The 144,179-nt window shown below is 41.0% G+C and overlaps 1 protein-coding gene across 6 annotated transcripts; it reads right to left on the reverse strand.

Moving 5' to 3' along the window:
- Nucleotides 1-9,627: 9,627 nt before the first annotated feature.
- LOC126203424 (apoptosis-inducing factor 3) lies at nucleotides 9,628-100,850 on the reverse strand. 6 transcript variants are annotated; one of them, XM_049937736.1, is made up of 12 exons: nucleotides 100,751-100,850; nucleotides 100,135-100,257; nucleotides 99,748-99,808; nucleotides 92,120-92,292; nucleotides 74,917-75,093; nucleotides 67,669-67,835; nucleotides 56,313-56,434; nucleotides 41,964-42,097; nucleotides 39,195-39,529; nucleotides 11,868-12,078; nucleotides 10,339-10,532; nucleotides 9,628-10,237 (listed from the first exon to the last, which is right to left on the reverse strand). In XM_049937736.1, the coding sequence occupies exons 2-12, from the start codon at nucleotides 100,205-100,207 to the stop codon at nucleotides 10,223-10,225; spliced, it is 1,662 nt and encodes a 553-aa protein (XP_049793693.1). In that variant the 5' UTR covers nucleotides 100,208-100,257; nucleotides 100,751-100,850; the 3' UTR covers nucleotides 9,628-10,222. The 6 variants fall into 6 exon arrangements, with proteins under 6 accessions (XP_049793693.1, XP_049793694.1, XP_049793695.1 ...); XM_049937737.1 differs by having other exon boundaries at nucleotides 100,714-100,796; XM_049937738.1 differs by having other exon boundaries at nucleotides 100,723-100,785.
- Between the last annotated feature and the right edge of the window lie 43,329 nt (nucleotides 100,851-144,179).

Raw genomic sequence — 144,179 nt, forward strand, 5'->3', positions numbered from 1 at the left:
AATATAATAATCCCAATCCCAAAGAAAGCAGGTGTTGACAGATGTGAAAATTACCGAACTATCAGTTTAATAAGTCACAGCTTAAAAATACTAACGCGAATTCTTTACAGACGAATGGAAAAACTGATAGAAGCCGACCTCGGGGAAGATCAGTTTGGATTCCGTAGAAATGTTGGAACACGTGAGGCAATACTGACCCTACGACTTATCTTAGAAGCCGGCCGTTGTGGCCGAGCGGTTCTAGGCGCTTCAGTCTGGAACCGCGCGACCGCTACAGTCGCAGGTTCGAATCCTGCCTCGGGCGTGGATGTGTGTGATGTCCTTAGGTTAGTTAGGTTTAAATAGTTCTAAGTTCTAGGGGACTGATGACCTCAGATGTTAAGTCCCATAGTGCTCAGAGCCAATTATCTTAGAAGAAAGATTAAGGAAAGGCAAACCTACGTTTCTAGCATTTGTAGACTTAGAGAAAGCTTTTGACAATGTTGATTGGAATACTCTCTTTCAAATTCTGAAGGTGGCAGGGGTAGAATACAGAGAGCAAAAGGCTATTTACAATTTGTGCAGAAACCAGATGGCAGTTATAAAGAGTCGAGGAACATGAAAGGGAAGCAGTGGTTGGGAAGGGAGTGAGACAGGGTTGTAGCTTATCCCCGATGTTATCCAATCTGTATATTGAGCAAGCAATAAAGGAAACAAAAGAAAAGTTTGGAGTAGGTATTAAAATCCATGGAGGAGAAATAAAAACTTTGAGGTTCGCCGATGACATTGTAATTCTGTCAGAGACAGCAAAGGACTTGGAAGAGCAGTTGAATGGAATGGACAGTGTCTTGAAAGGAGGGTATAAGATGAACATCAACAAAAGCAAAACGAGGATAATGGAATGTAGTCAAATTAAATCGGGTGATGCTGAGGGGATTAGATTGAAGTAGTAAAGGAGTTTTGCTATTTGGGGAGCAAAATAACTGATGATGGTCAAAGTAGAGAGGATATAAAATGTAGACTGGCAATGGCAAGGAAAGCGTTTCTTAAGAAGAGAAATTTGTTAACATCGAGTATTGATTTAAGTGTGAGGAAGTCGTTTCTGAAAGTATTTGTATGGAGTGTAGCTATGTATGGAAGTGAAACGTGGACGATAAATAGCTTAGACAAGAATAGAATAGAAGCTTTCGAAATGTGGTGCTACAGAAGAATGCTGAAGATAGATGGGTAGATCACATAACTAACAAGGAGGTATTGAATAGAATTGGGGAGAAGAGGAGCTTGTGGCACAACTTGAGTAGAAGAAGGGATCGGTTGGTAGGACATGTTCTGAGACATTGAGGGATCACCAATTTAGTATTGGAGGGCAGCGTTGAGGGTAAAAATCGTAGAGGGAGACCAAGAGATGAATACACTAAACAGATTCAGAAGGATGTAGGTTGCAGTAGGTACTGGGAGATGAAGCTTGCACAGTATAGAGTAGCATGGAGAGCTGCATCAAACCAGTCTCAGGACTGAAGATCACAACAACAACAACAACAACAACAACAACAACCAACTTCTTCCAGTTCCCTGTATAATCCTTGCTGATTTATGCTGTCAAAGGCTTGTTTGAAGTCAATGAATACAAAATGTAGAACTTCTTCATCATTTGTCTTATCACAAATATTTGATCAGGTGCTCCTCTGCCTGGTCAAAAGCCTCACTGATATTCCCCTAGTAAGTCTTCTGCACACTTCTGTGTCCTTTTGTTTAATATACTTGTGAAGATCTTATACATTGTACTTTGGAGTGTTATTCCCCTATAGTTTTCACATGTTGTGCTGTCGCCTTTCTTATAAATGGGGATTATTATTCCAGTTTTCCAATTATCTGGCATAGTTTCTAATTCCCATATATCTGATATTAATGTGTGCACTTCCTTTATTAAATCCTCACGACCAGTTTTAATTAATTCAAGGATTTTGCTGTCTTCCCCAGGGGCTTAATTGTTTTTTGGCTGGGAGCCGGCCGCGGTGGCCGTGCAGTTCTGGCGCTGCAGTCCGGAACCGCGGGACTGCTACGGTCGCAGGTTCGAATCCTGCCTCGGGCATGGGTGTGTGTGATGTCCTTAGGTTAGTTAGGTTTAAGTAGTTCTAAGTTCTAGGGGAATTATGACCTAAGATGTTGAGTCCCATAGTGCTCAGAGCCATTTGAACAGCCTGGGAGACCTCTTCTAGTGTTGGCTTTCTTGCCTCATTATTGTCTACTTCCAACTTCACTCTTTCCATCTTATGGGCTGGTGCTTAGTGTATATTTGAAATACTTTGCCCATCTTCCCACTATCTGTTCTCCCACCCTTATCATTTTCCCATCTTTACTGGAACAGGCCATTATTTTTGGCTGGTGTCTATTCTTCATTTTGCCTACAGCATGATATAACTTTCTTATTTTACTCTGTTCCTTTAACTCTTCCAGTTCTTGAAATTTCTTCTTAGTCCACTCTCTTTTCTTTCTCTTGCACAGTTTGTTAGCTCTTCTCCGTAATTCTTTATATTGTTCTGCATTATTTCTGGTTTCTCTCTGTAGCACTTTTGTTTTTGCGCTGTTCTTTCCCTCTATTGCTGACCTGCAATCTTCGTCAAACCATTCCTGGGTTCTTCTGTTCCTTCTTATGCCTATTATTTCTTCTGCAGCATCTTTAATGGCTTTTCCAAACCTGCTCCACCTTTCGTCTACTCCTTCTACGGTCTCTCCATTGTTCAACTTTCTGTTTAGCGTTACTTGGTATCATCAGGGATTTTCACTTGTCAGTACTCCATTTCATCATCTTTCCTATTCTGTTGCCATTTGTTAGTGCCAGTTTTTCTCTCAAGACTGATTTTATCACAAAGTGGCCTGATTTACAATTTGGTCCTCTGCAGCTCTGTACATCCATGACTGATGTGGACTGGCATGCAATCATTAAAATATGGTCAGTCTGATTGACTGCAGACTTTCAAATACCCAGATGGGTCCTTTTATGTGGGAAGCAGGTACTTTTAATAATTATATTGTTCCTTATTGTCAATTGGCGTAGTAAGTCTCCATTCTCGTTGTTTTCTTCATGTAGTGAATATGTTCCAGAAACTTCATACAGAGGTTCATTTCTCCTTATTTTTGCATTAAAACCTCCTATTACTAGCATTAGGTTATATTTAGGTACTGCGCAGCACACTTTTTCCAAGTCTTCGTAGAACTATTCTTTAATTATATCCTCTTTTTCCTCTGTTGGAGCATGTGCATTCATTATTGATGTATTCATATTCACTAGTATTAGTTTCTCAGTGCTGTCTGTTGTCCATCATCTTTGTATGTGTCACTAACACTGGTGGATGCAGAAAAACCTCAAGGAGGGGACACTGAAAATATCTTGAGCTACATTTACTTTTACTGTAAATAATCAAGTCACGTGCAAAGTTTAAGATTGTTTTATTTAAACTGATTGTACACATAAATGATATAAAAACATATGATATAAAAAAGTTACAATTGTGGTTCTCTTCCTTAAATGATGAATTCTATGCACATATTCTTCCTGGCAAATTGGTTAATTACATCGTCAATAGGACAATCACAGGCTGCCAGAATGTTCGCTTTCAGACTTTTATGGAGTGTGAACAAATATATACTGTGAAAGCGACAAGCCAATATGTACCTTACGACGTATAATGTAAGGGCGAATGATGACGTTATCTGGCAATTTATGTATGTGGAACTTTTATTGTTGATTCCATTCGTTTCTAGTGCATTCGACAGAGGACTATTTAGTAACTATGCATTTTCAGGAATTTACTCGAAAGTCACTATTGCCACAGATATATGCATCAGTTGTATTACGAGTTAGGTATGGGAAGCTATTGTTGTGTTATTAGTAAAAATATTGTTACGAGTCTGTTAACAATACTTTTACTGAGAAATTACTATTATTAATACTTCACAATCAGCCGATCATTCTCATTCTTGACTAATCATCACACTTGCACTTGCTACAACTAGGACTTCTTACTTATTCATTCGTCAATCTTAATATTTATGCTTCTCAATGTAAACTAGTTATCTATTCAGTAAATACTATGTATTTATAGCGCTACATATCAAAGGTTCTCTGTGCAAGAAAACAGTAGAATATTCGTGAGTTTTCTCGAACAAATGCCAGACAGAATAACGTATTGAGATCAATAGAATGGCCACGACTTTTCTCGTAGGTATGCATTAGTTACCTATCTGCCAGACAGAAATGTATAAAATACAATGACGCAGACGTGCTTGCTACATAGGAAAGTACAACTACTCGATAACTCGATGCAGTCAAGTTGACTGTAAAAAAGAAAAGAACGAATAGTGTGCGGGCTGATTGACAGGCGTGGCAATGCTGGCGACCCCACACCCCTCATATGTATCCACCACTGGCCACCAATCACGTTAATGATGTTAAGAGAACACATTTCCTTTTCTGTAAGATTCATGAACACAGCTCAGCATCAATCAACATTTTCCAAATGCATCGCAAACCTACTCAGTCCATATCAGCATTGTCTTATTATGTCACATTACACATTTGTAGGAGAGTTATTCAGTTGCCTAGAATTGGTAGGAGATGAATTTGCTTAAGTGGCTGAATGATGGCAGGCCCAGGGCACAGCGTGGCTGGAGAAAATCTATAATAAATCACAATTAAAAAGCAATCTATATACACTGGCAACTCCAAAAAGTGAGACCCTTCCAGTGAGAAAACAATATCTTCAAAAACTACAATAATATTAGGAAAAGAATAGACTGCTACTCACCGTAAAGGTGAGCCAAATCCTTCATTAAAAAAATAAATAAATAAATAAATAATAAAAAAACAACACACACACACACACACACACACCAAAGGATACCCACAATCTCCGGCAGCTTGGACAGGAAAATGACAAATTAATATTTTACAGTGACTAAATATTTTCCCAATTCTAGAATTGAAAACTTTTAAATGCTTCACGCAATTTCAACAAAAGATGTCTCAGAGGATAGCATTGCACTATAGTTATTCCTGAAACCTACATATTTGTATCTATTAATTTATTGACTTATTACATTTCTAATACCGTTTTCATTATGCCAATGTCTGTCAGATCATCATATCCTCCACAATAACACAACATATGAATCCAACGTGAACACCTCATGTCACGAATATTCTAGGCCTACTATTTTTGTCAGACATTTATTTATCTGTTGATTATAGTGGACAAAAAAAAAATAATTTAATTTAAAAGTGGTTAATCGCATGGGTTAGCCAACACCAACAAAGAAAAGAAGGCCAAAACATGTTTCTGTCAAGCAGGCCTCAATAATTGTTTAAACAATGTTAACCACATTTTTACTGTCAATTAACATGAGTGCACATGCGCAACTACATTAAATTTAACTGTTGACAAATTTTTATTTATTGTGAATGGTTTGAGTGTGACTGAATATTTGTTTCTTTATTGAAATATTGTTTTAATATATTAATTTAGTGCAGTAAGTAATCAAGCTGGGTCAAATGATGTCAAACTAAAGAACAATGTAAATTTTGGTGGTGGATGGCCTTCAGCCAATGAGTGTTGGACAGTGGTGGAACCTTGCTGCAGTCAAGTGGAGATGGACTTTGAGTGAAGAGCTCAAGGGAGTGATTCTGGACACTTAAGGCAGACCTGCCTGTGGTAACGTGTGTTGTGGGTGGTGAACGGCCACTAAAACACCTTAACTTTCGATGGGACTTTAAATATTGTGAGGTCTGAATGTGCTCCAGTGCAGAACTTTTAACTTTGTATTTCATAACCACGACGAGACAGTTAGTTCTTACTCATCATCTTATGTGTGTTAATTTGTAAATCATTGTGTTCAACTCTGAACTGTTTTGAGTTGGCGAATATTTTGTGTATTGTGATCATGAAATGGACTTACGTTTTCATGAGTCTTGGATTCTACTACCATTCTCTCAACACAACTTTCCTGCATTTTATAAGAATATCTTACTGTGTGTCATAACTGGTTATCATAGGATCACTTTCCATTTATTTTAAATTTGCTTTCTTGAGCAAATATTTTTCAACAGAATTATCTGTCGTTTACATCAGTTACTGACATTAGCATAAAACACCTTTTTTGTTAATTATTCTTATGGCTTATATTAAACATTTTTCTAATTTGCAATTCTAGCCAATGCACAGTCTGTTCAACTGCAGGATCAGTGGAACAGATTATTACTTGCAATGAGCTGGTTGCAGGGCATAAAAGCAGATGTTTGGCAGATGAACCTGTAAACATTGCACTATGTATTCTTCCACATTTGCTGGAACCTAATTGGATTTCTGTTTTACGTGGGACTGCAGCCAGGCTGTCTTGAGTACTGTTGAGTATGATAGTAAGGGTACATTTTGTGGTGTACATTATGTGCGCATTGACTTAGAACTAATACATGACAACAGCTTTACCAGCACATTTAACTTGACCAGCACTGGCCGGTCAGCTCTTACAATTATCCTGCAGTGACATGGCCAGCTCCAGTTAAAAAAAGGACTAGCAGAGGAGCAATACAGCTTTGAATGTCATTTAATTTTTAAGCAGAAGGAAATTATACACCGCAAATCTCTCACCGCAACACGTTATTGTTTTAGCTAACGTACTATTGTAATTAAAAACAAGAATGAGCAAAATTCCTGATTTAATCACAGGGTAATTTTTGTGCATAAGCTGTGTGTAATGTAAGAGAGTATTGGAGGATTTCACTGTATAGTTAAATATTGAAGCCACTGAAGGCATTACTTAGTCAGTCATCTGGTAATCTCTTAGCTTCTTCCTTATCCAAATCTGAGAAATACATTTCAGTTCTGTAAATGTCAGTTGCTATGTTGATAACGAGCCTATCAGCAACAGAATCCACAAAGCCAACCAGGTGCAGCATTTTCTATTCTTTTATGACTAGCCATTCTATATCACACCAGCGTTTGAGAGTGACATCTGAAGAAGCTGTGTGCCTTAATTCCAGTACATGTGGCAGCTTAACAGTCTTGTTACTTCTCGTGCCAAATCCTGCAGCTAAACTCCAAATCAGTTCTGTTGGGTTCATATTGTAATGGTACAGTAGCAAATGTAAAAATGCAGCATTTGTACGATGTGCTCGATGGTGTGAAAATGATTGTTTTTTATGTTTCTACGATACTTATCTACCTCTGTGGTATAAAATGATGGACATAGTCCAAAGAAACAGGATTTGGTTTTTTATTTTTGCCTTAAATAATTAAATTATGTTTTCTTAATTTAAACAAGTTTTATGAACAGTCTTTCACAAAACATTGATAATTAAGAATTTGTATTAGGAATGGAAACAGGAATTTCACGTCCAGTATGTAATTAGAAACAAGAAGTGCATTATTCATAAAACATGATTATGAGTTTTGTAATTATGAGATGTAGGTATTTCAAATTGAACGTGGGGGGGGGGGGGGGGGGGGGGAGATCCAACGCACGAATAACTGCATTTGGTTCATGTTCCGGTATCTCTACTGACCGCGCTACACATTCAATGTGTTTGTTTACATCACGTTTACTCTTCTGATAAACAGACTATAAATACAAGGCTGTGGCTCCTGTACAATACCTCAAAACAACTAACACACCTCCTCAGAGCCCAGACGTTGACCCTATTGAACACTTTTGGAAAGTACTGGAAGATAGCATCAGGAGAAGAGAAATTTCTAACAAGAGAGACCTAAAAGAAGCATTTAAAGACAGATGGGACAAAATTTCAGCCTCTCTGATGGCAAACTTGGTCCAGTTGTTGCCCAGATGACTAGAAGCAGTAATAGCTGCAAAGGGAAACCCCACTAAATATCAATTTTTATAACAAATCAATTTTCATATTGTCAATTTTAAAAAAATTGTGTGGACAAATACTTTCTGAAGTAGCCCTTGAATAAATTCTCCATTTTGCCAAATTTTTTATTGCTAATGGGTGTATATATTTCCATGTCCATCAATAAAAATGACTTACCAAGGTTCATTGCATAGGACTGGATGTTCACATTTTATGTTCCCTTCCTTTCATGTGACATGTACTTAGTTTTTTAAAAAATTACAAAAAGATAAGTGGCTTTGCAGGTAGCTCTGCCTATGATGGGATAGGTGATGCTTGTGACCGGACTGGATTAAGTGGTGGTGCGAGGATGTATGGGACAGGTCTTGCATCTAGGTCTATTCTATTACAGGGACCTCAGAGCCAAGTAACCACAAAGCATAATTTGACAGGTTCAAAAATTTAAATGCTTTCTACATTCTATACATGACAGAGTTAATTAAGAAATTACTAATACTAACCAGATAACATTTGTACCTTTATACATCAGGAGAAAAAAATGTTTGTGTAATCTTTTAAACACAAGGTCTTAAACATTGACTTTATTTCAAAAAATATATTTAGCTTACAAAATAAGGGTTTATCAGTTTAATCATACCAAGGAAAAATGGTCATACATTTGTCACAAGTGATAATACTGAGCTACAAAAATGTAATAAAATGCATTTCAAAATATTTCAATGTTGAGAAAAGATATCACATTATGTAAAAACATTAAAATATTGCACAAACTCTAATAACTCATTTTATGGGAATTAAAATACAAAATCCTGCATTTCCAGAAATTCAGTCTCTTTCTTTGTAGCAAAGTTGTGTGTCCAGCATACATTGCAGCTTTGGTTTTTTTTTTTTTTTTTTTTTTTTTTGTGGAAACAAATCAACAGAGACCATATTCAATGGTGCAGTCTCTTTTATGGAGCATGTGAAACATTTTAAAAATGTAGCAGTTGTAAAGAATGTTTACTTTCTTCATTATATAAGGCCTTTCATTTGAAAGCTTACAGCTTCACTGCACAGTGCAACACCCAGTCACATGGGAAAGGGTAAAATCTTTGTCACTGAGTGTGCCCCGCATTGCACTTCTAAGAATTCAGAATTAGCACAGACTGGTTTGTAATTGGATGTAAGTACATAATATGAGCTAACCACAGTACATATCTCCATGCCAACAGAAAAACAAAGTTTTGGAGGATTCGATTCTTCAGCTTTCAGATTTTCTTCCACAGATTTTTTTTCCTATTTTTTTTCCTTTTTCTTTTCATCGGATAATAAGGCATTTAGTCATCAACAAACACAAACAAGATTGTAATCATCACTATACTTTTCCCAGCACTAGCTCCAGGCCAACGAAGTCATCTAAGAGTGTGTATTACTACACTTCAAGATGGCTATCAGCAAAATAGTTGACAAGAGTAGCTTTAAAAAAAGGAAAATATGTTGACTGGTACAGATTGCTTCTTGGTCTCCAACTTCAGCTAGCATACCACACTATTTAAGATGCCAAACACTTCAATAAATAATACACATTCTAAATTCTTTCAGCAAATGTTAACTTCTGCTCTTTTAGATGTAGATGCACTACATAGTGTTATCTGCTAGCTAAAGTTGATTTACACCTTTCACTATTTGTATTCATACCGAGAGTTTCTACAGTTCTCTCTCTCTCTCTCTCTCTCTCTCCCTCCCTCCCCCCCCCTCTCTCTCTCTCTCTCTCTCTCTCCCCCTCCCCCCCCCCCCTCTCTCTCTCTCTCTCTCTCTCTCTCACACACAAGCATTCTAAATCCTTTAATTTCAAAATTTCCCCCTGTTTGTTCAGCTTAAGTTCCTGAAGCTTGAGATTCAATATGTTATTCTATGATGTTGAAACAAGATATGTTAACTAACTAAAAGCATGCCTTTAATTTTATATATTACCAAAGCTTCCCACTTAAAATATCTGTTTCAGATTTTCCACAGTATCACATAGTACAGATGAAATGTGGTGCTGTTTTAATACTTCATTAAATATATCATAGCAGAATAATTAACTGTAGTCTTACAAGTTGTTGCCATATAAACTTGTTGGTGTTTGTGGAATGCTTGACACACGGGGAAAATACTGCATTAAGAAGCTTCAGAGCTGCAGTGACATGAACAAAGAAATCTTACAAGGCACAAAATGTGAGGTACTTTTTTTTTCATCAGTGCCTCTGAAAAATGCTAAATTAACTGAAGGAACACAAAAGATTGCACATGCTAGCACCAGCTCTAAGTATATTATATTTTTTTGTGAACTATGTCAGCACCAAGTATAAATGCATCAGTTTGGCATCATTCATGTTCAGTTTAATCCATTAATCATGCCTCATTAACCTGTAACAAATAAACATTAGCTAAAAATATTGTTCTTCAGTAAGAGCATAACACAAAGATATGTTTTTATAACAGACAACCACAAAGCATGAAGATCTTACCCATGCATCACCCTCAGCTTCTGATCTAGTTAGGCTTCGCCCAGAATTTAACCGCTCAGCAAACTTTGCTGCCAAAGGATCACGGCCCATTGTGGCAATGGCTAGTACATTATCACCTTTCAGATAATACACCACAAATGCTAAGTCTTGCAGGCTGCCTGTTATAATAACGTCTTCATATGAAGGAGCGTAGCCTAGCAGAATGAAAAAAAAAATTAGCATTAGCAGTGTCTGAAAAATTTTATGCAATCTATGAAGAGCAAATACACTTACAAATAATGAGTAAGCAAGAAGGAAAGCTACATTTAGATTACATAGATGAAAGACAAAATGTGCCACCTCTCATATTACAAAAACAGTATTTTTCATCTGAAAGACAACCTCTTTTTCCCATATATGACAATGAATCCTTGAAGATACATGTACACCTTCAACACTTAATAAGTAAGACTGTTTGCACTACTTAAGAACTATTTGCTATGGCACATCAGGCTGCAGCTGTTTTACAACCTAGACCAGTGCCCTTATGCTGTTACAAGTTAAATCAAAATTTATCAACTCCACTGCAGTGGAAGTGTAATACTTCAAATACGTTCTTGCACTGTAGAGGAAGCCCAGAAATGTTGTACGCCCTCTAAGTCTTTCACAGTGGCATGCCCAAATAAAATAATCTTATTTTTCGAACACACATCATTTCAAATGAAATACAAGCTTCTGACAGCTGTCCGCACCACCACCACCAGGATTACAACTACTGACGACGGCAGTTGACACTATGTTTTACTTTTGTAGCAAATGAAAGGCCAAAGGGATGAATACAGAGGATTAAATGTCAGGTGGTCTGACAGAATGATGTCACACATTAAATTGCACCTGCCACTTTTCTATACGCATATGACATCTGTCTGTTTTCACCCTGTGTCCAAAACTCACTACCTCTGTAAAGTGAGTTGTCATTTTTCCTCATAGCATTTTTTCATATCTTTATCCATGGTTTTTAATTCATGAATTATACTCACAGTTTTACGTAGCCATCAGCGTGAGAACCCTACAATGAAACAAATTGAGTGCATGATTGATTGATTGATTGATTGATTAACTGAGAGGGTTTATAGGAACAAATGATGAGGTCACCAGTCCCATGATTCCTAAGTTACAGAAGAAAGTGTGTTTGCTAAAAGCAGATGGATCCAATCAGGGGAGTCAAATTACAAAATAACAATGCTAAAACAAACACAATAAAAGGTGAGGCCAAATCTAAAAACTGGAAATAAGGGCAGTCTTTCCATGGGGCCAGTGGTCACAGGGTCCCAGACCGAGAAGACATGATGAGAGGTCCCAACCGCAACCACCCTGCTCCTGCTCCCGGAGTAAAGCGAAACCTTATATCTAGAAATAAAAACCACTTTCACAGAGGAAACTGAGGACCAGTTCAACTATCCATGAATCGTCACTAATATTAAATTTAAGGAATCTGGAAGACGATACTTAGCATCACAATGGAAGAAGGCCAGTTACAAACTACTTACCAGCATAGCGCACTCCTTTGTTGTACAACATTGTCCAGAAGAATGGCACCGTCTTCAGATGCTTGGCAGCACCAAGCATGTTGCGGGCAGCATGAGCACCATGGTGTTGTGCAAGCTGCCAGTGGCCTATAGCAGCTTGTTCACCACCCAAGACTGGAGCCATTGCAATATCCCCACCGGCATACACACCGTCAACATTTGTCCGCAGGTACTGAAGCCAAACATAAAAGATTGATAACTATCCTTGGTATATGTGGCACTTTGATTGCTGGCAGTAGCTAGCATCAGTGCCAATAACTAGTTGCAGCAGAAAAGTGATTGTTGAAGGTTACCCACATTTTTAGTGTCATGTTGCACTGAGTGCTGAGGCATGCAAGCCAGACTTAGTTATATACTTAATTTGTGACATCTCTACAGCAGACTCTTGGAATTTCGGGTACTACTTTTTTCTTTTTGAAAGATGTCTTTTATTAATAAATATTAATAAGCAGTTTCATTTGTTACAAAAATACAGGTGTTTTCATTCTGAGGCCACTGGAATGTGACGAACTTAATACAATAAATCTAGATGCAGATATTTTTTCTTTAACTGTCAGTATGGAAAACAAATTGCTGCCAAAAGGAAACCAATTGACAGAAAAAGCAAAAAGTGGTGGCACTGAATTTTCTGGCACATTCATGATGTCACTGTTGAAACTGCCTTCACTGTGCTTTGTAGCAATTGACCTCTCTGTGACTGATGGTTTATGATGTCTGTTCAAAAAGTTCCTGAACATTCGTAATTACACTACAATGGTGTGCTGGAGCGAAATGCGGTTGGCATCCCTGCACAGGCCTGTGTTCAATGTGTAACTGCCAGAAGTTTCATTGATGTACGTTTGTCAGTTATAGTTCAATTCTGTATTGATGATGATGATGATGATGATGATGATAACGATGTCAGTTTATGGGGCGCTCAACGTCGTGGTCATCAGGACCCGTACAAGTTCCAAGTCTTTCCATTTCCAGTCTCAGCACTTCCTGAATGATGATGATGATGAAGATGATGATGATGATGATGATATGACAACACAAACATCCAGTCCCCAGGCAGAGAATGTATTGAATAGAACATTGTGTTGCACAGTTTGCAAATTTTGAGATGGCAGAGTTAAAGATCTTCACCTCGTAATCTGTGAAGAGCTTTCGGATTGCACAAATGAGAATGAAAACATTCCTTAAGAGACTCATAATAGGTAATAAGACGAGAGTCTATGTTGAGACCAATGTTCAATCTTAACAATGGGTCAAGAAGGGTTCTCCAAGACCAAAACAAGCTTGACACAAATGACAGAGGTATGCTGACAGTTTTCTTTGACTTTCAAAGATTATTTCATCATCAATTCGTGCCACAGGGACAAACTGTTGTTGTGACCTGCGAGAAAATATGAGAAGGAAACTGTGTGAAATGTGGGAAGACAATTCATGGCTCTTGCATCATGATAATGCACCCACACATTCATACCTGTTGGTACATGACTACTGCACAAAAAATGGAATCATTATGCTGCCTCATCCTCTGTACTCTCCAGACCAGGCCCCAGTGCACTTTGGAAATAAAAAAAAGTTGAAAACCCTGTTGAAAGAACAAAGATTTGCAACGATAGAAGAGAGAGAAGAAAATTCGCAGATGCCGCTTCAGGCTATCTAGCAAGAGGCGTAACAAGACTGTTTCTGTTTTTGTTTTGTTTTAGGACACAAAAACAACTAGGGTCATACACATCCATGTCAGAACTGTAGAACAAAAGACAAAGAGAGAATTTAAAAAAAAATACATGTTAGTCCCAACCCGATGGATGATAAGACAGCTAAAAAAAGGGATGTGTAGAAACGTCTATAAATACACCATAAAGAAATGGAGGTCCTGAACTAAAAATGGTCCTTCACCATATTGCTACCATGGATAAAAAGTAAAATGCAGTTGACAGCCCGCACATTGTTTGCTAAAATGGCCAATAAGTCACACGGCAACCACAAACAAGAATGTACGTAGTTAAAATAGGGCACTCTGTCAGGAAATGGTCTTGGTTGAAAGCAATGGGCACAAAGTGGTGGGGAGCACCATTTAACAAATGGCAATAGCTAAAAAGAAAGTGTTCGATAAGCAACCCGGCTAAAATGATTTACTCATAGTGAGAGGGCCAAAGGTAGGGTGGCCAAGCTGCTGGGAGAGGCTTAATAACCCAGAGCCTGTTCCCATGAGTGGTGGACCAGTGGTGATGCCAAAGTGACACCATCTGCTGACAGATGGCAACACACACAGATCATTTGAGAGAATGTAAAAACTAGCCGGCCGAGATATGAGTACTGCAGCCTTGGCAGCAGCATTAGCGGCCTCATTTCCTGTCAGACCGATATGACACGGAACCCACATAATCATCATGTAGCTCCAGCAAGAGAGAGCCTTCCTGGACCTGTTGCACTAAGGGATGGATGGTGTCCAGCACATGGAGACTTTGAAGGATGAGTCTGAGCAGATGACAATTGAAAAGCCTGCATTGCTGGACGTACTGCGTGGCCTCACACAGGGTGAAGAGCTCTGCCGTACATACTGAGCAGTGTTCCGGAAGCCGAGGTTGGTACCAATGACGAAGGCACTCCTGATACCATGGTCAGTCCAAGAACCATCAGTGAACACAAAGAAAGGTACTATCACCAAGTTCTATGTTAAGGTTGTGAAACTGAAGGCGATAGAGCGAGGCTGAAGTAGTGTCCTAAGGAATGAAGGCCAAGGTGAACACTACCCCCCATACGAAGCCAGGATGGTGAAGGGTTCACACCCATCGGAAAAGTGGCACGTAGCGTGAAGTTAAGCTGCCAGAGCAAGAGCTGAAAGCGAACTCCAGGAGGTAGCAGAGAAAACGGACGTGCCTCATAGTGGCGATCAAAGGAGTCATTGAAGGAGGCGTCTCATAGGATGGGTGGCCACGCGTGGCAGACAAACATCATGCTTATCTCTTGAGGAGAAGGCCATGGTATTAGGACAATGGTAGTTTGGCAGCTTCTGCACGCAGATTCTCAACTGGGCTAGTGTAAAAGGCACCAGTAGCCAAAAGGATGCCACAATCGTGGATAGTATTGAGACGGCATAAGAGGGATGGACGTGCAGATGCGAAAACAAAACACCCATAGTCTAGTTTCGAATGGACAAGGGTCTTGTACAAATGGAGGATGGTAGTGGTATCTGATTCCCAGAAACTACCAGTGAGGACACATAGGACATTGAGGGACTGCACACAGTGGGCTGCCAGGTAAGATGTGGGAGGACCAAGAAAGTTTCCTATCAAGCGTGAACCCCAGGAATGTCGTAGCTGCAACAAATGGAAGAGCAATGGGCCCAAGATGTAAAAAAGGTGAGAGAAACCAATTACGCCAGCAGAAATTCATACAAACGGTTTTGTCAGTGGAAAAGCAGAAGCCACTGTCGACACGCCATAAGTAAAGACGATCAAGACATCACTGAAGATGCCACTCAATGAGAGTAAAGTCCTTGGAGAACTGCAATAGATGGCGAAATTGTCAATGCAATGGGAGACGGAGATGACCAGCAGGAGATAGGCCATTATAGTGTTAATGGCGACAGCAAAGATGACGACGCTCGGGACAGACCCCTGAGGCACACCGTTTACCGGGATAAAAGTGCCCGACAAGGCAGGACCAAAACGTACCTTGGAAACTAGGTCTAAAAATTTGTGAAGGAAATGAGGCATGCAGCTACAGAAGCTCCATGTGTAGAGAGTATGGAGGATACCAGTCCTCCAGCAGCCATCATAGGCTTTTTCCAAATCGAAAAACGTGGCACAGTCTGTGATTTCCCCAGGAAACCCTTCATGATATGGGTAGACAAAGTGATGAGATGGTCAACTGCAGAATGGTGCGTTCGAAATCCACACTGTGCAATGGATAGTAAATTGCGAGACTCTAGCCACAATACCAGCCAGGCATGAATCATACGTTCCATCATCTTGCAAACACAGCGGGTGAGGGAAATAGGGCAGTAGCTGGAGGGAAGGTGTTTGTCCTTACCGGGCTTAGGTATGGGTATGACAATGGCTTTATGCCAGCATCTAGCAAACGTGCCCTCTGCCCAGATACGGTTGTATGTATGAAGGAGAAAGTACCTGCCTGCAACAGAAAGGAGCTGCAACATCTGAATGTGAACATCGTCTGGCCCTGGGGCGCAGGATCGGGATGAATGTGAGAGCATAATATAGCTCCCTCATAGTAAAGGCGGCATTGTAACACTCACTTTTCTGAAAAGTGACGGGTATCGCCCAAGCCTCCTCGACTTGTTTCCGATGGAGGAAGGCAGACTGATAGTAGCTTGAAATTTCCACAAAATAGTGGCCCAAGGTGTTGGAGATAGCAACAGTGTCCACTATGACATCGTCTGCTACTGTCAGGCTGGAGCCTTCTGCCGCCGAGCATTGTGTCAGCAGTGCGCAAGTAGCAGCAAGTGGCTTATTTAGTGTTCATATAAGTGTGGTAGTCAAGTTGAAAATTTGTTTGAGTGTTCGTAGTGCACTTGTTTAGTTAAATCCGTCAAATCATTGTATAGTTTCGTAATTAGCAGGGGCAGATTTGCATTTTAATATCTGTGACGTGTAAAGTCATGTAGTCGTCTGCCATTTGTTTATTTCTTTCAAATAGTCTTTGTATGTTACTGAGAGTACAGTTAGCCTTCTGCCGCCGAGCAGTGTGTCAGCAGTATGCAAGTAGCAGCATTACTGCATTTACTAGGCAGTCTTGTATTTGAATAACTATTTGAACTTTGTGTTGAATTGTTTGTGCTCTCTGTAGATTAGTTCAGACGTTCTTTGCACAACAGTATTTAGCATGGACAGGGACTGCGACTGCTGTGTTCGGATGCGGGCTGAGTTGGCATCCCTTCGCTCCCAGCTTCAGGCAGTGTTGGCTTCGGTCACACAGCTTGAGGCAGTTGCCAATGGGCATCACTGTGGGGGTCCGGACAGGGGTTTGTCGTGGATGGCCAACTCATCCCACGATCGTACTACAGTTGTGGCTGCCTGGGATACTGCCCACATTGAGGCTGAGCCATCACCTGTGGTAGAGTGGGAGGTCGTCTCCAGGTGTGGCAGGGGGCGAAAGACATTCTGGAGGACTGATCGGAAAACCTCTCCAGTTTGTCTGACGAACCGGTTTCAGGCTGTCTCCGGCTGATACTGATCTTCGGCTGGACATGGCTGCTTGTCCTGTTCCAGAGGTTGCCCCCTCAAACTGCAAGATCCGGGCAGTCGCAGAGGGTGGGCTTACTGGTAGTTGGGAGCTCCAACGTCAGGTGCGTAATGAGGCCCCTTAGGGATATGGCTGCAAGGGAGGGGAAGAAAACCAATGTGCACACCATATGCATACCGGGGGGGAGTCATTCCAGATGTGGAAAAGGTCCTTCCAGATGCCATGAAGGATACAGGGTGCACCCATCTGCGGATGGTCGCTCGTGTCGGCACCAATGATGTGTGTCGCTATGGATCGGAGGAAATCCTCTCTGGCTTCTAGCGGCTATCTGATTTGATGAAGACAGTCTCACTAGCGGGATAAAAGCAGAGCTCACCACCTGCAGCATCGTCGACAGGACTGACTGCGGACCTTTGGTACAGAGCCGAGTGGAGGGTCTGAATCAGAGGCTGAGACAATTCTACGACCGTGTGGGCTGCAGATTCCTCGACTTGTGCCATAGGGTAATGGGGTTTCGGGTTCCGCTGGATAGGTCAGGAGTCCACTATACACAGCAGGCGGCTACATGGGTAGCAGGTGTTGTGTGGTGTGGGCTGGACGGTTTTTTAGGTTAGATGGCCTCGGGCAAGTACAGAAAGGGCAACAGCCTCAAACGGAGCGGGGGGAAAGTCAGGACCAAGCAGCAATCAGTATTGTAATTGTAAACTGTCGAACCTGCGTTGGTAAAGTACCGGAACTTCAAGCACTGATAGAAAGAATTATAGGTACAGAAAGCTGGCTGAAGCCAGAGAGAAATTCTGCTGAAATTTTTACAAAGGCACAGACGGTGTTTAGAAAGGATATATTGCATGCAACCGGTGATGGCGTGTTTGTCGCTGTTAGTAGTAGTTTATCCTGTAGTGAAATAGAAGTGGAAAGTTCCTGTGAATTATTGTGGGTGGAGGTTATACTCAACAACCGAGCTAGGTTAATAATTGGCTCCTTTTACCGACCTCCCTACTCAGCAGCATTAGTGGCAGAACAACTGAGAGAAAATCTGGAATACATCTCACATAAATTTCCTCAGCATGTTAATAGTATTAGGTGGAGATTTCAATTTACCAGATATAGACTGGGACACTCAGATGTTTAGGACGGGTGGTAGGGACAGAGCATTGAGTGACACTACACTGAGTGCACTATCCGAAAATTACCTCGAGCAATTAAACAGAGAACCGACTCGTGGAGGTAACATCTTGGACCTACTGATAACAAACAGACCCGAACTTTTCGACTCTGTAAGCGCAGAACAGGGAATCAGTGATCATAAGGCCGTTGCAGCATACCTGAATATGGAAGTAAATAGGAATATAAAAAGAGGGAGGAAGGTTTATCAGTTTAGCAAGAGTAATAGAAGGCAGATTTCAGACTACCTAACAGATCAAAACATAATTTTCTTTTCTGACACTGACAATGTTGAGTGTTTATGGAAAAAGTTCAAGGCAATCATAAAATGCATTTTAGACAGGTACGTGACGAGTAAAACTGTGAGGGATGGGAAAAACCCACCGTGGTTCAACAACAAAGTTAGGAAACTACTGCGAAAGCAAAGAGAGCTTCACTGCAAATTTAAACGCAGCCAAAACCTCTCAGACAAACAGAAGCTAAACGATGTCAAAGTTAGCGTAAAGAGGGCTATGCATGAAGCGTTCAGTGAATTTGAAAGTAAAATTCTATGTACCGACTTGACAGAAAATCCTAGGAAGTCTGGTCTTACGTTAAATCAGTAAGTGGATTGAAACCGCATATCCAGACACTCTGGGATGATAATGGCATTGAAACAGAGGATGACACGCATAAAGCTGAAATACTAAACACCTTTTTCCAAAGCTGTTTCAAAGAGGAAGACCGCACTGCAGTTCCTTCTCTAAATCCTCACATGAACGAAAAAACGGCTGACATCAAAATAAGTGACCAAGGAATAGAAAAGCAACTGAAATCACTCAACAAAGGAAAGTCCACTGGACCTGAGGGGATACCAATTCGATTCTACACAGAGTACGCAAAAGGACTTGCCCCCCCTTCTAACAGCCATGTACCGCAAGGCTCTAGAGGAATGGAAGGTTCCAAATGATTGGTAAAGAGCACAGGTAGTCCCAGTTTTCAAGAAGGGTTGTCGAGCAGATGCGAAAAACTATAGACCTATATCTCTGACATGGATCTGTTGTAGAATTTTAGAACATGTTTTCTGCTCGCATATCATGTCATTTCTGGAAACCCAGAATCTACTCTGCAGGAATCAACATGGATTCTGGAAACAGCGATCGTGTGAGACCCAACTCGCTTTATTTGTTCATGAGACCCAGAAAATATTAGATACAGGCTCCCAGTTAGACGCCATTTTCCGGAAGGCGTTCGATACAGTTCCGCACTGTCTCCTGATAAACAAAGTAAGAGCCTACGGAATATCAGACCAGCTGTGTTGTTGGATTAAAGAGTTTTTAGTAAACAGAACACAGCATGTTGTTCTCAATGGAGAGAGATCTACAGACGTTAAAGTAACCTCTGGCGTGCCACAGGGGAGTGTTATGGGACCATTGCTTTTCACAATATATATAAATGACCAAGAAGATAGTGTCAGAAGTTCCATGCGGCTTTTCGCGGATGATGTTTTAGTGTACAGAGAAGTTGCAGATCATCAAAACGGACCAGGGAGAAATGCAAGAACTCAAAGTGGTCATGAAGACACAATTTTGTTTCCTCGAGACAGAGAACAAGCTGATGCTGTGATTCTAAGTGCAGCCTTAAGTCCTTTTTGGTTGATCGAAGGCAACGAATGTTCCATTGAAGGAGAGCCATAACAAGGAAAGGGGAGGAGGAAAAAAAAAATGACTTCTTGTCACCTATGTGGCTGCCGAGTGCCAGCCTTCAAAGACTATGCTACAGGGCAGAGGTTGGAGGACACTAATCCGTGAGATCTACAGAGGGATCGGCAGGCTCTGTCTTTCGATCTGTGTAGTCCAGGGCAGAAAAACAGTTGGCGGTGCATACCGGCGACACGGACAGGCGAGGGTGCCACATGGTGACACTGCCGTAGAGTATCTCCGAGTCAGCGAAAGAGTACAAATTTTGCCTTTGCTCAACTTCTTGGAGTCTTTCCAGTTGGCAGAGGAAGACTCAGATGGTTATTGGCTTGACAGACATAGAAAGTCTTCACAAGAGTATTCCTTCCGTTCTTTCCGGCCTGCCGGTTGTGTAGTAGCAGGTGACTTCGTTCGATGAGGCGAAAGTTTGGTGGCATGTTGCACAGCTGGACAAGGAAATCGCAATGCTATCATGACACTGGGTGATTTTATAACCACAAAACTGAATTTGAGGTCACATGTCTGTGTGGCCATGTCCGCCATGGAGCGAGATGTAGCAAGAACAGTACTGAAAGTGCCAGATGGTAGAATGCACGGTTTGCGACAAGCAAATCACTTGCAAGCAACGGGGTAAGGCACTTTTTCCTTTACCCAGATCTCCTGGACAGCCTGCTCATTGAGATACATGAGACAATCTAGAGAGGAGGCAGCACGGCCGCCACTGTGTTTGATACAGCGGGGATGAGGAAGCAGACAACTGCCCTCATGGGCATCCTTACCACAGGTTACACATTTGGCCGGGTGCTGACAGGACATTCGAGTGTGGTTGAAACAGTGACACTGTGTACAAATACATGACGAAAGAGCCCCAGGAAGCCGTTAACTTAATATTTATTTAAGAACAAAGCAAAAATGAAACAGAGATCGAACAGATGCATTAGCAAGACATTAATTATAAATGCGTGGTAAGGTGCAGACAAAAGAAAACATTTTATCATTCAGTTTTTTTTACAGTTGTTTCTGTTTTAAGAGTGACAGTGATGTATTCTATTGTATGAGTGAATAATACAAGGTTAAAGAACGTATCAAGCATTTTTATTTATTGAGGGAAGAGGAAAACAAAGAAAGTGGATTATTTCAGTCACAAGCACCGGTATCCCGGAAGTCCACTGCTGCCAGCATCTTCAACTAGGTCAGCAAAGTCCAATCGTTCAACAAAATTAAGATAAGCACAAATAAGAATTGGAAACAATTCATGTAAAATTTTCCATAGTAGGCCGTTTTATTCGGTGCAGCAAAGGTAGGACGGCTACGCAAGTTTCTAGCATGGTTACGCTTGGTAGCGCCTCTTTTGGTGGAGATAGAAACCTTTTCCTCATTATTTCCTTCCTTGAATTTTATTGGCGAAAAATTTACAAAAATTTTTCAATGTGATACGAATTGTCAGCAAAACAAAGAACTGTGACAATAGTTTTGAGCATCATAATAGACAAAAAAACAGGCTCTGACATCACATGATTTGCATTTATCAAGTGTAATAATTAATGTATGAAATTTTTAACATTTTTGTGAAATTTCTATTTTTTAATAATTCATATAACATGGCCAAGAAATTTATGCCCATTGTTGATAGCAATAGCGAAAATGCAATCAGCCAAGATGGTGTAGAATTGCGGGATCCAGCAACTGAAGTTCAGGCGCCATGCCTGCCTACTGCAGAAAGTTTTAAGTAGATCAGAGATACGTGTTGCAGGAGTGATAAATGATAGCGATGCTCTACAGCAGAACGACCTTTACGACATAATGTTTACAATTGACAAGACAACGTCGCGCATCTCCCAGAGCGACACACTGCTCATGAATGAATCATTAGAGGGCAATTCCAATATGAATTTTAACAACACATTACAAACACCATTTGGTCACAACACAAAAAATTAACTTGGGAAGCACAGTAGACAGCAACCACAGTAGTACAACTAACACACTGCTATGGCAGTTACTATCCAACATGAACACAAAATTGGATAGTATCAACACCAATTTCAGTCATTTCACTCAAGATATGACCATAATAAAACAGCAGCAAACATTATTACACAAGAGCTAAATACAATGAAGCAAGAACAAAAACAAGTATTCCAGGATCTGCAAGAAACGGTCGCTCAGAAATTCGATGACTTAGCCAAAAAATTTCACAATGAAATAGATAAAAAATTGAATGACATGAAAATACATGTAAAGCATGAAGTACTTTCTGTAGTTAACAATAACATTACGGAGTTAAAACAGAAGGTAGATTCTTTTAATGACCATCACACTCTAGTGGAACAAGACATAAAGAAAATCACAGACGCGAACAGAAACATTGAAGACACACAATGCAGTTGGTTTCGACAGTAAAAAAGAAAACCACTATTGTTAACAAATTAAATGAAGACTATGAAGGTGTACTTCTAGCTGTAGAAGAGCTTACTTTTAAGGGTAGCAACATTAGAAGTTGACTCATCATGTGCTAAGAAGTAGAGAGAGAAGATCAATGAAAATCTGAGTGATATCTTTAGTCAAGCTGAAGCAGGTATGCTAGATAAGGGTAATACCATTGCAGAGAAGTCAGTAACCGTTTTTAAGTTATTCACAGATTTAGTAGAAAAGGCTATTCAGGAGAAGGAAAATGAAATCGTGAACAAGGTAAACATTAACCCAGAGACGAGGAAAATAGGATCTGCAATCTTTTAGAAGAAAGTATTACTGGAGCTCGAAATATGCATGTAAATAATACACAGGCTACAGTGAACAAACTACAACCTGTTGGTATCTATTCACAAATTTTCATGAATCCCACAGCAGGTACCAGTGACAGCTGTAGGTTACAAAATGTAAACATATCCACAACTCCAATATCTGAACAATTACCAGCCAGAATTACAGGCAACAACAATAATAACATAAATACAACCGAAAATGCCATGTGTTTATCAACTATTTCTGTAGACAAAGGTTTGCTGAGATATCAACAGTTTCCTACATTCACTACCGAAGGTAAAAGAATGAATCCCCTAGTATTTATCAGTGTTTTTCATCATGTATTTCCACGCAACTGGACGAAAGCACAGAAAATCAGATTTGTTGTGGGATAAACACAAGGTGATGTGGTCTTAAGGGCAACCGAAGTGGTCGAACGTTGCAGCACTTACATCCAATTTGAACGAGCTTTCCTCGACAAATATTGGTCTGAGGCAGTGCAAGAAAGACTCCGACACGTGGTTTTCAACTCCGCACCATTCAATGGCAAATAAGATAGTATACGCGGATACTTTGAAAAATACCTGAACAAGACATGCAACTGGAAGAACAAAATATCACAAGTAGAGATGATAAAATTTTTGGGAAGTTATTTACCATCGCACATTACAGAAAAATTAGTCACAACACCCGAGCACGACACTGAATATTTTCTGTCATTGCTAGATTCGATTGACTTAATCTATGAGGAAAGACCTGTACCCCATAAAGCAACAGAAAATCAGGCACAACAACAACATAATTATGTAAATCAGTCAGTAAAATATGATTTAAACACACAGCAAGGTTGGTACACACAACAGCAAAGTTACATACCCAGAGGTAATGAGTACCATAACAGGAATGGAAAAAACAAACAATTTAAAAGAAATTTTCAAAACAACAGGCGTAATTTCAACACACGAGTGAATTACAATTTACCATCACAAGGCCCTATGCTGAATATGAATAGGAACATTCAGCTGCAGCCGTGGCCGACGTGTGGCAACAATGCCATGCCTTACGCTGTACCACAGCCAACTTTTGGGCAGCAAAATAACTGCACAGCGGCTAACGACACAAATTTGCGAAGTACACACACAGTGCAACTCACTGAAATTTCTCCAGGTAATGAAGTAAATCACACTACGCCGGTTGTAGTAAAGCCCCAGGCTACTGATCTCTCAGGGAGTGGGGGCAAGGTAGAGTTGCAAACATGTTTCATAAGATTTGACAAACAAGGTGATCAAGGATGATTTGTATCAGCATGAGTTAGATATAGTAGATAAAGTGAAGGAAGAACAAGTACAAGCAATCATTAAGGTGAAAAGATTTAACATTGACAGACAGTTAATTTTAGATGCAAGTTCAGCTACCAACCTAATGTCAAATGCATTTTTTGTGAATTGAAGAAGAGAGGCAAGTTCCCAACATTTCCTGTACAAAATTGCAAGGTGCAGACTGCTACAGACAGTAAGACTAAATTGGTTAAGCATCAAGCACTTATTCCAGTACAAATTGAACATTTTACAGTGAAATGCAATTTTCTTATAATTGACAAATTTATTGTTAATTGTCCTATTGGCACGGACACATTAGAACGTACAAAAGTCAGATTGACATAGGTAATGGTAAATACCACTTTTATGTAAAGGGTCAGACCTTTTCTACTGATTTAGTCGAAACACCTGATGAAAGTAAGATAAAAAAACCAGAGTCAAATGTCGTAGTACAATATTCCCTTCCAGCTGTGTATTTCACAAACAAATTTGATGCTGAACAAGAAGCAAACACTGAGGTTAGTTACGAAATGGTAGAGCAGAAACTAAGTGAATGACAGGTACTAAATGATATGCCATGACAAGAACTTTTAACTTCTTGTTTAAGTATGCCAATGTTTTCAGAAAGGAGCTAGGAGTAGTCAAAGACTATGAATATAAATTTGAAGCCTATCCACATGAAACATTTTGTGTAATGTAATATCCAACTCCATGGGAAAAACCAGAGGCAGTAAGGGGAGATCAACTGTATGATTAAATGGGAAATTATAAAAAAACTTCATTTTCACCCTATTGTAGTCCAATATTACCAGTAAGCAAACCAGACGGTTCTGTAAGATTAGTTCTCGATGCCAGAGGTATTAATAAAGATTATAGTACCAGTACGCATAAGACCAGACAACTTGGATGAACAGCTTCTAAGGTTTTACAATACAAAATATTTCAGTATACTCTATCACAAAATGTCCTACTGGCAAATAAAGCTCCACGAAGAAAGTGGGGGCAGAGGTTACCAATTCTGTGTTCTACCTTTTGGACTGAACATTAGTGCAGGAGTGTTTATATATGTATTGGACAAGGTTTTAGGACCAGAATTGCTTAGCAAAGTCACTGTCTATGTAGATGACCTGCTAATAGCCACACCTACTTGGTTAGAACGTATCAGGCTCATTGAACAGGTGCTTCAACAATTTGCAGATTACGGAGTAACAGCTAACTTAAAAAAGTCTAATTTTGGTAAGGAGCAAGTCAAATTTTTAGGACATGTTGAGTCAGAACAAGGTATGTTACCTGGTTGCGCAACACTGCGCCGACGCGGACTCTTCCGAGTATTTGCTGCACTAAATAATTATAAAAAGCGTTGTTATTAAGCTATTTTTAAACGTGTACAGGTGTTATAAATATAAGTGCTGTTGAATTAGTGGAAGTGTTAGTGAAGTATAAAATAAGATTAAACGGGGTAAGAAGCGTATTTTTCTTCTCGCGCCTGTAGCGCGAATCCTAGGCCTAATTTCACGCGCGCGAATCGTAAGTAAGCAGTGAATTAAACTTTTAGATAAACGTTTCCAGTTGGTATAAATATAATATAAGTGTTGTTACATTAGTGGAAGTGTTAGTGAAGTGTTAAAGAAGATTAAACGGGATAAGAAGTTTATCCTTCTCGCACCTATAGCACGGATTTTAGGCTTAATTTCACGCGCGCGTATCTTAAGTAAACAGTGAGTTATATGTAATCATCAGTATTTTTATTCAGTACTCTTTCAATTTATTTATATCTGCCTGAATAGTTTCTAGGGTCCTTTGTTTACGTTTTAGTCACTACTTAAATCAGCTTATACGATTTCTGTTTTTACCATGAGTGAGAAGTGTGTGACATGCTGTAGGATCGTTAGTTCCGGGGTATGGTGTGATGGGTGCTGTAGTTTCTTTCATTGGGGCGAATGTAGTGGCGTGGGAAATGGGGACATAAATGAGGCTCACCAGTGGTATTGTAGGATCTGCAGTAGAGATAGGAAAATACTGGAACAGGAAGGGAAAATTGCAGCTCTTCAAGCTGACCTAGACAAGGCAAGGGAGGATCTGGACAGGTTAAAGAGGGACAAGGGTGAACAGAAGTGGGAAGTGGCAACAGGTAATAGGGGGAACAGGCAAAGGAGAGCATCAGGCAGCTTTGTCATAAATCTTGAAAATAAATTTGACCTGTTGCCTCAGTCAGAATCAGATGAGCCTCATGTAGCTGAAGCTGTAGAAAGGGCACAACAAGCTTTCAAGGACTTGAAAAAGGTAGGGAAATTTGTAAAGAGAAAGAAAGTTCTGTTGTTAGGTAGTTCCCATGGTAGAGGTGTTGGCCAACTACTGCAGGAAAATCTAGGTCCAGGGTACCAGGTCACAAACTTTTTCAAGCCTAGTGCAGATCTGGGTCAGGTAACAGAGGATGTAGGTGCTTTATGCAAGGATTTCACAAAGGAGGATGCCGTGGTTATAGTGGGTGGTCCGGGAAATAGCATTGGCAGAGACTCTGAATATTCCATAGAGAGTGACCTGGTGAAGATAGCATCAGCAACGAAGCATACGAGTGTGGGATTTGTGTCTGTGTTGAGACGCCATGATCGGCCTCATTTGAACTCTTCCGTAGGGAGGGTGAACTTGGAGTTGGAGTGGCTGCTTAGGACGGATATAGGGTCCCATATTGGTTTGATTTCTGTAGATGCTATCGATAGGTGGGACTACACTAGGCATGGCCTTCACCTCAATAGGAAAGGGAAGGGAAAACTGTCTGGGTTGATTGCAGAAAACGTAAGGTGGGACACTGGCACAAGGGGTAAAATACCAGTGGTCACAGGTGTCAGAGGGATGCCTTTTTTAGGATAGAGAAGGGGGAAAGAAAACGAGTTTTAAGAGAGACTGGCAGACACACTCAGTTTGAGAAAACAGATGAACAGGAGTCAGATTTTATCCTACAGCCTCCATTTAAACAGTGTTTAACAGAAAGTAATCAGAAACTGCCAGTTCATCTTCGTCAAAGCAGTTACAATCCCATTAGTATGCAGTATCAGTTATCTTTATTACACCAGAACATTCCGGGACTTAGAAATAAAGTTGATGAACTACTCATTTGTATCGATGAAATGAATTCATCTAACCAAATTGACATAATCTGCCTCTCTGAACATCAAGTGACCACTGATATAGGATTTAAGCTAGCTTCCTACTTCTGCAGAGTAGATATGGATGGAGGAGGAGTTGCCACATTTATCAAAAACTGCCATAAATTCAAGAACATTGACATTAATAAATTCTGTTTAGAGCAGCATCTAGAAGCATGTGCAACAGAAGTAGAGTTCCATAACAGATCCTATATAATAATAACTATTTACCGAGCACCTGCAGGAAATTATAATCTATTCTTAGATCATCTAGAAGCTCTTTTGGGTTATTTAACAGGAAGAAACAAATTTTGATTGCTGGTGACTTTAATACAGATTTTCTAATGCAATCTTCCAATAAACACTCACTGCAGTTAGTAATGTTGTCTTTCAATCTAACTCAAACTGTAAACTTTCCAACTAGGATCACTAAATCCTCAAGGACAGCCATTGATAACATTTTTATAGACAAATCAAAGGAACAAAATCATATCATAAAACCTGTTATAAATGGACTATCAGATCATGACATGCAGCTCCTTGTTTTAGATGTAAATTCTAAGCAGATTACCAAGACTGCTAAATCTGAGTACAGGAGAGTAGTCAATCAACCGAAAATGGAGTGTTTTAGAAAACTGCTCAAAGATATGAACTGGAAAGATGTTTATAGTGCTCATGACATGAATGAAAAATATAACACATTCATGAACATTGTCAGTACCATGTTTGAAAACTGTTTTCCTCCAAAAGTTACTCTAATTAAACAGAAGTCTATAATAAAACCATGGATTACACAAGGAATAAAGATTTTCTGTAAGACAAAAAGGAAAATGTATCTGTCGACCAAGAATAGCTCCAATGCTGATGATTTAGCTAAATACAAGGAATACTGTAAAACATTTAAAAAAGTAATTCAGATGTCTAAACAAATGCACTACGAGAAGAAGATAGCAATGTCAGGGAACAAAATAAAAACAATATGGGATATAGTGAAAGAGCAGACTGGCAGAACCAGAAAGGAACAGGAGCAAATAGCACTAAGGGTAGATGACACATTAGTAACTGATGGGCATAGTGTGGCAAATCTATTTAACAAGTACTTTATATCTGTTATTGATAGAATGGGACTTTCAGGATCAGTAAATAATGCCTAAAATCTTTAAAAACAAAGCATTCTAGTGGGTACGATGAAATATCAACAAAGTTAATTAAGGCATGTTCTTGTGAGTTTAGTACAATTCTAAGTTACTTGTGTAACCAGTCAATTATAACTGGGACATTTCCTGACTGGCTAAAATATGCAGATGTTAAGCCTCTATTCAAGAAAGGGGATAAAGAGATACCATCAAACTACAGACCGATTTTACTTTTGCCAGCATTCTCAAAAATTTTAGAAAAAGTAATGTACAGGCAGCTGCTCAACCATCTGACCACAAATAACATATTATCAAGAACACAGTTTGGATTTCTGAAGGGTTCTGATATCGAGAAGGCTATTTACACCTACAGTGAAAATGTACTTAATTCATTAAATAACAAATTACAAGCAGCAGGTATTTTCTGTGATTTGTCAAAGGCATTTGATTGTGTGAACCACAACATCCTTTTAAGTAAATTAGAATTCTATGGTGTCACGGGCAGTGTTGCAAAATGGTTCAAGTCATACCTCACTAACAGGAAACAAAGGGTGTCAGTGCAAAGGACTAGTGAATTAAGTCATCAGTCATCATCAGAATGGGATGAAATTACATGTGGTGTCCCACAAGGATCCATCTTAGGGCCATTGCTTTTTCTTGTGTACATTAATGATCTCTCATCAGTTACACCGCCAGAAGCAGAGTTCGTTTTGTTTGCAGATGACACAAGTATTGCAATAAATAGTATGTCAAGTGTAGTTCTAGAAAGATCTGCTAATGATATTTTCATGGATATTAATAAATGGTTTAAAGCCAACTCACTGACATTAAACTTCGAAAAGACTCACTATATGCAATTCAGAACCTGTAAGAGGTTTCCACCCAGCATATGCATAAAATACGAAGAAGAGCAGATAGAAGAGGTTGACAGTCTTAAATTCTTGGGGTTACAACTTGATAATAAATTCAGTTGGGAAGAGCACACCACAGAACTGCAGAAACGCCTTAACAAATCTGTATTTGCAATTCGAGTGTTAGCAGACATAGGTGACATAAAAATGAAAAAGCTTGCATACTTTGCCTACTTCCATTCCATAATGTCATATGGTATAATATTTTGGGGTAACTCTTCAAGTCAAACAAAAGTTTTCAGAGTCCAAAAGCGTGTAATACGTATTATTTGTGGAGTAAATTCACGGACGTCCTGTAGAAACCTCTTCAAAGAACTTACTTTAGTTCAAAAAGGGGTCCACTACTCAGGAACACTCATCTTCAATAATTTGCCAGTAAACATAAAAAATTTAGTTACAAATAAAGATCAGTTTAAAAGGAGCCTGAAAGACTTACTAGTGGCCAACTCCTTCTACTCCATTGACGAATTTTTTAATAGAAACAAATGATATATTGTATATATTCATACTATTAGTATTGTTATTTCAACTTTAAAAATTAAAAAAAAAAAAAGAAAATCACATGTTCCACATCCACGAGGATCTCCTCAGCACAGATCTATGGAACGAAAACTAATCTAATCTAATCTAATCTAATCTAATCTTCTGAAAAAACTTGATGCCATACGCAGTTGTCCAGCCCCAAGGTACAAAAAACAACTAAAAGCTTTTTTAGGACTAGCTTCGTTTTTCCGTAAATTCGTACCACAAGAACTGATGAATAGTGATGCATTGCTCAACTTGTTAAAAAAAAAAAAAAAAAAAAAAAAAAAAAAAAGGCTTTGGTTATGGGATGATTAGTGTCAAGAGGACTTGAATAACATTAAGCAGGTATTGGTAAATGCAAACATTCTTAGCCACCCGGACATGTCCAAGGATTTTTGTCTATGCACAGATGCCTCATCTCAAGTTTTGCTTTTTTTATTAATTATATTACAACTGGTAGCAGCGCATTGGGTTTGGAATGTATGGTCGGGCTGTGATAACTTCATAGCCTGCTTTGATCTTTGATGGAAGCACTACTCTATGAAAAGTGAGAAAAAGAGTGCATGTAGGCACTAAAGATGCATCTACTTTCTTCATCACCCGATGGACTGCAATGACACCCTGATCAGAGAGGTATATCTGGATTTCTGCCTCAGTCAGATCAGTGAGCAGCCTAGTATAAAAAACACCACGGGAAAAATTCAGAGTTCTATAAGCCTCGACACGAACAGGACAGCCGTGGAAAAGCGACACGGCAAGCAGATGTTGTGTTTGAGAATCAGAAGCAGTCTCCAAAAGCAAATTGCGTGAATGAGACCAAGATTTTACAGAGCCGGCAATTGCATCAGCACCTTTCTGAATAAGAAACTGATTTAGCATTGCAAATGACTGTCTTCAGCACATGAAACCACAAGAAACCGTGATGCACCTGGGAGGGCCTTCGAATCGGGAGCTTCATTCCAGTTATGTTTGGTAGTCGTTGACTGCAAAGATGATGACTGGCTCACAGCGAGAAAATCCCCCATGTCTGCCAGCATCTCCAATGGCACGCTCCTTCCAACAGTCCCCCCCCCCCTCCTCCTCCTCCTCCTCCTCCTCCTCCTCATAGAAGGGGGGCTCACCCACCTTAGATGACTGTTCACACCTCACGTCATGCTTCCTGAACACCTGACACAGGGACCAACTGGCAGTTTGGGAAGGTAGCAGCTCAGGCAGTCACCCCCCCCCCCCTCCCCCCCATCCCCACGGGCCTGGCCTGTACCAGGGGGTACACGTGAACCGCACCTGTTGATCCAGGGCTGGGAATTCCTGACAACCCAGTCACCTGTTGTGCGTCAGGTGGTGGGCCTTCAGGAGCGCACAGGGAGGAAGACGTAACAGAGGCACGTCAAACATCAAAGCAGAGGAAGGATAGGAAAAGGTGAACGAGGAACGAGGAACGAAAAACGGTGGAGAGTATTCTGATACCGACTACCAAAAATGCAGAATATATTTCCAAAAACAGCCCAGGCATGTTCCCCTAAGGGAGGAGAAAAACAGCAGCAAGAAGGCCCTGTGGTAGCCAAGCACGAACCCACCAAAGAGTGACTAGCCCCCTGGGTGGGCGGAGAGGGGGGGGGGGGGGGGAGACTGCTTCTGGAAGTGGAAACAGCACTGGGAGTGGTGTATCAATTGTGGAGGTCGAAGAAGACCGTGTACAATAAATAATAGGTGAGCGAAGGAAGGTTTTGTGGATAAAGTTCAAGAATTTTTTGAACAGACCTCATATTTGGAGCATCTCCCTCATCTCCTAATCACAAGAGGTCTCAGATCCAGCAGAACAGAATCAAGCCATTTGTTGCATTAGAAATACACTTTGACAATGCATCCTATATGCCATGTAGAGGACCATCTCTCTCCACACTAGTACTGCGTCAGACAAGATCAGTGTGTAAAACATGCAATGTAGGTTTGTGTATAATGAAGGCAAAGAACTGTTTCACTGAATTTCACAAAAAATAGTTGTGAAAAATAATCATAGCGGTGCAGAGGTTTCACTTTGAAGAGGCTTTGCCATACGTGGTATTCATACTGTTGTGGTTAGATGTCCCGTTTATAAAGACAGAGCTCAAGCTAGGATGGGGAAGAAAACTGTCCATCTCTTTTGCAAAGTAACAATCCTGGCATTCACCTTAATTGACGAGAAATAATGACATAATATGGAGAAACCTGGCGGCAATTTGAAACCCATTCCTCCTAAATGCAATTCAGTGCTATGACTACTGCATCAGTTTGCACTCAGTCTCATGTGAGAGGAAAAGAACTAGTTACTGTAGATATTTCATCCCTCTGTTTGACTGTGTTTGGAGTCTCTTCACTTTTAATTCACATTAGCAATTTCTTTTTCTTTTTCTTTTTTTTTTCCTGATTGTGCAGTAAACTAGATGTACATTTCTAATACCGATGGAATAGTTGAACAGCAAAAATTTCTTTAATTTTATTCTTGCTCTCACCTTTCTTCTGTTTATATCCATCCTCTCTCCTTTTGTGGTTTCTTCTGGAAATCCTTTACTTTTTTATACATTTTATTTTAATTAATGTCTGTCATTCTCAACTCCTGTAGATCTCTCTTACCTCTTTCAAGATAGAGCCAGGTCTGTCTGTCTCCAAAGCATTAACTTACACAAGCCATGAAACTTGGTTTTTCGGATTTTTGTCGAAGAACTAATATTTTTTGTCAGCTCTTTTTATCCATTCTTTTTAAGTGGTCATAAAATGTAATCCTCCACTTTCTCAATGTATCTATTTTATTCTCAGTTTTTCCATACAGTTGCTTACTGCTTCTCAATTTCCAATAATCTGCTTCTCAATTTCCAATAATCTTTCTTGGCTGAGTTTATGATGAGGCAACCTTGGTCATAGAAACACCTGGTTACAATGACAACTCTAATGTCTCAATTTTGTATTAATAGTTAAGGTTTTTGTACTGTATGTGTTCTTTGGTAAGTTGAATGCCATTACCTGGGTAAGTGTAAGTGCCTGATGGAGGATCTAGCAACCTCACTTTTTTGCTATTCACAAAATAATTCTGTTAAGAACCATATCCATATGGTCTTTTGCAACATAGCCTCCTTTAGGGCAGTACTTACATTTCCCAGTACGTCTGTCAATTGTGGAAGACGTGAGAGGACCTGAATCACTTCCCCGATCATCTTCAGCATGGTTTCCTATAATTTAGACTATTTGCTCACTCAGATTAAATGCCAGATGCCCTTTATATATTCCTACAGGAAGAGTTTAATTTCCACAGCAGACTGGCTGCTAATCTTTTTAATCAGATGAAAATACAGTTAACAGAGAAAGTTTTTAAAAGCAATACTTATAAAGACATGAAATCGATCTTCTTTAGTATTTGTAAGTTAATTATAAACAGTCTGCAAACCTAAATTTTAATTTTACGATATTCTTCTAGATCAGGCTGGTCCATTGGGCACCTCGCAGGTAGGTGCAGGTGGTGTAGGCAACCCACTAGATGGCCTGTTTGCATGTGCTTTGTGCATGCACAACCTGCTTGACCACTCCTGACCATATGAGCTTGGCTACAGTTCATCTGCAGGACTACCCACGTGCCAGCTGTTTGCCCGCCGCATGTCCATGCCAGTCTGGCTGCTCTTGGGTGAGCTGGGACATTCTCCTGGGTGAGCTGGAACAGCATCTTCTGGACTGTGCAGTGTAGTGTAGTAAGTACAATTGAGGAACAGAAAAGTGGACTGAAATAAATCTCGTGGCATAAGGCCTGCACTACTTTGAGAATGTAGCATACATTCTCCAATATTTTTGTCCAAATACGATGCAACATTTTTGCTGCACAATATCATGCTGCATGCAGTTCATGGCAGGTCTTACAAAGAAACTTCAAAACTAATACAGACATACAAATAAATCATGGGTACAGGTGTGGGAATCAGGAAGGCTCCTTCCTATGCCAACCTTTTCATGGGTAGCTTGGACGGAGCTCTCCTGGGTTCCATAAGCCTTCAGACTTGGTTTGGTTTAGAGCCATTGATGACATCTTTGCTGTATGGACTCATGGTGAGACTGTTTTTAAAATTCCTGGGATCTCTAAATACATTCTCCCTATTAAATGGCAAGGAAAGTGTTTCTGAAGAAGAGAAATTTGTTAACATCGAGTATAGATTTAAATGTCAGGAAGTCGTTCCTGAAAGTATTTGTATGGGGTGTAGCCATGTATGGAAGTGAAACACGGAATTGGGGAGAAGAGGAGCTTGTGGCACAACTTGAGTAGAAGAAGGGATCGGTTGGTAGGACATGTTCCGAGACATCGAGGGGATCACAAATTTAGTATTGGAGGGCAGCATGGAGGGTAAAAATCGAAGAGGGAGACCAAGAGATGAAGACACTAAGCAGATTCAGAAGGATGTAGGCTGCAGTAGGTACTGGGAGATGAAGAAGCTTGCACAGGATAGAGTAGCATGGAGAGCTGCATCAAACCAGTCTCAAGACTGAAGACCACAACAACAACAACAACAACAACAACAACAACATTAAATGTCACACAGTGCTATAACATGTTCTTGGTTCTTGTTACCCACCTAGGGTTGATTTCATCAGTCTCGGCATTCTAAACATTAATTATTCCTTGCTTCACTCCCTTTTAATTTTCTAAGTCTTTCATTTTCTGACCTGTCTTATTTTTTGCCAACCCCCTTCCACTACTATCACATACATACTTCGCTATTTGTGCTTATTAACTCGTGCACGATTAAGCAGTAAACTCTATCTTGTGTATTACACTCTCTTCCACCTTAGGCATTAAGTTCCCATGTTTTTACATCTTGACTGGCGCAGTCCGCAACAATCAGTCTTTCTTTCTCATCCCGTCCGGTAAATTTCCCCCGACTCAGGATTCTGGGCAACTTTTCCTAACTGCCCCTTTTCCTAAACCTCACATACTTTTCCTTCAACATGTTCCTTTACCTTTAACCCTTCTCCCAGAAGGAGAAGCCACTGGCTCCAAAAGCTTGCAAACTGTAATACCTTTTATGTGTGTGTTCTCCTGCCACCACTTGGTGAGTAGATTTTTATCTATCCAATTACATTATATTTTCAAAAACTAACTTAATATGCTGTAGCATGCAGGTCAATTTGATGTAATTATACCTTCCACAGTAGTCAAGAAAACCACCGTATGACCTTGGTCTCGTCTAATGCTGGCATTCAACAACCCATACACCCAGAAGAAAGTTTCATTCAAACCTCTCAATTCTGTAATTAACCATCCTGGTATCTTATCACACACCAATGTATCTTATGTCTAAGCAATCAAACAATATGATAAATGCACTACAGTGAGAATAATTAACACTTGTGACAGTGTATCCAGCTGTAATCTCATTTTCTATGAGTGCACATAAACCACATAGTGTATTTTAATTTGTGCTTAATGATATCTCCCAAGGCACTATTTTTCCACCTTTTTATCTTATATTATATAAAAGTACAATTATCTTTATCAAGTAGATATGAATAAATATTATCCATCATTTGCAACTCCATGTTTGTAATTGTTTTTAACCAAACATGTTTCACTTATTTGTGTGAGTTGCAGATAGGTACAACAAAAAGACAGAATTATAGCTTTCGGTCATTAATGCCTTTTTCAACAATAGACGCATGCGTGCACGCACACAGATGTACGTGTGTGTGTGTGTGTGTGTGTGTGTGTGTTTCGTTGAAGAAGGCCTTAATGACAAAGCTATAATTGTGAGTGTCATTTTGTTGTGCCTATCTGCAACTTAACATCTCCGCTATTTGGTTAGTAGCAACTCTCCTTCTCGGAATATTGTTACATTCCATCCTGGATTTTTCATTATTTGTGTGAAGCATTATCAATTGTTTTTACGTTTCTTATTATTTGTGTGTGCATGCTAGATGAATACAATAAAAATAGGACACTCAAAAATCACTGGTGATGCCTAATATGGATAGGTGAAACATGTATGGTTAAAAACAATAACAAGTACTCATTTGCAATAGACGGATAATACAGTCTCACAAAAGGATCTCCGTATTTGGAGAGGCCACTGTGCAAGCTGTAGTGGGACGACCGGTGTGGAAGTGGGGTGGGGGGTGTATTGATTGATAGCACTATACCTGCCATTTTCAGTAGGTGCAGTGGCTTGGGTAGATGAGCACTGTGAATTTTTGTGGAGGAGTATATTTGTAATGGTGGATCTGTGATTACTACTCAATGAGCATTTTGCATACAGTTCACACGTGCCGGACATGATTCTGGTCTCGATAGAAAAACTATTCAAGCCTGGGTAGAAAACGTTAGAACAGCAGGTTCTGCACTGAAATAAGAATCTGCTGGCTGACAATGGACTGTAAAAATGCTGGAAAATGTTGCTTACATGAGAACATCCTTCTAGCAGTCTCTGAAGTGTACAGCAGTTAAACATGCTGTTGTGGCGTAACAAGACAGCCACGCCACTCGGAAGTAGCCGAAAGGCACGCGTTAACTCACGCAGGCTAGAGATAGGTCTGAAACAGGATACGTAATGAATGCTATAAAGAAAAGTACGTAGCTGCTGGAATACTTAACTTTAATCCATCCTTGTGATACATCGCTCTTGACGATACAAGTGAGACTCTTTAGATACAAGCTATGTAAGGCTAATGGCGCCTTGCTAGGTCGTAGCCATTGACTTAGCTGAAGGCTATTCTATCGGCTCTGCCAATGAGCGAGGCTTCGTCAGTGTGCATCACTAGCTACGTCATCCGTACAACTGGGGCGAGTGCTAGTAAGTCTCTCGAGACCTGCCGTGTGGTGGCGCTCGGTCCGCGATCACTGTCAGTGGCGACACGCGGGTCCGACATGTACTAATGGACCGCGGCCAATTTAAAGCTACCACCTAGCAAGTGTGGTGTCTGGCGGTGACACCACACATGCAGTTGCCCTGGGGTCATCTAATAAGAATGTAAGAAGAACCCTACAAAAGATCATCAACCAATAATTAAATTAGAGAGATTTTGAAACCCACAGAGTTGAGAGGTGTTGACAGATGTGTAAATTTTCGAACTATCAGTTTAATAAGACACAGCTGCAAAATATGAACACGAATTCTTTACAGACGAATGGAAAAACTGGTAGAAGCCGACCTCGGGGAAGATCAGTTTGGATTCCGTAGAAATGTTGGAACACATGACAATACTGGCCTTACGACTTATCTTAGAAGAAAGATTAAGGAAAGGCAAACCTACGTTTCTAGCATTTGTAGACTTAGAGAAAGCTTTTGACAATGTTGACTGGAATACTCTCTTTCAAATTCTAAAGGTGGCAGGGTAAAATATAGGGAGTGACAGGCTATTTACAATTTGTACAGAAACCAGATGGCAGTTATAAGAGTCGAGGGACATGAAAGGGAAGCAGTGGTGGGGAAGGGAGTGAGACAGGGTTGTAGCCTCTCCCCGATGTCATTCAATCTGTATATTGAGCAAGCAGTAAAGGAAACAAAAGAAATGTTCGGGGTAGGTATTAAAATCCATGGGGATGAAATAAAAATTTGAGTTTTACTGATGACATTGTAATTCTGTCAGTGACAGCAAAGGACTTGGAAGAGCAGTTGAACGGGGTGGACAGTGTCTTGAAAGGAGGGTATAAGGTGAACATCAACAAAAGCAAAACGAGGATAATGGAATGTAGTCGAATTAAGTCGGGTGATGCTGAGGGAATTAGATTAAGAAATAAGACACTTAAAGTAGTAAAGGAGTTTTGCTATTTGGGGAGCAAAATAACTGACGATGGTCGAAGTAGAGAGGATATAAAATGTAGACTGGAAATGGCAAGGAAAGCGTTTCTGAAGAAGAGAAATTTGTTAACATTGAGTATAGATTTAAGTGTCAGGAAATCATTTCTGAAAGTATTTGTATGGAGTGTAGCCATGTATGGAAGTGAAACATGGACGATAAATAGTTTGGACAAGAGAATAGAAGCTTTCGAAATGTGGTGCTACAGAAGAATCCTGAAGATTAGATGGGTAGATCACATAACTAATGAGGAGGTATTGAATAGAATTGGGGAGAAGAGGAGTTTGTGGCACAACTTGACAAGAAGAAGGGATCGGTTGGTAGGACATGTTATGAGGCATCAGGGGATCACAAATTTAGCATTGGAGGGCAGGGTGGAGGGTAAAAATCGTAGAGGGAGACCAAGAGATGAATACACTAAGCAGATTCAGAAGGATGTAGGTGGCAATAAGTGCTGGGAGATGAAGAAGCTTGCACAGGATAGAGTAGCATGGACAGCTGCATCAAACCAGTCTCAGGACTGAAGACAACAGCAACAACAACAACAACAACAACCAACAACAACAACAACAACAGAGTTGTGTGTAAGAAAATTCTTCAGAACACTCCACTTGGCGCCATTTTGATTTCTTCTGACAAGGTCCACTTCCACTTGTCCGGTACTTCACCAACGACCACTTCAAAGCCATCATGCGACAGCTTGGTGTATCACTGAATTTGATGTTGGGGTCTGCATTTTTTCAAAGATGATAGTGCGACGGTAATGGTTAATTCAAATGGTTACTGTCACATAGTAGAGACCTTAGTTAAACAAGTTTGTTGGGAACAGAGAGAAGTCTGGTTCCAACAAGACCGAGCCACAGCTCACACTTCTCAGTGTTCTCTAGAAATGTTGTGAGAGTTGTTTCCAAGATGGCTTTTCTCTTCACAAGGAGACATCGCCTGGCTCCCTAAGCAACCTGATTTATCACCTTGCCTTTTTTTTTTGGGGGGGGGGGGCACTTAAAGGTTCAAGTGTACAAACATAACCCCACAACCCTGCACACAGGTAAGGAAGCAATCACCCAGGAAGAGGCTGCCATTCCTCCAGAGATTGCATGAAGAAGTATGGACAACTTCTGAGAAATTCTTTGTACATGTGTCAACAATGAAGGAAGCCATTTACCGGACATAATTTTTAAAACCAGCTAATGTAAAATGGCATAGTCTTTGTTACTCACAGATACAAGTATTTTCTCTTTATCTTAATTTGTTTGTTTGTAAATGCTTTTTAAAACACAGGAGGTCTTTTGTTGGACCCTGTATTTACTATTATCTACATGATAATAATTGAAGTCACAACTGTGGAAGAATGGCTGCAGATATTAACAGTATGTGTTATAACATTCCAAATTATTGGTTTCAAACCTGGCACTCTGAAAATGAATAAATTAGACACATTTCTGCAAAATTTGTAAAAATATAGAATTCTTTAGTCTCTGAATTATGAATTTAAGATTTCACAGTACACCAGAAACTAGATGTGCAACTATCTGCTATCAGACAGATCTATACCTCAATACACATGTATTGAAACAGGCTGAATCGGCAAAGATAGTGGCACAGAAAAACGAGTAAAAACACTGTTCAAGAGTCATAATTAGAAGACAGATACCAACCTCATCCACTGGAATAACTCCAGATGGAGCAACATTCACATCAGAGCCTTTAAGGAAGTTAGTACTAGGTGTAGCACCAACACCAAAGATAACAACATCAGCAGGAAGCTCTCTTCCATCTTTTGTTATGGCAGCTGCTACTTTTTTGCCACTTTCATCAGGGCGGAGTTCTGTTAGACCACTCCCAGTGATAAACTGGACACCATTCTCCTGAGCAAGAGCCATCAATCTGCCACCGACTGCCTCACCAAGTGATGCTTTGAATGGGACACTGTCACGAATCACCACAGTAACTGAGTGAACTTTCTTCACACAGTAAGCTGCTGCTTCCATTCCTGGAATCAAAGAATTATCCAAATTAAGAAATTAGAGGGTAACAACTGCATAATACAAAACATTGGAGAGCATTTATTGATTTTAATTTGTTGCACATTTTGAAGGCCTTTACATAAATGATGATTTCAATATAACATGATTTTAAATGATTAAAAGGCTAGTTTGTGTACACATCACCACCTCTCCTGCCTTCTTACTCTAGCAGTATCTCTAATATTTCATCAGTATTTTTTACTCATTTTGGCTTCACACTTTCTTTTAATGTCCTTATCAATATCTTTAAAAAAATCAAGTATTACAGTGTTCGTAAACCGCTTGTCCCTTTCCTGGTACAGTACTGATGACAACTTCTTTTACTGTATTTTCAATTTATATTTACCCTTTTCTTCCAATGACAAATTTTTACCTTTGAAAACTTGGCAGAATCTCAAATTGTTCAAATTGTATACACAACTATTGCTTACCTGTAATGGAAACTCCAGGTAGGAATATTATCAACAATATAAGAAAAGACAGACACCTCAAGTTGCAGACAGGCACGATTAAAAGACATGTAGCTTTCAAGTTTTTGTATGTCCATCCTTTTGGCAGGAGATCTTTGGGATGACTGCCATGTACTATTATGAGAAAACAGAATGCCTGCAGCTGTCCTTATGATTTTATTTATTTTGTTGCAACCAGTTTCAGCACTTCAGTGCCCCTTCTTCAGGCTGTAGTTGATGGGGAAAGGTTTGATACAATCCCTATGTATATCGCATTAGTGGCCATCATAACTGGATACACAGATAATCTCAAAACTTAGGTGTCACCACTCTAACCATCAACTGCCAATTCAGTTGTGGTTAGAGTGCTGACACCTCAGTTTACAGATTATCTGCATATCCAATTATGATGGCCACTGATGCGATATATATAGGGATCGTAACAACCCGTTTCATATCAACTACAGCCCAAAGATGGCTCATTGAAGCACTGAACCGGTTGCAACAAAATAAGTAAGTCATAAGGACATTTGTAGGCATTTTATTTTTCTTACATATAGCTTACGGTCACAGCCTTTTGTCAGTAGAGAGAGAGAGAGAGAGAGAGAGAGAGAGAGAGAGACACACACACACACACACACACACACACACACACACACACACACACACACACACACAAACGACCGCAAACTCTAGCATCTCGGGCCGGAGATGCTGGAGTTGACAGTTGTGTGTGCATGAGGTGTGCTTGCTTGCTTGCGTGTACCTGTCTGTAACTTTTTGTGTCTTTTCCTACATTGTTGATATTCTTACCTGTAATGGAATTTTAATACTGACTAAGCTATGTAACCACCATATCTGTTCATATTGATTACATTTCTTTGTTTCACTGTAACAGTAGTTCCATCTATATATGCATAAATCATATTTTGTAACCTATGTAATCTACATCTACATCTACATGATTACTCTGCAATTCACATTTAAGTGCTTGGCAGAGGGTTCATCGAACCACAATCATACTATCTCTCTACCATTCCACTCCCGAACAGCGCGCGGAAAAAATGAACACCTAAACCTTTCTGTTATAGTTCTGATTTCTCTTAATCCAGAAACATACTTCAAGCAAAGTGTTTTGAATTCAAAATGTAAACCAAAACCTGTCAAATTAACTGTTTTAGTTTCAAATGCATCTCGAAATACATTTTTAGGATTTAAGACCCCACCAAGAATTGTTAATTTTTTTTAAAAAAATAAAGGTTCAGTTGTGACAAGAATAATGGAGAAAGACTGGTTGCAACCTTTCTGATGACACTTTTCTGCCAGACTATAATTGTTTAAGGAAGCTGTGAGAGAAACCAAAAGTAAGCTGCCTACAACAAAAACCAAGCTCCACATGAATAAGAGTGCAGAATTTAGCACTCTTGATATAACAAAACATTATTTATCAATTTCCATGCTAACCTTATGGAAGGATTTTCTCTGCTTAACAACCACACCAAGAAAATTTTTATTAAATGTGTTTAATAATTATTCTGTTGTCAAATTATTATTCTTTTGGCAAATACGCCTATAGTCTATGTGTCACATCAGCAACTAAAGTATAGTATATCTTATTATAAGTATGTATGTGTTAACAGCAGGGTAAGTATTAAAAAGGCGATCACAACTTAACAAAGGTAAAAAAAGCCTGCCTTATACGTTACACCTTTCATCTTTCAATTTATTTTTATTTATTTTATTTTATTTTTTAATTTCACAAATGATGCTGTATGAGGTACATCTACCCTCTGTACATTTTCGCAAAACAATCATTTAATCACAAAAATTAATCACTTATCACACAACTGGAACTGCCTTTACAATATTTTTTTCTTTGCAAGAAACATGAAATCACAAAAAAAGAAAAAGAATATCATTGCAGCCTCTTGGCAGTACAACAGTTACCTACCTATAAAGGAACCTCCTAGGATGACTACGTTTTTGTCTTTACCAAGTGCCTGATTGATGGAATTAGCATTATCAATTGACCGTAAAACAAATACATTCTCCAATGTACTTCCTGGAATTGAAGGTACACGTGGGCTGAAATAGAGAGAGATCTTCTTAGTACAAATTAATTTTGGAGAAATTAAAAAAGTTCAGGAAAGGAATGGAGGTTGCAGTCACCCACAAATCTTATCAAATAAGATCATGAACACCAGTCTCTGTATATCGGACAACATCTGTGTATTCTACAAAATTTCAAATACATTCATCTGTTGTGACTTGAAGATAAACAACTATACTTTGAAAACAAGAAGAAGATCATATTACTGTAGTCTCTTTAAGCAACTTTACCTTCACTAAAGATCTGATCAAACCAGACAATGTATGTGAATGAGATAGAAAAAAAAAACTAAATAACAAATTTTTGGCAGTGTCTCTCTCTTGCAGGTACTGAATACATATGCAGTGGAAATTTTCAAGGTCACAGCTCACAATCCAAAATATGATAATGGCTCAATGTTTTTGAATGCCATCAGTTACTTTTAGCAAAAGCTATAGAATCTCTCATTGCTGAAGTTCTCTACATGTTATATCATTTCCCTTTCTTACTCTTCTGTGTATTCTTTTGCTGCCCATCAAGTTGTCATCTTCAACAACCCTAATACCAAAACTATAACAACTGGTTGTACAACTGCACTATTTTCTTTCCCATCATTAAATAGGCATTATTATGGTTGATATTCAGGATTATTATATTCTATTTTCAGACCCACTTTCTTCCAGATGATGTTTTAAGTTTATCTATACTAGAGGCAAGTCTTTCACAGAGGCAATTCACACATTTCTTTAAAACACATCACTTCTTAATTTTACAAGTTTCAAGATGTGAGAACTTTTCCTACAACTGCTGATAACTGGCACTGTTTATCTGCAACTAATAGCAGCAAAACAGCCCTCACAAGCTTGTTGCCAAATTATAGTGAACTAAAATTACCAGTAATCCATATAACCCATGAATGGTCTGCCAGATATCCCCAGCCTACAACGAGTGGTATTTTAGGGTCACTAAGACAGATGGTGTCAGTGGCCTTATTACACCTTTAGAGATACAATATACTGAAGCACCCACTCCCCAGTGAACTAGTGTATGCCCTGAGGAAGGTTGCTACAACATGCACAGAATGTTGGTTATCTTAAAATTTTTTTAAGATGACATGGCACTACACCTGGAAGGATTTTAATGAGCTCTTAACTGTTGTGTATGCAGGGACAAGTCCAAATGCAAAATAAATCAGAATGCCTCACTCACAGGGTGGAAGCAGAACTAAGCATTTTACAGTATCATTCCCAGAACCGAAAGTGGCCCTCTGGTTTGGAGCCAAGTGGAAGACTTACATAAGAGATTCAGACGATGCTGTGACTATCTTGGATGTGGATTACTGGACTTATATCAGAGGAAGAATTATAGCTGGGGGTCAGCACATCAAATGGAACTCACCATGATGTTCGTCGAACCACTCTATCACATTCCTGGTATTGTGACATGGTGCATTATCTTCTTGAAAAATGCCACTGCTGTCGTGAGACATGATCGTCATGAAGGGTGTACATTGCCTGCAACCAGTGCACGATACCACTTGGTTATCATGGTGCCTTGCATGAGCTCCACTCTCAACCCACAGATACCCACGTCTATGTTCCCCAGAGCACAATGGAGCCACAGCCAGCTTGTCTCCAACTCTTAGCACAGGTGCCAACGAGCTGCTCCCCTGGAGGAAGATGGATTTGCGCCCTTCCATGAGCATGATGATGAAGGTATTGGGATTCATCAGACCATGCAATGCTCTGCCATTAGGCCAATGTTCAGCGCCAACGTTCGCATGCCCATTTCAGTCATAGTTGCCGATGTCGTGGTGTTAACATTGGCACTTGCATAGATCGTCATCCGCTGAGGCCCATCATTAGGAGCGTTCGATGCACTGTGTGTTCACATACACTTGTACTCTGCCCAACATTATAAGTTTGAGATTTGATCCACCACAGCTTGCCACCTGTCCTGTTTTACCAGTCTACCCAGCCTACAATGTCCGACATCTGTAATGAAGGGCGGCCGCCCAACCCAACAACATTTGGACGTGGTTTCACCTTTGTTTTGCCACATGTTGAAGACACTCACCATAGCACTCCTCTAACACTTCACAATTCGTAAAGTTTCCGAAATACTTTTGCCGAGACTCCGGGCCATCACAATCCGCGCCCAGTCAAATCAGATCACACGTCTCCTCCATTCTACACATGGACAACACACTCACTAATACTACATGCACCATGCGTGTGTCTGCCTAGCAGTCATTCCTCGCCAGGTGCTATTGCCTGGAAAGGTTTATATCGACAGTAGGTCAGTGGTCATAATGTTCTGGCTGATCAGTTATTAGATCTCATGGTCACCAACAGGCCCAAATCTTTCATCTCTGTGATTGTAAGGCCATTACAATACCACTGAATATGATTGTAAATAAGAATATAAAGAAACATAGTAACACATTCTGCTTAGCGAGAATGACACTAATCAAATTCAAATTACCTGGGCAGTCAGCATCAAAATTTAAACTCCAGCACTGGCAATGTTGAGCATCAATAGGCAAATTATGCTACAGTCAGGTATGTGTTGAGCAGAGTTGTGAGGTATGGGAAAGAGGTTCAGCAGTCTTGTTAGAAAGCTGTTACGAAAGCAAAGAGAGCTTCACAGCAAATTTAAACGTGGAGAGAACCCCACATAAAGAGAGTTGTGCATGATATGTTCAATGAATCTGAAACTAAATTCTATCTACTTGACAGAAAACCCTAAAATGTCTTGATCTTTGTTAAATTAGTGTACTGACTGGAACCATCTGCTCAAACGCACTGACAAGCAAAAAGAGGATGATGACACAGAATATCGAAATACTAAATGGCTGTTGCAACACTATTTCAATGAGGATGACTGCATTGTACTTACACCTTCAAATTGTCCCACGAACATCAAAATGACATTGAAATAAGTGACCACAGGCAGAAAGACTCATCACTGTGCAATTACACGATTTCAGAGCAAACATTGGAAGCAGTTACATCAATAAAATATCTAGGAGTATGTGTACAGAACAACTTAATGCTGAATGGCTACACAGAACTAATTGCAGGTAAGGCAGATGCCAGACAGATTCATTGAAAGAATGCTCAGGAAATATAATCCACCCGAAGAGGAGGCAGCTCACAAAACCCTTATTCAACCAATACCTGAATATTGCTCGTAAGCCTGGGGGTCATTAAGAGATAGTGTAATACTTATATCGATTAGAAGTAGGTTTATATCATGTAACTGTATATCTACAATTATGGTGTGTGTATTCTTTGTTAGTTACAGTCACTGATTTGCGACATGAAATCTAGAGTTTTGTAATGTATATATGAAAAAAGCAAAATGAATTGTTAAAAGAATAAATTTTTATAATATGTGTATGTTTATAAAAAAGACAATGTTTATTGAAAGCTGGTTCATGCTTATGGCAATTGTATTTGTGATGTGTAAAAGATGTAGGGAAGTCCCTCCACAACGGAAGTGGCACGGTGTGATGTAAAAGGTGGTTTTGACAGTTGAACTCGGTGGTTCCTTGGTGTGAACAGTATACAGTATGTGGCTAGCTGTAGCACGGTACACTTCAATGGTGCCAAGAGAGGCAATTGGAAGTTGCTTTGCAAAGGATTGTTGCCTCAGATGTGGATCTGGCTATTATTTGGTATTTTCTGCAAAAGGGAATGGTCCTAAATGTTGAAAATCCGACACCAAGAAGAGATTTTATAGCGCATTACAACATCAAAAGCCATGAGTACAGTTAGCCACCATGTCACTTGCCACCAAAACTTCACCAGTGCTTTACGAACTTCATAATGCAGCTGTGTATATGGACATGGACCAGTTAATCTGTGTGTGTGGTTTTAATAATAATCCAAATGCTATAAATCTGTGTCCGGAACCATATCTTCTATCCTGATCACGAACCTATGCAGGATCTTCACTTAAGTGCTACTAACACCGAGTATCCTGTGTTAAATGAACAATACTGGCATTCAAGTATTTCAAAGTGTCTTTTTGTCAAATGTAAAAGAGCAGTATAAGTCGAAATTAAAACCACAAAACTGAAGTTAAGATAGAATTTGGCTAAAGTACTCTCAGTTCATTGCAAAGTATAGTTTTACAAGAATACAGTGCTAGATTTGTAAATGTTATTGTCTAAAATACCTGCTTCACAGGTGATAAAACCGGCAAATACGTTAAGCTCATTGTAACAATAGTGTGGTCTTTATTTCTGTCATGAATGGTTCCTTTTTTGAAGTTAATTGAGCTCAGTGTTTAATTTTTTTGTGTTGAAAAGTAAATTATGAACTACTCCAAGTCAAGTGAGAGATTAGCTTTGTTTGAATTAGTCTTTTTTACTGAAATAATCAAAGAGATTGACCAGTGACACTATACTAGTTTATGGGTCCCCATCATATTCTCCACATATTAGAAAAATAACTGGACTATAACTGCTGCTAAGGAAAATTGATATTTGTAGAGGAGTATAAACAGTGTATTTAGGATATTATTTATCTTTATTTGTGTTTTTACATGTCAGTTAAAATAGAAGATCCCCATGTCCAAATTTAGCTCTGCACTTCAGGCAATAACATTTCAGTATTGGTTTAAGTAATGATCTTTAGTGTAATTGTTATTAGTATCAGCTGGTGCAAATTTGCTTTCCAAAATTACTGATGTGTACATTATTGATAACTGCTGCTACACAAAGCTCAGTCTGTATCCTGTGCTCTATTCAAAGCGAAAAACCAACAAAAGTAACTTTAATAACCAATATTCAATTTTCTTAAACATATATTTACAAATTAATGTGCCTAATTGGGTTGGGGCCGTTCATTTTTCCAATCGTAAATTTTTACCACTTTCATTAACTCTCAAGGTTAAAGTCCATTTAGTCTTTCTGTTAATTTTTACCATATTCAAAATTATAGTCTGACGCCATTATACATTAGATACATACACAATCAAAATTTGAAATCCTCTTAGAGTGTAACATTAGCTTGTTTCACGGCAAGTTAAGAGTTATAACAGGACTGACAGACGAAATACAGAAGATCCAAAGAAGAGCAGCACACATCATTACAAGTTCATTTAGAAAGCACAAAAACATCACATAGATGATAAACTAACTCCAGTAGCAGACACAGCAAGATACGTGTTTGCATTATGTTGTGCTTTATTGTTAATGTTCACTCCAAAAAGGGGCAACCAATACATTACTTCCTCCTAAGTAGATCTGTGAAACCTCATTGAAGGTAAAATTAGAGAGATTGGAGTTCACAAAGGGGCTTATCAACTGCTGTTCCCACAAACCATTCGTTTCCAAACAGGGAAAAGGATAAATGATAATGATACATAAAGTGTCCCCCACCATATATCATAATGTGGCTTGGAATTAAATATAAATGTAGATGTAAATTTGGACGGTAACTTGTCCACATTACGCATCATCATGCAGAAATGAATCTTTTTATAATTCACTGCTGCTAAACTGTCTATAACGGACCTTGGGTGCTTGAATTCGACTACTGTGTTCACTTTCTAAATTTGCATGTTTATGCCAACAAAATTAGCTAATAGCAGGCACTGCTGGCTTCTAGCCAACTGCTAAGATCTCCCTTTGACCTTGCAAGGTGTGCACAACATACTGTGTGACACTGACGATTTGTAACTCATGGTTGCCAATAGTGAAATTAATAAAATAGTATTGTGTGTAACTTTTATCCACCCTTTCAAGCTGTACTAAAACACAAATAAACTTATTTCTATAATCATCATTTTCAGCTTAACCAAATATTACAACAAAAATATTTTTTCCACATTACAGAAACTAGTCACAAATTTAGTGTTCCAGTACAGAGTCAACCAAGCATCTGATGAGGCAGAGCAGTTGCACTTTTTATAGAGTGATTTCATTCTACCATGAAGACCATTGTTGTCTTACTGCGATTTTTATACTTACACAGTCTGTCTTCTCTGTAATGCATTAGGTCACAGCCATGTCTTCCAAATGTCCAGATTTTGCCAAAGCAATTGAAGATCCAGAGACAAATGCATTATAAATAAGAAATGCTGCACAGAAGTAAGAAATTCCACAAACTACCTTGGGAACAGACAAAGAAGCAGGTGAGAATTAATACAAATGTCTAAAAAATGACGGACAGAAAGTGAGAATGGCTAAGCAGGAATGGCTGGAGAATGAATGTAAGGAGTTAGCACAATATTTCATTAGGCGAAAAATAGATACTACCCACAAGAAGAATAAAGACGACTTAGGAGAAAAGCGAAAGCGGCTGTATGACTATCAAGACCTTAGGTAGAAACCTTTTACGAAGCAACGAAGAGAACGCTGAAAGGAGCATACAGAGGATCTATACAAGGGAGGTGAACTTTAAGGCAATACTATAGAAATGGAAGAGGACATAGACAAAGATGAGTTGGGAGATATGGAACTGCGAGAAGAGTTTGAGAAGGGCATTTAAAGACCTATGTCAAAAAAAGTCTTTGGAGTAGATGACATTTTGTTAGAACCACCTGGGCATAAGATGTACGAGATCGCCAAAGTACCCTCAGACTTCAAGAAGAATGCAATAATTTCAATTCCAAACCAGGTGCTGACAAATGTGAATATTATTGAACTATTAGTTAATTAGTCATGGCTGCAAAATACTAACACCAATTCCTTACAGAAGAATGGAAAACCTGGTAGAAGCCGATCTCGGGGAAGATCAGTTTTGATTTTGGAGAAGTGTAGGAACATGCACAAAACAGTGGGATACAGAAGTACTAAGGAATTAAGAAATATGCTTTCTCTAAGGCTATGGATATTGCTATAAGGGATAGCTCAGTAGGCAGTTCAGTTGAAGAGGAATGGACATATCTAAAAAGGGCAACCACAGAAGTTGGAAAGAAACACGAAGGTACAAAGAAGGTAAATGTGAAGAGACCAGGGTATCAAGATATACTTCAGTTGATCAATGAAAGAAGGAAGTACAAAAATGTTCAGGGAGAACCAGGAATACAGAAATACAAGTCACGTAGGAATGAAATTAAGAGAAAGTGCAGAGAAGCTAAGGCACATGGCTGCACAAAAAATGTCAAGAAATCAAAAAAGTACAGATTGTCGAAAGGCCTGACTCAGCGCATAGAAAAGTAGAAATAACCTTCGGTGAAATTAAAAGCAAGTATGGTAATACTACAAGTGCAACGAGAATTCCATTGTTAAATGCAGAGGAGAGAGAAAATAGGTGGAAAGAGTACATTGAAGGCCTCTATCAGAGGAAGATTTATCCGATGTGATAAAAGAAGAAACAGGAGTCAATTTACAAGAGATAGGGGATCCAGTATTAGAATCAGAATTTAAGAGAGCTTTGGAAGACTTAGGATTGAATAAGACAGAAGGGATAGATAACATTGTATCAGAATTTCTAAAGTCATTGGGAAAGTGGCAACAAAATGACTATTCATGTTGGTATGTAGAATGTATGAGTCTGGTGATATACCATCTGACTTTGGAAAACCATCATCCACACAATTCCAAAGACTACAAGAGCTTACAAGTGCGAAAATCTTTGAGCAATCAGCTTAACAGCTCATACGTCCAAGTTGCCGACAAGAATAATATACAGAAGAATTAAAAAGAAAATTGAGGATGTGCTGATGACTATCTGTTTGGCTGTAGGAAAGGTAAAGGCACTAGAGAGGCATTTCTGACTCTCTAAACCGAAGAACCAATGATGGAAAAAAAAGATAGGTTCAAGACTGGAATTAAAATTCAAAGTGGAAGGGTATCACTGATAAGATTAGCTGATGACATTGCTATCCCCAGTGAAAGTGAAGAAGAATCACAGGACCTGCTGAATGGAGTGAACAGTCTACAGAATAACTTCCATGGTCCTAGAGGGAGCTGCGGATGGTAAAAGCTGCATGGAAAGACAGATATTGGAATACATCCAGAAAATAATTGAGGACATACGCTGCAAGTGCTTCTCTGAGATGAAGAGGTTGGCACACGAGAGAAATTTGTTGCGGGCCAAATAAAACCAATCAGAAGACTGATGACAAAAAGAAAGAGCAACATGCGAGACAATATTGGCCTTACAACTTACCTTGGAAGATAAGTTAAGAAATGACAAATCTATGTTTATAGCATTCATAGACTTAGAAAAAGCCTTTGACAATGTTGACTGGAATACTCTCTTTGAAATTCTGAAGGTAACAGGGGATAAAATACAAGAAGTGATAGGCTATTTACAATTTGTACAGAAACAAAGGGGCTGTTATAAAAGTCAAGGAGCATGAAAGGGAAGCAGTGGTCGAGAAGGTAAAGACAGGTTTGTAGCCTATTCCCAACATTATTGCATCTGTACATTAAGCAAGCAGTAAAGAAAACCAAAGATACATTTAGACTAGGCATCAACATCCAAGGACAAGAAATGAAAAAATTGAGATTTTCTGATCACATTGTAATTCTGTCAGAGACAGCAAAAGACTTGGAAGAGCAGTTTAAGAGATTGTCTTGAAAAGGGGGATATGAGATGAACATCAACAAAAGCAAGACAAGAATGAAGGAATGTAGTCGAATTAAATCAGGTGATGCTAAATGAATCAGATTAAGAGACAACACACTTGAAGTATTAGATAGTTTTCACTATCTTGTCAGCAAAATAACTGACGATAGCCAAAGTAGGAATGACATAAGATTTTGACTTGCATTGGCAAGAAAAGCTTACCTGAAGAAGCAGTCCCCAGCAATCAGTCTTTCCTTCTCATCTCATCTGGTACTGAGTAGATTTTTGATCTAACCAATAACATTATATTTTCTGAAGAAGAGAAATTTGTTAACACTTTGCTGCCTGCACCTCTCCTACAAATTTAGTCACTTGGCACCGGCAGTGTTATGGTGGATTACTTGGCTTGTCGCCGGCCGTTCTTGACATTATCAGGAGATTATAAATTGTAAAGTTTTACTAATCTCATCGTTAGTTCTCATTAGTTAACAACCCTGTTCCCCTACCTTCATGAAATTTCGGAGATATACATATGTAAATAAATAGAAAATCTGTTTGTTTCATATATTTATTTATTTGCATTGCCTCTGGTATTTAGTATTTCTCTTTCATATGATACGCAGCAAAACAGTCTTCAAGATGTAACGCAACTCCACAAGACTTGCACATTAAATTTGTTGTTTGTCTCTCTCTCTCTCTCTCTCTCTCTCTCTCTCTCTCTCTCTCTCTCTCTCTCTCTCTCTCTCTCTTTTAACATACATGGCGGTTTCTTCATTTTCATTTATTCGTTTCGGAAATATGTATTAGTTGGTCTTGCTTTATGTGATGGGCAAATGTCAACTGGATCATGATGAGACACATGCGATGTAGTGGCAGAAGCAGGTACATGGTTTTTAATCCTTGAATCGGACACTTTCAATAAAAAATTGTGAAAGCGGACATTCTTGTATTCTGCCATGTACAGAATGCATTAAATAATGTGCATTTTAACCTTTTTTGACCATTTTATAGTTTTTCAGTATATAGGGTAACAACCCAACTATTGGTCTGCTCAATCCACTCCTTTCATGTATTTGTTGTAGTCTAATACACTTTCAGGTTTTTTAAATTGAGTAATTGGTTTTTCTACATTTTCTTTGCGTGTCAGTCAAAGTGGCATTATGTATTGTAGAGATCATTCATATCATTTTAGTTTTCGAAGCTCTCCATACCTGTGCGGTGAGTACTTCACCTGTCCGTTGATGACAAGCTTTGAACACATTGACTTTTGCGCGCTTTAATTTTTCTGGAAATCCTCTATTTTGCCGTATCGTTCCACAAAAATCGAATTTTCTTTTCAAGTACCTTCTCAGCAAGTTCTACACTGTTATAATAATTATCCATGAGGAATCATAACATATAACCTCAACGAAAAGCCAACATGGCATAAAAGAATAAACAAATTGACCAGACCACAATATATCACCAAGAACACCTACAACAAAAAGAGCCTGTCAATAGCAACAAAACTAAAACACTAAAAAACAGCCACTCAACTATAAATAACATACGCAAGTGAAGCCATCTTCAAAACAACTAACACTGCACAAACAGACAAAATACTCAAGACAGAGAGAAGAATCATCAGAATGTGCATCTACAAATCGTACCAGAAAGATTGACACTGGAGAGTAGCTACAAATGAAACAGTCTACAAGGAAATAGAACCAGTAATGAGTACAATCAGGAAGAAATGCATTTCATTTTTCGGACGTCTAATCAGAACACCAGAGAATATGATCATCAGGAGAATAATAGAAAAATTGTGGAATAGTAAGTGCAACATTCAGTGGATTACAGAAATAACAGAAGATACGGATGAGCTACAGATTACATTGGAAGATCTAAGAAACGACACTGACAAAATCAGGAAACTCACAGACAAACAAACCAGACTGCAAACGAGAATCAACAAACAGACAATAGGAAGGGTGATTTCCGATAAAGAAAGAAGGACGAGATCTTAGAGAATGAAGAATACTGGGCTGACAGGAAACTGAAAAATTCTTTGTATGAAGTTGGCTAGAGTGGTCCAATGAAGGCCATAAAATGTAAATAATAATAATAATAATAACAATAACAATAACACATCCAAACTTGTATATACAACTACAGAAATCTGTAATTATTGATACATGTTCAATTACCCAAAAGTTCCTAAATGCAATGTAACATATACCGTACAGTTAAAAGGAAGTCACGCTTGATCAATGTCCACGTCACTTTCAATTTTTAACCAGATGTAACGTCTGAGAAAAGGATATTATTATTATTATTATTATTATTATTATTATTATTATTATTATTATCCATGCTGAGGCCACTTACCATAAGAATGTGTCAACAGTTACATTACTGTTCTTGCTAAAGGCTGTCCAGCACTGGAATATACACTACTGGCCATTAAAATTGCTACACCATGATGACGTGCTACAGACGCGAAATTTAACCGACAGGAAGAAGATGCTGTGATATGCAAATGATTAGCTTTTCAGAGCATTCACACAAGGATGGCGCCGGTGGCAACACCTACAACGTGCTGACATGAGGCAAGTTTCCAACCGATTGCTCATACACAAACAGCAGTTGACCGGCATTGCCTGGTGGAACGTTGTTGTGATGCCTCGTGTAAGGAGGAGAAATGTGTACCATCACGTTTGACTCTGATAAAGGTCAGATTGTAGCCTATCGCGATTGCGGTTTATCGTATCGCGACATTGCTGCTCGTGTTGGTCGAGATTCAATGACTGTTAGCAGAATATGGAATCGGTGGGTTCAGGAGGGTAATATGGAATGCCGTGCTGGATCCTAACGGCCTCGTATCACTAGCAGTTGAGATGACAGGCATCTTGTCCGCATGGCTGTAACGAATTGTGCAGCCACGTCTCGATCCCTGAGTCAACAGATGGGGACGTTTGCAAGACAACAACCATCTGCACGAACAGTTCGATGACGTTTGCAGCAGCATGGACTATCAGCTCGGAGACCATGGCTGCGGTTACCCTTGACGCTGCATCACAGACAGGAAAGCCTGCAATGGTGTACCCAATGATGAACCTGGGTACACGAATGGCAAAACGTCATTTTTTCGGATGAATCCAGGTTCTGTTTACAGCATCATGATAGTCGCCTCCATGTTTGGCGACATCGCAGTGAACGCACATTGGAAGCGTGTATTCATCATCGCCATACTGGCGTATCACCCGGCTTAATGGTATGGGGTGCCATTGGCTACACGTCTCGGTCACCTCTTGTTCGCATTGACGGCACTTTGAACAATGGACGTTACATTTCAGATGTGTTACAACCCATGGCTCTACCCTTCATTCGATCCCTGCGAAACCCTGCATTTCAGCAGGATAATGCACAACCGCATGTTGCAGGTCTTGTACGGGCCTTTCTTGATACAGAAAATGTTCAACTGCTACCCTGGCCAGCACATTCTCCAGATCTCTCACCAATTGAAAACGTCTGGTCAATGGTGGCTGAGTAACTGGCTCGTCACAATACGCCAGTCACTACTCTTGATGAACTGTGGTTGCATGAGCAGCTGTACCTGTACACACCATCCAAGCTCTGTTTGACTCAATGCACAGGTGTGTCAAGGCCGTTATTATGGCCACAGGTGGTGGTTCTGGGTACTGATTTCTCAGGATCTATGCACCCAAATTTCGTGAAAATGTAATCACATGTCAGTTATAGTATAATGTATTTGTCAAATGAATACCCGTTTATCATCTGCATTTCTTCTTGGTGTAGCAATTCTAATGGCCAGTAGTGTATCTTGAATGAGGAATTGTATCCTGTACTCGAATCACACAGCATCTGAATGAAAATGCCATTTTTCGTAATTTTCGATGGATTGTAAACTTTAAAATTTAACCGTCCATACCATGGTATCATTCCTTCATTGGCTGAGGTGTTTTGACTTCGATTAAAAGTTTCTTGAAACATTTTGGAAAAATAATCAATTACAAACGGCACTTTGAAAAGCCGGTTGGCATTATTTGGTATACTGTTGTTGGAAAAATGTAAAAATGATAATATTTATCTGAATTGGTTGCAGGACATCGTTTTGTGAAATATCGTGGTGTCTATCAACGGACTCGTTGACCAACAATCATCGAACCTTGCTTCCCCCCCCCTCCCCCCCTTTAACAATTCCCATAAGGATAGCAAGCCCAAACCATTTTCCAAGTTCAGGTCCCGTAACATCGACAAATTTGGCATTTTTTTCATCCAGTTTCCTTCTATTGCAATTTTGACTGAAGAGCTTGTTGGTTTTGTTGTTAATATATTCAAATAGATCATTCCCAATATATAATTCTATAATATCCTCAAAAAACGATCTGTGTATCTTTGGGAATTATGTATGGACCCGGAGGTCCTTCAGATTTATTACTGGTCGTAAATCAAAGTCTGACCACTGTGCACTGTCTTATTCGTCTGATTCATCCAAATCAGTTGGCAACCATAGCATTCACCGAATTCTTCTTGGACGTATTTCACTATCTTCTGATGATTCTGCTTCACTTTCATTTTTTTTATATCTAATGTCTTCTTCCCAATAGGCCAAGTTGTCTGAAATATCAGACAAGACGTCCTTGCATTCATCGTAAATAATCATATTGTCTCTTTTGTCTGCCACGAAGAAAGAGCACAAGTACTTATAAAAACAAAAAACCTGTTGACGTGTGTAACTTACTGTTACCTAAACAAAACACCAACAGCATGCAAAAGATACTAAAGTGCTCTCGCTAGCCATTGCGCAATACGGTGCTCACGACACCACTGTGATATCACCGGCCACTGAGCGATACTATGCACATGACAGCGCTGTGGTGTTGCTGGCTGTTGACCACTATTTTGCACACAACACCACTGTGGTGTCACCGGACAGCATAGTGTGATATAGACTTAAGCGTTGAAAGTTTTTTCTGAAGGTATTTGTCTTGGGTGTAGCCATGTATGGAAGTGAAACATGGATAGTAAACAGTTTAGACAAGAAGAGAACAGAAGATTTTGGTAGTGGTGCTACAGAAGAATGCTGAACAACAGAGGGGTCAGTCAAGCAACTAATTAGGAATAAACATCATTGCAGAACCCCTAATTTTCAGGTTAATTAGTTCATTAATAATTGTGATAATATGGTGTTACGTTGACGTAATTTTATGTCTGGGAATAAATTAAATATTTTTTATTAAATTTGTGAGTACAAAATTGAATAATGTATGCACTTAACAAAATATATTGAAGTCCACATCTTCCGATCCCAAAATTCCTTTTAAAAAAAGTTAAAAAATAAATAACAGAATAATATAAAATAGAGGCCGATATCAACCGGGATATTTGTGAACATTCTTTCCTGTGTACTTTTAATACGATGGTTGACATAACACCGAGTACCGGGTTGAGCCGACCTGCACTTATAATGTGGTTTCCTCTGTGACACTGGATGTTAAAAAATGAAAACAACAGGAAACAATCCATGAGCTGTAAGATAGGTATCATTTTCACTGAAAATGCAGATCACTTTGTCTGTGAAGTAGTGTCAGAAACAGACGGGTTGACGGTACTCTTACTGCTAAGTTACAACTATAACTTCTGCATCTTTTATAATGAACCAAAACATTCAGATACTCACTTTGCACCAGTAGCCAAAAAAAGGGATGTGTAGTTCAGAGTATTACTTCCCAACTTCAGCTGCTTGTGATGCGTGTCCAAACCAGTGACTTCAGTTGACAGCATGAGTTCAATATTATATTCCTAAAATACAAGAAACTAGTCATGGGATGTAAATAAAATTAAAACTCAATTATGGTGCTATAATTATATTAACATAGTCATTGAAATTATAAAATCACAAAGTTGGAAATTGATTCTGTAATAATGACAGATACAGCAAATATTTTGGCAAAAAGTTCATGCGGGATTTCTATAGATGAAACAGAGAAACAAAGTTAAAACACGAGCTGCTGCACCACAAAGGCCCACAGATTAACAGAGGTTCACAAATAATATGCTCCCCTAAATAATATACTCCTCTATGTTCACTTGTGAACAAGATATGCTCACCTATTTACCAGTTGGCAGAATATTTAACGGCCTCTACGTTGGTAAATGTTACCATCACATCGGGAATTCTGTACATTTCAGTCAATGGCTGCAAGAACTATGCCTTCGTGACCAGGACTTTATTGTGAGCTTTGCTGTAGTTTCCCTCTTCACCAGAGTGCTGCTTGCAGATTCCCTCACATTGATTAGGGAGAAATTCAACCCAACACTGACTAATCTCTTTGAATCAGTCCTCACATCAACATTCTCACTCTTAAATAGCAACTATTATGAATAATTGGTTAGCATTGTGATGGGGTGTTCTCTATCAACAGGGTTGTGGCAAACTTTTTTATGGAGAATTTCGAAGAGAAAGCTCTGGAAACAACATTTGTTGTGTGGCCACATGGGAGTGAAAAACTTTAGGAGTTCTTCAAACATCTGAAATGTTGGCACCCCAGTAGTATCAAATTCACCATAGTGGTGAAAGAGAATGGCAAACTCCCCTTTTTTGATGTATTACGCAAGCACAAAAAGGACAGCACTATGAGACACAGTATATACAAGACAGCCACCCACACTGATGTGTATCTCAATGCTGTCAGCTGCCGTCATCCTTCACAGTGTGGGGGTGTGCAGGGTCTGTGCAATATAGCACAAAGAAAGCTACCAGAGAGCTCAATCACCTTAAAGGATGTATTCAAGAATGGATACAGTGGGAAACAAATCAAATATACCTTCACGCAGAAGATACAGACCCAGTAAATATAACACAATAAGGAGGGTAAGACAATGGCACATCTGCCATCCACTAGCAAAGTATCAAATAATATTAGCAGAATACTAGCTTGATTTAACAGTAAATGCATTTTCTGTCCATCTCTGGAAAGATGTGCAATATCAGGTATAGTGAAAGACGACTTTGTGCTCGGTAAACCGGATGTTTACAATATTCCATGTAGATGTGGTAAGGCATACATTGGGCAGGTTGGTTGGTTGGTTGGTTTTGGGGAAGGAGACCAGACAGCGTGGTCATCGGTCTCATCGGATTAGGGAAGGATGGGGAAGGAAGTCGGCCGTGCCCTTTCAGAGGAACCATCCCGGCATTTGCCTGGAGTGATTTAGGGAAATCACGGAAAACCTAAATCAGGATGGCCGGACGCGGGATTGAACCGTCGTCCTCCCGAATGCGAGTCCAGTGTCTTACCACTGCGCCACCTCGCTCGGTACATTGGGCAGATTGTGTGGACAATCAAACAAAGATGCAAGGAACACAGAAGACATAATGAACTTGAGCCACCAATAAGACCTGTGGTTGCAGAACATTGTATAGCTAAAGGGGCTCAATGAAGTATGAAGAAACTGAAGTGCTAAGACAGACATCATAGTTTTGGGAGAACTGTGCTCTGAAGGAGGCTACCAGAATTTGAGTGGCCAACGGGCTTCATGAAAAACAGTGGCTACACCCTAAGCAAAGCTTGGGACACAGCACTCAACCAACTAAAATGACAGTGTTAGCTGAGAGCCATTTCTATGCCGGACAGGATCTACAGAAGCACTGAAGGACCAGAGTCCACACCCAGCCTTCAGCAATGCCCCCCCCCCCCCCCCCCACCCCTCTACGCTCCACTCGATACGTCGTGCAACTGGGTAGTGCTGCAGGATGGGGTGGGGAGATGTTACAGTATGAAAGAGGTGGACGTAACAAAGATGTTCATTCCATAGGAATCCCCTGAAGATGATGGCAAGGTACACTGCCACAATAACAAGCTACAAAGACAATTGCACCAGGCTGGACACCCAAGAACGGTACAAACAGTCGATTCACTGGAAGACCACACAAAGTTAAGGCAACTGTGGATTCTCAGATGTGAGCTATTGTGCTCTCACAACTAAAAGCAATCAGAAAAATCATTAACCTCATGCATCAACAGAAGAAGTTACACAAAAAATGAAATGTTGATTAAGAACCTAGCGGAGCGAGGCAACCATTACTCTACCAATGGAATTCAATCATGCTTTGCAGTGATTGAAACAATATTTTTGATTGTTACTTTACAATTCAGTGCCACTAAAAGATTTAGTAGCCACACCACCTCAAAATTTAACTATGCAAAAACGGAATTCTAACGATTTCTTTCATATTTCCATTGTTTTACTTTGTGGTAAACTGACAAAAGTCTCATAATATTACAAATATTTTCATGTGTAATAATCTACAGCAAAGAAACACAAACATACACACAAAATTCAAGCTTTCGCAACAAACTGTTGCCTCATCAGGAAAGAGGGAAGGAGAGGGAAAGACGAAAGGATCTGGGTTTTAAGGGAGAGGGTAAGGAGTCATTCCAATCCCGGGAGCGGAAAGACTTACCTTAGGGGGAAAAAAGGAAGGGTATACACTCGCGCACACACACACATATCCATCCACACATATACAGACACAAGCAGACATTAAGTCTTTCCGCTCCCGGGATTGGAATGACTCCTTACCCTCTCCCTTAAAACCCACATCCTTTCGTCTTTCCCTCTCCTTCCTTCTTTCCTGATGAGGCAACAGTTTGTTGCGAAAGCTTGAATTTTGTGTGTATGTTTGTGTTTGTTTGTGTGTCTATCGACGTGCCAGCGCTTTCGTTTGGTAAGTCACATCATCTTTGTTTTTAGATATATTTTTCCCACATGGAATATTTCCCTCTATTAATTTAAATCTACAGCAAAGAACGCACTAAACAGTTATTCGCATGAGACATTCCCTGAGGAACTCTTGAGGCCTGCCCTGCTAATATGACAAACAATTTCTTGATGAAGTTTGATGTACATAACATTAAGCCAGCATTGCAGAAAAATATTAGGACAGTAACAACAAGTATGACAGTCTGGTACCTTGTGAAGCTTTTTCATGCACCATGCTAACCTACTCAAAATGTTCCCAGAACTTCTCTTCACAGAAGGGCCATACTATTTTCTTTCCTTGTCTCAGTATTAATTGGGTAAATGCTCAAATTTGCCTTGTAAAATGGCAAAATTTGAAAAATCCTGGGCGGAATTAATAATATGTCATATCATAACCACAATCAAGTCCAAATCCGAAAGCAACACCATGAATCAAGTACAACATTTAGTACTGGAAGCAATTTTATTATGGGCACCAAGGTACAGACAATACTGGATGAAAAGTTGATTGATTGGTTGGTTTAAACGAGGGGGAAAGGGACCAAACTATGAGGTCATCGGTCCCTTAATTCTAATAAAACAATGCCACAAGTGTGACAATAAAACAGATGAGACATACAACACAAAACAGAAAGGAAGGAAAGGCCACAAGAACGAAGGAAATGAAACGAACACTAAAAGGAACAAAAGGACAAGAAAATAACAAAGATGAAAGAGACAGTTAGAAGAGAGTTAAACAAGGAAGCAGATTACAGTGGCTGGCCAACCACGAAAATAAAAAGGAAAAGCCAGCCACACTGCACACATTAAAACCTCCACCCTAAAAGCACTAGGGTGGAGGACACAGAGGAACAAAGGACATGCACTTAAACTCAAATCGAATTATAAAACCCACCCTCACAGATGAAAAACAAAACCAAATCAGCCGATGATAACGAGTCCAGCAACCGAAGATGAAGTCGCAGGGCAGCCAAAGAAGGACATAGCAGAAGAATGTGAGCCACTGTCAACCGGGCGCCACACCAACACTCAGGCGGGTGTTCGTGGCTTAGGAGGTAGCCTTGAGTCGCCCAGGCATTGCCAATGCAGAGCCGGCAGAGAACCACAGAGTCCCTGTGAGAAGCCCTCATTAAGGACTTCCACACATTCGTGGTCCCCATAATGGCTCGCAGTTTGTTATGCATACTGAGATTTTGCCATTCCGTCTCCCAAAGCTGAAAAACCTTGCGGCATATAACGAATGCAGGTCGGTTGTAGGGATGCCCATCTCCAGAAGTGGTTCCCGTGTAGCCTGTCAGCAAGTTCATTTCCTGGGATTCCGACATGACCGGGGTCCAGACAAAAACCACTGGACGACTGCACCATTCCAGGGCATAGATGGACTCCTGGATGGACGCTACCAAAGGATGACAAGGGTAGCATTGGCTGATAGTTTTCAGGCTGCTCAAGGAGTCAGTATATAAAAGAAAAGACTCCCCAGGGCACGAACGGAGATACTGAAGTGCACGAGAAATGGCCACCAGCTCTGCAGTGAACACAGTGCATCCATCGGGTAAGGAATGCTGTTCAATACGACCGCTGTGAACGTAGGCAAAGCAGACGTGACCATCAACTATCGAGCCACCGGTGTAAACCACTTCAGAGCCCCAGAAAACGTCAATAATCGAGAGTGAAGAAATGCCAGTGGAGAGCTGCAGAGTTAATGGAGTCCTTAGGGCCACCTGAAAGGTCCAGACGAAACTGCAACCGAGGCGTACACCATGGAGGCGTACATGAACGGACCGCAAGTAGAGGTGGTACAGAGAAGGACTCCAGTTCAGAGAGAAAGGACCGCACGCGAACCGCAATTGTTAGCCCCAACCTGGGCCACTGATGCGGGAGATGGACTGCCGCAGGTGGGAAAAGGAGATGCTGAGGGTGCTGCCGAACCATAAACCATACTCCCATAGTCAATTTGGGATTGGACAAGGGCTCTGTAGAGCTGCAGCAGTGTAGAGCTATCCGTACCCCAATTGGTGTTACTCAGGCAATGGAGGGCATTGAGGTGCTGCCAGCACTTCTGCTTAAGCTGACAAAGATGAGGAAGCCAAGTCAATCGAGCATCAAAAACCAGTCCTAAGAATCGAAATGTCTCCATTACAGTGAGTGGATCGTCAGGAAGGTAAGGTTCTGGGTCCGGATGAATGGTACAATGCCGACAGAAGTGCATGACACACGACTCTGCAGCTGAAAACTGGAAGCCAGGGGCTACAGCCTGCGACTGCGCCTTCTAGATGGCTCCCAGTAGGCGACACTCAGCGAGACCAGCACTGGAGCAGCCGTACGAAATGCAGAACTCATCTGCACACACAGAGGTGAGATGGAGGGCCCGACAGCTGCTGTTAGACCGTTAATGGCCACTAAAAATAGACACACACTCAATAAAGAGCCCTATGGGACTCCCATTCTCTTGGATATGGATGGAACTATGGGAGGCACCAACGGACACGGAAAGTACACAGTGACAGGAAGTTTTCGATAAAAATCAGGAGCGGGACCCAGAGACCCCACTAATACAATGTGGCAAGGATATGATGTCGCCAGGTCGTGTTGTATGCTTTACGTAAGTCAAAAAAGACGGCAAACAGGTATTGGCGCCTGGAAAAGGCTGTCCAGATGGTAGACTCGAGGGAGACAGGGTTATCAGAGGTAGAGCGACCCTGGCAGAAGCCGCCCTTACATGGAGCCAGTAGGCCACGTGACTCCAGGACCCAACCCAACTGCCAGCATACCATACGTTCCAGCAGCTTACAAAGAATGTTGGTGGGGCTGATGGACTGATAGCTATCCACATCACATGGGTTTTTACCGGGTTTGAGCACTGGAATGATGGTGCTCTCCCACCATTACGATGGAAAGACGCCATTGCACCAGATCCGGTTGAAGATGACAAGGAGATGTCACTTGTAGTCAGATGAGAGATGTTTAATCATCTGGCTGTGGATACGATCAGGCCCAGGAGCTGTGTTGGGGCAATGTGCAAGGGCACTGAGGAGCTCACACTCTGTAACTGGGGCGTTATAGGATTCACTGTGGCGTGTAGTGAATGAGAGGACATTCCCTTCCAGTCGTCGTCTGAGAGTGCGAAAGGCTGGAGGGTAATTCTCTGACACAGGGGATCGAGCAAAGTGCTCAGCAAAGTTCTCAGCAATCGCGTTTGCGTCGGTAGATAATACGCCATTTACGGTAACACCGGGAACACCTGTTGGGGTCTGGTACCCGAAAAGACGTTTCATCTTTGTCCAGACTTGGGAAGGTGATGCATGGCACCCAACGGTCGAAACATACCTCTCCAAACACTCCTGTTCCCGTCGTTTGATAAGTTGGCTAACAAGGGCACGGAGCCGTTTAATGGTTATGAGGTTCAAATGGTTCAAATGGCTCTGAGTACTATGGGACTTAACATCTATGGTCATCAGTCCCCTAGAACTTAGAACTACTTAAACCTAACTAACCTAAGGACATCACACAACACCCAGTCATCACGAGGCAGAGAAAAGGCTATGAGGCGCTCCAGCGAAGGGTGCCGCTTATGCCACTGTAGAGCTTGTCGACGCTCCTTAATTACTTCAGCATCTTCCGGCGACCACCAATGGATTGCCTTACCCCTCGGGCACCCTAAAGAGCGAGGGATCTCGTTTTCTGCCACAGAAACAATTGTTGTAGTCACCTGCTCAACCATCACAGCCATGTTACCGTGTGAGGGAGATTCAACGGTAACAGCATAGGTGAAAGTTTCCCAGTCTGCCTTGTTAAAAGCCCATCTGGGCAGGTGTCCGTGGGCCTGACGCTGTGGCTGTGATAGGAAGATAGAAAAGTGGTCACTACCACACAGGTCGTCATGTGCTCTCCATTGGATAGATGGGAGAAGTACTGGGCTGCAAATTGATAAGTCAATGGCTGAGTAACTACCGTGAGCCACACTGAAATGTGTGGCAGCCCCAGTATTTAAGAGACAGAGGTCGAACCGAGACAGTAAAGTTTCGACATCTCTGCCTCGGCCAGTAAGCACAGTGCCACCCCACAAAGGGGTTATGGGTGTTAAAATCTCCCGGAAGTAGGAAAGGTTTATGGAGTTGATCAATCAGTGCAGCTAATACATTCACGGGTACTGCACCATCTGGAAGAAGATATACATTGTAGACAGTTATTTCCTGTGTCACCCTTATTCTGACAGCCACAGCTTCAAGAGAGGTTTGAAGGGGCACAGTGTCACTACAGACTGAGTTTAGGACATAAACTCCATCTGACACTCGATTATAGTCACTGCGGTTCCTCTCCAAACACTCCTGTTCCCGTCGTTTGATAAATTAGCTAACAACGGAAGCACTACTCAACCATATGTAAGAAAAAGAGAGTGTGTAGGCACTAAGTTTTCATCAACCATTTTCATAATGCAATGGACCACAGTGATGCCCTGAACAGAGAGATAATGGTGGATTTTGCCCTTGGTCAGACCATCAAGCAGCTGAGCGCAAATAACACCATGTGAAGAATTCGAGGTACAATGGGCCTCGACACAAACAGGATACCTGTGAAGGAGTGAAGCTGTAAGCAACTGTTGGGCTTGAAAATCGCAAATGGACTCCAGAAGCAAAGTCCCATTATGTAACCGAGAGCAAGATTTCCCAGTGCTTGTAACTGCATCAATGCATTTCTGAACAATAAATAGATGAACTGAAGGCTGACCTCCTTCGGTATGTGACATCACAAGGAGCGGAGGTGTAGCTGGGAGAGTTATCGAATATTTAGCCACATTCCACTTATGTTTGTTAGACGTTTAATGAGATGAAGATGATTGGCTCATTACGCAAAAATCCCCACAATTGCCAGCTTCTCCGATGGTGCACTCCTTCCGATTGGGAGACCCCTCACAGGTAATGGCTCACCCAACTTCGGTGAGTGTTCACATCTTAGGTCATACTTCCCGAACTACGATCAGAGGGACCAATTGGCAACTGCGAAGGTAACAGCTCAGGCAATCACCCTTCCCTGGGCCCGGCCTGTACCAGAGGTATGTACAAACCCTACTGTTAACCCACAGCTGGGAATTAAGCATTACCTAGTCACCTGTTACACGTCAAATGCGTGGACTGGCCTTCAGGACCACATAAAAAAAAAAAACAGAGAGAGAGAGAGATCAAACACCAAAGCTGAGGAAAGGGATGAGGTGAAAAATGAAGAAAGAAGGAAAAAACAGACTAAGGACCGTTCCGATATCAGGATAACAAAACTTCAGAAGGGAGGGGAAAAAGAATAGCAGGAGGACAGAAACGCAGCAGGCACAATAAGGCAAGAGGTGCTGCAAAGGCTGGGGCTTGGTGGTAGCCAAGCATAAACTCACAAAGAGAGTGGTGAGTCTCCTGGGGAGATGATGATGATGACAATAATAATAATAATAATAATAATAGTTTGTCTTTAAAGGCATTCTAATTCTTGATTATCAATGTTTGAGCTAAAAGAATATTAAACAAGTGCACTTAAAAAGTTAAGTTCAATTCATTGAAAAGCAGGCTGCACGAACTATTCCAGAATTAAAATTGCTGTCATCAGAGCACTCAAAACAAGATCAAATGTTTAAAACCTTATTTGTCAAGTCTGTTGCAAGTATTCAATTTTAAAATTAAAACACACTGTAGCCTCCATAACTGGAAATGTGACATAAATTGCGTCAGTGCACATATTATATAAGCTAGAAAGTTTATCTAAAAGTTTACTATCATACATTCAATCTTTATTCTTGAGTATTAAAGGTATGAATGAAAATTTCTTTACAAAGTGTTCAGTCCTTAAAAACAAATTAGGCTAACTGAAGTGTACACCAATGTGATAATTTGATCACACACATAGTATGCCTTACTTGTCACATAATTTCAGTGGGAACCCAAGAGCAACAAAAATTTGATTTTCTGTATTGCATGTACTTGTTGACCTAATTTAAAATGCTGTCATAATCCACTCATTAAGAATAATAATCTGATGTTAAAAGTTTAACACTGTACATTTGTCTTGCAGCAGCATAACTAGTGGCATGCAAATAACCAGACTTTATTCATCGAGTATTTGGAAACAAGAGCACTTACCAACTTTCAACCAAGTTTACATATAAATTTCAAACCTTTGCGAAATTACTTAATTGGATAGATAAAAAATCTATTCGCCAAGCTGTGGCAGAACACACACATAAAAGACTGTTGTGATTGGCAAGCTTTCAGAGCCAGTGGCTCCTTCAGGCAGAAGGACTGAAGGGGAAGGAAGACGGGTGAAGGAAAAGGACAGGAGAGGTATAGGAAAAGGAGTAGATTTTGGAAAGTCACCCACAACTCAGGAGAGACTTACCGCATGGGATGAGAACTTAACGCATGGGATGAGAAGGAAAGACTGATTGTTGGGGACTGCATCAGATGAGATTTGAAAACCTGAGAGTTTAAAGATAGAAGGCAGGGTAATATGCAAGCCAGAGATTCCTACGAAACAACGTGCATGAGTTAATAAAACTTGGAAGCTAAGTGCGTTGTACATAACATAGGTGGGAGGGGGTGGTGAAAAATTGACAGGAAAGACAATCAAAGACGTAGAAAACTAAAACAAAGTGAAACAAACAGTAGTTACAGTGAAGAAAAGCTGAGACGGAAGAAATTAACATAAATTAAGGCCAGATTGGTGGTGAGAACCAAGGACATGTTGTTGTGATAGTTCCCACCTGGGGAGTTCTGAGAAACTGGTGTCTGGGGGAAGAATTTAGATAGCGCGTGTAGCGAAACAGGTGCCGAGGTCACGAATGCCATGTTGTAGAGCATGCTCTGCAGCAGAATATTGCGATTTGCCACTATATACCCTCTGCCTATGCCCGTTTATCCTAATTGATAATTTGGTGGTAGAAGGCTGAATAGTGTTTACATAATAGCTGGTATGACATATCGCACATGCAAAACGACATATGTCATACCACCTAATATATAAACACTGTTCAGCCTTGTACATTGGCATGACTACAGAATTGGGATGCAAGAAAACTTCGCTATCAGGCATCACATTTTACTTCAGCACTTCTTTACTACTGATTATTTGCAACACAGTTTGCAGACAGTATATTGCTGAATGTACCTGCAAAATTGTATCACTGAACTACTTGCAGTTCAGAAGACACGATGTCATAAACATTGAGATGTGTAAAAAACTCTCTCTCTCTTAAAATGGAACACCAATTATTCATACTATATTCATTCAGTGTTTCATAATGAGAGCACTTACTGGCTTCCAACAAACTTTCAGCATAATTTCACATCTCATTTGAACTTTTTCCTGCTTACAAGCTTAAAGTCAAATATTTAACTTAACTCCTTTGTAAAGTAATCAGGTATTTTAAGTTATTTTATATAAGAGAATGGAGGAGGGCTACAGGTAAATAATATAGCATGATAGTGTTTCTTTATAGAATACTGTTATTGATTTAATACATTTTTAGTCAAGGTTGCCATCATGCATTTCAAAATTGTCCCTGTTGACAGCATCCATCTGTGAAAACTGAGCATCAGAAATTACAAAATCAAATGCCTCTGAGCACTATGTGACTTAACTTCTGAGGTCATCAGTTGCCTAGAACTTAGAACTAATTAAACCTAACTAAACTAAGGACATCACACACATCCATGCCCGAGGCAGGATTCAAACCTGCGACCGTAGCGGTCGCTCAGCTCCAGACTGTAGCACCTAGAACTGCACAGCCACACCAGCTGGCTCAGAAATTACAGACAATGGTTTGTGTAATTCATGCCTGCTATAAGGATATAATTCTTCCACACGGCAGCCTGCCTCAGACAGTTGCCACATATGTCTTATTTTAAATTCATAATCCTCAGCAATGCTCAATTTCATTAGCCGCAGCATACTGGCAAACTTCTGAAAATGAACTTCAACAAAAAATCAGTTTTTAAAAAAATATTTGGTAACTTTCAAATTTGGAAATTTGTGGTCAGGTCTTATGGGACCAAACTGCCGAGGTCATCGGTCCCAAAGCTTACCCACTATTTAATCTAACTCAAACTAACTTACACTAAGGACAACACACACATCCATGTCCGAGAGGGGACTCGAACTTCCGACGGGGGGAGCCACGCGGACTGTGACAAGGCACCTCAGATCACGCAGTGGTAACTTTCAGGAGTAATCTAAGAAGGAACTAGATTTTTGTGACTTACAGGTCACAAAACATTACAATATAAACCATATACCTGATAAAAACTATCTTGCCTCGTTGCCAACTTATCAATGGTTGCATCCAACATTTTACTAAGCTTGATGCGGTCATAAGGTGGATACCTCTCAGCTGTTATAAGAACCAGCCGGCCCCTGAAACCCTCCTGCCTTAATGTCTCAGCACAAGACATACCAGCTGCACCTAGAACATAAAAAGAAAAATCGCTACAGCTCCTCTGAGTATTTTGAGAAACTTTTATGTTAATTACTTATGTTACATAGTTGTATATTATATCCAAAAACAAAGATGATGTGACTTACCAAATGAAAGTGCTGGCAGGTCGACAGACACACAAACAAACAAAACACAAACATACACACAAAATTCAAGCTTTCGCAACAAACTGTTGCCTCATCAGGAAAGAGGGAAGGAGAGGGAAAGACGAAAGGATGTGGGTTTTAAGGGTAAGGTAAGTCTTTCCGCTCCCGGGATTGGAATGACTCCTTACTCTCTCCCTTAAAACCCACATCCTTTCGTCTTTCCCTCTCCTTCCCTCTTTCCTGATGAGGCAACAGTTTGTTGCGAAAGCTTGAATTTTGTGTGTACGTTTGTGTTTATTTGTGTGTCTGTCGACCTGCCAGCACTTTCATTTGGTAAGTCACATCATCTTTGTTTTTGGATATATTTTTCCTACGTGGAATGTTTCCCTCTATTATAGGGGAGAGTGGTGAGACTTGATCAGTGGGGGAGACTTGTTCCTCCCATTATTTTGGCCATTTTGGGGAATTAAATTTTTTTTGTGTTGGCATCAGTGTTTCTTGCCATCCACTTTCCATTGTTGTAATTTGCATCTGTGAGTTTAACTTTTGTTGCTGTCCAGTAAGAGGGAAAGAAAGATTTTTCACCGAATTAACTTTTATTTTGGTAAGTGAATCCAATTATTTTTACATATTAATTCAGTAAGAAGTAATGCTGGTAACTGTTTCCTATAAAAGTTCATACTTTAAGGCATAAAGTATAACTGAAAATAAATGCTAATTGTAGGTTAGGGAGCATTCAGAAGCAATTTTGTTTACTTATGTCTTATGGGGAGACTTGATCCTCAAGAACTTGGTGAGACTTGATCCAGGGATCAAGTGTCCCTGTTCAAGTGTTTCCCAAAGATTTAATTGTTTTCCTGGTATCACATTATTGTAAGACATACAACACCCAACACATGATAATATATAGGCATTTTATTGTAATATAATGCAATGAATTATACAATATGGGTGAAAATGAAACTTAGGTCTAATAAATTAAAACAAAAAGTATCATAATTTTGCTTTATATTGCAGAACTATGGGTCTTACATATAAAAGGAAAGAGGGAGTCAAAGCTAGGAAAAAAATTGACTCTAGAAGTATGGAACTTGCAGTAATGGCGTGCCTTGGGGGAAAAAGTTTCCGAGGAGCATCAAAGGAATTTCAAGTCCCACTAATGACCTTAAAACGCTATGTTAGGAAGCAGTTAAGTCAAGATACTGAAATTTGTTATTCTTCTACATACAACAAGTCTCAGGTGTTTTCAACTGAGGAAGAAAATTCTTTATGTGAATACTTGAAAACGGCAAGCAAATTACACCATGGACTGAGTGCAAAAAGTGTGCGTGCATTTGCATATCAATTTTCTTCTGAAAATAAAAAGAAAATTCCTGAAAATTGGAAGAAAGAGGGCAAAGCTGGAAATGACTGGTTCAGAGGTTTCATGAGAAGGCATCCTGAACTCTCTCTTCGTACACCAGAAGGAACCAGTATAAGCAGAGGAAGCAGCTTTAATAGACACAATGTTAGACAGTTTTTTGATAATCTTCGCCAGATTATCACTAGGGAAGTTCTTGGTCCAGAATCTATTTGGAACATAGACGAAACGGGTCTTACTACAGTCCACAAACCAGGAAAAATAGCGGCTGTAAGAGGAGAGAAACAGGTAAGAAAAGTTACTTCTGCCGAGAGAGGTGAACTTGTGACAGCATGTTGTGCAATAAATGCTATAGGAGGCCACATCCCACCTTTCATGATCTTTCCACGTGTGAACTGGCAGGATAGGATGCTGCATGGAGCTCCTCCTGGAACCAGTGGTTCCACTCATTCCAGCAGTTGGATGACAGCTGATAATTTTGTTTTGTTTTTAAAACATTTTCATAAGTATGTAAAATGCAGTGCTCAACACAAAGCACTTATCATCATGGACAATCATTATAGTCATATTAGTTTGGAATCCTTACATTTTGCAAAAGAAAATGGAATTACTCTTTTGACAATTCCTCCCCATACATCCTACAAAATGCAGCCCCTTGATAGGTCAGTGTATGGTCCACTGAAGGCATATTACAATTCTGCTGCAGGAGACTGGATGACAGCGCATCCAGGGAAAACTATCTCTATCTATGATATCTCCGAGATTTTTGGTAGAGCTTTCTGTAAAGCTTTTACACCCAGCAATGTGATTAGTGGTTTTCGGGTTTCAGACATATGGCCATTTAACTCTGATATATTTACAGATGATGAATTTTTGTCTGTATATACAACAGACCACTTACAATCTGTGGAAGTCTGTGATTCTCCAAAAGAGTTTGTTTCATTATCAACACCTTCATCTTCTGGAATTAGACCTAGCGCTATTGGATACAGATCCTTTGAAGATATCAGACCACATCCTAAGGCAGCAGCTCACACTACAACTAGACGAGGAAGGAAACGAGCATGTACCGCAATCCTAATAAACACACCGGTAAAAGATAAACTTGAGGCAGAACTCAGAGCAAGAAAAGCACGAAGATTGAAACCTGTGGGAAGACCTAAGAGGCTGACCTTTGAAAACAAGAAACAAACATATAAGCCAAAAGTAGAAACTTCTGAAAGTGAAGAACTGTCTCCATGTGAGTTTGATAATGACTTGGAGAGTTTGAGTAACAGTGATTCTGATGAAATTTTGAATGATGAACCAGGCACTGGAAAATGGATCATTGCTACTTTCCAAACAAATAAATCTGAAAAACATAATGTGGGAGAGATTGTCAATGTTCCTGACGAAGAGAATTTCACCATAAAATGTGCGAGGAAGATAGAGGGTCAACGGTTCAAGTGGCCAGAAACTGAAGACATATGTGACATTGAAAGGAACCAAATTGTACGAGTCATTCCATCTCCAGCATTTTCCTCAAAGAATGACAGAGTTAACAGTTTCATTTTTAACAGTGTCAAATTTGAGGGCTTTAATATTCAATAATTTGTATGTTTGTCTATAATTTCATCATGTTAAATACTTCAAACACAGGCAGCCGTTATTGACTTTCCCATGAAGTATACTTGTTTTTTCTTTGTATGAATGTGCTTTATCTCGTATATGATCTTGGATACACTAAACATGCTAATTCTAATTTTTAGACAGTAATTTCAACTATTTAAAATACATATTTGAAAACTAAGTGACTTTTTTATGATCTCGTAACATGTTTTGTAGGCTACAGATCACACTTCAAGCAATGCCTTTAGAGATCATCAATGAATTTGTTTTCTGAAGTTATTATGTGAATTTCTTTTGTTAGTAAACCTCAGTTCATCTTATAAATCTTATAAACAAAATAAAATTTAGTTTTAATAATGAATAAATTGTTTCATTTACCACAACGAAGTGGCAGATCAAGTCTTCCCGTAAATGGGATCAAGTGTCCCACATATGGTGAGACTTGATCCATTCTGCATGGCTTTAGTTTTTAATTTTTTATGATGATAGTAAATGGCAAAGGATTGAATTAAAAATAGGGGCAGAAAGAGTTAAAAACTGACTATTTATTACACATTTTAGTTCTTTTCTGATGTTTATACCTATCGCTTTAAAAAATAAAATGTATAAAAGTGATCAAGTCTCACCACTCTCCCCTAATCATATCATATAGTTGTATATTATTTAGAATTTTTTCAAAATGAAGGATGGTAGGATTATTTTAGTTACTTCAGGAGTGCAACCTCCCCCCCCCCTCCCTCCCCCCCCCCTCTCTCTCTCTCTCTCTCTCTCTCTCTCTCTCTCTCTCTCTCTCTCACACACACACACACACACACACACACACACACACATTCACAGGAAACAGTTACAAGTCTTATTCTCTGAAGACTAAGGTATTCTCATATCTAAGGTATTCTCATATCTAAGGTATTCTCATATCTAAGGTATTCTCATATCTAAGGTATTCTCATATCTAAGGTATTCTCATATCTAAGGTATTCTCATATCTAAGGTATTCTCATATCTAAGGTATTCTCATATCTAAGGTATTCTCATATCTAAGGTATTCTCATATCTATCGTTACTGCCTGTTCCTCACACAGACTAACTTTTTATTTCAGCTTACTTAACTTTCTGTCAAGTGTCACTGGTCACAGTACTATGTTACCTAGCAAATCAATCAATATTATCCCGCTTTTCCATCCACTCCTGAAAATTGTCACCCAAACATGCAGAGATACAGAATCCGTAGTGCTGTGGAATACTGTCTTGCTGGCAAATGAGGGGGTTTCATACAGCTTTTCATACAGTGGTATTGCTTGATTCAATAACAACTTCTCTGCATTCATGGTCCCACTGAAAAAGTAAGGACCTATCACTATTTTGCCCCATACATCAGCAAAAAACCTTAACTCCATCACCATTAACTACTCCTCAATAACAATTGCAGATTTTCAGAAGACAAATATATGCAACTGCTCTTTCATTTAATTTTAAATTTGATCTACTACTGTGTGCACCAATAAAGGCTTATAAAGGCTTCAGCTGTAATGTTTTTAACATTCTACTTCAACTTCTGTCAGAATATTCTAGTTCCTTAGGTGCTGTTCATGCAGATTTCTTGCATGACTAAACAAGTGCCTGTGCAAAAAGCTGCAGATTTTCTTTGGTGGCCACTGTGTGCTAAGCCAGCTACAGAACCTGTCACCTCGAACCTTTGATTTAATTTGTAGATGCTTGCCTGCATGATGGCTGTGAATGTGGGAACTTTTCAATGAAAGATAGTCTTACATCTTCAAAATTTCGATAAAATTTTGATCAAATTTCCACCACATCTGTAACACAAACATGTGCTGTCCTATATATAATTTTTTATTCATAATATACACTTTTCACACTTACAGTGAATGCACAAATGATAAGGCTGAGACTGTCACTTTTTAATAACAAACCAGTTGTACCATCACTCTTCAGACAAATTTCACAGCACCCAGGTTTCACAATTTTTTCATTTAAGAGATATTACTAAATTACTTATCTAAAATTTGAAACGTGCAGCTGTTAACTGACATATGATGTGTCAGTAACACAGCATTAGCTGAATGCATAAGATGGAATTACTTTCTTTTTGAACTTACTGAAAATTTTTAAGTACAAATATCATACAGATTTGATATGCTGTACCGGGATATATTTTCCAGTGTTTGTATGTTGGGTAAGATATAGCAGATCATTGAAACCGAGGAACAAAAAATGCTACTTGATGAGAACAACAATGAACAGATGTGTTTCAAGGTGAAGAAGAATGAACAGTCAGATGTTTTGTTGGAACTCCCTGAATTTATATATTACACAGATCACATATGTAATTTCACAGGTAACTGTTTTACCAGTACTGGATTTACAGAAGAGTGATGGATATATGATCTTTATTTTGTTGGGTTGCTAAAAAAAGAGAAAGGAGATTCTGTTGCAGTTCACTACCACAGTAAAGTAAACAGTCATCTTTCCAGCCTCAAACAGCTATTCTTTGGTATATCTGCCTGAGCAAAAGATACTGAGATGAGAGATAAGTAGAAGCCTTACGTTATCACACTTTTTTGTAACACCACTGGTAGAATACATAAAGATGTCAAGTTGGGCCGGGCCAGTCTTAAAATAAATTAGCTTTCCTGGCCCAGAGTGATATTTTCGCAATGTTCAACAGGAGTGGTACAATGCAAGTAATCTATGTTTGTAATACAAAAAGCAGTAGCATAAAGACGCAAAACCTGAAAGAATAATCCTGTCATTTGTTGAACTTTGCCCATAGTGGGGAGGAGGAGGGAGCTAGACCTGGGGGGTATGGCGTATTTTTAATATTATGGAATACGAATGGCAACTTGTAAGTACTCATAAGTTCCAGTTCTGACGCTGTTAAAAACATGCATAATATCAACTTCTAAACAATTTTCTTGACAGAAAAACATCTGACTATATTTTTTTCCTTCCCTTCCCTAAAAGCCAGGGAGGGGGTCCTTGTCCTTTGGTATGGCGTATGGGTAATTCTGATATAAATTATGAATCTGCACTCTGACTGTAGTAAAAGCTCACAATTACTGCAAAAGAGACATCAAAATAAAACTGCCTTCTCATCTTGCTCATTCTCATACTGTACACTATCTGTATACGTTTCCACTCTAATTGGAGTAAAATCCCTTAATTAATCTCAGATTTTAAGCTCTTTCTCTGTCTCTTTCTCAAGCACTTACAATTATTACTTGCATTTATCGTTTATCAGAGCCTGTGTGTGTGTGTGTGTGTGTGTGTGTGTGTGTGTTTGTTTGTGTGTGTGTGTGTGTGTGTGTCCACTACATGGTGATTAGCAACTATCCTTTTCATAATATTGTTATATTCTATCCTGGATCTTCCATTGTTTGAAGTTACATTCTTCTACATGGTCTGAAAAATCTTCAGTGTAATTTGGGCATATTCTATGATCAAAAGCTACTTTTCCAATGTAGCAGCAATCTAACACCATCAGCATAGCACATATTTTTATTTTTCTCTCATTGCTTTGATCACCACCCGTCTGTTTGTTTACTTTTTTAACTCCGGTAAGTAACTGCACTGACTTCATCAGATAGGCAGCTTACTTCCGTTTAGTTCATCATCCTTTCCACGAGAAAAATTAAGTTTTGTACTTAATGGCTGGTTGGTTGATTTGGGGGAGGGGGACCAAATAGTGAGGTCATCAGTCCCATCGGATTAGGGAAGGAAATCGGCTGTGCCCTTTCATAGGAACCATCCCGAGATTTGCCTGAAGCGATTTATGGAAATCACGGAAAATCTAAATCAGGGTGGCTGAACATTGGTTTGAAACATCATCGTCCTGAATGCAAGTCCAGTGTGCTAAATGTGGCACCACCTATATTGGTGTATTTATTGAAAAGTCATGTTACAGGAAGATATACTTGATACTAATCTCATTTATATTTGGTATTCCATCAACAACAGTAATTATTATAGCTATTACCTGCTCCAACAATAACGAAAGTATCTTGGTTTACTGGATCACGAGTCTGCATTGACTTCACTCGCTTTCCAGATTTCAGATCACTTTGTTTTCCTCTAATAGCAACACCACCATCTGATGTTACTCTCACACTAAAGCATGGAACACTATCCAAACCAGGAAACTCTTCAATGTCACCTGAAAAAAGATGAACAGAGTTGCATAGCAAATTATGATAGGGCAGCAGAGATACCATTACATGAAAGATTAACTTCCCAACAGTAAAATGTAAAAGAAGACAGAGGTCTACAAAAGATATCTTAATACAAATGTAAGATGCTTTAGCCAAAATGTATATGTTTACACTAACACAAATACATTAAAAAATATACATCAGGAAATTGTTGGCCAACTTCACGTATTCCACAAACACTTTCACTCCTGGATTTAAAGGGCTAGTTTAATTCTCTTGAACGAAGTATTATTTGAACAGAGTACACTGCTTTGACAAAACATCAGACCTCAGCTAAACTTATGAATGCATAACTACACTGACAAACCTTACTTATTGTTGAAATAATGAACAAATGTTTTCTGTTCTGCTACTGGATTACACTGTGTAAATTGCCACACACTCATTATACCTGCCAGAACAGCCCAGTCAGTCACATAACTGTTAGATTTCACATTTTACTTCAGTCCTAACAATGCTACCAAACCAGCATCAACAAAATTCAAGTTTAGCACTGGTGTTGCAGTACATTCGTTTGTATGAATGATTGTATTATTTTTTATACGTACATGCAATTAGTATGTCACTCAAGCACTCAATTTCTATGTCTCTGAAAACATCTTGGGCCTTTTCAACAAAAGTGTGGCAAGTCAATGAAATAAGTAATTTGTGCACTGTGCGGCATTAAATATAAGCCCCCGCTAACCAGAGAGACTTCACAGTAGAATTGTACAGGTGTTTTAAAGAAATTGAATATGAACAGAAAAGAATTCAGGAATTTGTGTATGTCCATCATGACGTTTAAAACAATGTATCTCATTATGTGTCTCCCTCTACTGGTATTTCATTCTCTCATCCTACTCATCAATTTTACCAACACACTTCTCCATCAGTCACCATGACTCTGGGTGCACCACTTATTTTTATTTCATACATGAGGTGAAATGCATCACATACAGATTTGTGAATTAGTCAGCAAAGACGCATAGTTAGGGGGAGTTCTGCAAGTTTAACACTTGACAGTATATCAAGTCCTAGAAAATCTCTATCCACTTAGTTCTTGGAAACTATCAGTACCGATCCCGTAGAGAATGTTCAGCAATTGGTTACTGGTGTCACCGATGCTAGTGAAGAGGGCCACTTCCAGGAAGGTACAGTATGAAAAGTTGGTACATCAGAGTGTGTGTATAGGAATGGAGACTTCATTTTGGTCAGTGTACACACACAATTCAAGAAGACTAAGCACAAGATTACAAAATTACATAGGTTCTTACAAGACTGTTGAAATTAGGCACCCATACATCCCAACTCCAGAAAATTAACAAAATGGGAGAATTTATGAAAGACAATATTTCAAAATGTCCACAAATATTATACACTGGAAGAAGAGGCAGAATAAGATGGCAAGGAGGTCAACAACAGTACAATGGAGCACATTTTAAGTCGGCAATAAGGCTGTGTGGTAGCCACAAAATAAAAGAACTGTTAAGTTTTTCTGAACATTAATCTGTTTGTGTTAGCCTAATGAACGATTATAGTTCAATTCTTTTTCTTGGTGGTTCGCGCATGTCGCCCAGATGCGGGAGATTGCTGTGTTGCCAGTTGTATGCGCCAAGAGAAGCAGCGCCATAGTATAGTTCGCAAACTTACGTTTAGGAGGGAGCGCGCAGTTTATAAAGTAAAGCCACCACGACCGCATTAACCCTTTCACTGCTACAGAGACATGCTCCCCGCATTCCGCGATGTGTGCGATTTTGCCATCATTACACTGCTCGCCTGGGCAGACACATGGTGTTTCGACTGCTTTGACACACTATCAATTGATTTCACAAAAACTATTTGGCCCAAAAATTTGATTTTACACATCTTTTTGACTGATACCTTCCCCCCATAAATGACTTAATTTTGTTTTGATGTTCAACGCAGTTATTGTGCAGCATTAGATGTAGTAAGAGTTTGCAGAGGTAAAAGTCCATAGCGTATACTTTCCATAAGGTCAATTTTAGTTGCCACTAGAAATTTCAAAAAATTACATTCAAACAAATAAAATTCATGAAGTAAGACACTTCGATATTGTTTTTAAATAAAGAAAATATTAAGCACTGATCAAGGTTTGAACTCGGAACCTTTTGCTTAGCAGCCATACACTTTAACCATTACGCTAACAGCTCGTCGTTCAATATACGAGGGCGGTTCAGAAAGTAACCTCCGATTGGTCACAGTGCGTGTTGTGGGGGGAGTAGCGACGCCATCTGTGCGTTCACGCACTCAACAGGTCAGTCGGCATCAAGCCGTGGTCGAGTGAACGTCGTACCTGCGCTAGTTTAGTTTTTGTGGCAGTTTGAAATGTGTGCTGCAATAGAAAACCCCGCCAAATGTGAAGTGCGTGCTGTCATAAGGTTTTTTACAGCCAAAGGATATTCTGCAGCAGCTATTCATCGTGAGCTTTGTGCCGTGTACGGACCAAGAGTTATGAGTGAAGGAGTTGTCCGTGAATGGGTACGTTTATTTAAAAGTGGACGAGAAAACGTTCATGATGAAGAGAGGAGTGGTAGACCATCATTGGTGACTGACGAACTCGTTCAGACAGTTGATGCAAAAGTTCGTGAAAATTGACGTTTCTCAATGTCGGAGTTGTCTACTGGTTTTCCACAGATTTCAAAGACTCTCTTGTACGAGATAGTGACAGCAAGATTGGGTTACCGTAAGTTCTGTGCACGATGGGTGCCCAAAATTCTTACCGACCACCACAAAACTCAAAGAATGGCCTCTGCATTAGACTTTCTGTCATGTTATGAGGACGAAGGAGAAATCGTGACCGGTGACGAAACCTGGATTAAGTATGTGAACCCTGAGACAAAAGAACAATCAAAGATGTGGGCACATTCAAATTTGCCTACCAAACCAAGAAAAGCCTCGCAAGATTTTTCTGCCAGAAAACTGATGGCAACGGTGTTTTGGGATGCCAAAGGGGTGTTGTTGGTTGAATTCATGGAACGTGGTACGACCATTAATCAAGACGTGTACTGTGAAACAATAAAAAAGTTACGACGGGCTATACAGAACAAACGCCGTGGTATGCTGACTTCCGGTATCGTTTTTTTGCACGATAACGCCCGTCCTCACTCTGCTCGCAGAACAACGGCCCTTCTTGAGTCCTTCAAGTGGGACGTTATCAACCATCCATCTTACAGCCCAGACCTGGCGCCAAGTGATTATCACCTCTTCATGCATTTGAAGAAATGGCTCGGGTCACAGCGGTTTGATGACGACGAAGAGCTCAAAGATGCGGTCACAGGCTGGCTCCAGGCACAAGCGGGTGATTTTTATGCAGAAGGAATTTCAAAGCTTGTGAAGAGATACAATAAGTGCCTCAATCGGTACGGAGACTATGTACAAAAATAGTGCAAAGATGTAGTTGTAAGATGTATATATTAAAATATTTTTATTTAACTTTGTGTATTTTTTTAAATCAACCGGAGGTTACTTTCTGAACGGCCCTCGTACCACCCGGAGGACTTTAAAATATCATGCAAAATACCGACAAACACTGTTGGTATGATTATGAATTACTCACGTTTCGTCGAAGTACAACAGGAAATAAACAATTACTGCTGTTCTTTAATGCGAAAAAGCCGTTAGTGAGAATGATACAAACACCTTTCCTTGCTATTGCCTGAATTAGGAGGCTTATTGCTTGTTTGGTTTAATTAATTAATAGAATATGAAGCAATTGGTATAAAGAATGCTTTTTCCAAACTTTCTATAAAAGAAAGTCTGCTATCAAGACATTGCTTTTGTTCAATTACTTTATTATGACTGCACTGCAGTCGAGCTCTGGCAACGTCATTCTCTGTTCATTGGCTGACTGTGTTTTGTGACGTCAGATGCGCAGAACGAACCTAAACTCGGCCGCCGTAATAAATGACGAGCACTTTAGTGCTAGCAGCCATGAAGACTTTCATTACTGCAAGAAGTCGAAGTGTTCTATTCTCCCTTCTTTTGCTTTTCAGCCTTGCAACACGTACAAGGGTAGTGGCAGAGAAAGTAGGAGCATTACTGCACTGCACACATTCTGATTATTGTCACGGGTATGTACGCAAAGCCACTTTGTTGTTTGCATGTCTGCCATGTTGATGAAGCAATAATGGAATGGGACTAAGACACGACACAGTTCACAATCGAACCTGCTACAAATGACCAAGAGATGTGATGCTGCAGCTAAGCTTCGGTGCACCCGTCCCTGATGTAATGATGGAGAACTAACACACAAGAGGGCCACACAGGTGTTCTCTTCACCTTCCATTCTCTTCAAGGCAATAGGGAGATAATCGAAATCATCTTCCAGCAGACTAATTACAACTTGTGTTAGTTTCCCAACTATAAAAACAGCATTTTTCGGTCTGTTTTATCTTACTTACTTACCTCGAAACAAACTTATCTATTCCTTAACATCATGCTAGTTAAACTTTCACAATGATCACACCATATATACGAGTACTTATGTCATATTGTTTATCCTTACGGGATTTTTTCCCCACTTTTGCTTGTGTGCCGTTGGGTGTGCCAATAGACATTAAACTGTTTCTTATTTGTGGTATTTAAGTAGAACAGTAAATGAATTTTTGTGGTTTGTTTTCTATTTCCATCCTACTGATATGCCTTATTTTTCCTTTTTAATTGCTGCAAAACAGTAACATGAAAGGTGTTTTTCAGATTTTTTTGTTTGGTCTAGATATACACTGATCAGCCAGAACATTATGACCACCTACCTAATAGCCGGTATGTCCATCTTTGGCACAGATAACAGTGGCAATGCGACATGACAAGGAAGCTATGAGACCTTGGTAAGCTGCTAGAGGGAGTTAGGACACATCTACACACAAAAGTCACCTAATTCTAGTAAATTCCGGGAAGGGGGACGATGAGCTCTCACGCCCCATTCAATCACATCCCGCATGTGTTCAATCAAAATCAGATCTGGAGAGTTGGGGGTCAGTACGTCAATTGAAACTCACCACTGTGTTCCTCCAACCACTCCACCACACTCCTAGCCTTGTGACATGGCACATTATCTTCTTAAAAAATGCCACTGACATCGGGAAACATGAAGACTGTACGTGGTTTGCAACCAGTGTATGATACTCCTTAGTCATCATGGTGCCTTGCACGAGCTCCAGTGGACCCATGGATGCCCACACAAATGTTTCACAGAGCATAATGGAGCTGCCACCAGCTTGTCTGCATAAAGCAGTACACGTGTCAAGGAGCTGTTCCCCTAGAAAATGATGGATTTGCACTCTCCCATCAGCAAGATGAAGCAGGTATTGGCATTCATCAGATCATGCAATGCTCTGCCATGGGCCAACATTTGGTGCCGATGGTCACATGCCCATGTCAGTCATAGTTGCCAATGTCATGGTATTAACTTTGGCACATGCATGGGTCGTCAGCTGCGGAGGCCCATTGTTAGGAATGTTTACTGCACTGTGTGTTCAGACACAATTGTACTCTGCCCAGCATTAAAGTCTGGTGTTCAGCCATAGTTTGCCACCTGGCTGTTTTATCAGTCTACCCAGCCTACAACGTTAGACATCTGTAAAAAGGGTTGACTGCCCAACCCCACAACATCTCAACATGCTTCCACCTTGGTTTTGCCACGTGTTGAAGACACTCACCACAGCACTCCTCTAACACCTGACAAGTTGTGAAGTTTCTGAAATGCTCATGCTGAGCCTCCAGACCATCACAATCTGCCCTTGGTCGAACTCAGATAGATCGCTTGCCTTCCTCATTCTACACACAACTAGCATGCTCCCTGATACTACATGCACCATGTAGTGTCTGAATAGCAGTCATTCTTCACCAGATGATGATGCTATTGCCTGGAAGGGTTTATATCAATAGTAGGCTGGTAGTCATAATGTTGTGGCTGATCATAACCAAATTGATTCCTTTCCATATCCTATGTCTACTTATAAGCAAAATGCAAACAAAATGTAGCTTCAGATGTAGGGATGAGAGACTGAAGTGTGCTTGCTATTTTTATTGTATTACAGTTCTGACGATTCAGGCACAGAAAGACACTGCTGGTTTGTTCATTACTGTGCAGTTCTTTTATTTTCCTGGGAATCCAGTGGCTGAGTCAAGACCTTGGGGATTTCTAGCTTCTTTCTGGGTTTTCAAAAATGTTTTTACATGTTTTTTGAAAAATTCTAGTGTGTAGGAGGGGGTGATATAAGGGCAGGGTGTATACGCAGACAAGGAAAAAAATTCCCAGATTTTTCCTGGATTTCTTGGTTAAAAATACACTTTCTCCTGGGTGAAAACACACTTTTTCCATGTTAAGTGACAGTATACTTTTACTCAGAACTGTAAAAGTAATCAGTCCCTTGAATAGCTATGGTTTTATACACCGGCATAGTATTTCCCCGTACTTTACAAGATGAATCTTAGGGGGGGAAAAAGAACATTTCGGAAAGACCTTTGATGTGCAGCAACAAGTACACTGCATATTTTCATATTACGAAAGTATAAATTCGAGTTCCCATGTGGTTATTTTCCGAATTATTGAAATCGAGATTGGGATGCACTTTTGTAATCCAGTCATAGCTTATGTCATGTGATCTGGCACGACCACACAAATAGAAAAAGTTAATGGTTTACATTAATATACAAAGTGTTTCTACAAGAAAAGAAAAGCTTTCACATAATATTGGTCTCTAAGATTAATTGCAGCATCCAAGAAGGAATCTTGTGAAGACTTTGGAAACAAGTTGGAGACTATGGGTCAAGCTGCTGGAAAACCATTCTGGAGTGTAATTAGCAGTCTTCGAAAGGGAGGTAAGAAGGAAATGACAAGTATTTTGGACAGGTCAGGAAAACTGCTGGTGAATCCTGTGGATGCCTTGGGCAGATGGAGGGAATATTTTGAAGAGTTGCTCAATGTAGGTGAAAATACGATCAGTAATGTTTCAGATTTCGAGGTAGAATGGGATAGGAATGATTATGGAAATAGGATCACATTTGAGGAAGTGGAGAAAATGGTCAATAGATTGCAGTGCAATAAAGCAGCTGGAGTGGATGAAATTAAGTCGGAACTCATCAAATACAGTGGAATGTCGGGTCTTAAATGGCTACACAGGATAATTGAATTGGCCTGGGAGTCAGGACAGGTTCCATCAGACTGGACAAAAACAGTAATCACACCAGTCTTTAAACATGGAAACAGAAAAGATTGTAACAACTATAGAGGTATCTCTTTAATCACCATTGTGGGTAAAATCTTCTCAGGTATTGTTGAAAGGAAAGTGCGAGTATTAGTTGAGGACCAATTGGATGAATATCAGTGTGGGTTTAGGCCTCTTAGAGGTTGTCAGGACCAGATCTTTAGCTTACGGCAAATAATGGAGAAGTGTTATGAGTGGAACAGGGAATTGTATCTATGCTTTATAGATCTAGAAAAGGCATATGACCGGGTTCCTAGGAGGAAGTTATTGTCTGTTCTACGAGATTATGGAATAGGAGGCAAACTTTTGCAAGCAATTAAAGGTCTTTACATGGATAGTCAGGCAGCAGTTAGAGTTGACGGTAAATTGAGTTCATGGTTCAGAGTAGTTTCAGGGGTAAGACAAGGCTGCAACCTGTCTCCGCTGTTGTTCATATTATTTATGGATCATATGTTGAAAACAATAGACTGGCTGGGTGAGATTAAGATATGTGAACACAAAATAAGCAGTCTTGCATATGCGGATGACTTAGTTGTGATGGCAGATTCGATTGAAAGTTTGCAAAGTAATATTTCAGAGCTAGATCAGAAATGTAAGGACTATGGTATGAAGATTAGCATCTCCAAAACGAAAGTAATGTCAGTGGGAAAGAAATATAAACGGATTGAGTGCCAAATAGGAGGAACAAAGTTAGAACAGGTGGACGGTTTCAAGTACTTAGGATGCATATTCTCACACGATGGCAATATAGTGAAAGAACTGGAAGCGAGGTGTAGCAAAGGTAATGCAGTGAGCGCTCAGCTACGATCTACTCTCTTCTGCAAGAAGGAAGTCAGTATCAAGACTATGTTATCTGTGCACCGTTCAATCTTTCGATCAACTTTGTTGTATGGGAGTGAAAGTTGGGTGGATTCAGGTTACCTTATCAACAAGGTTGAGGTTACGGATATGAAAGTAGCTAGGATGATTGCAGGTGCTAGTAGATGGGAACAATGGCAGGAGGGTGTCCACAATGAGGAAATCAAAGAAAAACTGGGAATGAACTCTATAGATATAGCAGTCAGGGCGAACAGGCTTAGATGGTGGGGTCATGTTACACGCATGGGAAAAGCAAGGTTACTCAAGAGACTCATGGGTTCAGCAGTAGAGGGTAGAAGGAGTCGGGGCAGACCAAGGAGAAGGTACCTGGATTCGGTTACAAATGATTTTGAAGTAGTAGGTTTAACATCAGAAGAGGCACCAATGTTAGCACTGAGTAGGGGATCATGGAGGAATTTTATAAGGGGGGCTATGCTCCAGACTGAACGCTGAAAGACATAATCAGTCCTAAATGATGATGATGATGATGATGATAAGATTAATAAGCTTCAAGAGAATCTAAGCTTTCACATACACTGCTGATCTTTTTTGCATGTGTTACACTTTAGTGTACATCACACAAATGTGCCAGTAAAATTTTTAATAACAACATAAATGTCTGATCATCTGGGCTCAAAATTCTAATGGTCATCCTCCAAGAGTTGACTTAAATGAGAGTCAAATGCTCTGCGATTTAAGAAATTCATCATACATTCTCCCACATAGTTCATCTTGTGTAAAAGGAAATTTACTTTGAAAGTAACGCTTTTCAAACCAACATTTGCAATATTTTTCTCACAATCTGTTAGAAATAGATTCGTTTAAGCAGCTGCCAGAGAGCGCCAGATAACAGGTGTCACCACGCTTGCGCAGCTACGACGACACAGGAAGCCTATATGTTTGTACGTCTAAAATATTACGAGATGTTACATTATGTCATAAAAGAAATAAAACATCAGAGGGTACTCCAAGAGCATGGGAATTTCATGAACCATACTAAAATGCATAATTCAGCTTAAAGTGCACATTCGTTTGTCCAGATTCTGAAGTAAATTTTCTTGAAGTACCGGTACTATATTATCTCATGTTTGGTTCCTTATTATGCCATAATGCCATATGTGCTAGAAGATGAAAACGTGCACTTGAAATGCAGCGAACAGTTGAAACAAGCCAACAGTGTGGAATTAAACACTTCGTTTCAAATAAATTGATTGCCTCAGGAGAGAGGATTTATAAAAGTCAAATTTCTTTAGCAAACCGACAAAAATAACTTCATTGTTCTGCAAAGTGATTAATGCTTGACTGTCAGAAATGTGGAAATAAAATAAAATTTGAAACTAATAATTTATTTTAGCCTTCCGTGATTATGTGAATGTATTTTAATTCACTTGATAGTTCCCGGCCACAGAAATCCATTTTGTTTTCATTTGACATCAGAGCAATAAACGAAGAGGAAACAACAAAATCGCTAAACCTAAATACGGCACACATAGAGACCACTCACCTCCCGACTACAACTCACACTGCTCTGTGTATCAGTGCTGGATCCAAGATATTCCCGAACCAGGGCAATACTACATAGTGGTGTCCCACCTCCCCCTCCCTCCAGCGTTTGAGGTAGGATGCCAAAAATTATAGAGACTTCAAAAAATGTTCATTTTGTAGTGCACATCTTTCTGAAGAGTGTGGCACATAAAACGTAAGTCTTCGAGGGAGTGTAAGACTGTTTAGTACAGAGCTACACCTCTTCACACAGCATTCTTCTATCGCACATCAAGGTATTTTGCTCTGTCGAATGCAAACTTGTATATTTTGTGATGGGTGCCATCAAACTGTCTCCAGGACAGTGGAAATTAAAATGTGCTGCGGTGCCTCTCCTGTTCCCAGTTGGCTGGTTTGACATACTGCACCTCTTTTTTATATATATACATATAAAAACAAAAAACCTCACAATTAATACTGGACGGAATTATCTGTAACCGGGACAACAAGAACTCTTCAGAAAATTTGCACACTCTATTGCCTATTAGCTAATAACTTGCTGTTTTGAGTGACATAAAATTAAATAAAACAATTAAAGACAAGAAACAAGCAAGACAGTACACATTTCTTCAATCCTTAAGTCATAACATATTATTTTTTTCTCTAATCTTGCTACGGCTATACATGGCGTGCTTTTCTTTCTGCAAAAGGATCTATTACCTCATCAAAGTTTGTCAAATGTTTTGCTTCACGAAAAATTAAATGCCATTATCTAATATGGAAAAAGCTGTTAATACAAATAGTCCCAAAGACTGGTGTGGTTTCTTGAGCTGATTACATGTAATTTGTCACTGTCTGCTAGATAAAATGAAATAGACCTGCCTAATATTGCAGCAGTTGTAATACACACCAAATAAACGAGACTGTTTGTTCCAAAACAGTCATTTTTATGTCACGACAGAATAAAATTCACGAAGTACCAATATCAAATGCCTATTAAAGCTACTACAAGCAAAAAGTTGTATGTTAGGAAATACACTCCTGGAAATTGAAATAAGAACACCGTGAATCCATTGTCCCAGGAAGGGGAAACTTTATTGACACATTCCTGGGGTCAGATACATCACATGATCACACTGACAGAACCACAGGCACATAGACACAGGCAACAGAGCATGCACAATGTCGGCACTAGTACAGTGTATATCCACCTTTCGCAGCAATGCAGGCTGCTATTCTCCCATGGAGACGATCGTAGAGATGCTGGATGTCGTCCTGTGGAACGGCTTGCCATGCCGTTTCCACCTGGCGCCTCAGTTGGACCAGCGTTCGTGCTGGACGTGCAGACCGCGTGAGACGACGCTTCATCCAGTCCCAAACATGCTCAATGGGGGACAGATCCGGAGATCTTGCTGGCCAGGGTAGTTGACTTACACCTTCTAGAGCAAGTTGGGTGGCACGGGATACATGCGGACGTGCATTGTCCTGTTGGAACAGCAAGTTCCCTTGCCGGTCTAGGAATGGTAGAACGATGGATTCGATGACGGTTTGGATGTACCGTGCACTATTCAGTGTCCCCTCGACGATCACCAGTGGTGTACGGCCAGTGTAGGAGATCGCTCCCCACACCATGATGCCGGGTGTTGGCCCTGTGTGCCTCGGTCGTATGCAGTCCTGATTGTGGCGCTCACCTGCACGGCGCCAAACACGCATACGACCATCATTGGCACCAAGGCAGAAGCGACTCTCATCGCTGAAGACGACACGTCTCCATTCATCCCTCCATTCACGCCTGTCGCGACACCACTGGAGGCGGGCTGCACGATGTTGGGGCGTGAGCGGAAGACGGCCTAACGGTGTGCGGGACCGTAGCCCAGCTTCATGGAGACGGTTGCGAATGGTCCTCGCCGATACCCCAGGAGCAACAGTGTCCCTAATTTGCTGGGAAGTGGCGGTGCGGTCCCCTACGGCACTGCGTAGGATCCTACGGTCTTGGCGTGCATCCATGCCTCGCTGCGGTCCGGTCCCAGGTCGACGGGCACGTGCACCTTCCGCCGACCACTGGCGACAACATCGATGTACTGTGGAGACCTCACGCCCCACGTGTTGAGCAATTCGGCGGTACGTCCACCCGGCCTCCCGCATGCCCACTATACGCCCTCGCTCAAAGTCCGTCAACTGCACATACGGTTCACGTCCACGCTGTCGCGGCATGCTACCAGTGTTAAAGACTGCGATGGAGCTCCGTATGCCACGGCAAACTGGCTGACACTGACGGCGGCGGTGCACAAATGCTGCGCAGCTAGCGCCATTCGACGGCCGACACCGCGGTTCCTGGTGTGTCCGCTGTGCCGTGCGTGTGATCATTGCTTGTACAGCCCTCTCGCAGTGTCCGGAGCAAGTATAGTGGGTCTGACACACCGGTGTCAATGTGTTCTTTTTTCCATTTCCAGGAGTGTAGTTTCACATTTCATTCATATGCTTTACTTCTTGAGCACGAGATTGAATAGTAGTAGTACAAAATTTTTATATAATTTTGATATCGTCATATTCTTCTGTAATTTGTTTGATGTCACCGTTTCTTCTCCTTCCTCATCCAAACAATCTTGTCATCACTAATTCTGTGACTATTCCTGCCAGTGTCAAAACCTATTCTCCGGTTAACTTCACTAACCCTGCTACAGTCACTGGTTTAGTTATCCCAAGTTTATTTTCCCGTTAGGTATTTTTACGTATTCACACAACACATTTTCCGCACTACTCCCAGAACAGAACTTAAGCACCTGCTAGCTGGGAACTGTGCAACTGGCCCTTATCAGTGTAGCTGCCTAGCTAAAAACTTTGTCAAATTCTCATTTTTTTTTTTTTTTGATACATCGAGAAGACAACACATAATCTTTCTTACCTGTTATTCCTGTTAGTTGCGTATTCCACACATACACTACGCATGCATTCAAAACTCAACTTATGATTCATTCAGAAATAAACTTAGAATGTGTTCAAAAACCAACAGGGATGCGTTTCAAAATCATATGAATAATCGATAGACCAATGTGCGCTGGATGCTAGGCGCTTTATGAAACAAGGTTTTTCTCCTCAGGAATATGAATTTGATGCCCCCCCCCGAAACTGCCGCCTGGGACAAGTACCCAAGTTTGCCCCCGCCCCCTAAATACGGGTCTGTTGTGCACGCGTGAATCTGGCAGCTTGTGCACGGCAGTAAAATTTTTCCATGTACCATCTGGCTGCTTGCTGCTGCTCTTTATACCGCAAACAGCCACACTTCTGTAGTCAAAACCGGTAGAAGGTACGACTCATATGTGACTCAACTTGGCATTCACATGAGCCCGCTCGCAACTGCTCAAATGAATCTAATGCAAACAGTTGTGACATCATGCTCATTGGAGGCTATTTGTTGTTCTGAAGCACTGCATAGTCTTCCTAAAGCCTTTGACACATATCGCTGTTTGCATACGCTTGTGTGAGCATTGTGTTTCGTTGTTGTACATGGCGCATTTCCTTTACAACTTACTGGTAAGTTTTATTTTTGTTTTTCTTCTCTTATTGCTGCAGTACTATTCTGCAGTACCGGGATACAGTAATATCCTTTGTTAGAATATTGGTTCTTGCCAGTAAAATTTAGAAAAATCTAACTGAAAACTACAACAATGAAAAATTCACAGAATTCTAAAAAATTCCCCGGTTTTTCCCGGATGAAAAAATTCCTGGGTTTTTCCCAGATCTCCCAGGTCATATACACCCTGAAAGGATACTTAATAGAAATAGTATGACACAGTAAATATACACCTTATGTATTCCTGGCCATCTGGAACTTTCAAAGCTGAGTGCCCCTTTTTCTGGCAAGGGCACTGTCTTGTTATTTTGTTCAATACCACTCTTGCATCACATCAAATCTGAATAGTTTGCTAAAGTGTCGAGTTAAATGTTTGGATGTATTATGTCTATTGGCAGGGTAGTAACAAGTAATGGTGTGTTTTATTTGCAGAATGTGCATATAATTACAGATTAAATCAGTGAACAAAATTGTACTGTCATTGTTAGTCAGTAGTTCAATTGGTGGAACATATTACTATTTCTACAGTTACAGAAAGCTACAATGGACAGTTATAATCTGAAAGATTAATTTGGAAAAGCAATACAGCAATGAAAAACTTCAGTGTGAAAGTGGAATACAATTAACTCTCAATATGAGCATGGTTGGGTAGTAAGCATGTTACATGCAAAAAGTCAGTAAAGTAAAATGATCTGTACTTTTTTCCTTTCAAAGCACAGTATTTCCACTTAAATTTGAGGAACTTAAATATTTGTCAAAAGGAATATGTTTTGGTATTAGACAATGGTCAGATTCATCTAGCAATAAATGATCCTCTCTTTGTTAACCATCCCCTGCCCATGTCCAATTACCACAAAAATTAAACTATAAAAGGGAGGTTACAATTTAAAAAATCATAGCCTTGGCAAAGTATTGAGGACTCAAGCCCTGTGTAGAATTGTGTGACAAGAGGATGCTTCCCATTTTTTGGGACTGGCAACAGCAGTAGTAGGAGGGCAGAGGAGAATACTCCCTGAGAGATTCGTTTCTGATTAAACCCTATGGTGTAGTCACAGGAAAGGAAGTTTGGGACAATATTTGATGTAGGTGTTGAAGGATTTGGCAGTGGAACAGATCAGTTTGGTGCATATGCCTGGGCTGAAAAGAAGGGAGCGTTTTACCTGGAAAGGGTAACAGTTTTCAAATTTTAGAAACTGTCAGTTATTGGTTGGTATTACATGGACTGTGGTTTATTGACTTCAGCAAGGCAAAGGTTAACACCAAGGAAGCAAGAAAGGTGACTTTGGATTTAGAAAAGACCCAGGTGAGTGTGTTGAGAAAAGGAGTGACGTCGTTGAAGAAAACAGAGTTGTTAGTCACACAATACGTCCAGACCACCAAACTGTCATCGATAAATCTATACCAGGGGCCAAACTTCTGAATCACGAGAATGCTTCTTCCATGCAGGGCACGAACATATTGGGATAGAATGGAGCCATCCTGGTTGCCACAACAGTCTTCCATTTTGTTTGTAGGTCTGGCCTCCAAAAGTGATGTAATTATAGTTATCGAGTTATGTAGTTAGTAGTTACAGTTAGCAAGTGACGCACTTACAATAACAATGACGTTCACTAGGATGACAGTAAACAAAGTTTTAGAAAGACTTTCAGGTGGCCATAGGGAGAGGGTGAGATCTAGGGCTGAGAGGTTGTGTGCAGGGGTGTTGTTTGTGTACAGTGTGATCATAATGATGGTGACAAGGAGGGTACCAGATGCAAGAGGGGGGGGATGGATTTGAGACATTAAAGAGAGTGACTGGTGTCTTTTTACAAAGGATGAGAAGCTCTGTTGATACGCTAGAAATGCTACTAAGGGACAGACAGGATGTTTTTATTTGTGTATTTTGGGAATTAAGTAAAAAGTGAGAGTGGGTATAAGGAGGGATGAGGAGTTCTGCAGAAGCAGTTGTGAATCCTTGTGAGGTGCCTAGAGTTTTCAGAATTTTCTGCAGCTTAGTCTGGATGAAGGAAATCTTGTCATTACGAACAATTCTGCGAGCTGAAGTATCCAAGAGCTGAAACTGCACCTCTGCCACACCCTCATTAAGGTCAAGTACTAGAGTAGTCAAGCCTTTGTTGCGGGAAGGATGATAGAGCAGTCTGACTGGAGGATTGCAGGTCACAGACAGCTCAGAACTCAGCTCTAGTAAGGTTTGCTGTTTTGGTGATGTTTTTCAAGCATAATATACCGTAGCGGCTGAAATGCTGTGAGAGGATGATTTTATGGAAGGGAGGAGGATCCCTTCGGGGTTTGAGTTAGAACTGTTCTAGGCAGGGTTTGATGCTCATTCTCTTGGTTGTGGTTTGGCATTGGGTGGTGAAGTGGTATATTCAGCTGAGGTTACTTGGGGATGAAAGAAGATATTTAAATATGGCAGTACGGTTGAGTTTGGGTAGGGACTGGACTGTAGGTTATGCCTTTGGAAAGAAATGACCACCCTGGACTGGAATGGAGAGCGATCTGGATGAGAGATTAAGGACTGGGCGGGGGGGGGGGGGGGCAGCGCTAGGCTGTGAGTTGTTGGAGTGACTCGCTGGGATTGGTAGCCTATGACAGGAGGCTAGACTAGGCTTTTGGCCAGACAGGCGTGAAGACAGAGGGGGGGGGGGGGGGGGGTGAAGGTTGGTGGAGATGGCGATGTGAATGACAGTTGCGACAGAAAAACGCCATTTTTGAAGTATATAACTAACAGCCTTAACAACTGTTTCTTTGGGGTGTCGGGTGTTTTGTTCAAGTTTGTGGCTGGCTTCAAGATGATCTGCACTGAGTGAGCTAGCATATCCATGGGCTGAAAGGTAGAGAATTGTGGGAGTTGTGGTTAGCAGAGACAATGTACTGGCCAAGGGTAAGGTGGGTAAGGACTAAGGACTGACCAGTGTGGAATTTATAGATGTCCTAGTTAGTCCAACAACTCAGCATCTAGATCTTAACAATGTTGTATTTATGGCTGCGAGGTAAAAATTGGAATATATTGTATTACTAAATGTATTTAGTGTTCTTCAGAAAAACATTTCTGGATATATGACCATGTCATCATACTATATTAGCCAAGATTTTGGCTATTGTTGAAGCGGCCTTCATCTGGTTGGTGTATTTAATAATGAACCAGTGCCATTTTGTATTTTATATACTACTATTTCATCCTATTTCCATTAACAGTTTTTAAGAATATTACAGAACTTAATTTTTGAATCAACAACATGAGCAGGGAGGAGGGGAGCTAACATTTATTGATAGCAGCTTTCACTGACATTTCTAGTGGCTGATACTGTAGAATGAGAAGCAAATCAGTACATTGACACAGTACTGCACTTACAGAGCCCAGTGGCATTTAAGTTGATGCAATGCTGTCTGTTTCTTTGGCAGCTGTGTTTACTGCAACACCTAATGCAGCAGCATCCTGAATGCTGTTTGCTGTCAGCCAAGATAATGGGACCCTGTAATCTGTCTATCACAACTCATACTAGGAGGCTGCTTTACAGTCATAATCACCTTTTTCATCTCTCTTGAAAGTATGCGATTGCATAGCTGACAATTGAGTCCTCTGTTGAGCTCAACAAATCAGTGATTTTGCCACATTGTACATAAAATGATATACCCCAGTTGCCTTTAGGTACTTCTACACTTTGAACTGAATTGGCTCATGTGTTTCCTACCAGATTCTTAAATCAGTTTAAGTAAGGGAACAGACAGAAGATCACACAAATGAATGCCTGCAGTACCATCTGTTTACAAGGAGCAGCCATAAATTACGACCATTAAACACACAGTAACTATATAATGATGAAATTATTAAAATACTCAACTCACCTGTATGAACATTAAAGCAAGCTCCATGCCAGGGGCAGCGGACACGTCCATCTCCCAAGACCCCCGAAGATAGAGGAGCTCCATAATGTGAACACTTGTTGGCAATTGCAGACAGCTTACCGCCCTGCTTTACCAGCAGCACTTTTCCGCCACCCACTTCAAATGATTTCATTCTTCACAAGAAAAGAAATTGTAAACAAATGTACTTTAAGAAATAACAACACAACAGATGGTAACTGTACAAAAAATTTAAATGCTATCATGTCACAAGAAACTAATAGGAGCATATAAATATTTGCAAAACAATTATATTTACGAAAATTGTTTAGAATTCCATATTAACATGCACACATTAAGTAGCTACAGGCCAGACTGTGGAGAGCAGTACTAATGGATCAATTATTTCTTTTAAATACTATGTTATCTAATTACATTACTAGTAAATTTTCAAGACTGCCATACCATTTAAATGTATGAGGTAATACTAAAAAGTGATATGAAATGGAAAAACAAGTAAAACCAGTAGTAGGAAAAGAAAATTTAAGATCTGGACTTTTTGGGAGTATTCTGAGACAGTGTGGTGCATCTGTTAAGGAAACAACATGTAAATACAACACAGTATATGCAATTTGATGGCAAAGCTCCACCTGTTTGGAGTCCTTATGCTGGCCAACAGTGAAAAAGTTTTGGGAAAAAGAAAAAAAAAAAAAAAAAAAAAACGATTGTTATGTACATCCACCTGCTGAATTTATAACTAACAATAAAAATGATCAATTAGCTCTTGTCTTGCCAATAAAGTAACATGTCTTTAAAAATAAAAAAAAAATTCTGTCTGGGGAAAATTTTATTTTTGCAACTGGCATGCCTGTCACCTGATAAGCCCAATGTTCTGCAGATACCTGAAGGTTATAAACATACATACCTTTGCTGTTAGTGAAAATTTAATATTGTTTTTATTGTAATTAGTGCAGAATTTCTGGTGTCTGCGGTCACTTACAGTGTAAGAGTTATTAAAATGCCAAGGAAATGTGCAAAATCAGACAATTTTTGCTAAATAAGTGGAGAACTAACATTTTCACCACTGAAACTGAATGTGATACCTCTTGGGAAGACTGCCTACTGCCATTAGTTTGGTATGAAGGTAGGGGGCCCAGGACAAGCCATGGGCTCCACTTATCTAATGTAACTCGTGCTGTGTTACACTTCAAGAATGGTTGAAAAATAAATGATCTGTGGCTTTTGCTGTACATATGGTTTTGGCTGGAGCCCACAAACCATGCAGATGACTGCTATTTCTGCTTGACTCCACCTATACAGGCAGGATCGTAAAAAAGGGAAGAGAGAGAGAAGAAGATGAATTCAATTCACTACCTGAATCTTCCATCTGCTATTCGACATTCAGATACTACTCCACCCCCAAAACTTTGAGGTGGAAACAAAGGATGCAGAAAGTGTGAAAGAAGGACCCACGGAGCTTTACGCCACCCATGACCCTTATTATGAGGAGGAAAAAGATAATAAACCACACTGACTGAAGCAATAAGAATTGAGTGATCTCATTCAAGATCTTGATTTGCCAAAGGAGAAAGCAAAACTTTTAGGGTCAAGATTACAGCAATGGAATCTTCTTCAACCTGTCAGAGTCTCACATTACAGATTCCAGAGGAATCTGCTGCCTTATTTTGAGACAAAAATAATCCTGTTGTTTCCTACATCACGTTATGCAAAGGTTAAGGAAGGTATTTTTGTTGGGCCACAAATTTTTACCTTGTAAAGGATCCTGCATTGAATCAAGTTTTGGAAGCTTGGGAAGCCTTCAATGGAGTTATTCATGACTTTTTAAGCGGCAAAAGAGACAGAAACTATTCTCAGTTGGTGGCAGTATTCCTGCAAAAATACCGTCTCCTCTGATGCAACCTGTGCCTTAAGGTGCATTTCTTCCATTCCCACTAGACTTTTTTCCCCTCCTCGTTATGATAAGCACAGGGAAAGGCTCAATCAGGAAATTACTGTACTGGAACACAGACATCAGGACTATTGAAATGAAGCAATGCTTGCCAATTACTACTGGGCTCTGTATAGGAATGCTCTGGAACTCACAAGAGGGAAGCCGAAAGACAATGAGCTCATGAGCTATCTCACAATTCTCTTCAGACCAAACTGCCAATCAGGGGTTCTTCCATAAATCTGAAATACTCAGAATGTGATGCTCACTAAAAAAAAATTCAACTGGACTTTCAATGTTGTTGACTTATTTAATTAAAATGTAGTGTTTTCTCTTAATCCACTAAAATATAATATTTCCACCTATTGTGAATCACAGAAATTAGAGCTAATAAATTTTTCTGTCATATTCTAAATTTTTAACGCATAATTTGACTCATGTTGTTGGCCAGCATTATCAATTGGGTATGACTAACGACATTAATAGTTTCTGGTATGCATTACAAGGTTTGTGAATGTAGCCACCACTGACAGATTAGGCCTTAGGCCCAACTGCTGTCTAAAAGATAGCACGAGGAGTGATTTATTACTGTGGAACATGTGATCAGCATGTTGCAAATCCCTCCACCTATTGTTACCAATAGATGGATCCTAGTGACAACACTGCTTCTTTATTCAAACATTTCCTCATTTGGCATCACACTGCTTAGTGGACTCTGTTCTAGACCTCCCTGCCCCAGAAAAATCTGAGGAGATACTGAGAACCGAAACCAGATCTTTCTGCTAAGGAAATGAAGCTAAGCATCTGGAGACAGTTTGTAACGGGTTCCCAAAGTTTGTAATGGGCCAATAAAGCCAATAGGAACATGTAGTAGAATAGCTCAAAAACCTTATGTGGGAACCTACGGAAGGATAGGATTTTCAGCTACCTGGAAACACCAGAAGACCTCAGAAGAGGAGTCCAAATGTTGATTCTATAAGAAGAAATTTAACAGGAACACAATGGAGCCCTAACACTGTAGAAGATTTTACTTTCAATGACACCAGCCACAAAGGCCTACAACGTTACATATTTACTAAACATTGTTGGATAAATTAAGAGTACAGACTTCAAGGAAGACAGTGCAACAATTCTGCTGGGCCCATTTCATGTCTTGTGTAGTTGTCAAGAGAATAATACAGAGATTATGGGCACATACAGAGGCATACAGACAGTCTTTTATCCCTCGTGGCATACACAAATGGAATATGACAAAGTGGCAATACGGGAACTGAGCGGCCCCCCTCTCGTGCACCATACAGAGGCTTACAAAGTGTATATGTGGAACGAAATGCAAAACTATGGGTGTGGACTCATGGATAATGGTAGAGGCAAATGACTGGGAGAGAGAGCACTCAACAGGAAACTGAATGGTGAGAGTGGGAGAGAAACTTATTTTTAGCTATCTTTATAAAGCGCCATTTCCTATCTGGAATCTTAATGAGCAAGAACTACTAAATTTTCCTTCTGCTCCAATCTAAAATTGAGAAAACTTTATGATGGGCTGTTCATGGTCCAATCTCAAAGTGTACGTTGGTAATGCTTGTTGTGTGTGGTCATGGCAAGCTGCGATGACAGGACAGCCAATGTGTAAACCCAATGACACAATAAGGTTTTTGTTTCAAATGTATGAGAATAATAACCTTAACATACTAGGTGCCAGAGTGCAAATGAACTGAATGTTTAGAGAACATTTACCCTTTGCAGGACAAAAATACAGAAAGGTGTAATAAATAATTTAACCCTGAGTTTTCACATTCTGCTTTTGCCACTCCTTGGCATTTCTCAGAACTCTGGATGCAAATAAACGAAAAATAATTGGAACCTGAACTATCTGGGTTTACAGAGATCCCTGGCCTCATTATAAACCCATCCATCACAACAATCTAGACTTAATACTCGCATTCATCAATTTTGCCAACTTTCAACCAAACTGTCACCATTCAGGCTAACATGTACTTCAGGCTACACTACATACAAGGGCTATCCACAAAGTACATTACATTTTGGAATTAAAAATAAATAAAGTATTGGAAATTTTTTTTATTATATACAGATGAAAGCCACACTTAAATACTACTTTTCTCTATAGTTGCCATTTAAATTAAGGCATTTATCGTAGCGATGGACGAGCTTGGAAATTCCTTCGTCATAAAATTTGGCCGCCTGCACTTTCAACCACGTGGTTACCTCTTTTGGGACAGAGAAGGTGTGATTTTTGTAGATTTCCTGGAAAGAGGCACTACAATAAACTCTCAAAGGTATTGCCAAACTCTGCAAAACCTCAGAAGAGCAATACAAAACAAGCGCAGGGGAAAGTTGGGGGTCAAAGATCTTGCTGATTCACAACGCCCGGGCCCACACGGCAAATGCCACTCGTGAAGTTCTCGAATCTTTTAAGTGGGAGTTGTTTCCTCATCCGCCGTACAGTCCCGACCTGGCACCGAGCGACTTCCACTTATTCCCAGCAATGAAGAAGTGGTTGGCTATGCAGCGTTTTGATGACGACGCACAGCTTCAAGAAGAGGTAACCACGTGGTTGAAGGCGCAGGCGGCCGAATTTTACGACGAAGGAATTTCCAAGCTCGTCCATCGCTACGATAAGTGCCTTAATTTAAATTGCAACTATGCAGAAAAGTAGTATTTAAGAGTGGCTTTCATCTGTATATAATAAAAAAAATTCCAATACTTTATTTATTTTTAATTACAAAACGTAATGTACTTTGTGGATAGCCCTCGTATTAGTTGCCACAATGAAAATTCCAAAACATTAATAATCTTTCAACACGGAGTGTAAAAGTGCTGTACATGCATCAATGGAAGAAACTCCTGTGATTGGCAAAAGCAGAAAGTGAAGAAACGTTAGTCCACAAAATGAAAATAATTCATATCATTTTTCCACCACAAACAAAATTCATATATTTTTGGCATAATCATTAACTTCAGCTGAAGATACAACATAACAATAGTGGTAAAAACAGCATCATGTGAAGGAAAGGCTGTCAGCAAAAACCAATTAATTCATATGTTAACAACACGAAGACAGTTAATAGCACTTTACTAGTTACCACATATTAACCTCCCACTGACTGCCTCCAACTTGGCATGGAGATGTGTAATGCTTATTTGCTCTATACCGGGAAAAACTGTAGGATGTGGAGGCCTTTGGTAAGTTTAGCTTAAAATCCGAATGATTTTAATCACTGGAGAGATGTTTTTTTTTAACAACTGTGAGAGAGCATAATTTGAGTAACTTGGGAAAGCAGCATATTTCAATAAAGCAACTGATGGTGTATATAAACATGTCTTTTATTAACTTGTTACAACTGTGGAGAACCACCTTGCAGAAATAGTTTATTAACCTGATGATATCCAGGCAAATCAGAGATAAAAGTTTTCCCTCCTCATTACATAATACCAAGGTGGACTAGAATCTATAAGGCCGTTACTTATATGAAACATATGAACTGATTTGAAAAACTCTTCTGGCTATGGTGGTATTTCAACAAAAATACTCAAACCTTACACTAGCTTGACAGCAACTCACTTCAGTTACTTTTGTAACCAACCGGTCACAGTGCATTACCTGAAAAAACTGCAATATGGGAGTAACACCTATTTATAAAAGAGGAGAGAAGCAACAGATCTCTAATTATAACCAATCTTTCTTCTTCTGCTTTTCACAGATTAGACCTGTTGACCTGTTCTGCTCTAAGGTCCACCTTTTAACTGGTTGTCCTATGTCCCTTTGGGTTTGTGCTGTAAGGCCATCTTTGGAATCCTTGTTTCTTGCATTCGTTGCAGATGTGGTTTCCAGGTTGGTTTGTGATGTTCTATTTTGCCATTATTGCAAAAATATTCAGTTCTTGTCTAATGCTTTCATTAGGCATCCTGTCCAGCTTACTAAAACATTTGCTTGTAAAAATTTCATTTCAGTCACATGAACATGGCTACAGACTTTTGTCTTCACAACCCAGGATGCACTGCCATATAGTAGCACAGGTACAGCCATCACCTTACAGAATTTCATTTTGTGTCTCGCCATGTATTTTTTTATGTTCTACTTAAAGTGCCACATCTCTGTAATTTAGTATCTAGGCCTACATCCTTATTTTTGTTATAAGTAATTTAATTCATCCTACTTATATTCTACAAATGTTTAAGAGGGGTGGCTTACAATAGTATACTGACCACCTTCCCGAGAATTATGTTATAACAGCAGCTCAGCTTGGTCCTGTTTGTGCATCTGTAGTGATGATATATATCATGAAAACAGTTACAGTGATGGTATACACCACAAACTCAGTTCTGTTAGCATTGTCTGTGATTTTGCCAAGGTATTTAATTGTACACATAATAAAATTTTACTATGGAAACTAAAAGGCTTAAGTACATTTATAGTGTCTGGACCTCTTGAGTTGCGAGCTGATGGCTGTTGGTTGACAGTGGTGTTCTCTCTCTCTCTCTCTCTCTCTCTCTCTCTCTCTTCCCCCCCCCTCCCGTGCTCACTTTGTGTGTGTGTGTGGGGGGGGGGGGGGGGGGGAGGGAGGGAACATTTCTCCTTGTTGGCCAAAAGCTAATGTGTCTTTTAGCTGTGCCTGCCTGCACCTTAATACATCATCTTTACGATAAGTACCAATCTATCTTGGGGTTACATTGCTGATATTCCAACCTGGAGTTTCCATCTGGTGATAATATGTGGTAGCAAATGAAAAATACTAAACCCGTGCCAGAATAACTTTTACTTATATAATTCTTTTGAATGTTACATTTTTTATTGATACTTTTATTTATTTAATGGATGGGAACACTAGATTTGCTAACAGACTGACTTGTCATGAAGCTCAAGGCCTAGATTAGACTGGAATGTTATGAATTGGTAAGCGAATGAATGTGAATTGAAGAAAATTAGACACGCTAACAGACAGATATATAGTGTAGCCCGAAGTCTATGTTAGGTTGGAATATGTGAATTTGCTTCTGAGTTCAGATGAATCTTGACACAAAATATAATTGACATAATAGACTGATGTGTAGTGTAGCCTATTACCCATGTGCCATTAATCCAATAACTTACTTGTAGGCCTTATATTCAATTTTGCTAAATATTGCAACAATATGTTTAAATTCAAACCTAATATGAAAAGATAACCACCAACTTTATTCATGGACAATGTGTATGTAATCACTTTGTGACAGAATATACAAAAAAACTTTTGGAATTTTAGAAGAATAAATGATCACAGGTATTGTGCCTACTTTGATATTCTATTCAAATTAGGCCTATTATAACAGTATATGAATTTGATTATTTTCTTTTAACACCATTATGGACCCAACCTTAAGTCTCTAGACAATGTAGAGGGGGCAATGTAGCAATTTGTCAAGTAGCATGCATAAAAAGGGAACGAACATCGAAATTATTGCAAGTCAATGCCCACTGCATAAATCAGAAAAAATTGAGTATTTCATACATATCTCCCGAGGAAAATTATTTAGAAAAACTTCCACTTAATGTCTGTAGCATTAAAGGCATTTCTGAAAACCAAAGTTCTGCACTTCTAGTTTCTACATGTTATACTTGCTTCTAAGACTAAAACCAACATTTAATTTCCGACTAACGGCACAATTACATTACACTCACTCATTGTCATTGATGTCTGATGCCTGGCAAACAACTTCTTCCACAAAATCATCTTGCGTTGCTGGAATATAAAAGATTGAACATTTTGTCAGTAACTGTGATGAATTACACTGACCAAAAGCAAGAGAGCTAATAATTTACAGCATTTACACGCCATCTTCAGAATTAATTTACTGATGACGGAAGAGGCTATGAACGCAGTAATTTATCTGTTTACACGAATTTTGTGAAACAACTTTCCACAGACCAGTACAACTGTAACAACAGAAAATGGCTTGCGTAATTTCGCTAAAGTACACATTCCCCTGAAAATCCTGACAGAGATAAAATTTATGTCCCCTTACAAATTCATATAAACAAAAGATATACAAAAATGGAGATACAGACCCTTTTGGGCGCTTCCTGAGCCCGCTGCTTCTGCTGCTGCTGAGAGTTCATATTTAGACTTCCCATTTCCCATTGTGCTTTTGAATGCTGTCGGATGACTGTCCAAACGATACTGAAGTAAATCTGGGAGAAACAGAAAGAAAAAGTTTCACTGCTAATGATTTTATAGATATGCAATTCGACAAACACTAAATAGGTTGGATTTTGCTTTACAGAACTTCTACGAGCTATGACACATTTCGAAATATTAATAAGTTTGAGATAAATATCTAGCTAATAGAAAACAATTTTTGAATGCTTGAAAAACAGTTATATACGCGCAAATATTCAAGGGTGCTAATTAATTTTGTGACATAACTGTTGCGCGTGAATTTTGTATTATTAAACTTCCTTCCGCACAAGACGGTAAACAAACGTCTGCTTGTAAACATACTGCTATCACTGCTGACTGCTGCAGAGATCTTCAAATATATACCTCACGACGATAAAGTGTAAACTAACCGCTGTGAAGCCACTGTGTAATGTTAGTGTCAGTTAGTTGGCGGAAACAGAAGCTGTGCGAAAAAGTAAAGTGCAAACCGTAATTACTATAGCGAGGCAGACATCAACAACGTACTTGCTCGAGTCAACTTTCACTTCTGATAGCAGTTCGTGTCTCCGCCTTCAGCGGCGGTACAAATGACGTAATACTCGACCACTGGTTATTACGACATAACGCCTGCGTGGTCGAATGGTCTCTATTTCAGGGAACTTATCTTACAATTAACTTAAGTATTTAACCTGACGTTCAATTTGTCTGTATAAAAGAGGCTATATTCTGTGACTGAGGTTTTATGTGATTAAATCTTTTTTCATTTCATACTTTCTTTTCCATGTTGTGTGTACAAAGGTAGCAGACCTGAATGGGCAAAGGTACCGAGTTCGAGTCTCGGTCCGGCACACAGTTTTAATCCGCCAGGAAGTTTCGATAGTAGACCTGTGGTATCGAATTGCCAACGTTTATCCCTTTTGGATTCTTAATTTATTGTTTAGTCCCCAGTCTCGATAGTGATTTGCTTTGTGTGTCAAAATTTCCTCGTGTCCTCAATGGGGATAAAAAGTATTCAGTTCCTCTCATGGCAACGCAGATTTGCCGTGGTTTCCCCATGATACGTGAAGACACTGACTGGTAGCATACGGCTCTTCGAAAACGGCACGCCCTATTTCCTTCCGTACTCTTCGCTGTTTTGGCAAGTAAACTTCTGTAGGCCGGCCTGTGTGGGCGACCGGTTCTAGGCGCTTCAGTCTGGAACCGCGCGACCGCTACGGTCGCAGGTTCGAATCCTGCGTCGGGCATGGATGTGTGTAAAGTCCTTAGGTTAGTTAGGTTTAAGTAGTTCTAAGTTGTAGGGGACTGATGACCTCAGATGTTATGTCCCATACTGCTCAGAGCCATTTGAAACTTCTGTAACGAAGCCGACAGTGGGACGATCAACTCCAACTTTCACGTATCTGTGGGACGTATTTTTTTTTTTTTTTTTCCTTTGTCCATCAGAAGCATGAGTTCCAAACATCGGAATTAACCATTCTTTAGTATATGATGTGAATGTGACCGTCTACAACAGCTTGGCATTTTCCTGGGTTTATTGCTAGTATTTTGTGATAAGTACGTATCTAGAATACCACAATACAGTACAGTCAAGCTTTCAGCTTTCTGCAAGATTTTTCAATTATCTTTATAGTACTTCCACATAATTTTCCCAATACCAGTAGCAAAGAATTACATCACTCATAGCTTGCTGAAATTGCTTTGCATTATGGTACATCAACCATTTAAACATTTACAAGTCTAATTACTCCTCTGCAAGTCCCCAATTTTATTGTATTTTTATTTTTTTTAAGTGTCGAGTCGACATTCAGTGGGATTCACTTCACTGTTGGTGAAACTAGTGTTCGTTTTTGTTATTTGGCAGTTGAGGTAGACCTATTTATTGTATGTCAATCATTCAGTTACAAACTTACTCCATGTCCCTCTAAGTCAGAAGCACAGGAGCAATGTCAAATGTTGATAATTTTATTCTCTTTTCTTCATGTGCTTTTCTTATTTTGCTTTGTAGCTGTTTTATTTGTATTTATTATTAGTGAAGTAGAGTTACTCATCAACTGAAGAACAATAAAGTTCATATATAATAGTGGAACTGAATGTAAAGTAATGCCATAGTACTAAAGTAACTGTAATGTAGAAGTAAAGATGTATGGTAACTAACAACATTTTATTAGTTAGCAGTAGCTATACATTTATGTGATACTGTGAAAATTCACTGGGTAGAAGCAATTGTCAAATAGGAACTACTTCATTTTTCCTTTACACGTTTTTAATTTGGTACATATTTAAAATGAGAAAGAATGCGTTTATAAAGCATAATCCCAGTATGATACTGCCTGTTGTGTACTTTTTCTTGTTGTTGTGATCACATGTGAAGTAAGCCTCTGTGTAATCACAGAACACTGAAGATTAAAATTCTGTTTATTAGTTTTCTGAGAAACAGTATATGTTACATAAAATGCCCTCATCATGCGTTCCAACTTATTTTAATTAACAGTTTACATTAACTTGATTCCAAATCATTAAAGCAATTCCAAATACTTCTCACTTATCAACTGTCTCTTTCTTGAAAACAATAACTTGCAGTTTTTAGCAAAACTTATCAGGTTACTGTTATCTCATTTCATGAACTGTTGACACCAGATGTTTAAATTTTGTATAAGTGATATTATGTAAGAAGGGATGCTCCAGTATAATTTATTTTTAATTTTACAACTGGTTTGGATTGAAGACCATTTTCCAGTAATTTTTTTGTTAATAACGGGTGTTTTTTTACACACACACACACACACACACACACACACACACACACACACACACACACACACACACACACACACACCAAGATACCAATATTTCGAAATAATTGTGTGACACTTCATTCATCTACACAACTTTGCATAAAAAACCTTATTTACAAATTTATGTTTTGATATTTGTTTCATGATATGTATACTATGGCATGTGCAATGCAAAGCTCCCACTCAGTGATTTGGTGGGTGCTGCATGAGTAGGGAAGGCTTTCATTCTATCTTCAGAAGAAACACGCCTCGTTGGTCTACTATTTTGCTCTGCACGTGGAGTTTGGGCAGTGGTTTCCTGCAGCATTGTGTCAGACAGATATATTATGTTGCATAGTTGTTGTTCATGGATGAGGCATCTTTCACCCATGAAGCTGTGCTCAAAACCCACAATTACCATGTGGGGGCAGAGGTGAACCCCTATGACATCCACAAACAATGTCTCGTGGAAGGTTCACCAACAATGTATGGGCTTGCATTGGCCCCTATATGCTTCCCCCTTGACTCACAGGTGACCTCCATACAATGTTTGTCCAGGAAGTGCTGCTAGAATTACTAGAGGAGGCGCCATTTGCAACCCATCGACGTATCTGGTCCAGCATGATGGTGCACCCATACACTTCAGTCGAGCTGCCAGAACATGTACATTTTCCAAATTCTACTCGAAAACGGTCTCTGGGCCAGAGCTATCACACAATTAAAAATAAATTATGCAGCCGCTTCACATGTTACATATTGTCATTTCTACAACTTATCGACAATCAACAAACTATATTTAATCTTCAGGTCCTTGCAGATTGCCTAATATAATTTAATGAATACTAATATTTAAATCTGCATAGAACTTTAGAGTGGCTATATTCCGTTTTTTTTCTTTTATGTTCCTATTTATATTTACCTATTAGATTCAACAGTAACTTTCAATCTCTAATGGGAAGTTTATTCTTCATTTGTAAGACACAAAAATATTTTCATATAGCCTTTGCCTCTTTGTTAAGGTTCACAGTAGAGATACATGAATTTCTTCATTGATTGCTTATCTACCAAGAAGTAAAAAATTGTGAATCCTACCAGTTCAAAAGTAAATTATAAACATACTTAATTCATAACTCCTTCTGTAAACTAACTGACTACATTAAAGACACGAAAATACTTATTTTCTATATGACAAGTAACAATATTCAGTGTAAATATGTACAGCAAATATGAGTTTATCGTAAATTGACATCTGTTGTTACAGATATAATATCAACTTTTTTTTAATACACTACTACATTCAAGTAAATATTAAGCTATCAATAATAGAATAACTGTAAGATTTTAATATAATTGATGGGACAACAGTTTAAGGCTATACAATTTGATACTCTTTCGTTAATGTAGCTATACCTTGTCTCATTCAACATTCCTGACAGTGCTCCCTCTTCATGGGATCTACGGAATGTGATGAATGAATGTAATCACTCATTCTTTCTTTATATGCAACAAAACTCATCATCAGTTAGTGTTGACACCTGGTATAATCGTGTTGTACAGTTATTGGGGATGGATAAATTTGTGGTTTTTCATTTATATAAATTTAATTTATTGACTTCTACATCTACATCCATACTCCGCAAGCCACCTGATGGTGTGTGGCGGAGGGTACCTTGAGTACCTCTATCGGTTTTCCGTTCTATTCCAGTCTCGTATTGTTCCTGGAAAGAAAGATTGCCGGTATGCCTCTGTGTGGGCTCTAATCTCTCTGATTTTATCCTCATGGTCTCTTCACGAGATATACATAGGAGGGAGCAATATACTGCTTGACTCCCCGGTGAAGGTATGTTTTCGAAACTGCAACAAAAGCCCGTACCGAGCTATTGAGCATCTCTCTTGCAGAGTCTTCTACTGGAGTTCATCTGTCATCTTCGTAATGCTTTCTCGATTACTAAATGATCCTGTAACGAAGCATGCTGCTCTCCGTTGGATCTTCTCTATCTCTTCTATCAGCCATATCTGGTACGGATCCCACACCAGTGAGCAGAATTCAAGCAGTGGGCGAACAAGTGTGCTGTAACCCGCTTGCTTTGTTTACGGACTGCATTTCCTTAGGATTCTTCCAATGAATCTCAGTCTGGCATCTGCTTTACCGACAATTAATTTTATATGATCATTCCATTTTGAATCACTCCTAACGCCTACTCCCAGGTAATTTATGGAATTAACTGCTTCCAGTTACTGACATGCTATATTGTAGCTAAACGATGAAGGATCTTTCTTTCCATGTATTCACAGCACTTGTCTACATTGAGATTCAATTGCCTTTCCCTGCACCATGCGTCAATTCGTTGCAGATCCTCCTGCATTTCAATACAATTTTCCACTGTTACAACTTCTCGATGTACTACAGCATCATCCGCAAAAAGCCTCGGTGAACTTCTGATGTTATCTACAAGGTCATTTATATACAGGGTGTTTCAAAAATGACCGGTATATTTGAAACGGCAATAAAAACTAAACGAACAGCGATAGAAATACACCGTTTGTTGCAATATGCTTGGGACAACAGTACATTTTCAGGCAGACAAACTTTCGAAATTACAGTAGTTACAATTTTCAACAACAGATGGCGCTGCGGTCTGGGAAACTCTATAGTACGATATTTTCCACATATCCACCATGCATAGCAATAATATGGCGTAGTCTCTGAATGAAATTACCCGAAACCTTTGACAACGTGTCTGGCGGAATGGCTTCACATGCAGATGAGATGTACTGCTTCAGCTGTTCAATTGTTTCTGGATTCTGGCGGTACACCTGGTCTTTCAAGTGTCCCCACAGAAAGAAGTCACAGGGGTTCATGTCTGGCGAATAGGGAGGCCATTCCACGCCGCCTCCTGTATGTTTCGGATAGCCCAAAGCAATCACACGATCATCGAAATATTCATTCAGGAAATTAAAGACGTCGGCCGTGCGATGTGGCCGGGCACCATCTTGCATAAACCACGAGGTGTTCGCAGTGTCGTCTAAGGCAGTTTGTACCGCCACAAATTCACGAAGAATGTCCAGATAGCGTGATGCAGTAATCGTTTCGGATCTGAAAAATGGGCCAATGGTTCCTTTGGAAGACATGGCGGCCCAGACCAGTACTTTTTGAGGATGCAGGGACGATGGGACTGCAACATGGGGCTTTTCGGTTCCCCATATGCGCCAGTTCTGTTTATTGACGAAGCCGTCCAGGTAAAAATAAGCTTCGTCAGTAAACCAAATGCTGCCCACATGCATATCGCCGTCATCAATCCTGTGCACTATATCGTTAGCGAATGTCTCTCGTGCAGCAATGGTAGCGGCGCTGAGGGGTTGCCGCGTTTGAATTTTGTATGGATAGAGGTGTAAACTCTGGCGCATGAGATGATACGTGGACGTTGGCGTCATTTGGACCGCAGCTGCAACACGGCGAACGGAAACCCGAGGCCGCTGTTGGATCACCTGCTGCACTAGCTGCGCGTTGCCCTCTGTGGTTGCCGTACGCGGTCGCCCTACCTTTCCAGCACGTTCATCCGTCATGTTCCCAGTCCGTTGAAATTTTTCAAACAGATCCTTTATTGTATCGCTTTGCGGTCCTTTGGTTACATTAAACCTCCGTTGAAAACTTCGTCTTGTTGCAACAACACTGTGTTCTAGGCGGTGGAATTCCAACACCAGAAAAATCCTCTGTTCTAAGGAATAAACCATGTTGTCTACAGCACACTTGCACGTTGTGAACAGCACACGCTTACAGCAGAAAGACGATGTACAGAATGGCGCACCCACAGACTGCGTTGTCTTCTATATCTTTCACATCACTTGCAGCGCCATCTGTTGTTGAAAATTGTAACTACTGTAATTTCGAAAGTTTGTCCGCCTGAAAATGTACTGTTGTCCCAAGCATATTGCAACAAACGGTGTATTTCTATCGCTGCTCGTTTAGTTTTTATTGCCGTTTCAAATATACCAGTCATTTTTGAAACACCCTGTATATTGTGAATAGCAACAGTCCTACGACACTCCCCTGCGGCACACCTGAAATCACTCTTACTTCGGAAGACTTCTCTCCATTGAGAATGACATGCTGCGTTCTGTTATCTAGGAACTCTTCAACCCAATCACACTATTGGTCTGATGTCCGCGGCTTGTGGTCTTGCGGTAGCGTTCTCGCTTCCTGCGCACGGATCGATTCCTGGCAGGGACAGGGATTTTCTCTGCCTCGAGATGACTGGGACTTGTGTGTCTCTCATCATCATTTCATCCTCATTCACTCGCAAGTCGCCGTAGTGGCGTTAAAGAACGGCGGCCAAACAGCCCTGCGAGGGGTCTCCCGGCCACCAATGCCACATACGCTCATTATTATTATTATTATTATTATTATTATTATTATTATTATTATTATTATTATTAGTCGTAAAGCTCCCAACATGGAAGACGCTAAGTAAAGATGGTTCACTTCTGGGGCTTCTTATTCTTCTTGTTTGCCCACCAGGTCTTCATTCTTTGCGAAAATTCAGCTTTTCTTTCTTCGCTCCATTTTGTTCCAGTTCTCGGCGCTTTTGTCTCTGGTTTGACCTCCCATTTGTCAACTTTAAGTTTGAAATTGTTTCTTTTGTTCATGTCTTCAGTAGTAATGTTGGCTAATTCCAGATCTTTCTTTACATTTTTGATCCATTCTCCTCCATTAACAAGGGATGCTACGTATCTTACTATTTTTTTGTAAGTCTGTGATCGGGAAGTCTCATTATGTGGCCATAGAATTTTAGACGCCTCTTCCTCATGTCTATCTCTATGTTAGAAAATTCTTCAATTTTAGAATTTTTCTGTAATCTATACCCCTCTTTGGTCCATCTTGGTCCTAGAATTTTCCTAATGATTTTCCTTTCCTCTTTCTTCAGGTTTTCCATATCTGTTTTCCTTTTAAGTATCAAGGTTTCGCTGGCATATAGCATTATTGGTTTAATTACCGACTTATAATGTTTAATTTTTGTATTTATATTATTATTATTATTATTATTTCTTTACTTTCTCAGACGTTAAGCCTGGTTAAGAATGGAAAGTGACGCGGACCTTGATCAAGCGTCACTTCCTATTAACTGTACGGTATGTGTTGTATTGCATTTAGGAACTTTCGGGTAATTGAACATGTATCAATAATTACGGATTTCTGTAGTTGTATATATATGTTTGGATGTAGCTGTATTGCATTGATGTACTGGCGGATATTGTGTGGTATGACTCCTGTAGTTGATAGTATAATTGGTATGATGTCAACTTTATCCTGATGCCACACGTCTTTGACTTCCTCAGCCAGTTGGATGTATTTTTCAATTTTTTCTCCTGTTTTCTTTTGTATATTTGTTGTATTGGGTGTCCGCCCCTCGTGGTAGCGTTCTCGCTTCCCGAGCACAGGATCCCGGGTTCGATTCCCAGTGGGGTCAGGGATTTTTCCTGCCTCGAGATGACTGGGTGTTGTTGTGTCGTATTCATCATCACCACTCATCCCCATTACGGTCGGTGGAAGGCAACGGCAAACCACCTCCATTAGGACCTTGCCTAGTAAGGCGGTGCGGGTCTCCCGCATCGTTCCCCTACGCTCTGTAAAGAAGCATGGGACTTCATTTCCATTTTTTTTTTTGTATTGGGTATGGATATTTCGATTAGTTGTGTTAATTTCTTCTTTTTATTGGTGAGTATGATGTCAGGTTTGTTATGTGGCGTTGTTTTATCTGTTATAATGGTTCTGTTCCAGTATAATTTGTATTCATCATTCTCCAGTACATTTTGTGGTGCATACTTGTATGTAGGAACTTGTTGTTTTAAAAGTTTATGTTGTAAGGCAAGCTGTTGTATTATTTTTTCCACATTGTCATGTCTTCTGGGGTATTCTGTATTTGCTAGTATTGTACATCCACTTGTGATGTGATCTACTGTTTCTATTTGTTGTTTACAAAGTCTGCATTTATCTGTTGTGGTATTGGGATCTTTAATAATATGCTTGCTGTAATACCTGGTGTTTATTGTTCGATCCTGTATTGCAATCATGAATCCTTCTGTCTCACTGTATATATTGCCTTTTCTTAGCCATGTGTTGGATGCGTCTTGATCGATGAGTGGCTGTGTTAGATGATACGGGTGCTTGCCATGAAGTGTTTTCTTTTTCCAATTTACTTTCTTCGTATCTGTTGATGTTATGTGATCTAAAGGGTTGTAGAAGTGGTTATGAAATTGCAGTGGTGTAGCCGATGTATTTATATGAGTGATTGCCTTGTGTATTTTGCTAGTTTCTGCTCGTTCTAGAAAGAATTTTCTTAAATTGTCTACCTGTCCATAATGTACGTTTTTTATGTCGATAAATCCCCTTCCTCCTTCCTTTCTGCTTAATGTGAATCTTTCTGTTGCTGAATGTATGTGATGTATTCTATAGTTGTGGCATTGTGATCGTGTAAGTGTATTGAGTGCTTCTAGGTCTGTATTATTATTATTATTATTATTATTATTATTATTATTATTATTATTATTATTATTATTGGTCTGATAGTCCATATGCTCTTACGTTGTTCATTAAACGCCTTGCGGAAGTCAAGAAACACGGCATCTACCTGGGAACCCATGTCTATGGCCCTCTGAGTCTCGTGGACGAATAGTGCAAGCTGGGTTTCACACGATCGTCTTTTTCGAAACCCATGCTGATACCTACGGAGTAGATTTCTAGTCTCCAGAAAAGTCATTATACTCTGGATTTCACGTCCAGTGGTTGCAGCAGATATTTACCTATGAATCTGAATGTAGTCTTCCATTTAAAGCCATTAAACTACTGTCTGTTTCAACTCTAAGAATAATTGGGTTATGTTATACAATTAGTGAAATTCAGCTTCTATCTTTGTAGCTGAGATTATTACTGTACACTTTTGGGTTGGCAATGGTACTTTCAGATACTTTCTTTCTTTCACTGGTGCCATGTCCTGCACTGATGCAGGGTCGGCATTGTTAGGAACGGATTTGGCATGTTAATGTTGAAGGGGTGTCCGGATGCCCTTCCTGCCGCCACCCCGTACCCCCCGGGACGGAATTAGCGTACCCCAGCTGTCTGCGTCTAGTGTAATTCATGGAATAGTGCGAACATGTTCAGATATCGGCGAGTCGTGTAACTGAGGCGGAACGAGGGGACCAGCCCGGTATTCACCTAGTAGGATGTGGAAAACCACCTAAAAACCACATCCAGGCTGGCCGGCACACCCGTCGTAAATGCGCCGGGCGGATTCGATCCGGAGCCGGCGCGCCTACCCGAGTCCAGGAAGCAGCGCGTTAGCGCTCTCGGCTATCCTGGCAGGTTGGCATGGTACTTTCAGATAACTGGTTCAAATACTAATTGTGAAGAAAAATTATCCCCAGTACTTGCCTGATCAGATGAGGATCGTGCCTGCGCGGCCCTCCCGGTGCCGCAGCCATGACTGACTGGCGAGCCTCGACTCGCACTGCTTGGTCAGCTGTGGAGCCTCACAGGTGCCCGCATGGCCTAGAGGTGCTCAGCCGCCCGAGTCCATCCGGACATCCGTGCGCCTCGGCTGCTTGTCACGTTGCGCGCCCGGACCTGGGTGGCCGAATCGGGGTACCTGCCCCGGGCGGCAATTTAGGGGGCGGCAATTTAGGGGGCGGCAATTTAGGGGGCGCCAAATTCATACTCTTGAGGGAAAAAAAACACCTTGTTTCACAAAGCGCCGAGCATCTAATGCACGTTGGTCTATAGATAATAATAATGAGCGTATGGCATTGGTGGCCGGGAGACCCCTCGTGGGGCGGTTCGGCCGCAGCTCCACAAGTTCTTTAACGCCACTACGGCGACTTGCGTGTGAATGAGGATGAAATGATGATGATGATGAGAGACACGCAACACCCAGTCATCTCGAGGCAGAGAAAATTCCTGACCCCGCCGGGAATCAAACCCGGGACCCCGTGCGCGGGAAGCGAGAAGCGAGAACGCTACCGCAAGACCACGAGCCGCGGACGGTCTATATATTATTCATATGATTTTGAAACGCATCCCTGTTGGTTTTAGAACATTTCTGAACACAATCTAAGTTGATTTCTGAACGAAATATGAGTCGATTTTTGAATGCATACATAGTGTACGTGATGTCTCTTCCCAGGGGAATCCTCTTGCCATCTAGAAATAAAAATCTTTCCTGCAAACAAAAGAGGACGGGGCTATACAAGCTGAGCCAAATAAACCCGAGCGGGTGAGTGCCAATCGCTGTTTGTTTGTGTGGTTGTTTAGGTGTGCGAATATGATCAGCATTGTTATAATTATTAGCGAAATCCATAGATTCATACTACCGGAGTGGACTGAACGACTAACAGGAATAACAGGTAAGAAAGATCCAAGAGAATGAATTTTGACAGAAAATTTTTGCCAGATCGCTACACTAACAGTTGTACACTTTCCGGTTAGCAGCCGCTTTTCTCGGAATACCGCGGATAACGCGTTGCACGAACATGTAATAACGCCTAACTGTGGTATAACTGAACTTATCACTATGGCAGTGTTAGTGAAGTTAAATAGAGAATAAGTTTTAACAATGGCAGGAATAGTTACAGAATTAATGATGACAAGAATGATTGTTAGAACGAGGAAGGAAACTGTGACATCACACAAATTATGTGGAAGAGTATGACGATTCCAATTAAAAATCTAGTACTACTTATCGATCTCATGCTTGAGAAGCTGGAGCGTATGAACGAAATGTGAAACTATTTCCTAACATGAAAATTTTTGCTTGTAGTAAGCCTAATAGTCATTTGATATGGGTAATTCGTGAATTATGTTCTGCATTATTATTTATGTAAATGAAGTACATTAAAATGACAATTTTTGCCAAAACAGTCTCGCTTATTTGGCGTGTTACAACTGCTGCAATATTAGAAAGGCTTATTTCGTTTTATCTAGCAGACAGTGACAATTCGTATTAACAGCTTTTTCAGTATTAGACAACCACGTTTTGACTTTTCATGTAGTAAAACTTTTGACGAACTTTGGTACGTGTCTCTTGTCTTTACTGGCTTTATGATTCCTACATCTGGTGAGCAAGATGTATGAGACAGTCGAAATACCCTCAGACTTCAAGAAGAATATAATAATTCCAATCCCAAAGAAAACAGGCGTTGACAGATGTGAAAATTACCGAACTATCAGTTTAATAAGCCACGGCTGCAAAATACTAACGCGAATTCTTTACAGACGAATGGAAAAACTAGTAGAAGCCGACCTAGGGGAAGATCAGTTTGGATTCCGTAGAAATATTGGAACACGTGAGGCAATACTGACCTTACGACTTATCTTAGAAGCTAGATTAAGGAAAGGCAAACCTACGTTTATAGCATTTGTAGACTTAGAGAAAGCTTTTGACAATGTTGACTGGAACACTCTCTTTCAAATTCTGAAGGTGGCAGGGGTAAAATATAGGGAGCGAAAGGCTATTTACAATTTGTATAGAAACCAAATGGCAGTTATAAGAGTTGAGGGGCATGAATGGGAAGCAGTGGTTGGGAAGGGAGCGAGACAGGGTTGTAGCCTCTTTCCGATGTTATTCAATCTGTATATTGAGCAAGCAGTAACGGAAACAAAAGAAAAATTCGGAGTAGGAATTACAATCCTTCGAGAAGAGATAAAAACTTTGAGGTTCGCCGATGACATTGTAATTCTGTCAGAGACAGCGAAGGACCTGGAAGAGTAGCTGAACGGAATAGACAGTCTCTTGAAAGGACGATATAAGATGAACATCGACAAAAGTAAAACAAGGATAATGGGATGCAGACGAATTAAATCGGGTGATGCTGAGGGTATTAGATTAGGAAATGAGACGCTGAAAGTACAGGGTGATTCAAAAAGAATACCACAACTTTAAAAATGTGTATTTAATGAAAGAAACATAATATAACCTTCTGTTATACATCATTACAAAGAGTATTTAAAAAGGTTTTTTTTCACTCAAAAACAAGTTCAGAGATGTTCAATATGGCCCCCTCCAGACACACGAGCAATATCAACCCGATACTCCAACTCGTTCCACACTCTCTGTAGCATATCAGGCGTAACAGTTTGGATAGCTGCTGTTATTTCTCGTTTCAAATCATCAATGGTGGCTGGGAGAGGTGGCCGAAACACCATATCCTTAACATACCCCCATAAGAAAAAATCGCAGGGGGTAAGATCAGGGCTTCTTGGAGGCCAGTGATGAAGTGCTCTGTCACAGGCTGCCTGGCGGCCGATCCATCGCCTCGGGTAGTTGACGTTCAGGTAGTTACGGACAGATAAGTGCCAATGTGGTGGCGCTCCATCCTGCTGAAATAGGAATTGTTTGTGCTTCTTGTTCGAGCTGAGGGAACAGCCAATTCTCTAACACCTCCAGAAACTGTAGTCCAGTTACAGTAGCACCTTCGAAGAAAAAGGGACCAAAAACTTTATTGGCTGAAATGGCACAGAAAATGTTCACCTTAGGCGAGTCACGTTCATACTAAGATGTTTCCCGCGGATTCTCAGTGCCCCATATACAGACATTGTGACGGTTGACTTTCCCGTTAGTGTGGAAAGTTGCTTCATCACTAAACACAATCTTTGAAATGAAAGATTCATCTGTTTCCATTTGAGCAAGGATAAAATCACAGAAATCGATTCTTTTAATCTTATCAGCTGCAGACAGTGCTTGAACCAATTTCAGACGATAAGGTTCCATAACTAACCTTTTTCGTAGGACTCTCCATACAGTTGATTGTGGAATTTGCAGCTCTCTGCTAGCTCTGCGAGTCGATTTTCCTGCGCTGCGAACAAATGCTTGCTGGATGCGTGCTACATTTTCATCACTCGTTCTCGGCCGTCCAGAACTTTTCCCTTTGCACAAACACCCATTCTCTGTAAACTGTTTATACCAATGTTTAATACACCACCTATCAGGAGGTTTAACACCATACTTCGTTCGAAATGCACGCTGAACAACTGTCGTCGAGTCACTTCTGCCGTACTCAATAACACAAAAAGCTTTCTGTTGAGCGGTCGCCATCTTAGCATCAACTGACGCTGACGCCTAGTCAACAGCGCCTCAAGCGAACAAATGTACAACTAAATGAAACTTTATAGCTCCCTTAATTCGCCGACAGATAGTGCTTAGCTCTGCCTTTTGTCGTTGCAGAGTTTTAAATTCCTAAAGTTGTGATATTCTTTTTGAATCACCCTGTATTAAAAGAGAGAATATAAAATGTAGACTGGCAATGGCAAGGAAAGCGTTTCTGAGGAAGAGAAATTTGTTTACATTGAGTATAGATTTAAGTGTCAGGAAGTCGTTTCTGAAAGTATTTGTATGGAGTGTAGCCATGTATGGAAGTGAAACGTGGACGATAAATAATTTAGAGGAAAAGAGAATAGAAGCTTTCGAAATGTGGTGCTACAGAAGGATGCTGAAGATTAGATGGGTAGATCACATAACTAATGAGGAGGTACTGAATAGAATTGGGCAAAAGAGAAATTTGTGGCACAACTTGACTAGAAGAAGGGATCGGTTGGTAGGACATGTTCTGAGGCATCAAGGGATCACCAATTTAGTACTGGAGGGCAGTGTGGAGGGTAAAAATCGTAGAGGGAGAACAAAAGCTGAATACACTAAGCAGATTCAGAAGGATGTAGCTTGCAGTAGGTACTGGGAGATGAAGAAGCTTGCACAGGATAGAGTAGCATGGAGAGCTGCATCAAACCAGTCTCAGGACTGAAGACCACAACAACAACATATTTAATTTTATGTCACACAGACGAGAAATTTATTAGCTAATAACTAATAAAGAGTGCAAATTTTGTGAAGAGTTCTTATTCTCCTGGTCACAAATAATCCCGCTCAGTATTAATTTTTATTTGTTTGTTTATTTATTTTATTTTATTATTATTTTTAAATGGGAGGTACGATGTCAAATCGGCCGATTGGAGGCAGGAGAGGCACCACAGGACGCTTTAATTTCCAAGTGCTGAATGTAGGTTTCATGGCTTCCATTACAAAATGTACACGTTTGAATTCCACAGAGCGAAATACAGTGACATACGACAGAAGAACGCTGTGTGAAGAGGTGTGGCACTGCACTTTGGCACACTTAAGATCGACTAACATGTCTTACATTTCCTCGGACATATATGTTTTATATAACAAACTCTTCAGAAAGATGTCTGCTACAAAATTTGTATAATTTTGAAAACTATTTTTTTTAAATTTTTGACGCTGGCCCCGGTTTGGAAATATCGTAGGTCCTCGGCTGCCGACACGCACCGTACCACCGCGTTTACATGGGGCTCTCAAAACCGATTTCGTAAACTGATATCCTAATACCACTTTTGGGTGTTCAAAGCTGATGCGAGAGCAGAACGAAATATCAGTGGCTCCGCATGCAAACAGTTTTTTACTTCGCACAGTATTTACCGACGCAGTAATTAACCTCCGGTGTTGCTTTACAATAACTGATAGTTGTAACATCAGGAACAAGGTGGGCACTTAAATCTCCACCGTTGCTTGTAATTGTGAAATCAACTCATTGCTATGTGCATGTAAAAAATTCTGTACCTTACGACGCGTTAAATACCGCACTATTGATTATGGAATTTTTGTAATACTGATGAGGAAACGGCAAGTATTTAAAAGTTTTTGTTGACATACACTAAACTTATAAGGTTATATCACAGCAGAAGTGTTCTCACACTACACGCACTTTCCACGTTTTGAAGGCGTTGATGCTGAGGTTCGTCCTCTGTACATTTTGCAAATGATATCAGTATATCATACCAGCACGGAGGATAAATATGTTACATCGCGTAGCTGTTAATAAATGTGGCGCATTGTTCACATAAATTTACGTCTTTTCACTATTATATGTTCTAATATTGAGCACGTCAGTAATGATAAAATATTTGCTTAGTACAGCTAATTAACATCGCATTCACCTCATAGTGCAGCATATCTAGAAAGTGTTGCGGGATAAACGTCCTCTCTCTCTCTCTCTCTCTCTCTCTCTCTCTCTCTCTCTGTTATCGAGAGTTTCTTTAGATGACACACCTGTGGTACTAGAAATAATGCAAGTAAATGCATTGACTTTATTTCCATTTTCCGCTTAAGAGATTTCGAGCGCTTGTTTTCAGTAGTGCTGCTTTCCGCAAATGTTTGACAATATTGAGCCATACCGGTGTTCAAGATGTTTAGCCAAAATATAAATTTCATTTATAAATGCGTCGTTTTACATATGTGGCAGTACTTACTGTACTATCGGCCTCATTCTCAGCATAGTGTTCCTGTAGCTGGTACACCTACGGCATCAGAAACTGCAGCGTTGAATTACTCTCAGCTTCCGTAACCTTGGTATCCCCTTGTCGCACCGCGAGAAAATAAATTAATTTGTCAGAAGCCTGGTAATCCCAGTTCCCAAACAAGTTTATTTTTCCGAATTCACGTAAAACTTCAGCAATTTCTCCATGCTGCATAAACACGGATTTTAGCATGACACACAAAGTATTCCAGCCAGTCTCAACGTGCTGCTTCACGGTAAAGTACAACTGTGAATCTTTCACGTGACCACTCATTTTTAAGTAAGTCACGGCATGTCTCGTCGATTCCAACGATGGGTGAACATTACAAGAAGATTCCAGCAACCATATTTCCCCAAGGATGTAGCACAGAACAGTGTTGCAGAAGTGGTTGTTGTATGGAACGTGACTACAGCTCTCTAGGGACTTTCTCATATTTGCCCCCTGACCGGTAACGAACTCAACCCTGAAGACATGGCTTGTAAATATCCATAACTTTCTTAGTTACAGTTCCCTCCCGTACATTCGTAGCATTTTTCTCCAACAAACAGGAACTCTGTAACAAACAGGACCTGGTTTTCACACCGCAACACTGACGATATTGAATGCTTAATAAAATGCCTTTTAGTGTATGCGTCTGCCCACGTATTAGCTGTACATGCGCGCACACCATCCTCCATATCCGGCAACACTTGGTGGACCAAGTCCGGTGCTTCATTTTCAGGGCGAGAAATTGTTGGTGGAGGGAGGAAGCACATCTCTTTGCACTTGCAGTAGGGTACTGTGCTTCTGTTTCCGGCAGTGTCTGCGCAAAATCTAGAAAACCTTCTCCTGGCCCTTTGATGAAGTGCCACAGACGTCTTGTGCACATTGTTACACACTTCTCCAGGACAATAGATTTTGCTAACGCCAGAAGGTTTCCACCTCTATTGGTCTGTGAAGCTTTGCAGTTATTAGAGTGTCGCAATGGGGTCCACGGGTTTTCCTGCACGTGACAGTCAGTTCTAGTTGCTATCGGTATGGCGAAGGAGTAGATCACTGGCCACATCGAAAACGTATAAAATTGTACCGCAAAATACTTTGTGAGTGGCAAATCACCCGGGAACTTTACATGCCGATGAATATAAAAAATAGGCCGTACGAAGAGAGTGTTAAAAAATTTCTAGACGATATAAAACTGTGGACCAAAGTGTAACAAAAACTTAACTACAAAATTTGAGATCAAGTTTCATAAAAGAGCTCAAAAATGTGGAGACCTGAGAAAGAAGCGGAAAAAGCAAACGATGAATTCTATTAACAAATAAAAAGCTGCTTGTACTATGTTCATTATTTTATTATGCATTACTACCTTGCATTCATTATTTTACATTACGAGTTATTTTTTTCTTTACAAAGGCTCAAGAACAACCCCTTCCTAGCATATCAAACCTTCACGATTCTCAAATTTGATACTCCCCATCACCTCCCTCTCAGGTTTAGTGGCAAGATGGCCCAGTCAAAACCTGTTCACAGATCAAGCACGAAAACAGGAAGACAGTGTACTGATCTGCGGGAAAAAAAGCAAAATAGAAACAGTGGACGGTTCAAGCTGCATTCTGAGCAAGGATTAAGTGGACAGTCGGCCTTTGGCTGTGGTGAGGCGCACACGCTTTGTCTGCGTCCCACCCGTTGTGCCGCTTGCTAGCGAACGCGCGTTTGTTTACATCCGCGTAGCGGCTTGTTTTCGAGTCCGACTTCGTTGATCATCATGGTGCTTTCTTACCGCCAAGGGACAATTACATTAACTTTTCTGTTAAATCACGAACGACCGAAGGTGTATGAGGTTGAACGTTTTATTCGGAAATAAATGGGTCTCGCGCCACAGGATATTTTCGGAATACATTTTTCGATCCTCACTACTACTGCGTACATGAAGCTGGCGAATGACGAGCTGTGCGCCGACGTTGCACGGCGTCAGGCTAACGATCACAAGTTCCGATACTCTGACGGACATACAGGGACTGTCGTGGTTGACCGCGCTGGTTTTGGCCTCCGAATATTGCGGGTTTTCGAACTCCCGTTTGAACTACCGTCGGACGTCGTGGTGGCCGCTTTTACACCTTACGGCAACACCGTCAGTTATGCGGCTGAAACGTGGAAGACGTTCGAAACGTACCGTGTGGTGTCTGCGGCGGTGCTGCCTGCTACGGCCTCTCTTATTCTACATCTACATATACATGGTTACTCTACAGTTCACACTTCAGTGCCTGGCAGAGGGTTCATCGAACCATTTTCATACTACTACTCTACCATTCCACACTCTAATGGCGCGTGGGAAAAAGGAACACCTGTATCTTTCCGTTCGAACTCTGATTTCTCTTATTTTCTTATGATGATCGTTTCTCCCTACGTAGGTGGGTGTCAACAAAATGTTTTCGCATTCGGAAAAGAAAGTTGGCGATTGAAATTTCGTAAATAGATCTCGTCGCAAATAAAACCGCCTTTGTTTCAGTGAATCATATCAGTGACACTCTCACTCATATTGCGTGATAACACGAAACGATCTGCCCTTCTTTTCCACTTCTTCCATGCCCTCCGTCAATCCTACCTGGTAAGGATCCCATACCGCGCAGCAGTATTCCTGCAGAGGACGGACAAGTGTAATGTAGGCTGTCTATTTAGTGGGTTTGTCGCATCTTCTAAGTGTTCTGCCAACAAAGCGCAGTCTTTTTTTCGCCTTCCCCACAATATTACCTATGTGGTCTTTCCAATTTAAGTTGCTCGTAATTGTAATTCCTAAGTATTTAGTCGAATTGACAGCCCTTAGATTTGTAAAATTTATCGTGTACCCAAAATTTATCGGATTACTTTTAGTACTCATGTGGATCACCTCACACTTTTCTTTGTTTAGTGCTAATTGCCGCTTTTCGCGCCATACAGAAATTCTCTCTAGATCATTTTGTAATTGAAATTGATCGTCTGATGATTTTACTAGACGGTAAATTACAGCGTCATCTGAAAACAATCTAAGGGGGCTGCTCAGATTATCACCTAGATCATTCATATACATCAGGAACAGCAGAGGGCCTATGACACTACCTTGCGGAACGCCAGATATCACTTCTGTTCTACTCGATGATTTACCGTCTATCACTACGAACTATGACCTCTCTGAGAGGAAATCACGAATCCAGTCACACAACTGAGACGATACTCCATATGCACGCAATTTGATTAATAGTCGCTTGTGAGGAACGGTGTCGAAAGCCTTCTGGAAATCTAGGAATAAGGAATCGATCTGAGATCCCTTGTCGACAGCACTCGTTAATTCATGGGAATAAAGAGTTAGCTGTGTTGCACAAGAACGATATTTTCTGAATCCGTGTTGGTTACGTATCAATAAGTCGTTTTCTTCAAGGTGATTCATACCGTTCGAGTACAGTAGATGCTCCAAAATCCTACTGCAAATTGGGGTCAGTGATATGGGTCTGTAATTCAATGGGTTACTCCTATTTCCCTTCTTGAATATTGGTGTGACCTGTGCTACTTTCCAGTCTTTACGAACAGACCTTTCGTCGAGTGAGCGGTTGTATATGATTGCTAAGGAAGGCGCTATTGTGTCTTCTGTGAGAGGAACCTGATTGGTATACCATCAGGACAAGAAGACTTGCCTTTCTTAAGTGATTTGAGTTGTTTCGCAACACCTAAGATATCTACTTTTATGTCACTCATGCTAACAGTTGTTCTGGTTTCGAATTCTAGAATATTTACTTCGTCTTCTACCGTGAAGGAATTCCGTACTGTCGTCGGCTCCTCTCGGCGACTCGATGGTCGCTCCACCTGTCTCTCCTACACCCATGCTGGAGGCAATACAAATGAACGACGACTGTCAGCAGGCACAAGCTGCCTGTCTCGACCCCACGGTTGTTGATCGTCGAGCTGTACCCATATCCGTCTTACTGTCATCTGGCCCCACGTCGTACGATAGCCGCCCGCCATCCGACACGGAACAGTATGTTAGGAAGCAACGGTCGCCGAGGAAACGGAAGAGACAACGCCGTACCCCTTCTGATGACTGCGTCCATCGGAAACCAGCACAGGATGGCGACCCTGCTACTGATGGTGCGCTGCACTCGACGACGCGCCGTCCTTCCCTGCCTCCATCTCCAATCAGCGTCCACCTCCCGACATCGACCTTCCCCCACCTGTATCTGATGTGCCCTTCCGTGGGGTCCTGAGGGAGTTCCCTGTCATTCCCCCGTGCATGAATCACCTGTCCGCTTGGAGATGGCAGCCTTCCGGACTTATCCCACAGCCAGTGTCAACACTATTCGCATACCCACAAACTGGCTTTACTTCATGACCTGTTGTATGCCGCGGCCGTTGACGTAGTTCTCCTTCAGGAGATGCATGTTGCAATTTTGTGTGCTCCCCAAGGTTTTACAGTATATGTCTCTCATGCTTCCCCTAATGGTAGTGGGGTGGCGATCCTCTTATGTAACGGTATCCTCCCTGATGCAGTTGCCTATCCCCTCACCTTTTGTGGCGTCAGGATCGTCAATATCTATGTGCCATCTGGTTCGGGTCGCCGCCGTGAACGTTCCATCATCTTCTTAGAGACCGTCACGCCTCTCTTCCTGGGTCGGCAGGATGCATTGATCATGGGAGGTGATTTCAATTGCACCCAGGCAACCGAAGATCAACTACCACGTCACTCTCTGTGCGCGGTGCTAGCGACAATTCTCCAGCATCTCAGACTAGTGGATTCTTGGGAACATGTTCATTGCGATCGTCCGGCGTTTACGCATTTCACAAGCCATTCTTCCAGCCGACTCGACCGTGTTTATCTCTCCCGCGATATCGTCAGTGCGGTGTAGGCTGCTGAAGCCTGGTCCACTGCGTTCTCTGACCATGGCGCATATATCTGTGCCATCAATCTCTGCTGCCAAAGCGCGCGACGCGGCCGTGGACCATGGACCATGGAAACTGAACACGATCCACCTTACTTCACCCAACTGCAGGCAGCTCATCGAAACCACATGGGCAGCTTGTCGTCGACGCCCTTTCTTGGTGGATGCTCTGTGCAAAGCCTGCTCTCCGCAAAGCCTTGATGGTTAAGGAAGGGAGGTTGTGGCGTGGCGGCGACGGACTCAGAAATTCTGTTTCACCATTCTCCGGGAATGTACTATGGTGACGTATTGGCCAGAGCGCCAGGCGATGGCTAATCGTGCCAAGGCACAGCTCACGTCCCTCTCTCGCCGCCACCTTGAAGGAGCCATGGTCAGGGCGCGCGCACATGATGGATTAGTGCAAGAGCGTCCATCTATGTATCGTGTCACAGAGGAACGACGCCCACCGTCGGAGGAATTTGATTAATGTTCTTACGACTGATGATGGGCAGCGTTATAATACCCAACGGGATATCGGATCTGCCCTCCATGCACATTATGTTACGCTGTACTCTGAACAACGTCACTACCCTGACAATATTAAGACGGCCTCCAGGCTATCCTTTGGGTCGGTTCCCGTCGATCCGACGATGGATCTGATTGCTGATGTCACGGAGGACGAAGTTCATGACGCTATTCAGGAGGGTTTTACGAACAGGTCGCCTGGCCCTGACGGCCTCCCACTGGAGTTTTGTCGCACATTTCGTCCCCTTCTGGCGCCAGTGTGGACGGAAATTTGCCAAGACCTTATGTCAGCTTTCGTGCCGGTTCCAGACGCTTTCCTCGATGACTTTCTCATTCCCATCCACAAGCCTCAGGGTATCTCACGGGTATCCGATTACCGCCCCTTGACGTTTCTCAACAGTGATACAAATCCAGGTGTAGGCCGTGTGGCTTAAACGGACAGCTCGGTACGTGGTTTCCTCCGATCAAACTTCTTTCGGAGGTACCAGTAACATCCGCCGCTGTCGGGGCATAATCGCTCTCGCTCACACTCGTCGTATGCCTGGACTTTTGGCAGCTCTTGACTTCAGCCAGGCATTCGATCGACTCGATCACGACTTCCTGGAAAGGGTGCTCCGCATTATGTGCTAGCCTGATACTACCGTCGATATCGTAATGCGTCTCCTACGTCTCATGTACTTTACAATGGCCGTCTTATTCCTCCCATCTCGATCCGTAGACCAGTGCGTCAAGACTGCCCGCTCTCTGCACTTTTGTATGCATTCGCCATGGAACAGTTACTATGCGGCTTCCGTCATCGCCTCTTTGGGATGTCTCTCGGTGGCTATGTATTCAGCTGCATTGCATATGCAGACGATCTCGTCATCGTTCTTCGTAGCGGTGCTAAGGTCAGGGAGTCACTGGCATGGATCACCACCTACGGCGAAGCTTCTAGTAGCTGCCTTAACTGCCGAAAATGGCTATAGGTGCGGGAGTTCTTGTGGACAGTGCTGCTCCTTTACGTGCAGCTGATACTCTCCGATGCTTAGGACTCGATTTCGGAAGTGATCAGCGACAGAAATTGCCCTCAACTGCCGACGTCTACTTTCCCGAACTAGGCCGGCCGGAGTGGCCGAGCGGTTCTAGGCGCTACAGTCTGGAACCGCGCGACCGCTACGGTCGCAGGTTCGAATCCTCCTTCGGGCATGGATGTGTGTGATGTCCTTAGGTTAGTTAGGTTTAAGTAGTTCTAAGTTCCAGGGGACTGATGACCTTAGCAGTTAAGTTCCATAGTGCTCAGAGCCATCTGAACCATTTTTCCCGACTACGAGCTTAGATTACCGTTTAGGAGCACTCGATCTTCTACAATGCACACAATACGTAAATGTATAGTTGGCGTCCCGTATCCCCGGCGTGGCACAGACACTTTCTATTCCGCCGTCCATGGCCCGCCCCATGCTAGCGGCATTAGGTTCTTGTTTTTGCCAAAGCTTGCTGTTCAAGATAATCTACGAAACCCTCAGTCTCTCGCGGTGCAGGGGCGGTTTGGGTCTGTATCATGTGCCTGACACAGCTGAGCCGTGCTTATGCATTGGTTTAAACTTTGACTGTTACTCTGCGTTTGGTTCCCCGCGGTTATTGCGGTTATGCTTAGGTTCCTCCTCTTTCTACGTGTGGCAGCAGCGGTATGTATCGTTATTCGCACCTTGTACTATCTTTGGTCTGTTGCTTATAGTTTCCGGCTAGCCGGTGTGCGAGAGTCAGTCGGTTGGTGTGGATCAGCCAGGAAACCTCCACGCGACGCAGTGGGCTGGGCCAGCTGGCAGTCTCTATGCAGTGTCGGAGTGTGTGGGAGCTGTACCGGTTGCTACGAGATTCGTGGCTCACCGACCCAGGACATCAAAGTTGAGTGGTGATTTAATTACCGAAGCCAGTCTGTTCACATTGTGCCATTGGTTTTCATGGTTGGCTGTTGGGGGTATTCCCGCGAGTTTTCGAGTTGGCGAAAGTTTGGCCACCATCCGGTGGAGTTTAACTGTATTTTGGTTATTTGAAGTCCAAGTGCACCAGCGGAATTTTCTGCCTTGTGGCCGTTAGCGTTCCGGTTACCTACCCTGGCGTAAAATTCAGGCAGTGTCCTTTCCTCACCGTGCTGACGCTGTCCAACACGTGTGTGTAGTTTTGACAGTTTATGCATAATTGGTTGTGGGCTACTACGCCTTTTACGTTTTGGCATTGGAGTTCCTTGTGTACTGATCGGGGGTCCGTGACTGTCTCTTGGTTGGGTTGCCGGCGAATCTGATACGGTTGGGCCGACTACCTGTCTCCTCTAAGCGAACGTTAATATTTCAAGTGCAGACCGACCCCCGGAAACTTCTGAGCACTGTTGGCTGTACTGCCTTTTCTTATTGGTGTTTGATTGTGTATTTTAATGGCTCATAGCCGATGGTTTGAATCTGTATGCTTTTAGTTGGGTTTTAAATAACGGGCCTTCAGCCATTTTAAAATTGAAAGTTCCTTACTTGTCAAGTCTTGCATTGTTTGGGCCTTCAGCTTCATTTAAAATATTTTTTTGGATAAAGCTTTTGGCCTTCTGCCTTTGAAAATTTATTGTAGTTTTGTTTTAAATCATGGGCCTTCAGCCGTTTTAAAAATTAAAGGGGTTGTGCCCTTACGCCATAAGATTGGGTGACATATTCAGTCGATAGTTAAGCTCGGAAATTCGCGCTATACTCTTTGGGCAACTAAATAAAGTCATATGTGTTAGAGTATAACTGGCAGCCGCTCCTTTTTGGCTCCTTTCCACAATTCCAACTAACTGTTCTGTCCTGCGGATTTAACCAGGCGTTTCAATAGCGGTAGCCCTTTTCATTGGTTCTCACATGACGTGGCGCCGTAGTCTTATGTGCCTCACCAGCCTATTGCTGGAGGCCCTTGCACCACACTATCTCTCACCATCTATCCAACTTTCGGTAGTCCCGCCGCCCTTCATTTACTTTTTCCACTTTTTCCTTGAACGGAGCTACGTCTGTACTGTGCAATTGACATCCACGAAGGTGATCTATGGTTTCCTTCAGCAGCACAAGTCACCGAAAGTTGTTGAAGGGAAGCTTCCCCACGTCGACTGCCGTACCGTTTGGCGATCAGTGAGCGCTCTTTACCTTAACACTGACGTCCAGTCTGCATGGTACCTTACTGTCAATGGGAAGCAAGTATGCCAGTCACGCCTTCACAGAATTCACCTCGCAGACACCCCGCTGTGTGTCGACTGTGATGTCATGGACACGGACGAGCATCACCTGGTATGCAGACCGGCAAGAGGCGTCTGGTTATTGGTGCGACAGATGTCCCTAATTACCCTCATCAGATACCTTCTCAACTGCTCCTCTTTTCGGACTCTGGATACTTCCTGCAAGACGAACTCTGAAGTGGATTCGTGGACTCGCAGCTCACTACTTTTTTTGCTGATGGCGAGAAAACTGTCCTCGATTTTTCGCAATTCCTTAATGAACGCCATTGTACAGTTGTCCGCAATCCAAAATACAGACAATTTTTCTCCTATTTCCTTTGCAGTGACTTTCTTAACCCACCCCACAGCTGGGGTGTTCCTGTCCCCGCCTCCTCCACACTTACAACCGATATATTCACTAGTGATGGCAATGTTCATCTCGGAAAAACTATAAGTTTGATAGTCTCTATTAGTCTGACGTCTCGCTGCGCCCTTATAAATGACAGAAATAAATAAAAATAAAAAAATGAACGAAAAGAAACACAAATAAACGATGTTCATTGTACCTCTACTCCACGTTCGCTACGCCTTACTTGGTTCCTGGATGATGGGAACGAGACATGGTGGCCAGGCCTCTGTTTACGACCCAGCCCACTTTGCCCCCATTCCTACCTTCGGGCGCCGGAAAGTTTCCTTAAAAAAAAAAAAAAGTGGTCACGGTGTTGAACGATGAAGCAAACGAGCCTTGTTCGAAACTTCCTCACGCCACTTATTTTTATTTTATTTTTTTCACAACATTATGAACTGTCCGTCCGGTCATTGAAATGTTTGTTCTCTTTCTGAAGTCTTGGCAGTTCTCATACTATTCATTGGTTATAACACACGAGTCATGTGGTAGGAATACGTTACCGTCGCAAGTAAACGTAATGAATAGTGAGAGCAGGCGAGGTACCACACAGGCATCTCACAGAAAGGAAAACAACAAATAAACGGGTGTGAACTATGTAACAACAAAGGAATTCAAGAGTCTAAACTTTCAAAACGGAACGCAACTTCAAAAACATTACAAACGTATATTTTGATAGAGCACAGAGAAACTGTGCGATTGTGAAACTGCTGCGTTTATTTGTTGCAACTTACGTGACAAACTATTAGTTTTCATCATTTCCTTAGGAATGATCCCATTCATACGAGCACCTAAATCGAGCAAGGAGGCATATATCAGTCAGCAGGTGTACAAATTAGGTGCGTCGGTAAATGGTTCAAATGGCTCTGAGCACTATGGGACTTAACTGCTGTGGTCATCAGTCCCCTAGAACTTAGAACTACTTAAACCTAACTAACCTAAGGACATCACACACATCCAAGCCCGAGGCAGGATTCGAACCTGCGACCGTAGCGGTCGCGCGGTTCCAGACTGTAGCGCCTAGAACCGCTCGGCCACTCCGGCCGGCTGCGTCGATAAGAGATTCCTATCGTACAGCACATGTACTATCACTAACGCCGTGCATTACACACCGGACGTGTTTTCTGGAGGAGGATTCGGTTGAATTGTCGCCTTGTCATCAAACATTTGCGGTTACCACGCGAAAGTCACTTCATTTCAGCTGGTAACGGAGTAGTTGTGCAGAGTCATCTATCATTGTAGGTCCCTTCCTTAGACCTTGCTGTTGCAAACGGATGTTACACCACGACACAGACAACACTGAATAAGGTATTTGACACGAGGAAGGTTCGAAGCCGACTCGCCCGTTAGGTAGTCCATCGCAGTAACAACCACCACGACGCGTTTGCTGTGTCACGCGGCTCTATGTTGCACTTCTTGCCCTTGGACCAATCACTGTTCCTATTTTGCTTCTTTTTTACAGTTCAGTACACCTGCTTCCTTTTTTCGTGCTTGATCTGTGTTCAATTTTTGACGATCTTTCCACTGGGCCCTCTTACCACTAAATGTGAAGGGGGTGCGATGTGGAGTTTCCCTTGTCAGAGGAGTGCAGACGATTCAGAATGCTATTCCAGTCGCGTATGGCCCGTCATTCCCGCCTTACTAGCGCTGCATGTTTCCCCATTGCACCGAGTCCTGCTGACACCCGGGCCTCGACAGCGCATCGCGGCTCGCACTGTTATTGGTTAATTTCTTGGGCCAACCAGATTGATGTTAATTATTACTTTTACCCGAAATACTCATTTCACAATAATATAGGTAACAGAAGACCTGGACAAGTATGAATTACATGGAGACCGAGTGAGGTAGCGCAGTGGTTAGCACACTGGACTCGCATTCGGGAGGACGGCGGTTCAGAACCGCGTCTGACCATCCTGATTTATTTTTTCCGTGATTTCCCTAAATCGCTCCAGGAAAATGCCTGGATGGTTTCTTTGAAAGGGCACGACCGACTTCCTTCCTCGTCCTTCCCTAATCCGATGAGACCGATGACCTCGCTGTTTGGTCTCTTCCGCCAAACAACCCAACCCAACTTACATGGAAATTCTCTGTGAGTGACCGAAGTTGTATGATTTTACAAGAGTGTCGTATTCAGTCTGTTTTCTCTCCATTGATTTACGCTTAGAGCAGATTTGATAATAATATTGAGGAACTGCGGCTACATATATGAAGTGTGTGAGAAAAGTAACGCGAGCGATCTGATGACGCTGTGTTGTCCTACTTGTGTAGACCGGTGTATTCATTACTTCCAGATGCTTAGTCCGAGTTTCAACTCCACACAGCCACCCCATGAATTCTGAAAGCTCCATTAGTGAAATTATGTATATATTGTGTGTTACGAAAATGGAACAGTGGAATTTAGAGCAGTGTTATGCCGTCAACTTTTGTGTTAAACTTGGGGAATCCGCGAGTGTGACCTTTGAAAAGTTGAAACTGACCTATTTGGAACATTCCTTATCACGAGCACAAGTTTTCCGCTGGCAAAAATCATTTTTGGAAGGCCGAGAACACACTGAAGGTGAACCTCGCTCAGGAAGACCTTCAGCTTCAAAAACCAACGAAAACATCGAACGTGTGCGTCATCTTATGAGATCGGACTAAAATTTAACAATAAAGATGATGTGCGACCTGTTAAACCTGAACACTTTCACCGTACATCAAATTTTGACCAATGTTTTGCACGTGCGAAAGGTTTGTGCCAAATTGGTACCGAAAAACCTCACAACTAAGCAGTAGCAAAATCGGAGAAATTGTTGCGTTGATCTTGAGAGGATTGCCAATGACCACGAATGGTTCAGTCGTGTGAGTACGGGTGATGAATTCTGGACGTTTGGGTACGATCCTCCAAGTGGCAAAGGGAGGAGTTGCACACTGAGACATCTCGTCGGCTTAAAAAAGCTCGAATGAGCAAATCAGAAATTAAGAAATGCTGAGTTGCATTTTTGACAATAGGTGTATAGTGCATAAGGAATTTGTCCCTCCAGTACAGTCAACTAACTGTTTTACAAAGATGTCCTTGAAAGGTTCAGCAAAATGGTGAATCGAGACATTGCAGACAAGTGGATGCCGCATCATGAGGATGCCCCATGTAACACGGCCACTTTCATCACGGAATTTTTTATCTCAAAAGGCATTCTTGTCGTTCCACAGCCTCCCTGGTCATCTGATATGAGTTCTCGCGGCTTCTTTCTTTTCTCGAAATTGAACAGGACTTGGTACACAACGGTAAGAAGAGGTAGGCTACAGAGTGGTGAGGCAGCTGTGGTCGTAAGTAAGTTGGAGAAGAGCAGAAATGATTAGCGAACAGGTTAACACAACAAACAGAAGATTTACTTAAGTTTTATCTCTCCAAGTACACGAAGACATTTCAGGTAATGCGATAAGAAACAGAGTCCAGCTTATATAACAGCGAAACGATGGTGATGCTGAGTCACGAGAGGCACAACAAAAAGATTCACACAGTTATAGCTTTCGGCCATTAAGGCCTTTGTCAGCAATACACACACACACACACACACACACACACACACACACACACACACACACACACACACACACACAAGCAAGCAAAGGCAACTTGTTACATTCCATCCTGGATTTTCCACTGTTTGATTTTAGCAAAACGATGGAGTCAGAGCAGTGACTAGGCAGCGTCTATGTAGCTTCCTGTCTTGATGTGGCTCTGAGTCTGAGTGGGCTGAGCCGCTGCCACCGGCTATCCTATGTTGCAGCAGCAGAGGGCGCTCGAGGTACCATGCAGCTAGAGGCGTGACTCAACGGGCGTGTTCCACTGGAGCCTTCGGATCCCACACGACCGCTATCGGCGTCTCAAGGAAATTTGCAATTCTACATCTACATCATACTTGGCAAGCCACCTAATGGTGTATGGCAGAGGGTTCTTTCGGTACCACTATCCAGCCCTGTTCCACTCGCGAATAGTTGGAAGAATGATTGTCGCTAAGCTTCTGTATTCGATTTAATTTCTCGAATTTTCTCCTCGAGGTCAATGCGCGAGATTTTGTGTGTGTGTGTGTGTGTGTGGGGGGGGGGGGGGGGGGGGCGAAGTAATATACTGTCCAACTCCTGAAAAGTGCTGTCCCGAAATTTCGGTAGTAAATATCTCCGTGGTGCACAACGCCTCTCTTGTAACGTCTGCCAGTGGAGTTTAACATCTCCGTAATGCACTCTCGCCAGCTAAACGATTCCGTGACGAAACGCGCCGCTCTTCGTTGGATCTTCTCTATCTCCTATCAATCCTACTTCATGGGGATTCCAGATAGATCAACAATACTCAAGAATCGGCTGAACAAGAGCCTTACAAGCCACATCTTCCGTGGGTGAGTTACATGTTCTTAAAATTCATCCGATGAATCTGAGTCTGGTGTCTGCTTTTCCCACTTTGTTTTATATGGTCATTTCACTAAGGTCACTCTGGATAGTGACGCTACGGCAGACGCTGTCTCCAGCTGTTTGTCATCAATAGTGTAGCTGTACTGTAATAGATTTCTTTTCCTATGTATGCGCAATATGTTACATTTATTTACGTTCAAATTGGCTGTGAGCATTATGGGACTTAACATCTGAGGTCATCACTCCCCTAGACTTAGAACTACTTAAACCTAACCGAAGGACATTGCACACATCCAGTATTCGAACCTGCGACCGTACCAGCAGCGCGGTTCCGGACTAAAGCGCCTAGAACCGCTCGGCCACAACAGCCAGCTTATTTACGTTCAGGGTAAATTGCCAGAGCCTGCACCAATCATCAGTTCTCTGCAGGTAGTTCTACAAATTCTTACTGTCTTCTGGCGTTGCTACTTTGGTACAGACAACTGCATCATCTGAGATTAGCCTTAAAGAACATCCGACGCTTTCTACTAGGTCATTTATACAGGGTGCGGCAGCGTTCATAGTAGGATATTAAAAACACACCATCAGGCAGTAACTGTAATTTATTTATTACCTCTTATGTCGATTAATAGTTAAAGGTATGCCATTTACTAATGTGTAAGTCATTGCCCATTCCGGGGATTAGTTTTTTAATATGACTCCTGTCAAATGATGCCCCCTCTGCACAACACATTCATCTAGGCGGCGTTGCAAGCTTTCCATAACTCGGCGTAACGTATTCCCTGGGACATGGCCGACGGCAGTTCTCATGAGATCCTTCAAATCAGGAATGGTGGCACAACGTGTTCGGAACACTTCTTGCTTCAGATAGCGCCAAAGGAAAAAGTCTGCACATGAAAGTTCAGGTGAGCGAGGCGGCCAGGAAATGTCACAAAAACGGGAAATGACTACCGGGAAATGTCCGTCGCAAGAAATCCATGCAAATTCTGGCTGCATGCTAGGTCGCTCCGTCTTGTTGAAACTATAATTGTTCCACATCCACATCGACAATACCTAACTGGGGAACAACGAAGTCTTGCAGTATCTTTAGATAACGTTCACTGAGGGGCATCATTTGATAGGAGTCATATTCAAAAAGTAATCCACGCAATGGACAATGATTTACACATTAGTAAATGGCTTACCTTTAACTATTAATTGACATAAGAGGTAATAAATAAATTGCAGTTTCTGCCTAATGGTGTGTTTTTAATATCTTACTATGAACACTGCAGCACCGTGTATATACTGTAAACAGCAACGATCCTATCACTCTTTCCTGTGGTACTCCGGATATTACCTTTACATCTATCGGTTTTGTTCCGTTTGTTCTGTTGCTATGACGCCCATGGGGTGATATTAATACGTGATACCACACGACCCTGGAGAACATTCAAAAGAACATGACCAACGAGTTAAAGGCCCTACCAGTTTAAGCCTTTCAGTGCTGCTACCAAGACTGGGAACAATGACTCCGCCGGAGTGCAGCTGCCGCAGGGTGACTACTTTGAAGACGACAATATTATTCCTTGAAAAAAAAAAAAAAAAAAAAAAAAAAAAAAAAAAAAAAAAAGGAACTTCGGTAGATAAAAAAATCAGTGCCATTACTTTTCTCACACCCTTCTAAGCGTAGCGACCTCAGCTGACAGGTCACTTCCTCACCTCTCCGTTGGCAACGTCGCGAATGGCAAACGCCGGAGAGATCGCGCTTTCCTGCATCCAGTACACCACCAATAATTCAAGAAGTCTTAATCGCATTTATTATTGTTATAATACCGCCAACCGGTTTCAACCCGACGTAGGGGTCATCTTTTGGGCGTTTACACCATTGGTCGACTGCTGGTGGTGTCACTCCTGTCTACAGATAGTTTCCTGCCGTTATGTAGACAGGAGTGACACCACCAGCAGTCGACCAATGGTGTAAACGCCCAGAAGATGACCCCTACGTCGGGTTAAAACTGGTTGGCGGTATTATAACAATAATAAATGCGATTAAGACTGTTATTGAATTATTGGTTAATCATACTAATCGCTGCTTCTCTCCACAACCATGTTGTCCAAAAACCAGTACACCGCCGTCTGCCGCGACGCGAGGACCGGAGTGCGTTCGGTTTCCGGACGCGCGCGTTACATAAAATAACCAGTGGGACTTTACACTACGTGTAAAATGAGTTATTTATCTTGCTTTTGTACAGACTAATGAAGCATTTTAATATGAAGTGTACAGTGGATGTGTGCAAATTGGGCGTTTTGATCGCTCATACTCGCTGGAGTCCATCGCACTCGGCCGTGGCTTGCCCGAGTGCATCTACTCGAAGCGGGCTGTGGCTCTGTGGTCGAACGGGGCGCTATGGGGAGGGCAGTTGTCGCCCGGTGTGGTGCGCTCGCCTCGCTGAAGTTGTGACCGTTGTGGTAGCGGCTCTACGTGTCTCCAGGCTGGTGTCGCTTCTGCCGTACTCCCACCAGGTGACGGAACTAAACTCGTATCAATTTAGTTACGCTACAGACCAGGGTTTCACAACATACGTGCTCGCGGAGCAAGCTGTTAACAACTGGCCGGTTTTGAGCGCGAGTACTCGCGTCTGCTCAGGCACGTGCTCGCGAACAGCTGCAAGGTCGCGGAGTAGGGAGGGAGGGGAAATGCGCGCGCACGTTTGAATAGGGCCGCAGCGTGCCTATTGAATTCGCGCCGACTGTGTAACGTTTAAAGTACTACGATCAGCTCTTAAGTCACTTCGCTGGTTAATAATCGTGTGAAGTCGCCGTTGTGTAACCCCAACCATGTTTTCGCAGTTCAACCCCCATTGGGAGGAATTGTATCTGTTTACTGAAAAAGATGGTGTGGCAAAATGTTTAGTATGTCACAAAACGCTGAATTCTTTTACGAAATTTAATTTGCAGCGACATTATATGTCGTACCACGCGAAAGACTACGGACGTGGAAAATGTGATTGACCAGATCGTGCACAGGAATTTATTAAACTTAAAAGGACGCTATCCGAAGAAGATCTGGACGACGAAGAAAAATCAACTGAGGCAGCTCTCAGAGTGGGTTACAAAATTGCTTTGCTTTTAGCAAAATCCCTGCGCCCCTTAACTGATGGCGATTTAATAAAAGAATGTTTGGTAGTTGCAGCGGAACATTTGTGTCCATCTCAAGTTGAACAGTTTCGGATTGTGCCATTATCTAACATGACCATTATGCGTCGCATACAGGACATGGCAGACGACGTCCAGAGCCAGCTTGCAAATATCTGTAAAGATTTTATGGTGTATTCTCTAGCTCTGGACGAAAGTGTTGATATCACTGGAACAGCGCAGCTTGCCATATTTATTAGAGGTGTTAATAGAGATCTTCAAGTGAGGGAGGAGCTCCTTGATGTAGTAGCCATGAAGAACACTACAACCGGAGGTGATATTTTAAGTAGTGTTGAAGAAAGCGTTGAAAATATAGCATTGTCGTGGAATTCTTTAGTTTCAGTGTCTACAGATGGTAGAGGCATACACTAAGCTAATAAAATTATGTGGCACATGTACATTCTCCTTTATTTGTTTCATTTGTCGCAGTAATAATTCGTGAGTGATATCCCTGCAGGTGGCCGCGGATTTACATTGACTGGCGGCAGCTGTTGTGTACCCCACGTGACTCTCCCCACTCTCCGCTCTGGTCCGGTAGTGGGGGTAGCGTGCTCGCGCTGCTCCGTGCTCGCGCCTTGTAGACATGTATTCCTGGGTGGTAGTGTATAATCACGACATCATTGTGATCCATAAGATCCATTGCTCTACGCAATAACGAAATTTTGCAAACATTTTGGAATGTCGCAGGAAAACTATATAACTACCAATTTTTGTAATGATGGTCGGTCTCGTAATGAAAAATCATATTGCTGTTTTTCGTAACAGCACCATCTGCTTCATTGTTTCAAACGTACATATTTGAACTTTACCATCTAAGAACCTAGAAATCTCACACGAAAAAATTGTCTACAGATTATTCCCTTTTAGGGCTGTTATAATGAATTGACACGTCTCGGCTCAAGCCTGCTTCGCCCGTCCGATAAAAGGTTCTATGCCACACTGTAATTTCTTTCACTAGTCTCATTTCAGGTTACAACACAAAACATACTTCTTGCTAAATTGCACTGAAGTGACAAGGGTCATGGGATACCTCCTAACATCGCCTCGAACCTCGTTTGGCCCAGCGTAGTGCAGCAACTCGAGGTGGCATGGACTCAACAAGTCGTTGGAAGTACTCTACAGAAATATTGAGCTATGCTGCCTTTACAGCTCCCCATATCTCGATCGTGCAGTTGATGATGATGATGTTGTTGTTGTTGTTGTTGTTCTCTACAGTCCAGAGACTGGTTTGATGCAGCTCTCCATGCTACTCTATCCTGTGAAAGCTTTTCATCTCCAAGTACTTACTGCAACCTACATCCTTCTGAATCTGCTTAATGTATTAATCTCTTGGTCTCCCTCTACGATTTTACCCTCCACACTGGCCTCCAATACTAAATTGGTGATCCATTGATGCCTCAGAACATGTCCTACCAACCGATCCCTTCTTCTAGTAAAGTTCTGCCACGAATTCCTCTTCTTCCCAATTCTGTTCAGTACCTTCTCATTAGTTACGTGAACTACCCATCTAATCTTCAGCATTCTTTTGTAGCACCACATTTCGAAAGCTTCTGTGCACTTCTTGTTTAAATTATCTATCGTCCATGTCTCACTTCCATACATCGCTACACTCCAAACAAATACTTTCAGAAAAGACTTCCTGACATTTAAATCTATGCTGTATGTTAACAAATTTCTCCTCTTCAGAAACGATTTCCTTGCCATTGCCAGTCTACATTTTATATCCTCCCTACTTCGACCATCGTCAGTTATTTCGCTCAAAACTCGTCTACTTCTTTAAGTGTCTCATTTCCTAATCTAATTCCCTCAGCATCATCTGATTTAATAGGACTACATTCCATTATCCTCGTTTTGCTTTTGTTGATGTTCATCTTATGTCCTCCTTACAAGACACTGTCCATTCAGTTCAACTGCTCTTCCAGGTCCTTTGCTGTCGCTGACAGAATTACAATGTCGTTGGCAAACCTCAAAGTTTATATTTCTTCTCCATGGATTTTAATTCCTACTCCGAATTTTTCTTTTCTTTACTGCTTGCTCGATATACTGATTGAATAACATTGGTGATGGGCTACAACCTTATCTCACTTAATTCCTAACCACTGCTTCCCTTTGTTGCCCCTCGACTCTTATAACTGCCATCTGGTTTCTGTACAAATTGTAAATAGCCTTTCGCTCCCTGTATTTGACCCTTTCCACCTTCAGAATTTGAAAGAGAGTATTCCAGTCAACATTGTCAAAAGCTTTCTCTAAGTCTTCAAATGCTCGAAAAGTATGTTTTCCTTTCGTTTATCTATCTTCTAAGATAAGTGGCATGGTCAGTATTGCCTCATGTGTTGTACCGAATCCAAACTGATCTTCCCCAAGGTCGGCTTCTACCAGTTTTTCCATTCGTCTGTAAAGAATTCGTGTTAGTATTTTGCGGCCGTGACTTATTAAACTGATAATTCGGTAATTTCACACTTGTCAATAGCTGCTTTCTTTGGGATTGGAATCATTATATTGTTCTTGAAGTCTGAGGGTATTTCGCCTGTCTCATACATTTTGCTCGCCAGATGGTAGAGTTTTGTAATGGCTGGCTCTCCCATCTATATACTCCTTCCACATTTTTGCTTTCCCTTCTTTGCTTAGAACTGGTTTTCCATCTGAGCTCTTGCTATTCATACAAGTGAGTTCTGTACTAGCGAAGCGCCAGTACAAGAGAGTCCCCTTTCTCTCAGCTTTCCTCGCCAGCTCGGTAGCATAGAACAATTAAATCTTAGGCTATTCTCACTTTAGCACAAGCTAATCACGAGCTGGAGCGCCGCATTCGAAACTGGGCGACTGCCCCTTGCTTTGCACACACATATTTGGAAAAAATATTCAGCTTCGTGGCTTCTTTCCCACGCGTTTCGCCGTGTGTTTTGCTAAAACATGACCTGGATGGAACCACAGCCCTCCATAAAAAGATCGTTATCTTCCCTGTTGCGTCCCTTTCGCACTTTCCAAAGAATGGCCATAAACTCGCTAAAAGCGTCGTGCTTTCACAAATACGAGGGTTGTGTAACTTAAATAGTGGCAACTATTTATTCACAACCGATTCAAAAGACCTAATTTTTTGCACCGGTTACTGTCCTTCAAAGTAGTCACCAGTGTTGTGTAGAACCCGTTGCCATCGATGGAAGTCGTAGTATAACCTTAGCAGAGCCTGTTTCATTTTCATAAAGACACACTCTTCAACATATACACACTTCACACATACATATACATATTTTAATTTTTGGCTGGGACAGTGTTCTCATCGAAGAATGTTATGCCAGAAATAAATTAATATGGTTCCAATCCCCTAGTTCTCATGAAGGGTTTCAGGATGTTCCCCCATCTGCTCCACTATCAGCTTGTTTGATGTTTGGCTGAATGGAAATGTAACTCTCCAGCTTGCCACATCTGGAAAAGACCATTCCACCCAAAGGAGTGTAGAATGAAAAGAGCAATCAGACTCCTAGCTATGTCCCTTTTACTAACATTTATATATAATTAGAAACTTCTACGAACATTGTTAGGAATAAGTAAGTCAGATTTTATTAAAACAATAGTATTTTTCTCCTACTGTAACCTTTGGCATAACAACATTCTCGCTGTAGTCGCGTGTTCCTCAGACAAGAGGCTCCCTCTCAATATACAGGGTAGTCCATTGATAGTGACTGGGCCAAATATCTCACGAAATAAGCATCCAACGAAAAAAACTACAAAGAACGAAACTCGTCTAGCTTGAAGGGGGAAACCAGAGGGCACTATACTTGGCCCGTTAGATGGCGCTGCCACAGGTCAAACGGATATCAACTGCGTTGTTTTTAAATAGGACCCCCATTTTTTATTACATATTCGTGTAGTACGTAAAAAAAATATGAACGTTTTAGTTGGACCACTTTTATCGCTTTGTGATAGATGGTGCTGTAATAGTCGCAAACGTATAAGTACGTGGTATCACGTAACATTCCACCAGTGCGGACGGTATTTGCTTCGTGATACATTACCTGTGTTAAAATGGACCGTTTACCGATTGCGGAAAAGGTCGATATCGTGTTGATGTATGGCTATTGTGATCAAAATGCCCAACGGGCGTGTGCTATGTACGCTGCTCGGTACCCTGGACGACATCATCCAAGTGTCCGGACCGTTCGCCGGATAGTTACGTTATTTAAGGAAACAGGAAGTGTTCAGCCACATGTGAAACGTCAACCACGACCTGCAACAAATGATGATGCCCAAGTAGGTGTTTTAACTGCTGTCGCGGCTAATGCGCACATCAGTAGCAGACAAATTGCGCGAGAATCGGGAATTTCAAAAACGTCGGCGTTGAGAATGCTACGTCAACATCGATTGCACCCGTACCATATTTCTATGCACCAGGAACTGCATGGCGACGACTTTGAACGTCGTGTACAGTTCTGCCACTGGGCGCAAGAGAAATTACGGGACGATGACAGATTTTTTGCACGCGTTCTATTTAGCGACGAAGCGTCATTCACAAACAGCGGTAAGGTAAACCGGCATAATATGCACTATTGGGCAACGGAAAATCCACAATGGCTGCGACAAGTGGAACATCAGCGACATTGGCGGGTTAATGTGTGGTGCGGCATTACGGGAGGAAGGATAATTGGCCCCCATTTTATCGATGGCAATCTAAATGGCGCAATGTATGCTGATTTCCTACGCAATGTTCTACCGATGTTACTACAAGATGTTTCACTGCATGACAGAATGGCGATTTACTTCTAACAAGATGGGTGTCCGGCACATAGCTCGCGTGCAGTTGAAGCGGTATTGAATAGCATATTTCATGATAGGTGGATTGGTCATCGAAGCACCATACCATGGCCCGCACGTTCACCGGATCTGACGTCCCCGGATTTCTTTCTGTGGGGAAAGTTGAAGGATATTTGCTATCGTGATCCACCGACAACGCCTGACAACATGCGTCAGCGCATTGTCAATGCATGTGCGAACATTACGGAAGGCGAACTACTCGCTGTTGAGAGGAATGTCGTTACACGTATTGCCAAATGCATTGAGGTTAACGGACATAATTTTGAGCATTTATTGCATTAATATGGTATTTACAGGTAATCACCTTCCCCCATGAACCATGGACCTTGCCGTTGGTGGGGAGGCTTGCGTGCCTCAGCGATACAGATGGCCGTACCGTAGGTGCAACCACAACGGAGGGGTATCTGTTGAGAGGCCAGACAAACATGTGGTTCCTGAAGAGGGGCAGCAGCCTTTTCAGTAGTTGCAGGGGCAACAGTCTGGATGATTGACTGACCTGGCCTTGTAACATTAACCAAAACGGCCTTGCTGTGCTGGTACTGCGAACGGCTGAAAGCAAGGGGAAACTACAGCCGTAATTTTTCCCGAGGACATGCAGCTTTACTGTATGATTAAATGATGATGGCGTCCTCTTGGGTAAAATATTCCGGAGGTAAAATAGTCCCCCATTCGGATCTCCGGGCGGGGACTACACAAGAGGACGTCGTTATCAGGAGAAAGAAAACTGGCGTTCTACGGATCGGAGCGTGGAATGTCAGATCCCTTAATCGGGCAGGTAGGTTAGAAAATTTAAAAAGGGAAATGGATAGGTTGAAGTTAGATATAGTGGGAATTAGTGAAGTTCGGTGGCAGGAGGAACAAGACTTTTTGTCAGGTGATTACAGGGTTATAAATACAAAAATCAAATAGGGGTAATGCAGGAGTAGGTTTAATAATGAATAAAAAAATAGTAGTGCGGGTTAGCTACTACAAACAGCATAGTGAACGCATTATTGTGGCCAAGATAGACACAAAGCCCATACCTACTACAGTAGTACAAGTTTATATGCCAACTAGCTCTGCAGATGATGAAGAAATTGATGAAATGTATGACGAGATAAAAGAAATTATTCAGGTAGTGAAGGGAGACGAAAATTTAATAGTCATGGGCGACTGGAATTCGTCAGTAGGAAAAGGGAGAGAAGGAAACATAGTAGGTGAATATGGATTGGGGGGAAGAAATGAAAGAGGAAGCCGCCTTGTAGAATTTTGCACAGAGCATAACTTAATCATAGCTAACACTTGGTTAAAGAATCATAAAAGAAGGTTGTATACCTGGAAGAATCCTGGAGATACTAAAAGGTATCAGATAGATTATATAATGGTAAGACAGAGATTTAGGAACCAGGTTTTAAATAGTAAGACATTTCCAGGGGCAGATGTGGATTCTGACCACAATCTATTGGTTATGAACTGCAGATTGAAACTGAAGAAACTGCAAAAAGGTGGGAATTTAAGCAGATGGGACCTGGATAAACTGAAAGAACCAGAGGTTGTAGAGAGTTTCAGGGAGAGCATAAGGGAACAATTGACAGGAATGGGGGAAAGAAATACAATAGAAGATGAATGGGTAGCTCTGAGGGATGAAGTAGTGAAGGCAGCAGAGGATCCAGTAGGTAAAAGGACGAGGGCTAATAGAAATCCTTGGGTAACAGAAGAAATATTGAATTTAATTGATGAAAGGAGAAAATATAAAATTGCAGTAAATGAAGCAGGCAAAAAGGAATACAAACGTCTCAAAAATGAGATCGACAGGAAGTGCAAAATGGCTAAGCAGGGATGGCTAGAGGACAAATGTAAGGATGTAGAGGCTTGTCTCACTAGGGGTAAGATAGATACTGCCTACAGGAAAATTAAAGAGACCTTTGGAGAGAAGAGAACCACTTGTTTGAATATCAAGAGCTCAGATGGCAACCCAGTTCTAAGCAAAGAAGGGAAGGCAGAAAGGTGGAAGGAGTATATAGAGTGTTTATACAAGGGCGATGTACTTGAGGACAATATTATCGAAATGGAAGAGGATGTAGATGCAGATGAAATGGGAGTTAAGATACTGCGTAAAGAGTTTGACAGAGCACTGAAAGACCTGAGTCGAAACAAGGCCCCGGGAGTAGACAACATTCCATTAGAACTACTGATGGCCTCGGGAGAGCCAGTCATGACAAAACTCTACCATCTGGTGAGCACGATGTATGAGACAGGCGAAAGACCCACAGACTTCAAGAAGAATATAATAATTCTAATCCCAAAGAAAGCAGGTGTTGACAGATGTGAAAATTACCGAACTATCAGTTTAATAAGTCACAGCTGCAAAATACTAACGCGAATTCTTTACAGACGAATGGAAAAACTGGTAGAAGCGGACCTCGGGGAAGATCAGTTTGGATTCCGTAGAAATGTTGGAACATGTGAGGCAATACTAACCTTACGACTTATCTTAGAAGAAAGATTAAGAAAAGGCAAACCTACGTTTCTAGCATTTGTAGACTTAGAGAAAGCTTTTGACAGTGTTAACTGGAATACTCTCTTTCAAATTCTGAAGGTGGCAGGGGCAAAATACAGGGAGCGAAAGGTTATTTACAATTTGTACAGAAACCAGAAGGCAGTTATAAGAGTCGAGGGGCATGAAAGGGAAGCAGTGGTTGGGAAAGGAGTGAGACAGGGTTGTAGCCTCTCCCCGATGTTATTCGATCTGTATATTGAGCAAGCAGTAAAGGAAACAAAAGAAAAATTCGGAGTAGGTATTAAAATTCATGGAGAAGAAGTAAAAACTTTGAGGTTCGCCGATGACATTGTAATTCTGTCAGAGACAGCAAAGGACTTGGAAGAGCAGTTGAACGGAATGGACTGTGTCTTGAAAGGAGGATATAAGATGAACATCAACAAAAGCAAAACGAGGATAATGTAGTCAAATTAAATCGGGTGATGCTGGGGGGATTAGATTAGGAAATGAGACACTTAAAGTAGTAAAGGAGTTTTGCTATTTGGGGAGTAAAATAACTGATAATGGTCGAAGTAGAGAGGATATAAAATGTAGACTGGCAATGGCAAGGAAAGCGTTTCTGAAGAAGAGAAATTTGTTAACATCGAGTATAGAGTTAAGTGTCAGGAAGTCGTTTCTGAAAGTATTTGTATGGAGTGTAGCCATGTATGGAAGTGAAACATGGACGATAAATAGTTTGGAGAAGAAGAGAATAGAAGGTTTCGAAATGTGGTGCTACAGAAGAATGCTGAAGATAAGGTGGGTAGATCACGTAACTAATGAGGAGGTATTGAATAGGATTGGGGAGAAGAGAAGTTTGTGGCACAACTTGACTAGAAGAAGGGTTCGGTTGGTAGGACATGTTCTGAGGCATCAAGGAATCACAAATTTAGTATTGGAGGGCAGCGTGGAGGGTAAAAATCGTCGAGGGAGACCAAGAGATGAATACACTAAGCAGATACAGAAGGATGTAGGTTGCAGTAGGTACTGGGAGATGAAGAAGCTTCACAGGATAGAGTAGCATGGAGAGCTGCATCAAACCAGTCTCAGGAGTGAAGACCACAACAACAACAACAACAACAACAGGTAATCACGCTGTAGCAGCATGCATTCTGAGAAATGATAAGTTCACAAAGGTACATGTATCACATTGGAACAACCGAAATAAAATGTTCAAACGTACCTACGTTCTGTACTTTAATTTAAAAGCCTGCCTGTTACCAGCTGTGCGTCTAAAATTGTGAGCCATATGTTTGTGACTATTACAGCTCCATCTATCACAAAGCGAAAAGTATGGTCCAACTAAAACATATTTCTTTACGTACTGCACGAATATGTAATAAAAAATGAGGGTTCCTATTTTAAAAAACGCAGTTGATATCCGTTTGACCTATGGCAGCGCCATCTAGCGGGGCAACCATACCGCCATCTGGTTTCTCCCTTCAAGCTAGACAAGTTTCGTTCTTTGTAGTTTTTTCGTTTGACGCTTATTTCGTGAGATATTTGGCCCGGTCACGATCAATGGACCACCCTGTATACAGGATGTCTGAGCCAAAAGGTGTGCCTGTTGGGTCAGATTAAACAGGTGATAGTGGGTCCACAGCTGATTACTTTGAGATTGGGAATCAATGGTCGGAAATGCACATGTATTGTGTTATGGACATACACAGCATACACCACATTACATAGCTCATAGTAATTGTTCTAGGCGACGACGCCAGTGTGAATACATGTATGGCACTGGCGCATGAAGTTCTGCTGCACTCCTTCGAAGATCCCTGGAGTATGTTGTGCCTGGAGACAGGCAGCTTGGTCCCTAGCAAGATGATGTTCATCCGTTTCTACGGAGGTTTCATACAGCAACGTCTTGATGTAACTGCAGATGATGACGTCCAGAGTTGTGAGAAGCGGCGATAACGCTGTCCATGCACAGGACCTCCCCTTCCAATCCAACGATGAGGGTACATGTTGTTCAGGTGCTCGCTGATATTAACGTTAAAGTGGGGTGGTGTACTGTCGTGTTGAAACCACATCCTTCCGCAGACAACAAGGAGTACAATCTCCAAGAAAAGTGGCACACATCGCTCAGGAATACCAGGTAATGTGGACTAATCAAAGTGGGAGGCAGCAAATAAAGGTCCTATTAGGTGATCCTGGACAATGCCCAGGACAGAGAATTGTTGCTGATGGCCACCAGTGAGGGTGGTGTGGGGACTATCCTCACTCCAGACGTGGCTGTTGGAAACACCATCATCAGTCAAAGAGGTCTCATCCATTAACCATACAAACTGTGTAATGTGCAGCACTACTGCACTGCAGTGTATAATGCATTGACAGTAGTAGTTCCAGCACTTGGAGATGTTCTTTAGGATAGGGGATAATACACTCGTGCCCATAAATTAAGGATAATGCTGATACATGGTGAAACAACGCTCTGGTGGGCGGTTTGCGGATTTAAATCACCTCGGGGTATGACCATGCGGTGCATTTGACTGCAGTCGTCGCGTGGTGGCGCTGGCAGCAGTCCACATAGAGGTGTGTTGGTGCGTGCCACAGTACGGTGCAGCGAGTAAGTGTGCAGACGTTTTCAGACGTACTAATGGCGACTGTGTGTTGAAAATGGCTCAAAGAACACACATCGATGGCGTTATGAGGGGTAGAATACTAGGGCGACTGGAGGCTGGTCAAACACAGCAGGTCGTAATACGGGCCCTCCGTTTGCCATAAAGTGTGATCTCAAGATTAAGGCAACGATTCCAGGAGACAGGAAACTTGTCTAGGCGCTACAGTACGGGACGTCCACAGCGTACAACACCACAAGAAGACTGATATCTCACCATCAGTGCCCGCAGACGGCCACATACTACTGCGGGTAGCCTTGCTCGGGATCTTGCCGCAGCCATTGGAACAGTTGTCTCCAGACACACAATCTACAGACGACTGGACAGACATAGTTTATTCCCCAGGAGACCTGTAAGGTGCATTCCACTGGCCCCTGGTCACAGGAGAGCCCGTGAAGTCTAGTGTCAAGAATACAGTACATTGTCATTGGAACAGTGGTCCCAGGTTATGTTCACGGACGAGTCCAGGTATAGACTGAACAGTGACTCGCCGGGTTTTCATCTGGCGTGAACCAGGAACCAGATACCAACCCCATATGTCCTTGAAAGAGACCTGTATGGAGGTCGTGGTTTGATGGTGTGGGGTGGAATTATGATTGGTGCACATACATCCCTGCATGTCTTTGACAGAGGAACTGTAACATGTCAGGTGTATCGGGACTTCACTTTGCACCAGTATGTCCGCCTTTTCAGGGGTGCAGTGGGTCCCACCTTCCTCCTGATGGATGATAACGCACGGCCCCACAGAGCTGCCATCGTGGAGGAGTACCTTGAGACAGAAGGTATCAGGCGAATGGAGTGGCCTGCCTGTTCTCCAGATCTAAACCCCATCGAGCACGTCTGGGATGCTCTCGGTCGACGTATCGCTGCACGTCTTAAAACCCATAGGACACTACAGGAGCTCCGACAGGCACTGGTGCAAGAATGGGAGGCTATACCCCAGCAGCTGCTCGACCACCTGATCCAGAGTATGCCAACCCATTGTGCGGCCTGTGTACGTGTGCTTTGTGATCAAATCCCATACTGATGTCGGGGTACATGCGCAGGAAGCAGTGGCGTTTTGTAGCAAATGTGTTTCGGAACAGTTTTCTCAATTTATCACCAATACCGTGAACTTATAGATCTGTGTCGTGTGTGTTCCTTATGTGCCTATGCTATTAACGCCAGTTTTGTGTAGTGCCACGTTGTGTCGCACCACATTCTGCAATTATCCTTAATCTATGAGCATGAATGTACTTGTTCCAACAGTACTCTCTACACTGTACTATTCAAAATGTGAGTTTCATGGCCACGCAATCCAGT

Source organism: Schistocerca nitens, chromosome 9 (assembly GCF_023898315.1).
Source record: "Schistocerca nitens isolate TAMUIC-IGC-003100 chromosome 9, iqSchNite1.1, whole genome shotgun sequence".
In the NCBI taxonomy this organism is placed as follows: Eukaryota; Metazoa; Arthropoda; class Insecta; order Orthoptera; family Acrididae; genus Schistocerca; species Schistocerca nitens.

What these genes read in the sequence shown, in the direction of transcription:
- LOC126203424 (XM_049937733.1), bottom strand. Translation starts at nt 100,565, where the DNA reads ATGTTTACAAGCAGACGTTTGTTTACCGTCTTGTGCGGAAGGAAGTTT. An exon ending in TACAAAATTCACGCGCAACA is followed by an intron (nt 100,258 to 100,492) that starts GTTATGTCACAA and finishes TGTTTCTCCCAG; the next exon opens with ATTTACTTCAGTATCGTTTG. An exon ending in TCAGACATCAATGACAATGA is followed by an intron (nt 92,293 to 99,747) that starts GTGAGTGTAATG and finishes TTTCTTGTGAAG; the next exon opens with AATGAAATCATTTGAAGTGG.